Here is a 124,947-nt window from a genome sequence, read left to right as displayed (position 1 = left end):
TTATTGAATTAAAAAAATGCACAAAAAAAAGAAAAGATAAAAATAACCTGGAAAAATATAGTAACTACAAGACAGGCAAAGTGCTAATATCCTTAGTATCCAGAGTCTTACAAATCAATAAGCAAAAATGAATAATTTAAGAGGAATACGGACAAAACACATAGGAGAGGGTTCACAAAAGTGAAATTTATTCTAAAAATATGAAGTATGTTCACTTTCATTCAGAATAAAAAGTGCAAATAAAATAATGAGGTAAATTTTTTTGCCTATTAAATTGTGAAACACTTTCTCCTGTATGGGAACTCTGAAACATAAGGTAAAGCATGTGGATAGGAAAGGGATAAAGAGTTGAGACAGTAATGCACCTCCTTCAGTCAAATATGAGGATAGATATGAGGCCACAGGGCGCCTGGGTGGCTCAGTTGGTTAAGCAACTGCCTTCGGCTCAGGTCATGATCCTGGAGTCCCGGGATCGAGTCCCGCATCCGGCTCCCTGCTCAGCAGGGAGTCGGCTTCTCCCTCTGACCCTCCCCCGTCTCATGTGCTCTCTCTCTCTCATTCTCTCCCTCTCAAATAAATAAATAAAATCTTAAAACAAACAAACAAACAAACAAAAAGATATGAGGCCACATTTACAGGACAACACAGATGTTGTCCCTATCTGAGAAAGCTCTCCTGTCCCATCCATAAAGCAGCAGGCCACAGACACCTTCTTTCCATTCCTTAATGAAATGGCTTTGTCTATACCTTTACTGGGAATTTTGGGGGAAGAGAAATGGTTGAGCAGTGGAAGGATTTCAATATTCATAAATTCCTTAATCTAATAGCAACAAATGTAGACATTTCTCATATGAATTGTTAAGTGGGAGAAAACACACACACACACACACACACACACACACACACACACTCACACTCCTTTCCTAAGCATGAAATTTAATTTTTTCCCTTCAGTATGATTAACCCAGCTAAAGTCATGTGTGCATCCCTGGACCAATGACAGTTACTAGAGAATGCCATGCATTAACTGGCTTGGAAACAGCTCACTCTCTGGACCTGGGGATGAGATGGGTACCTAGACAAAATAGGGGTGAGAGGAATGAAATAAAGGATGTTAGAGAAGCAAACAAAAGGGTCTACTACAAAAGATCTTTTTTAAAGATTTTGTTATGTATGTATGTATTTTATTTATTTATTTATTTATTTATTTATTTATTTATTTATTTATTTTAGAGCAAGAAGGAGAGCGAGTTAGGGAGAGAGAGAAACAATGCACGAGCGGGGGAGGGGCAGAAGTAGAGAGAGAATCTCAAGCAGACTTCCCGCTGAGGATGGATCCCAACACAGGGCTCCTTCTCAGGACCCTGAGATCATGACCTGAGCTGAAATCAAGAGTCAGACACTTAACTGACTGAGCCATTCAGGCACCCCAAAAGATCTTTTTTAAAAGTATATTTAGAGAGAGCTAGAATAGTAGAGTTAGAATATGCTTAGAAAAAACTCTAGAAGGCAAAGTTCCAAAACATTTTCAGTCGTTATTATTAAGGAGAAGAATGGAATGATAAATGGAAATATAAAAGTAAGAGACTTTTCAATTACTGTTTTTGTGTTCTTTTCCTTTTGGGAGGGAGTGTATATGTTTTATTATTATAATAAAAGTAATTAAAAGAATAAAACATTTCTCAACATAATTCTTACTTGGAATTAAAACTTTTTTTCTGTAAAGTTTATTTTTCTAGAATAACATTGACATTCACTTATTCAGTTAAAAATGAGAGTCTGCTGTTCTAGAGTCATAATCTGATTTCTTCTTTTTCTGAATTCCAAATAATTTCTGAATTCCACCAGAGTTCATCGAGCACCTCTTGTGTGCAAATTGCAGGGATAGATGCTATGGAACAAGATGAAATTGTAATGGGGGCCCAAAGGTGCAAGAGCACCTGGCTCCAGGGGTCCCAAACAGAACAGGTCCAGCCACTCACTACTGACAAAATCCAGTAGTGCAACAAGAAAAGAATTTATTTCAGTGAGGCCAACACTAGGAAGACAGAGGACTAAAGGCCCAAAGGCTGTGTCCAAAGTGCTGAAAATACTTCTGGGTTTATATAAGGAAAATGTGGGACAAAAGTTGGTGGGTATGTTTAGGTGAGCAGTAAAGATCAGGTCAATCATTGTTCCGGGGTCAATCCTGCGGGGTCTTGCTAGTATAGGGCAGTTGCTATTGCTTGAGGGGGCGGTTTCGGCTCCCATCATGGGATGCTTTGCCTGCCAGGTTTTTTGCCTGAGTTAAGAGATAAGTTGGAAAAAAGAACTTAATTAGTTAGAAAGTACAGACTGAGGTCAAAATGGAGGTGAGTAAATTCATGTTTCAATATGGCATGTCTCTATGGTTCACATCTCTTCTTCTTTACCCTATCTGCTATACTGTCCTGGTGAAAATCTCATAATCCTGCCAAATGGTGTCCATATAAGTTTGTGCTGTCCTTTATTGGTGCTTGGCAGCGCTCTCTCCCCTCCAATGCCCTCCATGATTCCTGCCAAATCTTCACCTCTCCAAGTCCCTCCATTAAACCTCAGCCCTTCTCATTCATTCCCAGCAGGTATTTTTGCCTTTACTTTGAGAAAACTGGGCCATGACTCTTTTTCCTCTCTTCCTATTTCCATCTACAAGTTCCCAAATTCCCATAAATCCCTACCAACTCTTCTCCCAGTCAAAGGATGAGATGCCCCTCTGTCAGTAGAAGACCAAATCAACCATTACTGTCCTTTACTCCACCCTTCCCTCCCACTCCAGAACTTTGCCCCTTCAGTTATCTGTTATCTCCCATACCTTTGCTATTTTCATTACATTCATTGGCTTTTTGCCTTCAAGATTTTCTTATCCATCCAGACCTACACCCTGAGCTTTAGAATCATGTCTACTAAGCTGAACTTCCATGAGTAAATATATCATACGTCTTTTGTTCAAGGTTAAATTTCCAGCACCTAGGACAGTACTCACTGGTAGTACTGAATATTTGCTCAATAAATACTTGTTGATTTAATGAATGAATACCCAACTGCCTATTGGATTTCTCACCTAGATATCCATAGATCTCTCAAAAGTGAGCTCTTCATCTATCCCATTGGTAGCTTCTCAAAGTTGTCATTTCCCAAGTATAGTAGAGAAGCTACCATGATTGGATGGACTTAAGAAACCCTGAAAAGAAGGACAGTAGATGTCTCAAGGATAGCCTAAATGAACTGAAGTTATACCCTTCCCTTCCCCTGCATGCCACATCTAAGAACCTTAAAACAGGGGGCACCTGGGTGGCTCAGTCAGTTAAGCATTTGACTCTTGGTTTCAGCTCAGGTCATGACCTCGGAGTCGTGGGATCAAGCCCAGCATCAGGCTCTGTGCTCAGAACAGACATCTGGAAATATATAGGTCAGGACAAATTATGGAGGCCTTAAATGCCATGCCATATGTCTGAACTCTTAAATGGGCTTGGGGAGTTACTGACTGTCTTTAAGAAATGAAGTGATGTGATTGAACCTGAGTCTTAGGAGAAATCATGAAGGGTAGAGGAAAAGGTATAAGATTGTAGGCACAGACATACCTGGGGATCATTTCTATATTTGAAGTAGGAAGAACTCAACATGTGCAATGGGGAAGGAGAGAAAGGACACCAAAAAAAAAAAAAAAAAACAGCTGACTCTAGAAAGTGATGTAAAATAATAGCAAACCCTCCTATAGAGCTTATTTAGTACCAGCTAAAGTTCTAAGTGCTTTCCATATATTAACCCATTTAACACTCACCCTATTATATAGTTACTATTATCTCTACTTAGAAGACCAAGAACTGAGATGTGAGAGGTCAAGTAGTTCGCCTAAACTTATAAAGCTAGTAAGCCACACAGTCAGATTTTAAACCAGGCAGGCTGACTCTGGCATTTGTACTCTCAACCATTTCTTGGCAAGAGAGGGGGCAAAGATCCTTGGGTTTCTAGCTCCTGCAGCCAAAGACACAGACTGAGATAAAAGCATGCTCAGTGCAAGTAAAAGATGGGATGGGATTAATGGAGGGCAGGGAAAGGAATAATGAATTTTATTTTTGATCTGCTGATTTCAAGTGAACCTGAGCAACATGTGCAAATGTCTACTACCTGGGCTCTTGGAACCAAAGAAAGTAAAGTCTCCCTTCTTGCCGTTTTTGGTATCTGGCATTACGTGTTAGAGCTAATATCTTAATGATGCCCCAGTTTTTAACTCTACTTGATTCTAAAATATTTCCCTACAATTTCTATCTGTAATAATAGTCTGCTTTGTCAGTATACAACACTTGCAAACCCTGAAATCTTCCCATGATTTTTTAAACTAGGATGATTAGTTATTCTACTGAATTATTTCCAGATAAGATGGTTCTGATTTAATTTTCCCCTCCAATATGAAACAAGAAAATAACTGATGTCTGTGGTCACTTCACTGTGGCTTCAGTAAGGTACACTCCAAATAGCATGGAAATAAGATACCCTTCAAAGCAATATTATCTTTTTTGTTTGTAAAGATTTTATTTATTTATTTGACAGAGAGAGAAAGACAGCAAGAGAGGGAACACAAGCAGGGGGAAAGGGAGAGGGAGAAGCAGGCTTCCTCCTGAGCAGGGAGCCTGATGCGGGGCTCGATCCTAGGTCCCTGGGATCACCACCTGAGTCGAAGGCAGCCTCTTAACGACTGAGCCACCCAGGCGCCGCAAAGCAATATTATCTTTACTGTGATGTTTTATACACAATTATTTAGAACAAAGGTACATAAATTAACCTACAGACACTGACATCCCCCTCAAATGGCTGAGGCAGGCCAGATCCTGAGTGAGTTCATTGACATGTCTAGTTGACCTATCTAAAGTGAAAAGTGTGTCCCTTCAATGGGTAGTTGCTCAGCTATGAAGCATTGAGAAAGAGAGAGGTCAGGGAGGGAATCTTTTTTAGTTCCCTCCAGGGATTGTTGTAAAAGAATTTTATGGTCTCACTGGCAAGATGAATGCAATAAACTGTCAGCCTAATTTCATTAAATATTCTAATCTTCATGCCCTTTGTTCTTATTCCAGTGACCAAAAAACCTTATAATCATGTTTCCAACAAAAGATCTGCCTCTAGAGCAAAAATTTTCTCATTCACTAACATGGATAACTTGGTTCCAGTAGGCAAGATAGCAAATAGCTACAACTCCCCGCAGAAAACTCCTGCATGGACATAGATGGAAAATTCCTAGCCCTAAACCGTAGAGGCAGATAGAGGATGAATACTTGCCTCAGTGTTGGTGTAGCACGAATTTCAAGATCTGGAATAGGGCCATAAGGCCAGTGACAAGGCTAGCTAAGTGGGGAATCGTTACCTGATATGGTTGTAGAAGCTGTTTTCTTGGTTGCTACCATGGCTAAGGATAGAAAGACCCCAGTTCTATACTCCTCCAACCTGGCAAATATCTTACTCCACATGGGTTAGCAAGACCACCAAGCATGCCTCCCTAAGAAAATGGAAGGCAGGGGCACCTGGGTGGCTCAGTCGGTTAAGCATCTGCCTTTGGCTCGGGTCATGATCCCAGGGTCCTGGGATTGAGCCCCACATCAGGCTCCTAGCTCAGTGGGGAGTCTGCTTCTCCCTCTCTCTCTGCCCTGCTTATTCTCTCTCTCTTAAAAAAAAAAAAATGGAAGGCAATGGGAACTGCTATTTTAAGTGGCAGAAACAGCTAGTGGTCCACTAAAATTTGTACTCTCCTGCTGTTGGATAGATTTGCACTGGCAGGAAGATTTCCTGGCCGGGACTACACTTCCCAGCCTCCCTTGCACTTAGATATAATCAGGTGACTTAATCATCAACAAAATGCTAGCAGAAGGGATGTGTGTCTCTTCTAGACCATAGCTTTTCAGAAAGTTCTTCAGCCTTCTCTACACACTCTTCTCCTTCAGGCCCCTGGATATCAGTGACTAAAGAGCCCTGAAAAACAGCAGAACTACAAAATGGAGGAATCCTGCAACTCAGAATCACCACCCAGAGAAAAGCTATTCACTGACCACAAAGAGGGCATACATAACACTGCTTCATGAATGAAAAAGAAATATCTATTTAAAGCAAGACATGAAGAATTAAAAACATCTGAATTTAAATTAGGGAGGAAGAAGGGATAGTAATATGTAGTCCCCAAAATATATTCTGTGGTCCTCATGGTGACAGTATTAACAAGCAATTAGTCTCTATTTTAATCATTAGCACATAATCAGTTCGTTACATTACTTTGGGCATACACTGGTAGACTTGTGTTCATCAAAGAATAATAAGGACATTAATTTTCAAACAAGAAAAAAAAAGAAAAGGAAATATCTATTGTATGAGCTTTTATAAATTTTAGGGTTTGTTTACCACAGCAAACATTATCCTAACATGCCAAGTGTATGTCCTCTACATTGTTTAGTAGCCTCTGAGAATAAACTGCTAACAGTGACTGAACTGAGAGCTGAATTGCCACTCTCTCTCATCCTCAAGCCCAGAGGAGGTCCTCTGATCTGGCCTCAGCAGATGTGAGAATTGCATTCTTCATAGTAGATGAATGGCTTGGCATTCCAGTTTTAGCATCAGTTGCTATGAGCCTGCCCAGCGTAGGTCTGCCTTAAGAGATGGACCTACTCTCGGTGCGCTGACACATTCAGATCCTTGAGGCTGGAATGCCTCCACACACTCTTGGGAGTGTTATTTCTCTCCTACACATGCGTGGGAGGCACATACATTTTCTTGGTACTTCCTTCATATTATCAGGACTTTAAGGGCAAGAGGATCCAAGAAGGCCCAGCAATCAAAAATCACAAATTATGATGGTCAACTAGAGATGGACAAATAAACTAAAAGCACTGGAAATATACAAGCTGGTATCTCTATCCCCTGCTACTTGAAGTGTTGTTACCTGAAGACCAGAGGCATCAGCATCACAGGGAAGCTTGTTAGAAAGGCGAAAGTTCAAACCCCACTCCAGCCTTCTGAATCAGAATTAAAATTTTAACAAGATCTTCCAGCGATTTGGGGGCTCATTAAAGTTTGAAAAACCCTGCATTTCATCTCCTCTCCCACCTCACTTCTCCAAGATAAAGGCCTGTGGTTATATGTGTAAACTTCCAGCCACCTTTGTTTCCTGGGAAGTAAATATTAGAGGAAGACAAATGGGTCAGGAAACCTTGTATCATCTGCCCTGTGGAGGAGCCTAAAAGTAGGTTCCAAAGATGAATTCCCAAAACAGTTTCGAAGTCTTCCTCATTAGTGTACCCTAAAGCTCCAAGGCTTCTCATAGGCACGTCGATTTCCCTGCGTACTGCTTTATGTCCTGATAGGCTGGCCCAGGAAGTGATCCCACTCCATGAAAGCCTAGGCTTCTACCAAGAGGGCCAACTGAGCTCACCTTCTTTTTGTCACCAGAATCACTTATGTCCCCTGTTCATGCATGTGTGGGCATTTGTTGACTTTAAATCCCTAGATCAAAATATGATGATAGAAAAAAAAGGGCCATTAAATTTCAGAATAAAATAAATTTTATTTGTATTCACCAAGAGACACATTAAAATAAGTAAGCTCAGGAAATTTTACAAAGTCAGATGTTCAATCTTTTTATCATCACCCCCTGCTAAAGACTGCAAAGACAGGGAATAAGTAAAGATGTGGGGAAACATCTACATTTACCCCTATAAGAGAAACAGCTGTTACAAGAGGTACATTATTTCACCTAAGAACCACTTTCCAGTCTCACTTCATGGCTTCCTTCCTTCCTTCTGTTCTTCCTTTCTTTCTGATTTAAAAATATATCCCCAGGCATTTAAGCCAATGAATATGTTCCAGGTCATTAAGTAAAATGACTGAAGATCTATTGCTTTTAAAATCCTAGATCTTTCAGAAAATTTAGTTTACACCTTATCAAAAATCTATAGCATTGGACTTCTTTCAAAGTCATTCCACTCTCTGAGAGTCCCCAATTTCCAAAAGAATTAGTAGACAGAAAGTCATAATCTCCAGGATTTTCTCATCATTAAAATGAAATAGGCATCGGTGTCAATAGAAGCACTAACACCAGCGTAATAGTTCAAAAATTCTTCTTTTGAAACCTGAAAGGGATAAAAGGCAGGGGAAAAAGAAGGAAATGGTGTCAAAATATGTGAGTCATAGTAAAGCATTTTACATTCTCCCTGAAATGTTTTCTGTGGAGTCTGATTTGCCACTGGCAATCAAGCAGAGTCAGGTAATTGGGGATCTGGGAACCCGGCTTGCCTCTCTCCTCTGAGGTGGGGCATTTGCAAGGTCTGCTAAAGACCCACCTGCCCACTGGCCATCAGTTTTTGCATTAAGATAAAAATGTTTAGAGCTGTACTATCCAATACAAGTAGCCACTAATCACATATGGCTTTTTAAATTTAAATTTGTTAAAATTAAACATAATGAAAAATTCAATTCCTCAGATTGCACTAGCCACATTTCAGTTGCTCAGTAGCCATATGTGGCTAGTGGTTGACATCTTGGAGAGCACAGATCTAGAACATTTCCATCATCACAGAAGGTCTTATGGGGACAGCACTACTCTAGAGCATACTTTGTATGATTATACTTATGATTATTATTACTTTAGAATAGAAAAATTTATAGCATAAATACACAGATAAAAAAACACTTTAAAGAAAGAAAGCTCAGACCAGTCACATCAATAAGGGATAGAACTAGAGAATGGGGCACTTCCCAGGATCCTTGGACACCCAGGAATCCGCAATGCCTGGGATTCAATAGCAGGATGCAAGGCACTAGCCGTACAGGAGGTGCTAGAAGGCAAACTTCTCATTTTGGTCAGGTTGTGTGTTAGTGTTTCATAATTGGCCCTGTGCATCCTATAATGGGCAATTAAGTTAAAAGAGCAGAAATCAGCCCCTAGGTTCCATTCCTTTCTCTTCCCTCTTAACCTCCCCTGTTCCTTAATACCAGCACACAGAATATACTCTACTCCCCACAGTCCTAGGGGTACCACGCAGAGGCTGGGCATTGTGAGAACTTGCTTGGCTTGCTAGACGGGAGCACTTCAACCCTGCAGGAGAAGGAATATTGACATCAAATTTTCAAACTCTCATTCTTGGCTGTCAAAATAACTGGGGGCGGGGGGGGGGGGAGTTACATTCTGTCCTTTTAAAAACATGAGCAAGTACAATTTGAACAGGGCCTTATCATTTTCAAAGAAGAAACTTCATCACCTTCAACTGAAATATCACACAAGTAACATTTTTAAATGATCCAAAAGCACCCTCTGGGAAGTAACCTTTTAGAGAAGCATGATATGTAACATGTTAGCTATTAAGAAGAAAAATATTTTGGAAAGACTTTAAAACAGAAACAAAAGCTAGATGAATTCTTTTGGTACAAGAGTTGTTAATGTTTCAAGCCTTCGGTTGAAGAAATTCTATTACATTAGAAAATCATGTGAATGGCAAAGCACAGTACGATAATGTGATAAATTGACAAAGTTGGTATTAGATATTAAACCATATCTAACCTTGTAGCTCAAAATCTTCTCAATTTCTGGTTCCTCGAAGCAATATCCTAACTGTTGCCATTATGACAAATTCTTGCTTTCAATGCATACATAGCTTACCACTACAAGCATGTATAGCTCTTTAAACAGAATATTTGAAAATTTATATCATAAATGTCACGGAAATTCTGCTTTATAAAACATTGTTTTTCAGCTTCAATTTCTATTAAAGATACTATCTGGATAAGATTTACATATAGGAACTCCTCACTATCTAGCAAGTAGTTTATGTCACACTTAGGTAAATAAAGTATTACCAATGAACAATTGATCTAGGGCCGTTTTCAGATATGTGGGAACTTTTTATGACTAGCATATTAATTACATTTATGTGCAAATAGGTATCTCCAAGTACCTGTAAAACATATGTGCACATAGGCAGGCACAGCTCTTATAATCTTTATATACTGACTTGCTTAACAAGCCATTCTTTTTAATATAGATGAAACAGAAGTAAATTTTCACTCAAACCCTATCTAAGTGAGCTCAATTAGAGAAGCTTAAATTAATGGTGATTTCCTATATTTACCGTGCAGCTTCAAAGATAATCTTAAATAAATGGATGTGGAATGATATTGCTAAATGAGATTTTAGGCATGACTAAGGATGAAACCTGTGGAACAGAGTTTATTCCACAGTCCCCTTGGAAACTAAAAGAATGATCTGGGTTTCAGAAGGTAACGCCTGGCATTTGGTAATGCCCTGCGTTTGTGCTGCACTTTATCCCATCAAGGTGGAAGCACTCGGAGGCTCACTATAACCCCAGCAAGAGCAAACTACTCTGCCATCTGTCATTTTCTCTCAATTACAGGTTCCTTTTCTGTTCTAAGTCTCTCTCAGAGCACTGACAGTCATCAGTTCTGCATGTGGCCTGAGTGTTTCTAGGAGACCAGCAACTCAAACCTTTCAAGTTTAAGATCAAGATGTTCCCAGAATCAATACCAGTGTCTGAGTGCCAAGTGCTAAGGCTTATAAAGAAAAAGTTGCTCGTCTTTCATGACAGAATTACAAACTACATACTCAGATGTTGCTTCGAAATTTCAGGTGCTTGAGCTCTAAGTTACAGGGTCCCTCTTAAATTTATTATGAGGTCTCATGCAGAATGAAACATCTGAGCCACGTGCCATGTGTCTCCATGTTGGGAGCAAGAGTGGGAACAGGAAACTCATGGTGCTCACAAGAACTTCAGTGAAACAGAAATCGTGTCAACCGTGTTCAGTGGCTATTAGAATTTGTATCATACTCCAGAGAAATCATAAACAAATAAGTTCCATTTATGAAGAGTAAGAAGAAATCTAGAACAAAAGAAAATAGGGCAGTACATTTTGAGATTTTTCTTTCCCTGATACGATATACCTTTCTGGTTCTTGCAAGGTCCATTATCAAAACCTGTTACCGGTCCATGGCTCATATTTTCGGTGGGTTCACTCCTAAAGAGCACCTTTCACTCTATTTTGCTGAGGGAAGATACTGGCTTTGGCGAAGCAGGTGTGAAAATAAAACAAGAAGGTCATGCTATTCTCAGAGAGGAAGAACTGCTTCACCACAAGCTTCTCACCGCACCAACTGAGGTGGCAAAAGAACTCTTCTCACACAGCAGTGTTCTCAGAACCCCCATCAATCATTTGTTTATGTTTCTTTCAACAGATTTCACCCGTCATCTGTTTTACAAGACATAATTTTGGGGGATTCATTTAGTGAGTTTTTTTTTTTATGACAAGGAAAAAACTAGTTGTCTCTATCAAAGTTATGTAGCTTCCACATCAGCAGCTTGGAGTAGAACTACGCTTAGAAACATTGGCTTCCAAAGGATCAATTATATGAAGATAACATTATATGACAACCTATCAGGTCTTTTGGCACCTTTGTTTTTCCTTTAATCATAAGCATTTCTAAAATTTAAAACTTCGTTGCTTCTTTCAACAAGCTTTTAATTTACAAGAACAGCCTATAATTTCCAGGAAAGCAAGTTTGTTAACTGATCTGAGAAACTGGAATTTGTGGGGGTTTTCATTCTATGCCCCAGAGTGCTGTGCATAAATCCAAAAAGGTATACCATTCAGAGGGTGTTAGTAGAATTTCATAAAGGAGCAGAAGGGCACCCACACACCAGTCAAGAATACATATTTGGTTAATTTCATCTCTCCACTTGATTAAACATCAGCAGAACAAATTGCATCTGTAGGTTGCCTAAAGAGGGTTGAATCATTACCTACTTGTACTCTCATGGCTCAGTGAGGCAATCCACACTGGCCAAGAGAAGTGAAGGGCTGACACAATGATCTGCCTCCAAGAATAGAGGGGTATTTTCCTGGCAGCGTCTTGATAGATTGCCTACATTCATTAAATTTACTACATGGTCCTACAGCACACTGCTATATAAAGGGCCCCAACTATCCTGGCTTCAGTGCCTACGCTTCCCCTCCTCTCTGATCTCTTAACTGGAGGCTTTTAGTTTGGTTTCAAAGCCAGTGGTTTGGTTTGCATTTACCCTAGCCCCTTCCTCTGTCCCCACAGCCTAGGGTAGAACAGGGCACATAGGAGTGACTCAATAAATATTTACCAACGGGATGTATTCAACCTAAAACTGTAATGTGACAAAGCCAATCTACAGCCTACTTGGTGGGGACCCAGCTCTACTTTAAAAAGCTGCTCTCAGCTTTGAAGCTGCTCTTAGTATGAAGTGTTGCTCCATGCTGCCACCAAACCACAAAGAGCCAGGCATCATCCTCCAGAGTGCCATTTGGGTCTGGGACAAAATCTTATCAAGGTTTGAATGTCTAGGAAAATTAGCCGTGCCGATGGGCTGGAAGAATTCTGCCTCAGGCTGCAACACCAATGCTCTGGGATCACTCACTTGCACTCTGAATGGAATTCAGGCAGGATGGGAACCAGCCCTTAAAGAAGTTGGTTAAGGTCAGGCCTCCATTGTTGCCTAGGTTTGCCTTTGCGGGGGGAGTTAGAACTCAGATTCAGTACTGATATTGATGGCTTCTTCTGGCCAATCCTGACTCTCCGAATTTTTACATACACTGTCCTGTTTCATGAAAAGCTGCTAAGCTCACATCCTCTTCTCTTTGGCTTGTTACTTCTTACCTGGGGTCCAGACCCCACAAATAAGGTGCTCCTAAGCGTTGGGGGTATTTTATTGTGTTTTATCTTCTGACCTCGGTATTTGCTTTTTAAATTGCAAATGGAGTAATATTTAAATTGTGCAAGTTAAATAAACAGAAAATATATCCAGAAAAGTGTTGTTAGCAAATGCTTTTTCTTAAATGACTCTTTGTTTCTCTCACTGCTACCAGAAGGAGCGAGAGTTAAATAATGAGTGAGTCCTGACTAGGCCAGAAATCACTGGCTAGAAGACTCAGAATAGGAGTGGAGTGATCCTTAAACCGTCAGGTTGTTAGACTTGTTTATGGGGCGCAAGAGGACCTGGGTGGAAACCTCGCTTGTGGGCCCAGAACCTGACCTGCCAGAGGGGAGACAACTGAATGTGGCCAAATGCACTCTGAGGTACAGGTTATCTGAAATCTGATAGCTGTGCCCCAATTAGACAGGAAGCAAGAGTACGACTGGGTAAGACGAAGCTGATAGCTACAACATAGTCCTTGTTCAGAATCACATGCTAACTCTATGGTCCCAGTTAAGCAGAGGCATGAGTCATTCCCAAAATCAAAGACACAAATCTATCTAGAGCAGTAAGCTTGAAATCATGGCTAGGAAAGCAGAGACCTCTCCTTAGCCATAATCTGCAAGGTGCAGGTTGCAGAAAACATGGCTTTTTTTCCTGTACCTTCCATCATAATCTCCTCTAGATTTCTACCTCATTTCTACATATTTCTTCTTAACACTTGGCATCTTTTGGCCTGCCAATCTCTATATAAGGCTAAATAATAAAGCCAGGGGAAAGCCAGACTTGTGCAATTAATTTCTGAAAAAACAGCTTCCCACGATTTGGGAATGCTCCCATCCTCAAGAAAAAGGTCACTTGTCCAACCTGTCATCAGAGTAAGTGGGAGATCAGCTTCTTGACAACAACAAATTGCTGTGATTCTCATCTGGAAACACCTGCTTTCACAAATTTTAAATCAATGTGTATCTTGATCTCCACTTCCAACTCGGTGAGATAAAAAGTAAACAAGTGAATGGTACAAAATACAGCAACTGTGTTTGGTTGACCCTAAGCCCAGAGCCACTTCAATACATGGGATCTTAAAGGGGACTATTAACCAATCCATGTCCCCGAGGCAGGGGATGAATGCAGCCAGGGACAGAGGTGACAAAAAGGACTGTCCTTGAGTAATAAGGCAGGTGGTCATTATCTCCAACACCATATCCAAAGGGCTGGTCACTGTGCTTTTACCTCTGGCCCCAGACACAGAACACACAGAGGGACAGTGGTGTTTTCAATATCTATTTGCTAGCAGCTGGGGCTGCCTTTGCTTGGAAGCCTTTCATGGGGAGAGTCTCACACATTGACAATAAGAAGCCAGAGCTTAGAGCTGGAAAGAGAACACTTTGGGCCATGAAGTGTCAAGATGGAAAACCCTCTTTGGAGTACGCCTGCTATCCTTGTCTATGTCATGCCCCACCCCCTTGTACTGGTGGGAATATCAACATTATAGGCCCATGGCGGGGAGGGGGAAGATGAACATTCTGCTGGACACAGGTTTGCTTATGTGGTCTGCCCACTCACAGGGCAAGAGGTCCCACATAAAATCTGAGAGCACAGCACAGCCTCAAACTTTAACCACACGGATGGTCCTAGCCCTACTGCTCAAGGAAATGGCCTCCCCTCCCACAGACACTTTAGATGACCCAAAAATGTCATTCTAAATCTATTCACCAAACTGAGGCTTCCCTAAACCACTGGCAGAGAAACTCAAGATTCAGGTATAAAAATTGAGGCTAATGTGTGGTTCTCTTCCAGGCCCCCAATTTGGAACTGAAGCACTTATAAAGATTTAAAGTCAGTTATAAAAACAGGTGAATTCTCCCACCTAGAAATGGACCATCTATAAAGGAAGTGGAGAAAGACTGTGGGTGTGTGGGTGGGGATTGTAATTAAAGTAGTCAAACTTTTATTCATGGCCAAGGAAGGTACCTATGTTTATTAGACATGTGTATGCATCCCAGACCGGGCTCTCGTAGCTTTTTGAATCTTATTTTATTTAATTCCTCTAGTAGAGCTAAGGAAACAGCTTCAGAGAAGTGACGTACATACTGTCATTTCTGCCCTAGAAAATGCAGTGTGTCGACACGAGAGAAACGCTGGGGTGAACACGAAATCAACTGTGATTCTGGTCTGGGGCTGATGTTTAATCATTTGGAGCCACGTGGCTTTACCCAAGGCCCCGGTCCCGGGGTCCTACATTTAGAGCTTCCAGGCAGTTCTCATCATGACAATGAAATACACATCGGTGTCAATGGATGCGCTCACCCCTGCATAGTAGTTCATAAACTCCTCGGGGGTCACCTGCAGTGGAAAAGTCAGAAACAAAAACAAAACTTTGCTTCCCACCACTTCAATGGAGGCCCATCTCCAGTACCTGTAAATGGGAGGGAAACTTTGGTCAAGGCTTTTTCGTGACACAGATCAAGAAGAGAGCTCAGACAAGAGGAAACAGTCAAGTTGAGGATGACCGTGAGGGGTACAGAGGGGAAGATGTGTAGAAAGTCAAAAATTTCCAGACCAACCTAAATGGAAAGTGAGATACAGGTTCTCGCCTTTCTTTAAGAGCAGGAGCCCATCTGTTTGGATAAGTGCGACTGAAACTCAGATAAGAAACAAGTTTCTTAGCGGTAGTTAGTACGAGCTTTCTGTGACACGTCAGAAATAGCGCCTCAGGTTCTGGGTCAGGGCAAATAACGTTTCACCTTTCAGAAAGTGGGATTCTGTCCTGTGGATAAAGAAATAGATTTCTAGTGAAGTACTCCATGGCTTCATGCTTTTTTAAGATAGAACTTACTGGTTTCAAGGCACAAAGTGAGTAAAAAAAAAAAAAAAAAAAAAAAAGAGGCACCCGCTGCTCCATGCCTCCCTGCCTCACCCAGGGTGGGTGCTCTCTCCCTCCTGTGCCTATAACGGTCTCTTTGGAATATCAATTAATGTGTTTACCTAGGCTAGAATTTTGTATTACTTTCATTTTAGAAAGAAGAAACAATAGTTGTCAATCTTATTTTTGACCAGGTGTAGGCAATATGTACACTGTAGTCCAACCATACTGGCTGACGTGGCTGGGTGAGTCAGGGAAAGAACTGTCTTCCTGTTTGGCTGAGCTCTCTAACCAATCAGTTTAGCCCCAAGTACAGCCTGGCTTACAGGGGAGGACACGGAGACAATAATGATGGCCGTTTAAGAAACGGATTGTTCTCGAGTGAGTCCTCAATTTGAAGTGTCGCAAGGGATTAAAAAACATCACAAAAATTGAAACCCAGAAACAATTCAAAACCCCTCTTCCACAGAGTGCCCACCTATATCTTCTAAGAGTCATAGGAGCTGATTAAATCACTTACCTTTTTTTGCTGCAATCAGAAGTGAACAGAGAAAAAAAAGTCACAGGACCCATATTTCTCTCCCTGTACCTACCCCTCACACAGCCCCAAAAGAGTAAATGCAGAAGGAAGGAAGTCATTGGACTGAACTAATAGTTAAGCTGGGCTTTTCAGTGGCCTAGAAGTAGAAGTAGATATGTGCATAGCTTTTACTAAATTAGAATACCATCAATTTCTCCTTTCTTCAATCTCTTTACTTATTACATCCTCCTTTGCATCCCCCCTTTACCTAGCATCAGACCCCATCTGAGAGTCAGGTCACATAAAACTGGACATCAGAGCTAAGACATTTGATCACTCCGGAAAAGGCCATCAGTTATTCTAGTGAGGTGTCTGCTTGTTTCCTGAGACTCAACTTATACTGAGGATAGCCTGAATCACAAATCCCATGATTTCCCCAAGTTGCCTTCAGCCTAGTAAATCACTTTTTGGTAATAATGACTACTTAATTATTTTGTTGGACATTAGTAAAAAGTAAGAAAGTGGACACCCCTGCCCTTGGTCAGCCTCTTGACTATGCCACCCTTAGTGATAGAATATTTATCATATAATGGAGAAGGTCCCACATGGGAGCAATGGAAATATTTGAGTCATGATACAGAACACAGTACCTTTTTCTCTGCTTAAGACTGATTTAAAAAAATCATAAAATAAGTTTAGGTTATTTATATACACTCAGTAATATATTTAAAATAATTTTAATTACTAAAAAAAAATCTTCTATGAGATAGACTAGACAACAAGACCCATATTCTCTCAAGGCTAATCTGCTTCTGAGAGATTTTTTAAAAAACATTTGTAATTGTAAAATAACATATATAAATGAAAACTTTTTCATACCTAGATACTAAAAAAATAAGAAGTGAAAGTTTCACCCAACCAGGGTGGGGTTTAGAGATAGAATAGGAGAGAGCGTGGCGCCTGAGTGGTTCAGTTGGTTAAGCGTCTGACTCTTGAGTTTGGCTCAGGTCGTGATCTCAGGATCATGAGATCGAGCCCTACCTTGGGCTCCATGCTCAGCAGGGAGTCTGCTTGAGATTCTCTCTCTCCTCTGCCTGTGCCCCTCCCCCTGCTCACACGCTCTCTCTCCCTCTCTCTCTCTCTCTCTCTCAAATAAATAGATGAATCTTAAAAAAAAAAAAAAGAATCAGAGTGAAAAAGGTTCACTTCATACATTATTTGGTTGCTTTCATACCTCCATTCACATGGTTTCTGGTGCACAGGGTGCTCTGAGGGTAGGATGTGGAGATTATTAGTACAGGATCCGTTATGTCAAAATGCATGACTACTGTAAACCCCAGGAGCCTTCACGACTACTTGAGAGCTTAGCTCAGACTACTAAAAGTTCACAAATTTGAGTATAATACTTAGTTGAGGAGTCTACTAAATTTCTTGCCTTATTTTAAATTCTGTCTTACTTGGATATCAGTTATATTTTTTAACCATAAATGAGTGCACTGGCTTCAAACGTAGCTATGCTTCACCATAAGAAATCTTAATGTGTAAAACAACTCAATTTGGAAAAGATAAGTTAAGAACTAATTCTTCTGTTTATAAAAGAATTTACCATGGAGTTTCTTTACACCCAACAGTTCCTTGCGCGTTTGAAATATGATTCAATGTACAAAAGTCTGAATCACACATCACTTTTCAGAAACATTTTCATTATGTCTTTCGGTGAGATCTCCCTGTAAAACCCTTAGCACAATACCCAGTAGATAAGCAGTCAATAAATGATCCGGATCCATAATTATGCCAATGAGGTTCATGTCCATATTTTATGTAGTAATTAGAAAGAGGCACTTCTGAATCTTTTAGAGACAAGGATCTCAAATATAAATGTGAATAAGCGTCATCTGGAGCACTTACTAAAATTGCAAATCCTTGATCTCCACCTAAAAATAATCAGATTCTGTAGTTCCGGGGGGCACCCCGCAAGGTACATTATTAAAACATACCCCCAGATGATGATCATGCATGGTCAGCTGGGTATTAATACAGGGTCTGTGATACTCAGGTGATAGCAAATGCTGTAACTGCTAAAAACCCCAGTGACCTTTATGAGTATTTGAGAACTTAAGATGGCTTGTTAAAATAAATGTCAAAAGGGACAGGGGTGGGAACTTTAAATCAGCTGAATCATAACAACCGGCCACTTTGACTTGGGTTAGAGCAAAGGGCAGCTGAGGTTTCCCCTGGCAATGAGGAGAAGGAACCACCTGCAGAGAGAAGGCAAGTACACCCTGGGATCGCATGTAGAGGTGGGCTAACTTGGGGGAAATGGCAGTTGACTATTTTTCCACTGCCATTTCAGAGATCAAAGGCCAGCAATGTTGGAAGAAAACATATGGTTCAGTTCTGTTATTTCTGTCCCTAAGTATTAGGCTGCCCTACAGAATCTAGAGCCCCCCCTTTCTTTTAATCCACATCTGTAATCACCTCAACTAAAAAGAAGGGTATTTCTCCGTCCCCAGCAGGAAAATGTCAGCAGGAAGGAAATAAAAGTTTGCCTTCCTAGTCCCCTAACCCCTTGCTAATAAGACTTACCATGAAGTTTCATAGAAAAGTTGGGGGAAATTCCCTTCGGGAGGGGAAGCCTTGTTTCCTATCCATATCATTGCCATCTTTTCTTCCTGCCCAATGCCCCACTACTCCAACCTGTGTGACACAGGGGAGTAAGGAAGAACCGTCCCCAGGGTTCTGCTGCTCTGACTGTCAGCCAAGGAGAACACTCCCTTCCCCATCATCAGAGCCTCTGAGACACTTAACAGCTGAACTGGGGCCAAGTTCAAAAGTCCAATCACGGCTGTTGACAAAAGCCATCTCAGCCTGGACACAGTCGCAGAGATACAATGCCTTACCCTACCAAGCTATGCATTTGTAACTTGAAGATACCAGTTAATGGAGGTGGGGTTGTGACTTTTGTTCTTAAGTTCATTGTAGTTTCGAAATGCAAGTTAATCTCAAAGCCCACTATAGAGGAAGTCAAAGTAAATTCTGTTCCCTGACATTCCCTTCACTGAAAGCCTCCCTTAAATGGCATTCCTACACAGCAAAATGTGATGACAATGTTGTGAGTGTGAGTGTGAAAAGCACTGCCACCTCCTGAAACACCTGGTGAATCATATTCCAAAAAATTAAATTATGGTTTCATTTTGAAGTTCAATAGGCTTTGTTGTAGTCTAGTACATTGGAATGTGGCTGGCTAAGTATGGTAACCAGGAAACAGAGTGTTAAATCAAAATATCACATTCTCCAGACGATGGGTGTTTAGCTGTATGTGGATCCCTTACCAATATATTGCACACACATATATCTTATCACGTTCTCTCCCAACTTTCTAGATAGTCTCTGAGGAAATATTTTACCTCTATTTATAAAGAATATGTTATACGTATTTCTTAAGGCTTTGGACCTATTTCCTAATTACAATTACAAATTTGACAAAAGAAATTCCACTTAAGCTCCTGTACTTACCAATCCGTCTTTGTCATAGGGTGAATCAAAGTTATCCAGAAATTTCCTGAATACTTGTTCCTCGGTCCATTCTCCATTCTGATACTTAGGGTGGTGTTTTGCGTTATATACCTCACGAAGATCTTCAATTGTTATAACTCCGTCTCCAGTCTTGTCTAACTTCCTAAAAGCTTGCATAATTACCTCTTTTCTGGCTCTAGACATGGGAGGCTAGGTAAATAGAAAACAACACACACACAGACAACACAAGTAAATGAGCTTGTTTTGTACCATACATCATGAAATAGCTACTTCCTCTCAGGGTTGCATGAAATGGTCTGCACGTTTGTTTGTTAACAAACATTTTAACAAATGTTTGTTAAACAACATTCATGACAATTACTCCAAAAAGTCCCTAAACCTGTTATCAGTCTCCTTCCCACCTCCTCTACAGTACACTGACAACTTCTGAAAACAAAACCTCAAAATAGCCAACCCAAACCATGTGAAAGCCAAACTCAGCAGATACACTGATTCATGAGGCCACTTACTCTTAATGTAAGAAGAAATTCATTGAAGTCTATTGTTCCATTTCCATCTTTATCAAACCTCCGGAAGAGCTCCTCTGCCTCTTCCTTTTCCATGACCACGGCATAATCATTTAGCCCTTTCACAAATTCTTTGAAGTCAAGGGTTCGGTTATTATTGTCATCCATAATTCGAAACACTCTAAAGAAAATACACACATACACACAAAGAGAGAAAGAAAAAAAAAAAAAAACAGAGAACAAGGTGTAAGGATGAAGATTTAAAAATAAACCACTTTCAAGGTTTTTCAAAGTAAAATGCAGAAGCCCTAGATTCTGTTCTCTACCCTCCTTCCAAAATTGGAGAGCCTCTTCCCAGCATCTCATAAAATAAGACGTACTATGTGATTCTAATTCTATCACATTCTGAAAAAGGCAAAGTTATAGAGACAGTAAAAAGACAAGGGGAAGGGGAGAAGAGAATAGGCAGAGCACGGGGGATTTTTAGGGCACTTAAACTATTCTGTATGATTTTATAATGGTGGATACATGACCCTATGCACTTGCTAATGCCCACAGAACTTTATAGTACGAAGAGTAAACCCATTTTAATGTGTACAGATTTTCAAAAAATTATTTAGGAGGTCAGGAGAACTTAACTCAAGCAGACAGTGACAAGAGAACCTAACTGTATTACAAAAGTTTGAAACAATCTCACTGAAGGTGGGGGTGGGGTATGCTGACTTAAGTACCTGTGGAAATGGGTAGAGTCCGTAGGACCAAGGGGCAAGGAACCACACATAAGCACTGAACTCTGGTTGATAAAGATATTGCCCATGGAGAGTTGAGTTAACAATTCTGATATGCTATAAGGTGTACTGGAATTGAACAATTAAGTAAACAGATGGCAGATAGTGGAAGCTAGGTGTATCACTGTTGAAATGGGAATTTAGATAAGCTAGTTAAGTGTCTGACTCTTGATTTTGGCTCGGTCATGATCTCAGGGCGGTGGGATGATCGAGCCCTGCGTTGGGCTCTGCACTCAGTGCAGAGTCTGCTTGTCCCTTCCCCTCCCCCACCCTCCCCCCACCCCCTGCCCACCGCTTGGACTCTCTCTCGAGTAAATAAATGAATAAATAAATAAATAAAATCTTTAAAAACCAGGGGAGAGAGATAAGGCACAGGATCTGACCACTGGAGGCTAACAGTCTCTTTCCCCTTGGATTTCCTGGTCTTGAGGGCTTCTCACGCTATCAGAGGGTCCGAGGACAGGCCTTATCGAGCTGGGGGGATATTCACTGCAGTGGGATTCTCTCCCATGGCCGCCCCAGTGGCGAGCAAGACCAGACGGCCTGCGAACAACCTCCTCCCTCTTCCACACCCGCCGCTGTTGTCACGGCTGCCGGGAGTGTCTCTCTCCCTGTCCTGCTGGGTGTCTCCGGGACCTGGGCATGCCTCTCCCGTCACCTCCAGCTGTCCCAGGAGCTGTACTCTTCTTGTCGCAGACACAGCCTTGCTGAATCTGCGACGAAGACCTAAAAATTGTCACAAGGGACTTCAGAGATCACTTCTTCCAAACTGCATTTTACAACTAGGGAACGGAGACCCCAGGAGGCCAAGACTTGCTCAAGGTCATAGGGCGGGTAATAGCCTCACCTGCCTGTGTTCTGCCTCTTTACTTCGTCCCCCTGCTACCCCCTGGCCTGGATCTTACCTGCCAAGTCCTTTGATGCCTGCAGAGCCCCTGGCCAGGCACTGCAGTCGGAGTCTTTCAATGGGGTCAGTGGCCGTGGTGAGCTTTTTCTTGGCCTGGATTGCCATCTCTCGATCGTGGCGAGCTGTCCCTGCCATCTGAGAGGAGAATTCACAGCACCTTAGCAGAGCTCGAGCCTCATCACCTGCTTCTGGCTGGGCCAAGGGGTCAGCAGCCTCTTCCCAGAAGGAAAACACTCTCATCCACTTCCCCAGGAAAAGCCTCGAACCTCCCAGAATTTCCAACTTTTGGCTAGACCAACTATGTGCCTGGTGTATTTCTTGCTTACTTATCTAGTCCTGCGGACATCTGACTTCTCCAGCCTGGACAACAGTTATAAATAAACAGCCTTTCCCAGATATACTTTCATCTTGCCGAAACCCTCCTCCTGCCATAAAATGAAAAGTCCCACCTCCCTATACTATCCTTTTTGAGCCACCCTTCTAGGCTTTATTCTTGTATTTAGCATTCTACATATTCCCTTTGACACCACATTTAGTATTCTCTTCTTTGGTCTAAACATTAACTTTTATTGTTTCTGTCTTGACTGAGATTCTCCACGCTGGGCCTTCATAACTCCTGCCCATAACGAGCAGGTTTTAACAGGTCAGTGTTCGTTGATACCTGGATTCTTAAGACAGAAAATGGTAAATAGACACTCTCTCTCTCCTGACAAATAGATATAATATCTTTTTTTGTCTACAGTTTGGCTTTTGTGTTTTAAATATTCAGAAATAGGAGAGGGTGGGTAAAGGGCAGCTCCCTCCTGAGAGGTCCCTGAGCCAGATACAAACTCCTGCAGTGAGCTTGGGTTTCCAGAACCTGCAGGACAGTGGAAAACACTCTGGGCTTGGGGGCCTGGAGACCCAGGTTCTAGTCCAGACTCCAACCCACTCCCAGTGACATCTGAGTAAGTCTCTGGGCCTCTGGTTTCTCTTCCTCTGTCAAGTGAAAGGATTGGATTAAACGATCTTACACTTCCTTCCTGTTCCAAAAAGAACTAATCCTCCTATGAGCTCACTGACCCAGTAAATGAGGGATTCTAGAAATTACTTGTCTTAATGTGAGTTGTGAATGAAGGAGCAAGACAGTTGAGGGGTAGGCAGACACAGCATTTAAGTGCAGAAAGGATGGTGTTGGGATGGACCTGCCCTTGGCTCAAGGGCCTCCCCCTCCCTGGCCAAGTGCTGGCACTTCTCCTGAGGGCCACACCAGGAGCGGATTCTTTTCAGCGGGGATAACAACCCTCAGACTCATGCTCTCTGAGGCTATTCCTCTCCAATACAAGCTGTGAGTTCTCCCCACAAAGATGTCATTATTTAACTTTAGAGAGAGGGAATCTCAGACTGAAACCTGAGACCAGAATAGATAAGTCAGGGACAGGAATGCTCAACTGCCTCATTTCCTACCGCACCTCCTAAGAGCCGACTTAAAGGTTCCCTCCTTCTTGATCTGCATTCTGATTCCCACGACATGAATGCACCTGGGAGGAATTCTTCTCCGTTCTCTTGGACACCAGGGCAAGAAGGAGGCCTTTGTCTGTTAGGTCTTGGCTGCTTCATTCCACATCAAGAAGAAACAGCTCTGCTCTGCCCAAAGCTGGGTGGATCCTCCCTCGCTTCCTCCAGCACCGACGGCACAGGTTTACCAGAATTCCAGATGGCCACCCGCCACACTTTTGGAGACCTCCCTCTCCGCTCCTAGCGGGCCTGTACAGACAGTGTTCAAACTCATCCAACAATCTCACCCATGGCCCCAAATCCCCTGTCTTCCTGGCAGCATTAGCTTTCTTAAAACCTGCGTTTTCCCGTTACTATTTTGTCACCTGATGTCAAGCTGACAACTCCTGGAACTTGATCCCAGCTTCCAGCCCTAACGCCACCCCCATGGAAGGCTTCAGCCACAGTCAGAACCCTCTCCAATACAAGCACTTCCTACCCTTGACCTTGGGCTGCTAGTGGCACTGGCCCTGGCCTCACCCCACCTGTCCTCTCACCACAGGAGCTGGAATGGAAGCAATCAGCAATCATGTGCCCTCCTCGTTCTTTTTTTTCTTTTTTTTTCTTTTTTTAGATTTTTACTTATTTATTTGAGGGAGAGAGTGAGAGAGAGAGAGAACATGAGAGGAGGGAGGGTCAGAGGGAGAAGCAGACTCCCCGCTGAGCAGGGAGCCCGATGTGGGACTTGATCCCACGACTCCAGGATCATGACCTGAGCCGAAGGCAGTCACCCAACCGACTGAGCCACCCAGGCGCCCCTGCCCTCCTCATTCTTAAACCCGCCTCAGGGTCTGCTCCTTCCCCCTCGCTCAGCGCTACCTGCCCAGTGGTTGCCCCCCGCCACTCACCTCCACACCCTCATTTCCACTACTTGCCCCCTGCCTTTTGCACCCCGCCTTCCCCGTTCTGGTTTGCCACACCAGCAACAGTAGGCAGGCAGGGAACGGAGAGACACATAGGCTAAAAACCAGTAATGGGGAGAAGTGAGATCTGGCTCCCATGTGTGTCAGAGACAGCATGAGAAAGAACCCATGTGGGGCTCTTTTTACACACCTTCAAGATAAAATTAAGAACATCAATCGCCAATGTTTATTGCGCCCCCACTACGTGGTAAGCGCGTGCCCCGTCCTCACAAACACCTTAGGAGCGGAATTGACAACAGAAACTCAAACAAATACACATGCATCATGTTCGCAACAGCATTCCTCACAGTAGCCAAAAGGCAGAAACAGCCCAAATGTCCATCCACAGATGAACAGATGGACAGACTGTGGTTCCGCTTGTCCAAGGCCACCAAGTTTTCAGATGCACTACTTCCATGTGGACCCAGGTTTGGGATCATATTAACACTGCATTATCCTCTACTGTTCCCACGCTCCTGGCCTGGTCCTTCTGTGTAATAAGTGTAAACTTGACCCATGTGAGAAGAATCGACTCATTCACTAATTCCACAACTATCTGTTGGGTAGATACTGTTGGTCAGATTCTGCTAGGTGCTAGGAACCCAAAGATGGACTAAGGTCTGTCCCTGTTCCTCGGGAGCCCAGATTTCACTAGCAGGTGGAGAAGGGGATCTACCCATGGGTTTTTAGGGTAGAGTGAGAAAAGTACAAGATTAGTGCCTCAGCAGAGAGCCATGGGAATTGGGGAAGTGACCTCAGATCTGGGCCTTGAGGGGTGAGTAGCAATGCAACAGGCAGAGAGCAGGACAAAGCCACTAATGAGAGAAGAAACTGCATGCACAGAGGCAAGAAAGTAAAGCCAAATAACAGAATATCATTCCGTTATAGAAAGCACTGAGGTATGGACACCATGCTACAATGTGAATGAGCCTCAAAACCATCATGCTAGGTGAAAGAAGCCAGACACAAAATGTCGTATACTGTATGATTCCATTTATAGGAAACATCCAGAACAGTCGAACGCACAGAGAGGGAACACAGACTGGTTGTGGCCAAGGCCTGGGGGAAGGCGGCAATGGGGAGTGATTGTGTAACAGGTATGGAGTTTTTTTGGGGGGTGGGGGGTAATGAAAATGTTTTGGAACCTGATACAGGTGGTGGTTCCACAACATTACAAATGTACGGTATATTTTTAAATGACTGATTTCATGTTATGTAAATTTCATCTTAATTTAAGAAAAAAAAAGCCCTATGAGTATTTACAGCTATGATTTCTATTTCACAAATAAAGCAAGTGGGGCACCGTCGGTGTGGCTCCCAGGAATTCACACACCCCGTTAGGATGGTGAGATGGCCCCGAGCCCCTCCTCCCCAGCAGACTGGGGAACTAAGGCATAAGCTGGGAAAACAACTTGCTCCAACGTCCTAGCTGACACCCAAACGTAGACCTTCTGACGTTCAAGCAGAGCTCTTTGTACTTCACCACGTTTGTGAAATAAGACAAAAGAATCTCAAAGCACAGTTCGACCCACCCACCCACAGGAGAGCAGGGCAGAGTCCAGGAAAGCATCCTGTGGGTTCTAGCTCCCGCGGCCGACCCTACACAGTGACCACGCACATGGTGACCTCTGGAGGTGACTTTGGTATATTCAGGAAGAAGAAGTCCATTCTCTCCTGTCATGATTCTTGAAACGCCCATGTTGACCATTCGCTTTCATCACTTAAGTTACCCAGTTCATGGACAAACAGCTAGTATGTTCTGTGTGCTGTTTTCAAGTCACAAGTGTCAGAGAGGAAGGATGACTCTGAGAAGCAAGCCCTTGAATAGCGTAGAATCTTAAATTTGATTGAAGATTAACCACTGAAGTCCCATGGTTAAGCAGGACAGGAAACAAAGTTTGGTAAGAACTGGGGGTTTCAAAGAAAGCACAACAGGGAAGGGTTTGGGCGAAGAAGGGTGACACCCTGGGCTTCTGGGGTGTGCATTAAGGCTCCAGGCACCTGGGCAAGAGTCTGTCCCCAAACGTGCGTCACCGATATCACCGCACGGCATAAAGCGTCCCTTGACTGCAGAAGACCCTCCCTGAGCCTCTAGGAGCCCGCCGGATGACAGCAGAGGCGGTCCAGCCCGCCCAGGGCTCGGCCAGGAGAGGATGCCCTCCCCAGGCACGTGGCCGCAGCGCCACCTGGTGTTGGCACCGCATCTGCGCACTTCTCCAACAAATGTTTATAAAGGGCTTAGTTTAGAGCGGGTCACTGGGTTAGACTGGGGAAGGCATAAGAAACACAGTGTTTCCAGAGGAGGTGGGGAGAGAGCAACCCACTACTCAGCCACCGCAAATCAGAAGAGGGTGGCTAACCTGCCTTGGAGCGGAGCTCTCTGAAGACTTCTCAGAGGAGGTGATGTCTAAGCTTTAATCCTAAAGGAAAGAGTGGTTATCCAGGCTAGGGTCGTGGGGGACGGAAGAAGGAAGGGCACTGTGCATTTCCCAAGTGCCAAGGCCCAAGCGAAAGAGAAAGTGGTATAATTACGGACATGCAAGTGTTCTGGCAGGATTGCCGCATGGTGGGCGGGTGGTGAGATGAAGCCGTTGTTGGGATGGGGGGCGGATATGGGAAGGGGAGATTTGGAGAAAGAGAACACTGGGCAGGTAAGCAGGCAGCAGATCACAAGGAGCCTGGGACACATGCTGGGCAGTTTGGATCCTGTACTGAGAGCAACAGGAGACCACAAAGGGCTTCAAAGAGGGAGTGACAGTTGGGTTGTCAAAAAGCCCTCTGATTCAGTGTGGACAACGGGCGGGAAGGTGGCCCAGACTGGGGACAGCCAGGTGAGAGGTCCCGCTGACTGGGTGAGATATTGGCAGCGGGGACGGAGAAAGGAAAAGAGATCTGAATGTGTGGAGGAGAGGGAGGGCTCGGCGGTGGCCGCCAGAGCTCTGGCTTTCTGCTCCCCCCCCCACCCACCCCACCCACCCCACCCACCCCCCACGGATGAGGAGCAAGAGGCAGAGACCTGGAGATGTGGGGCACAGACCGGGAGGAGCCACCAGCAGCAAAGCCAAAAGAGACTTTGCTACAAGGCTTACCAGGTCTCCTCACACGGGAGCGAGTTAAGGCTTCCTCATCCCACCGTCCTGGGGCACAGCTGCCGGCCACTGCCAAAACGCTCTGCTTGGATTTCAAAAGAAGCATTGTGAGGCAGGATATGGAAAAGCAAAATGGCATGGAGGTCTGTCTCTTCATGAGTCTCACTGAAAAGTCTTCTTGGCTGAGTTCAGAGACAGATTGAAACTCACTGAACCTTGGAATGGCGTTAAGCCCCAGGTTGTGGTCTTTGGTGCCCTCTTGTGGTAATAAGCTGAATTACATCTTGCTCGTGGCCATAAGTTGAGTTAGGTCTCTGTCTCTCTCTCTCTCATGAGACTACACCCAACAACCTGCACACTGACGTGAATCTTAAAAGCCAAAGCGACAGCCCCAGGAATCATTTATCCAGACATCCATAAAGAGAGAGCACCAAGATCTTCCACATCCTCTTTGATGCAATACGTGGAAACGTTTCACTCCACCCTCTAAAGCACACTACCCTCTTTGTTTTCCGTGACATTACACTTCTGGGTTTTCCTCTTTCACAAAAAGGGTGGTTGCGTGAAGATGCAGAGGGAGCCGAAGCAGGTTTAGTCAGGTCAGACAAACTTTAGAGAAGGGGAGAGTTAGCCTGTAAGAGTTGGAGGGGAGGACAGAATTAGGGAAACATGGTAGAGGGAGCAGAGGGGAGGTGGGCGGTGTGCCCAAGAGGAGGAGGGAAAGCAGTTTGGCCTCGCCTGGCTGGGCAGGGATGGGCGTGCGCCACGATGATGGGACCTGGTTTTGCCTGGACAGTCCTCCTTGCACCCCCACTGCTTGGGGTGCTGAGGCAGGGGGACAGGGTATACAGTGAGGGAACCTCCCCGTGAGGAGGTCACACAAAGCCCGGCCCTGTGAAAACAGTAACCATCCAGTCTTTCCAAAGACTTCTCCTGCCTCTGAAGGCCATCAAGCCCGGGCCGTGTCGTGAGTTTTGCCTTAAAAACATTTTTAGGCATTTCTGTAACTGTTAAACACCTGCGCCATTACACTAACCATTTCAATAGCAAGGGACCCAGAGTTGCTATATAGTAGCTCCGTGTGATTTTAAACATTCTTCTATTTAGAGAAAAGAAAAGAGCAAGGCAATGTCACAAGTAGGTAGCGGCGGCTTAAACTGTAGAGCTTCAAACTCATTCTTAGGAGGTCAAAGACATACTGGCCTTCTCTCAAGCCAAACCTTTCCCCATCTTCCAGCTCAAGCTTGACCCGGCGCCTAAGGGCCATCCCCATGGGGAGGGAGGACATGCGGGGGTCTCTAGCCTTTCTCTACTTGGGAATGGGATGTAAGACTCAGATTTTGATTTAGACTCAGTGCATCTTCTAATAATTGAAATGTCATCCAGGGGTGGGGTGAGACATACAACAGATGGTGTTTGAAGGCAATGGTTGGGAAATATTAAGCCATCTCTACTGACTCCATCCAGTCCATTCGATAAACTAGTTACTGCTATGGGATAGATGGCAAAAGCCTGTAGTTCCTCAAGAGTTTCCCTTAGAAAATGCTCCTCTGGAGTAAATTAGATCCCAGGGCTCAGAATAGCCTAGCAGGTGGCTAGGAGGTGTCCCCTCTGGGACTGAAATGAAAGACTCAGAAGATTTGAGGAAAGACATGATTTCTGCAGTAGAGTCCTGGGAACCCACACCCCCACCCCCAGTATAATCACAGGTGTGGGTCAGTGTTGTTGACATCCGGGGGGGGGGGGGGAATCCTTCATTGAACCCATCTGAGCTCAATTCAGCTAACCAGACCCTTAGCATCTCTAGCTACTAGCAAGGGGCTGTGCTAATTATTCAGGCGGTATTATAGAGCTGTGCTACCAGCGAGGTATGATTTCACCCACCCTGCCCTCCCTCCCCATCCCCAGGGGATATTTGACAATGTTTGGAGACATGTTTGGTTGTCACAACAGGGGTCTGGGGGTGCTACCGGCACCTAGCGAGTAGAAAGAAGCTAGAGATGCTGCTAGAGATGCTGCTAAACATCCTACAATGCACAGGATGGCCCTTGACAACCAAGAACCCTCCAGTCCAGAATGCCCGAGGCTGAGCAGCCCTGCTGGAGAGAAAGAACTAGGAACATCAGGGACAATGAGAGCATTAGAGGTGGTGTTGGAAAATAAATGTCCATGCCCCACCCCAAGCACAGGAAGTTAGAATCTCTAGGTGTGAGTGCAGGGATTGGCTCGGGGCTCAACAGGGAGCTCAAATTCACGGCCCTGCAATCAAGACCCTGAGCTGAGATGGAGAGTCAGACGCTTAGCTAACTGAGCCACCCAGACGCCCTTCAGAGGGTTTTAATGTGCCCCAGAGTTTGAGAATATACGCAACAGGAGCTACAAGGTCCCTCTAGTGGCAGGAGTGAGACCTTGAAGGGAGGGGCTAGAGGAAAGGTTACAACATAACCCAGGATAAACAAACTGAGGGTTCTAGAGGGGAGGGGGGTGGGGGGAGGGGTTAGCCTGGTGACAGGTATTAAGGAGGGCACGTACTGAACGGAGCACTGGGTGTTATACGCAAACAATGAATCATGGAACACTACATCACAAGCTAATGATGTAATGTATGGTGATTAACATAACATAATAAAATTAAATTTTAAAAAAATTCAGGCATGAAAAGAAGTGGTAGTAACCACAATTCTAACCGCTCCTGGGGCCACACCCGAGGCTCAATGTTTTACGTGCGCGAGCACAAGGCCTCAAGTGGCAGGTTCTATCAAATATTGCCGCCCTATTCCAGGAAGTCGGCACTGACCCAGAGAATCCGGCTCACTGGCCCGAGAAAGTGCCAGAGGCAGTGGCAGAGTTATCTCTGACACCTGACTGTGCTCTGCCTGTCCCCACATTCAACAGCGACATCACGGGGCTCATACACTGCTTTGGGAATTCAGCGAAGGTCCGTGAAATGAGAAGGAAAGCAAAAGCTTCAAGGAAGCCACTGCCTCGGAGGGCTGGAAGGCTTTCACTGCAGGGGAGGGAAGGGGGGAGCAGAGCAGAGCAAAGCCAGGCCACAGGAGGGTCCTAAACACACCCCCCTCCTCCTGCCTCAGGGTCCTTGCTCAGTTCGTAGAGTGATGTACAAGGTGTTGGGTTTTCGTTTTTTTTTCTGAAATCTAAATTCAAAGCTACTGCGCTGATTATCTTCCATTATATTTACTCTTTTCCCACAAATTATTTTTAAAATTTTTCCACAGCATATGAATAGAAGAAACAGCTGGGTTTTGTTTGGATTGCTAACTTCCACGTAGATCTGAAGTATGACAGTGTGTAATCCATACTTTAACGACATTAGCACACTGGAAATGAGATGTCACTGAAGTCTGGCATCTTATTGGGTTCTCTCTGTGCCGAAATACATTTTCTCAAGATGTGTAAAATTCAGGCTTTAGCTGTTGTCCACAGGCACGTTTCTCTAGAGCCCATGTCTGCTCAATCATAGTCTTTTATTCTTTCTGCTGATCTTTGGGATGTGATTTAAGTCCTCACGTTACTGTTTATGATATGGCATGATTTGAGAATAATGTTTTATAAATATCAGTGTTGTAAAGTGTCTACTTCATACATCTGCTTGAAATTTCATTTTATTAATTCAACCAGGGCTGGGATTCAGGCTCAGTAAGGTACGTGGCTAGGGTGCAATGTTTAAGGAGGCCCTCAATCTCAGGACTGTGCAAATGTCAACCTTGCACTTGCCCAAGCCTAAGAGTCAGTGCCTCCTTAAATATTGTGCCCTAGGTGCCTACTTTGCCTCACCCTAGTCCTGGTCCTGAAGTCAACATATGTTTATTGAACACCTGTTATGTGCCACACAATAGTAACGAATGAGGCAACCAAGGTCCCTTCCAGGAGTTTCCATTCCTCAGAGTAGTTTTAACTTTGTTGAATTTGAACTACATCCAAACATTGCAACTGGTTTATTCTAAGGTCATTCCAATCTCCTGTGACTGCTGCATTCCTCTTTCAGTTGGGTGGCCACGTGAATGAGTTCTGGCCAGAGACTCAACTAAAAGTACTGAGGATTCTGGGAGAACTCTTCCATCTTGTTTGCCACTTCCTGCCTTGAACAAGAATGCAATGTCCGGAGACGTGGCAGCCTTTCTGCAGTCATGAGGAAAACCCCAAGGGAATCACAGAGGATACCAACTTGTAGTCCTAATATCACTGTGCTGCTGAACCAAGTCAGCAACTGCCTAACTCCACACCCCTGTCATGAGGAACCTATTTGCTTAACACACTATTGGTCAGGTTCGAGTCCATGTCCCAAGAAAGTGTGATCTTTCTACCTTGCTGTTGTGTTACCCTCAAGGTCGCCTCCAGTTACAAAAGAACATAGCTGTTCCCACCGTCGCACCCACACCCCAGGCAGCAGGGAAGAGTGAGGACAAGAAGAGTGTACTTGGTAGCTGAGTCATCCCTCCTTAATGGCTCCCACAGGACTCTGCCCAACTCCTTCCACTGACATCTCATTGGCCACTCCCACAAAGGAGGCTGGTGCTATGGTCTGAATGTTCATACCCTTCCAAAATTCACAAGTTGAAGTCCTAACTCCCAGTTTTAAGGAGGTGGGGAATTTGGGAGGGACTTAAATCATGAGGGTAGCATCTTCACGAACGGGATCGGTGCCTCATAAAGGAGGCTCTGGAGAAATCCCTTGCCCCTTCTACCACCTAAACAGCAGAGCGAAGGTGATGGCTCTACACCAGGTAGAGGGCCCAACCATGCTGATGTCTTGGTCTTGGATTCCTAGCCCGCAGAATTATGAGAAATACATTTTTGTTTTTATAAGCTGACCAGTCTGTGGTATTTGTCTAGAACAGCCCGAACAGATAAAGACAGCTGAGAAACCTAATTTTGGGCTGGGTACTTTGCCATCCTTCAGGTTGTGTTTATAAAGAAGAGGAGACTGGCAACTGGCAATTTCTGCCACAGTTGGCAGAAGAAATAGAGTCCTTCCAGAAAGTGTGTGAGCACATCCAGATCAGTTTATTCCACAACATCATGCGAAGCAACCAGATCACCCTGATGGAGGAGATGTGAATCATGGAATCAGAAGTTAGCACATTGATGATTTCTGGTCTCTCAACCTCTGTTCCCCCAAAGCAACTAAGATCCACCTTTCTCTGGGCAGTTAGCGAGAAGACCTTGCGTTTAAGCCAACATAACCTAAAATGATCTAGACCTGGGGACATCAAACCACAGCCCATGGGCCAAATTTGCCTCTCCACCTAGTTTTGTAAATAAAGTTTTATTGGAAAATAGCCACACACATTTGTTTATGTGTTATCTGTGGCTGCTTTCATGCTACAACAGCAAAGTTCAATAGTTACTGCAGAGACCTGGCCCACAAAGCCTGAAATATTAGTTTGACATTGATCAGATTGCTCTTTCCATCTTCTCAACCTATGCCACTCTCCTCCACACCTTGTCTTGAAAATCGCAGTAAAACTGGGGATGAACTCACTCACATCACCTGCCCCAAGTCTATAAAGGTATAGACTGACTTTGTCCTCCCTCCCCCGAAGGAAGGGAAAATTGCCTCCCGTCTAAGGATAAACCCCACCTACAACACAAATTCCAACCCCTCTTCAACCCTCAGCCATCAGTTATGCCCCTTTCCTCCCCTCCACCAGCTCCTCTTTTTAGTTCATGAATCTGCAGTGGTCCCTCCATCCTAGACTGCCTCTAGCTCTCTCCCTCCAGAGCCCAACTATCTGAAGGAGTCTCGCACTTCTCCACTTTCTCACATCCCCTTCATACTTCAGTCCACTGCAGTCTGGTCTCCACGGAGCATTCTCTCAGAAGCACTGCCAACCTGACTGCCAACTTCAACTGTCACTTCTAGTTTCTATTTCACTTTGCCCAGCAGTTGACTCTATTGATCATTCTTCCTTCTTGAAACTTCTCTCTCAGTGTCTATGCATCTACTTTCCTCTGTCTCCCTTCCTCTCAGGTCTGACCTATTTTGCCTCTCCCTTGTCCTCTGCCTGCTTTTTTTTTTTTTTTTTCTTCTTTTTTATTCATGAGAGACAGAGGGGGAGAAAGAGAGAGAGAAGCAGAGGGAGAAGCAGGCTCCCAAGGAGCAGGGAGCCCGATGCGGGACTCGATCCCAGGACCCTGGGATCATGACCTGAGCCGAAGGCAGACGCTTAACCATCTGAGCCACCCAGGCGCCCCCTCTGCCTGCTTTTTAAAATGCTGCTGTTTCCCAGGATTTGACCTTTTATCCTCATCATGCTCTCATGCCATCCCATGGCCATTTCAGCCACATCCACTGACAGAATGATGACTCCCAAATCTTTATTTTAACTCATGCACTGTGCTAGCTTCAGAGTCAGATTTCAAATTTCCCACAAAATGTGTGCACTTCAATGACCTACAGACACCTCAAGTTTAATGCTCCAGAACCAAGTTCATTATCTTTTCCTCTTATTCCTTGCCTCAGGAAATCATACCACCATTTCCCCAGGTCATTACCTTAGACTCCTCCTCACACTCTACAGGGAATCAGCAGCCAAGTCCTGTAGACTTTCACCACCTTGACACGCCTTGCCTCTCTGTTCCCTCCCTCACCTCCATTGCCATGGATACCACCTTAGTCCAAGACCTGGTCACCTCCCATTTCCACTATTGCAGTTACCTCTTAGCTGATTCCTTGTCTCTAGTCTTCCTCCCCTCCAACCATCCTCCAGATAACTGTCAAAGCAATCTTTAAAAATTGGAAATCTGAACTTCACACTCTAAAAAACCCTTTGGTGGCTCCCCACTGTGTGCAGGTAAACAGCAAACATCTTAGCATTTGAGGTCTACACTGGCCCTGCCTGTCTCTCCGGCCTTGTTTCTAGTATTTCTCCACCCCTTTAAAATCTATTCTGCATTTATACCCACTCACATTCCCCAAACACCCTATGGTTTTCTGTCCCTGTGCCTTTATACATGCCATCCCACGTTAAGGAATACCTTCCCTCACTTGTTGGCCTAGAGAAGTCCTGTTCTTCCTTGTAGAGTCACTATGGTGAAGCCTCACATAACTACTCTCGCCAGAGTGAAACAGCTTGCATCTTTCTTTGTATAATCTGTGCAAAACCCAAACAGTGTCCATGTTGAATCATGATGCAACTCTTCGCTTTCAGAACCGCCTCTCCCACTAGACTAGGAGATTCTTAAGGGCAAAGGCTGTAAACTTTTTGTCTCCTGTCATATCATCAGCACTTAGCAGGATGCTACTAGATTGCTACTGGAATTGATCATTGCTATTGTTAGTAGATCATTGTTATTTGAATATAAATAGAAATTAATGTCCACAATTTAAACCTCAATGTTTAAGATGCACAGTTACAAAATAAAGACATTTCTGTAGTGATAAGATTTTGGTTAAAAAAGAAAAATAAGAGCTCTAAAAACAGGAAACAATTTCATCTACTTAGTATGATTTAACTACACCCCAGACTAAAGGCAAGATAAATGGTACTGCTATTTAATAAGGTCCTTCTCAATTTTGTGATCAGTCAAATCAGCTCTACAATTTTTAGCAAGCTCTGTCCAGCCCACTTTAATATGAATTCTGTTTTTGTTTTTGTTTTTATAATCTAAGTGGTTAGTTCAGCAGGGTATGGCAGAAATACCACATCTTCCAATGTCGGAAAAACCAAGGTCTGAATCAAAGCTCAGTCTCTTAATTGTATTATGAGTTGGAGATATTTCATCTTCTTGAAGTTCGGTGTTTTCAATGGTCATACAAGCTAGTGGAAGCAATTCGCCCAAACACTTCACACTTCGGTACTCTGTACATAGTGACTGCTCAGTGATGTTTATTTCCTTCCCCTTTACAGAATAAAATTGATTTCTGTACCTTTTTATCTGAGCATTTCTTCACAGAGATGGCAAATCCTCTCCCAGAACCACGCGCTTTTCTCCTTAGACTGACAACCAAGAACTCATCAACTGCTGGTTTTCTCTTTAGAAAGTAACACCTTTCAGTCTTCTCTTTCTTTGTTTAGCTAAAACTAAACAAAGTGGTCAATATAATAGATCAAAAACATTGATTTACCTTAAATGCCAACCTGCTGCCACCAGTTGCTGGGAACTGAAACTACGGACGCTCTCCCCAGGTCTGTGTCTGGGAGGGCTCAGCCCCTACTATCCCCCTTGGCCCCTACCCAGTCACCTTCCTCCGCGGTCTTGCTGGCCGCCCTCTTGGCGCCGATTGCACAGTTTGGACTCACTGAAGCAGAGTCACAGCCTGATTGGCTTAGCTCACTGTCAATCCCTACCCTGGCCCCGCCTTTTCTCAAGTTTACACTTTTGTTGCCTAGGAAATGCGGTGGCTGTGAAAGCCCAAGCAGTTTCCCGGGGAAGGAAGCCAGCAGGAAGTGTAGCTGGCGATTGTTTGGTTTCAAGGACATCAAAAATTGCCTCTTGGTTGTATAAAATAATGTTCAGCAATAAATAAATAAATAAATAAATAAATAAATAAATAAAGTTCAGCAAATTGCCTTACTCCATTACGCAATCCCTTCCTGCCCTCTGTTGCCTCCAGATGGCATCTTGCTAGGGTGTCTCATTATCTCTCAGGTGAGACTTAAAACCTCAACACACAGGATGCCACGTGTAATTCTAAGTGATTCAAAGTCCTCTCTTTCTGCACAAGTTCACACTGACAGGATGCCATTCCGTACTGTTTCCGCCCTTGCTGTCTTTTCTCCTTTCTTCTCCTCCTTCTTCTCACTTCTCTTTTTACACTTGTTCCTTAGCAATGAATTTGCCACATTAGAAGCCGTCTCGTGTCCCGTTTAGAAAAGAGTGCCTAACTCACGCTCTCCTTCATTCTTGTACCCCTGACATCCACCCGACCTCATCATTTCCACCCTTTCTCTCCCTTCTGTCATGAAGTAGTCCAAAAAACTAGAACTCTAATGATGAAGACTGGAGTTCCACATTCTCTTCTGCATTGTACATTATGTGGATTCTCAGACAAGTGTGGCCATTGATTTCTATAATCTCTACAGAGGACATTATATTTGTCTTGTTCACTTCTCACCCTGGCCCTGGAGATCAAAGAGGTGTATTCTCTGTGGATTTTAATAAAGATTTGCCTTGGTTGAAGGAATTTCCATCGGAGTGTGGTTTGAGGAACAAAAAGGGGCCACTTGCAAAATAAGTCCTTTGTCTCTCTTTTAGGATAAATGCTGTTTTCAGAAGGCCCTTCTCTATGGTACATGACACCCACCAAGCAGCAAAAAGCTATTGACACTGGCAAGGTACTTGATGTGCGACCCACCTCCACTTCAGGATAGTTCTGAGTGTCTTCCCCACACACCGTTAGCTTTTCATCCAAAAACATGCCTCCTTACTGCAGCTGACCTCAAGGTACTAAGCTGTATCATTTCATTTTCACTAAGTGAAATTAAAACTAAACTAACCAGTGAGACAAGATGCACTGCGAATATCAGATAGATATTAACTTTCAATTAATTCATCAGTAAGACTGCGGGAAGCCACATGAGAGGACCAGCATACTCTGGATCATCTTTGCATCTTCCACAGCACCCAGCAGGATGCCCTGTACAAACAGGAAATCAGTCAATGTTGGCTGAGTCAAATTGTTCAACTGGGTAAAATGCACTCATATTAAGGACATTCAAAATATGAAATCTAGAAATAGTTCCTTGGACTAAGTAGAAGTTTGCTTAATACAAGTATTCCATTTACCTCCTTTTTCAAGGATAATTGGTTGACATTTAAACAAATAACCATCTCACAGTAGCCTGCAATTAGGATGTGATAAACCAAACAACAGAAGATTGACATGGGGGGAAAGCAGATCCATAAGAGCATTTACTGTAGGAACCAATACGTGATCGTAGTTGGTGCTAATGTAGAAGCAGATAAGCAGAAGAATCATTACATAATGAAGGAAAACATAAATGACAAATTGAACTTCATTTCAGAATCTTAAAATGTAGCTCCAAATACATGTCTTTTGTATGTAGATACTTACTCTGTGTCATATTTCATGCCAATTAAAGATCAACAGATTAAATATTTTGCCTGTGTTTATCACTTCTCAATTGTGTTATTTTAGGTTACAATTCTGGAACCACTCCAGGTCCCACTCACAAAATAAACTTGGATTAAGTCTGATATATGAACCTGATCCCTTAGTCTGTTTACCATCAGTCCTCTGATTCTTCAAGAAGTACCTCCAATTCTTATACACACTATCCCTTCTCTCTTCAAAACTGTGCTAGCTCTATCACTTTAGAAATTATTAAAACGTATTTGCGCTTCTAATTATATTCAAATGCAACAATAATTCATGAATACTACATTTTAAGGGACTCCACAGAGTGACACTGAAAAACACATCTCACACATAGAGATTTTCAAATCAATTTTAAAGTATTTAATTTGCAGACAACAAGCTGCATCCCTTATATGGATATCATACAAATGTTACTCCATTCACCTATTGATGAGCGTGTAGTTTTTTCTTAGTCTGGGAGTTACTATAAATAAAGCTGTTATGAACATTTTTGTACAGATTTCCAAGTAGACATAGACTTTCATTAACTTGAGTAAATACCTAGAAGTGGAATGGCTGGGTCATGTGGCAAGTGTGTGCTGAACTGAGAAACTGCAGAGCAATTTTCCTGTGTGCCTGCACCATTTTCACACCCGACTCAGCAATGGAATGAGTATGAGTCCCAGTAGCTCCGTCTTCCTGCTAACTATTCGTATGATCAGTCTTTTTAATTTTAGTCATTCTAGTAGGTGTGCTATGATACTCTGGTTTTATTTTTCATTTCTCTAATGACTAATGTGTCGAGGAATTTTTCTTTTTTTAATTTAATTGAATTTTATTGTTATGTTAGTCACCATACAGGACATCATTAGTTTTTGATGTAGTGTTCCATGATTCATTGTAATTTTTCATGTGATTATTGGCCCTTTGCACATCTTCTTTTTAGAAGTGTCTGCTCAAAACTTTTTGCTCATTTTTATGTTGGTTGTAAGATTTGTTTAGATATCCTTAAATACAAGTTCTTTGTCTGAGAAATATGCTACAATATTTTTTCCCAGTTGATGGCTGATATTTTTGTCTTCTTATGCATGTCTTTAGAAGAGTGAAAGTTTTTCATATTGATAAAATCCAATTTATCAATGTATTTTATGATTTGAGCTTGTGTGATCTGAACAATAAATCTGTACTACCACAAGACTATACTGACTTTCGTTTAGAATGTTCATAGTCAGTGTTCACATTTAGGGTGATGATACACTTTGAGTTCATTTTTCTGTATGGTATGCACTAACAGTCAATGTCTTTTTGTGTATGTTATTAAAGAAAAAAATCAAAGGCCATTCAGATATCAGTTGTTCCAGTACAATTTGCTGAAGAGATTTTTCTTTTCCCAATGACTTGTCTGTGTACCTTCTTCATGAATCAACTGAAGATGTCCGTGTGGGTCTATTTCAGAGTTTTCAAGATACACTTGGGAGTGGTAGCCAGAAACAAATCACAGAGGGCTTGTATTCCACACAATGAGAGCCAACAAAGGATCTGAACCAGGGAATGATGAGATCATATGTCCATACCATCAAGGCCATGCTGACAGTCTGCCCAATGGAGAAGGTTTCAATGGCATGAGACTGGAGGCATCATCTCCGCTCACTGGCTGCCTTGGATCAGATTCCCTGGATGGAGGTGGAGCCTAGGGAAGCAGCAGGCACAGAGCTGGCCTCCCTGAGTTATAACTCTTCAGGGAGGATGACATGGTGGGAGTGGGAATAAGAGTCATCAGCTGGAAGCCCCATCCCTTGGTCCCTTTGTTGGTTATGAGGGGAAAAAAATCTTGGCTATTTATTCTAATGACAACACAGAGAAAGCTTCAGGTCTGCCTTTCAAGGAACTATTACCAGAGACCAATTTCAAAGATTTCATAAGAATTGCAGAAATAAGACCTTGAATTACACACACACACACACACACACACACACACACACACACACACACATATCCTCATGGGACATGCTTGTGGCTCTAGGTGACACTGCAGCAAGAGAACTCACAGAACTCAGTAGACACCTGACCCCAGCTCTGCCTTCTACCCAGAAAAATCTTATCCTGACATTGGCAAGGGTGGACCTCTTTCCACTTCTGCAGGGAGTATTTTGTAGTAGCATTCTCCATTTGAATTATTTCAACATGTGGTCACAACTTCGAATTGAGCAATCAAAAACTCTGGTGTCTGGGGCCATTCCATATATCTGCTGTATTCTTCACTATGTTTCATATACAAGACACCGTACATTTAAAACATTTAAGGATACATTGAATTCCACATGAAAACACAAAATCAAATATGATGGCACAATCATAGGAAGGTAAAACATATTAGACAAGGAACCTACCAGAGAGGGAGCCTGCTGTCTAGTAAAGGAGACAGAAAAGTCCAAAAAAAGGGGGAGGCAGGGGCTACACAGCCTTTTTCAGAGAATCAAACACCAAACATATAAAAACCCTGGTGGTTAAGGCACATGTTTTTGAGTGTATTTTGTGAGGAACTGAATGCAATTCCTATACATAGAGGGATATTCTGTGCCATATTTGGGGAGCAGACGGATGTTTCCTAAATCGATAAAGTCCTGGGAACTGTTGTTATCACAGGACCTAAGTTTCCAGAGCTTCATAGGGAGGTCCGGGATCTTCAAGTGAGGTTTTCATAACTATATTTTAAGAGGGGCAATCTTGAGAAGGGAACTGTGAGAAGTGAAAACCACAGCATTAGCTGTGACCCAAAGGCAGGCTCCATGTCTGACCAGCAAAGGAGGTACTCTACACAGGAGGGGATTCAGCACAGAGAACACAGGTGGAGTCCTGGGAGGGTCATCCCTGTCTAGCTGCAGGGTGGAGACCAGACTTCCTGAGCTTGGAGGTGAGGTGAGAAAGAGATACAAGAGGAAAACCCAACATGGAAGTACTGGCCAATATCTTATGTCATATCATGAAATGTGAGAAGGGGCAGAGAGACTGAGAGGTGTCAGACACCGAGGATGAAGTAAGCATGGCCCTGTGTCTAGAGACAGAGTAGGGAGGATGGTGGGGCTGTCTCCTGAAGGTTGGGGTCTGAGTGAGGAGACCCCTGAGCAGAGGCAAGTCAAGAAGCCGAGATCAAATTCATAGACACAGAAGTAGAACTGGGGTGGCCAGGGTGTGGGGCTGGTGGTGGGAGCAGGGATATGAGGAATTACTGTTTGATCAGCATGGCGTTTGAGTTTGGAAAGATGAAAATTGTTCTGGAATGGGTGGTGGTGATATTTCCATGATAATGTCAATGTGCTCAATGCCACTGACTGTACAATTACTGGCTAAGTAGTAAGCTTTACAAAATATATATTTTACCACAATTTGAAAAAATAATCCAAGATTACTTCATAAGAATTTCCAAACAGAGGCAGAAACAGTGAGGATATATTTCTGCACCACCCTCAAGTACCACCAGGGGTGTCCTATGCTGGGGAAAGCCTTCTACAACCAGTGGCTCCCCAAACACCCATCATGGATGCACCTCCATCAGGCCTTCTTCAGCTTCCTGGCCCCACACAGCCACCTGGCCACCATGCCCAGCAGCTTCCCACAGAGCCACAGGGTGCCCAGGGTGACCAGCAGCAGGAACAAGAAGACGTCCAGCAGGTACCGCTCATACCACGGCTGCTGCAGGCCGTGGGGCTTGAGGTGTGCCGCACCCCCGGTCTGGAGGATGTGGTCGATCCAGCCCACCAGCCTCTGAGCAGGGGTCAGGGGGTGGGAGCGCCTGATGATGCTGGCGGCCACTGCTGCTGACTTGTACCTGTTGGCAGAGACAGAGGCAGGGTGTTACTCATGTGCTCTCAGAAGCCTTAGAGACCTCGTATCACACACACACATTTTCATCCGTATGACAAAAGACTCAGTTTCAAGAAAAGTGATTAGCTTGGCCTTGTCACAGACTAACTGGGTCCCATTGAAAAGTTCTAGCTGGTCTTTCCATGCAAAGATCCATGCCTAGGGCTAAAAGTGTTAAATTATAAAAAGGTGACTAAGCTGTAAGGACAAGTCTTTACCGAAGGACACTTACGGTATGATAAAGGAAAAAGTGTACAGGAATATATGGGGTGTAACATACACCCGATTCAAGGTAAATGTCCTTGGGACCCTAATAAGATATTCGGTCCATCATGGTTATCTCATCATTTTGCTGGATGGCAATTTACATAAGAGAACATGGGCCCTTTTATTGACTCACTTAACAGAAATTCATCCCAACTTACTTTTGTGGCAGGCCCTGTGCTAGGCCCTGGGAACACAGGGGAAAACAAGAGACACACTGGGCTGTCCAAGGGAGCTGACTCTCTACTTTCTAGGGGACAAACAATAAATTTAAAGAGAAAGAAATGGGTTAGTTAATGATCCTGAGAAGTGTTAAGAAGGAAAAATGAATTATGATCGAAGAGGGTGGGAGAGGGGAGCACATTTAAGACTGTCACACAAAGACCTCCTGCCTCTCTGAGGGGAGGACGTTGGAGCTGAGTCCAACTGTATGAAGGAGCTAGGTCTGTGAAGAGAAGGGAAGGATATCCTAGGAAGCAGCACTGATAAACCGTCTGAGGCAGGAAACACTGTGGCATATTGGGGGACAGGAAGGTGACCTCCTGCTCAGTGTAATTCTACTATCAGTAGTCCCAAAATATAAGACCTGTCACAGACCCTATGTAAGTAGGTCAGAGTCCTCACAACCCTTACGGAGAAATTGTTCTCAACATCTAATCTGAATTGCCTAGACTTGCTCTCAGAGTAAACAAGTCAGCCGTTAGCATTGCACACATACTATTCCACATCTTGGAAGCTTCAGCTTTTATTGCAAAAAAAGTGGCACACAGTGCCCTTTGTGTTGGATGTCTTCATTCAGCCTAAGTGAACACAAGCCCGGAGAGCTCCATACCTCTTGTCTTCTATGACTTCCTTCATCTTCAGAGCCAATGTCTTTGCCTTAACCTGCTTTAACTGGATAGACACACCAAACTTTTTGGCTTCTACTCGGACCAGGTTTTCAGCCTGTTCTCCAAGGACAGGAATCCCTACCATGGGTACACCATGTTGGATGGCCTCCATTATGCTATTCAATCCACCATGAGTGACAAAGAGACGGATCCGTGGGTGAGCTGTTGCAAATCAGGAACAAAGCAGAATATTTCAGGGTGAAAATTTTCAGAACATCTTTTGAAAGTATCAAGGGCAGAAAAAAATACAAAGGGATCTTAAAGTATGTTGGAGAAAATGAATTTGCTGAATTAGCTTAGGGCACACTCAAGGGCACATATTCCCCAAGATACAAAATTCTGGTCTTGTCTCCATACAGAGATTCCTCTAAATTGATCCATCTAAGACTCAGACCCCAGGGACAGCTGCTGAGAATAGTACTAAGCACAGCATTTTCTTCCATCCATCCATTCGTCCATCCATCCATCCGTCCATCCATCCATCCATCCATCCGTCCATCCATCCTTATCTACCCACTCTGTCTCTCCCTTTGCTCCTCTTATGTCTGTTATCTCACTGTTACTTTCTCCCAGTGTCACTCTTTCTGTTTATATGATTTACTATCTCTGTCTCTATCTCTCATTCTCCAGATCCCATGCTTTCCCTTTCACTGCCCATTCATTTCCCTCTTATCTGAAGGCTAACACTTTTACTGGCATCATGTGGCAGTCATCAAACTTACACTGTATGTCCTTTCTCCTCAATTTCACAAGAAATCCTCTAAAGTAGGCAATGATGGACCACCCATCTCAGTATTTCCAGTTCCTATGTGCTCATCTCACTCTTATTTAGAGAAAACTAAAACAAGTGCTAATAATGAAGAGTTCATCTCAAAACTGCTTCTCAATAGAGATGTGCATCAGAATCTATTTGTGTTTCTTTGAAAGTCAGAATCCTTTTCCCTATACCATGTCTTGTGAATAAATGTGCAGAACCCTCCATCTTAAGTTCTCAATATGTTTGTGAGCCATAATCTTGGGGATGAATGTCTGATATAGACAGTGGTTATGGCACTGAGGGGCTCCAAAATGTTGCACAAGGCCAAAGGGGTGTGAGGAGCTCTCTTTTACCAGAGAATGTGATGAACAAAATAACCAGCTAAGGCTGAGAGGTTACTCAGCTTGACACTCAGATGTTTTGGCACACCCTTCAGACACTGTCAGCAAAACTTTGTGAAAGTATGAGTACACCTTTTGGGGCAAAGGAGAATGAACCAATGTGTGTGAGAGTGTTTCTATAGTGCCATGGGGCCTAATAGATGCTCAAGACTTAAGGGAAAACAGTGGCAACATATCCCTTGGTATATGATCGCAGAATCCCTAAACTGTCTTTGACTAAGTTTGGATAACCTTGTTGAGTGCCAAATATGGTATGGTCAAAAGAGCCTGATGACAATCACTTCTGGAAGCAGGTATCCGGACTGCAATAGAAAGAAAGAAGAAAACATGGCAGTTTTAGCCATTTGGGAAGCATAGTCTGATTTCCCAAAAACACCAGCTGGCTGCTCCATTCCTGTCCTCTGAAGATTACCTTTAGCTACCAGCTGCCCTTTCTCATGCTCATGGGGTTGCCCAGTGTAAACCTAAAGATAATAAATGGAAAGAGAGAAGTAGAGCTGAACAGTCCTTACCCAAGAGGTCATTCTGAGGAAGCCAGTCCACAATTTTCACATTTGCTGCCAATTTGACGTCTTTGGGCCAATGAGAAGGATTACACTTCCATATCACCCCTTGAGACAGATGAGCAAAGGCACTGTTCATCTCCCTGAGAACTTCTTGGGACTGACAGATGCTCACCATGGAGCCCAGGGCCACAAGGACAAAACCAGAATCTCCAAACTTGGCAATGAAATTCTCAAATTCCTGCAGAGAGGTAAGAAATGAAAGGTGAACACAGTTGCTCATGAAAGCCTAGACAGCCTTGAAATGAAAGTCAGCTATTTACTGAATACGCCCTCCTGTCAGTGCCTAGAGTTCACTGTCTTGAAAAGTTTCTCATAGTCTCTGGAGAGCTCAGTGCCCTCTGCTCATATCTATTGTGTCTGGTGGCCTTGAAGTCATTTTTCTGAGATCTCAGGACACATCCTACCATATAAACACTTTCAATGATCACAAATGAATGTGAAGACAGCTGTAGGTGTCCAACCACTACCACAATAACTCACATTGCCCTTGAGGCACTCAAAGCACACTGTAGCACCAACATCTAAATCCAGGCCTTGTGTGTATAATAATGTTTTATAGAAGAGGAAAGTGGAGATGGTGGGAATCTCTTTCTTCATTGAAAACATGGTCTCAGTACCAGGGTCATCCTCATCCCTCCTTCTAGGTGTGGGGAGATAGGGTCATTTAGGAGTGTTCCAATGCCAGACCAGAGGTGCTAGTGCCTGGGAGAGTGCCAGTTGCTGTCCTGGCCCAGTAGGGGCAGCATGTCTTCTGGAGGCTGAAGTAGATGCTGGGGGAAATGTCTCTGTGGTGTGTCTTCTTCATATGCTTATTAGCCATCTGTAGGTCTTCTTTATTGAGGGATCTAGGAAGGTTTTTGCCCATTTTTAATTTATTGGTTTTCTTATTGTTAAATTTTAAGAGTTCTCTGTATACTATGTATATTTGTGTGTATAAAGTGTTTGCATATTTTGAATAACAGTCTTGAACAGATAGGATTGTTCCAAATATTTGCTCTTGTTCTGTGGCTCCTATTTTTATTGTCTTGACAGTGCCTGCCAAGAACAGAATTTTTTTTTAAGATTTTTATCTATTTATTTGAGAGAGACAGAACACGAGCAGGGGGGAGGGGCAGAGGGAGAAGCTCTCCCTAGCAGGGAACCCAATGCTGAGCTCTACCCCATGACCCTGGGATCATGACCTGAGCCAAAGGAAGAAGTTTAACTGACTGAGCCACCCAGATGCCCCCACAACAGAAATTTTCAACTTAGCACACTTATCAACTCCTTCTTTCATAGAACATGACTTAGGTTTTTCATTTAAAAAGTTTTCATCATCATGAAACAGTACATCAAAAACTAATGAAGTACTGTATGGGGACTAACATAACATAATAAAAAAAAGAAAAAATATCAAAGGGACTCCCTAAGTACACCTCCTCCTTCTGCCAATAGTGAAGGTGAAATAAATGCTTTTTTAGATAAATAGAATTGAATTCATCTCCAATGTAAAAAAATAAGTAAAAGTTTTCATCAAACCATAGTTCATTCAGATTTTCTCTGATATCATATTCTAAAATTTTTATACTTTTGTGTTTTATATTTAAGCCTGTGGTCCATTTGAGCTAATTTTCTTGAAGGGTGTAGGGTATGAGTCTAATTTATTCTGTGTGTGTGCACATATCCATTTTTCCAGCACCACTTTTTTTGAAAGTCTATGTTTTCTCTGTACTATTGTCTTTACTCCTATGTGAAACAGCAGTTCACAAAATCTGTGTGCATCTCTTTTGGGGTTCTCTATTGTGTTACATTTACCATTCATCTAATCTTTTGCCAATATCATAATGTCATGATTACTGTAGCTGTATAGTAAGTCATGAAGTTGAAAATGTCAGTCCTCCAACTTTGTTCTTCATTTTCAATATTGTGTTGGTTCTTCAGGATTTTTGCTTCTCTGTGCAAATTTTAGGATCAGTTCATTAATATCTGCAAAATAATTTCCTGAGATTTTGATTGTGCTTGCATTGAATATATAGATCAATTTGGAGAGAACAAATTCTTGACACTATTGACTCTTCCTATCCATGAACATGGACTTTCTCTCCACTTACTGAGTTCTTTGATTTCCTTCATTAGAGTTTTGTAGTTTTCCTCATATAAATCTTTACATATTTGTGGATTTACTCCCAAGATCACATTTTTGGTGGTGCTAATGTGAATGGTATTTACATGTGCTTTTAATTTCACATTCCCCCATGCATTGCTAATATATAAGAAAAGTATTGATTTTATACATTAAACTTGTATCCTGTGACATTGCAATGATTGCTTTCTATTCCAGGAATTTTTATTTTTTATTTTTTGGCCTTTTCAGATTTTCAGAATGGACCATCATGTCAACTGCAAACAAAATAGTTTTATTGCTTTCTTCCTAATCTATATGCCTTTTATTCTGTTTTTTTGTCTCATTACTTTTGTTAGGACATCCAGTATGAGGCTAAAAGATGGCAGTGAGGGGACATACTTGCCTTGCATCTGATAGGTTGTCCTCTCATTTTCTATATAATGTCTTCTGATATAGAGGTTTTTAATCCTGATGAAGTCCAATTTGTCTATTTTTTCCTTTGTTACTCATCTTCTCAATGTCATATCTACAAAATCATTGCCAAGTAAGTCCATGCAGATTTATCCCTTTCTTTCTTCTAAATATTTTATGGCTTTTAACTCTTTAATTATGTCATTGATGTATTTTGAGTTAATTTTGGTACATGGTATGAGGAAGGCTCAAAATACGTTCTCTTTCATGTGAAAATCCAGTGGGATCAGCACCATTTGCTGAAGAGACTATTCTTTCCTTCATTGAATGGTTTTGGCACCCTTGTCAAAACTGAATTGGTCACAGATGTATGAGTCATCCAACTGTGTTCTTTTTCATATTGTTTTGGTTATTCAGGGTCTCTTACATTTCCATATGAATTTGAAAATTGGCTTTTTTGTTTCTATAAAAGGAAGAGGTCATTGAACTGTTGATAAGGATTAGATCAACTCTGTAGATCACTTTGAGTAGTAGTGCTCTCTTAACAAGATTAAGTATCACAATTCATGGCCTGGAGATGTCTTTCTATTTATTTAGGTCTTCCTGAATTTCTTTCAGCAAATTTGTAGCGTCCAGTGTACATGTCTTTCAACTCCTCAGTTTAATTGGATCCTGTTGTAAATAGTTTTCTTAATTTCATTTACAAATTGTTCATGGTTGCTGTATGGAAACACAAATCATACTTGCATATTGATATTTTCCCCTGCAACTCTGCTGGCTTTGTTTATTAAAACTAATAGTTTCTTTTTGGTGTATGAATTTTTTGGTATTTTCTACATAGAGATTTATGTCATATAAAAATCAAACTATTTCTACATTGTCCATTCCAATTTGAGTGTCTTTTCTTTCTTTTTCTTGCCTACTTGCTCTAACAAGGGCATATTTGAATAGCAGTGATATAAGTGGACATCTTAGACTACTGATCTTAAGTAGCACAATTGCAGTCTATCATAATGTGTATGATCTTAGCTGGGAGTGTTCCATATACTTTTTATCATGTTCAAGAAACACCTTTGTACTCCTAGTTTTGTGAGCGTTTTTATCATGAATGTGTGTTAGTTTTGTCAAATAACTTTTCTGCATTTCTTGACATGATGTGTTTTTTTCTCCCATTCATTCTAATAATGTATTACATTGATTTTGTTATGTTAAACCATTTATAAAATATCCTTTATTCTCCTGCAAAAGTCATGACATAAGTCTATTTTGTGTGGTATTAATTAGTATATAGCCACCCATAGATGATTCTTAAGAACTTTCTGATTTAATATCCTAAAAGCGAGCATTAATATACTTTTATCAATTCTTCAAAAACATTAATTTCTTCTTCTTCTTCTTCTTCTTCTTCTTCTTCTTCTTCTTCTTCTTCTTCTTCTTCTTCTTCATTGTTTGGTTGTCCCTAGCTCAAAGCCTTTATTCTATTATTTAATCTGGCTCTATTTGACTCCATCCAACACCACACCATAAGACCTACCATCCCAGGAGATCACTTAATATCAGCTTTGCTGTCTTTTGATAATTAAAAGATCAATGTAAACCTATTTTTTTAAAATTTAAAATAGTAGAGTGTGGCATCAAAATAAGAGGCTCCATGCTTTCATTCCCTAAAAGAAACATTAAAGAAAGAAAGAAAGAAAAAAGAACTAAAGACGGACTGCACCCCAGGCAAATGTGTAACCAGTCTCACCAAGGCAAGCAAATAATTATGAAAACACCTTCTCACCAGAATCCCTACCCCCAGGTGTGGATATCCACATGAACAAATATAAAGTTTGATCCTCAACTTATACCATACAAAAACTCAACTCAAAATCGATTAAAGATTTATGCATAAGACCTAAAACTGCAAAACTCTTTGAAGAAAATATGGGGAGAAAATTTCATGATATTGGTCTTGACAATGATTTCAGTGATATTGCACAATGCACAAGAAAATGAAATATCTAACTCAAAACTAACAAACATTGAAACAAACAATAATAACAAAGAAACTAATTGGGACTACATTAAACTAAAAAGCTTCTGAAAAGCTTCTGCACAGCAAAAGAAACAATCAACAGAGTAACAGACAACCTACAGAATGGAAAATATCTGCAAACTGTATTCCTGATAAGAGATTAATCTCCAAAATGTATAGGAAAGACTACAGCTCAATAGCAGAGAGAAAGAAAGAAGAAAGAAAAAAGAAAGAAAGAAGAAAGAAAAAAGAAGAAAGAAAGAAAGAAAGAAAGAAAGAAAGAAAGAAAGAAAGAAGAAAGAAGAAAGAAAGAAAGAAAGAAAGAAGAAAGAAAGAAAGAAAGAAAGAAAGAAAGAAAGAAAGAAAAAGAAAGAAAGAAAGAAAGAAGAAAGAAAAGAAAGAAGAAAGAAAGAAAGAAGAAAGAAAGAAAGAAAAAGAAAGAAAAAGAAAGAAAAAGAGAAAGAAAGAAAGAAAAAAGAAAGAAAGAAGAAAAAGAAAGAAAAAGAAAGAAAAAGAAAGAAAGAAAGAAAGAAAGAAAAAGAAAGAAAGATCTTATAACCCCATTAAAAATAGGCTAAGGACTGGAATAGACAGTCATCCAAAGACAACATGCAAATGGCAAACAAATATATGAAAAAGTGCTCAGCAACACTAGTCATCAGGGAAATGCAAATCAATTCCACAATGAGATGTCAATTCATACCTATTAGTATGGTTATTATTAAAAAACAAAAGACAACTGTTGAGGATATGGAGAAAGAGCAACTCTTACCTACTATCATTGGGAATAAAAAACGGTGAAGGCACTATGAAAAACAGTATGGAAATTCCCCCCAAAATTAAAAATAGAACCACCATATGATGGAGAAATCTGATTTCTCTTTCTGTACCCAAGCGAATGGAATCCCATATTTATTAAAGCACTATTCACAATACCGAAGATGTGGTAATAACCAAAATATCCATTCAAAAGATGAATGGTTAAATTGTATATAAAATATATATGTATAATGGAATACTTTAAAAAGAAGGAGATTTTGCAATATGGGAAAACATGGATGAAACTCGAGGACATTATGCTAAGTGACATAAACCAGAAAGGCAAACACTGCATGAATTAATTTATCTGAAGCATCTAAAATAGTCAAATTCTTAGCATCAAAAGTGGAAGTTGGTTTCCAAGGTTGGAAGAGGGAAAGCAATGAGGGAAAAGGGTAGCTATTATTCCATGGAGGAAGAGTTACAGGTAAATGAAATAAATAAGATCTAGAGATCTGAGGCACAACATGGTACCTAAGTCAGTAATTATATATTGTACTATTAAAAATTTGATAAGGAGCTAAGTCTAATATTAAGTGTTTTTTACCACATAAAATAAAATTTAAAATATAATACAGTAAAGTAGATTAGAAAATTAAAAATAAATAAAATAATAAGAATGTATATTCTCATTTTTTTGCCTGTCTCACCATATTTCACTCCCTGTTCCCTCTGGCAGGGGAACCACCAATTCTGCACTGAAGAGCTCTGCATGGAGTCCATATTGAGAGCTAAGGTTTTACTTACCTGTGGTACTGCTTTAACAGGTCTGGATATCAAGCCTCCAACATACACAGTGTTGGGAAGCAGGGGCCGAGCAAATTCAAGGGCAAAGTCAGAGTTAACAAACCACAGCTCTGCTTTCTTTAGGAGATGAGACAAAACTGGCCTAGAGCCTTCTGGGAAATGTTCCTTGATGGTGCTGTCAAACGTAGACTGGATTCGCCATTGCTTTATGGAGAAATCAAAGAGCATCAGAAAATTCTTCACTCTGCCCCAGAAGTCCATGTGGTCGGTTAGCAAGGAATTGAATACTGGAACATAAGACACAGGGTTTGGTAGTCCAAGGTCCACACTGCCAAAGCGAGTGGGAAGAATCGACACAAATGGCTTCCCAAGCTTCTCAGCAACCAGGAAAGAACAGAAGTCAAATGCTTCAACAAATACCAGGTCAAAGTTCTCATTTTTTAAGAAATCCATGATATCACTTCTCCTTAGCAAATCACTGCATCGAATCCCCAGTTGTCCCATTAACTTTACAAAGTTGTCAAATGCTCCTCTGTTTAAAACAAGAGTAATGACAAATATTCATTGAAGGTGTTAATTTGACAATACTTAGGAGAATGTTTGGCTCAAAGAAAATATCCCATTATCTGGCAGCAGCCCACCTATTTTACCAGTGTTCAAGGAATACTCTGCTCTGGGTGTTTCTGCTTCTTAAAATGTTCTCACTTCCTCCCCTCCCCTTTCTCTGGCCAATCCATATGCCCACACTAGCAAAGCTAATTTAGGTCCTTCTGCATTGAAAACATTCTCTGTCACTAGTAGATCTAAAAGTCCCATGTCTAGTTGATCCATTCTGTGATGTTCTGTTTAAATTTCATTTGCATACTGACCTTTTCTGAGTGACTGTCCTATTTCCTAACCAAACTGTGAAAGTAACTTCAAGGCATCAATATTCACGATGTAGCCTTTATTTGAAACTGGGTATATCCTAAATTTGACAGATTACCTCACACAACAAACTTTCTAATGGTAATATTAGAATCCAACTTCTAAGCTGAACATGAGATTTACATCTTCCTACCTGAAAAGATTAACATTTAAAACAAAAATAAAAGCCTATTTGAAGCTAACTACTACCTTTCCACATCATTCCAGATGGAGTATTCATACTTATTCCAAAAGTTCATGCTAAAATTTTACCAATATCTATTAAGACTCCTGCCTATGGCACTATTCCAGGAACTATTCTCTCAATGTTTTCCCATCAATGCCTGCAAGAAAAATGATCTTTTTCATACAGCACATAGGCAACAGATGAGAATATTCCTGACCAGAGATTACAGGTCAGGTGCTTTGGAGACCCATGGGTCTCCTACTTGAATGAAGGACTGAGAGAATCAATGACCTGGCAAACTTATAACCTGTACAACATTCCACCTTATCAGCCCACTGAAAGAAGACCCACAGGTGAGAGCTCATTAACAATATGAAGATGCCTACACATGCTATAGAATCAACTACAAGTGAAAACAGATAATTAACTGAAATTATCCTCTATAATATTTTAAAAGATTTTCATAAAGAATGATTGCTAAATATTATTGACAAATTCAGGATATGAAGTACAAAGTCCTCTAAAGTAGAGCATGAATCATATTGAAATGAAGATAATACATTGAAAAACTACAGGAAAGTACTTCGTTCAGTATATTGCACCATATTTAACATGTGTGTGAAACCAGTCTTCAAGGGGCACCTGGGTGACTCATTTAGTTAAGCATCTGACTCCTGATCTCAGCTCAAATCTTGATCTCAGGGTTGGGAATTCAAACCCCTTGGTGGGGTCCATGCTGGGCATGGAACCTACTTAAAAGCAAAAACTGAACAAAAAAAAACAGTCTTTGACATAATAAATCTGAGGAGAAAGAGATGAGACTTATAATTCAAACATATATGAGTAACAACACAAGATAAAATAGACAACGTTTCAAATGAGTACTTTTAGATCAGATCTCTTACAGAGGGGAGAATTTGGTCTTCTAGTTTGACTAAGGAATTGGGCTTTATGAAAAAAGCCAGACTTTAGGACCACCTAGAAGCAAATAGAATTTCTTTACTTTTTTAAGATTTTATTTATTTGAGAGAGAGAGCGCACATGCAAGTGGGGGAAGAGGCAGAGACACAGCAGACTTCCCGCTGAGCGTGGAGCTCAAGAGGGGCTTGGCAGGCTCAGTCCCAGGACCCTGAGATCATGACCTGAGCCAAAGTCAGATGCTTAACCAACTGAGACAACCAGGCGCCCTACTAATAGAATTTCTAGGGAAAGAAGGGGGATGGACATTAGGTCTGTGTATTAACCAAACAAGGGATAAATTTGGGTCTTTACCTTCAAATGTCAAAGATGAAGAACTTTCTATACACCTCAGATAATGACAAAAATCCCTCAGGTTACTCACTGATTGTATATCACCAAGATATTTGAGTTTTTTAAATGAGTTTAAAAGACAGTGGTTCAAGGCATTAAATAACAATATTCATAAGCATCTTTCTATTCTTGAATTTATGTGAAAAAGATAGGAAAAATAAGTATAACCTGGTGGTTCTCATTGCGTACCAACAATAAGAAATTAAGTTGTCTATCCCAACTTCTGTGTTATGGAGAATATATATGCAAACACTGTAGATGGAATGTTGCAAGGAAGATCCGGAGGAACAGTCCCCCTCACTATACAGAAATACATTCATGCTTTCAGTGGAAGAGCCACAGGATACACAAACTGAATGATTGGTAGTGCAAAACTCTACTCCATCCATCCACTGCCACCATCATTGATCTCCCCATCCATCTACTCATCCATCCATCCATTCATCCATCCATCCATCCATTTCTCTTAAACTCACACTAAGAATCCATGCATGCAACTATTCATCCCTATCACTAAAATGGCAAGTCTTTCATTCAGAGAATAAAAGAAATTACCTGCCATGCAAAGCTTCTGTCACAAAGAAATCAAAAGTGTTATTAAAATCTTTTCTATGATCTTCAGGTGGAAGCCAACTGATAACTTTGTATGAAATTTCATTCTTTTCTAAAAATAAAAATAAAACACCAATAAAGAAATGTTTAATTGTACCATACAACCCAAATTAACATTGGCATGATGATATCATGGTTTCTTTATTCCAAGGATTGTATATATAGTCAAATGTTTGCTTTTTGAACTTTGGTTTGGTTTGGTTTTTCTGCTTTCTCATTTCTTCAATCATGCAACCTGCTAAACTTTACTGAGAACCACATAATGATATAGTCACTTTTATTCATTTTAAAGTACTGGAAGTTTCTACTTAAAATTTACACTTAAAGGTATAATTATTCACCATTTTATAGGTGAGAAAGGAGTGCCAGATAATTTGTCAAGAGTGCACATATAGCGAATGATATACTTTGTATTTAAATACAGATCTTATTTTATGCCAGCTCCCCAGTCATTTCTCATTTAGAAAAATAAATGATTTTCATTAAAATTAAAAGTGATACATGCACAGGTTTTTCAGTCAGCCAAAAAAATACCAACACCTAAATTTAAAAAAGGAGTCCTCTGCAGCCCTACTTCACATCCTGGCATTTCCCTCATAATTCATGTGTAATAAAGTCTGACACCATTTCTTAGGTTGGACTGATGACAGCTTTCAAGCTCCATCTCCCCTTAACCTTCTGTGACATACCTTGGCCAACAGAGAAGAAAGCCTCAACATGCCATCCTTTATGTGAGCAAGAGTGTCAAGCCAAGCAAGCCAGACCCAAGTAGGGGAATCCTCACCTCCACCCTACTCAGAAGCTTCCATAATTGGCATTTAGAGACAAAAGTATGGGTTTAGCCTTTCAGCGGTCCTGGTCATGTGTCTCACATAAACCTATTTTCTGTGTCAGCTTGGATTGTGCTTCTGGATCCCAGCATGAGCCGTGATTGACACTAGGCTAGGTAGAACCCTGTGACCAATGGTTGTGTGTCTCAAGGACTGCCCCCATTATAAACAGTGCTCTGGGTAAGACTGATACCGTTTACAAGCCCACAGAATGGTGGAAGAAGAGTAGTCACTATGTCATATGATGAGATTCACACCTGTGAAAGTAGAAGGCGCATCCAACCCTAGAAAATGCCTTTGCTACTGCTGCTGATTATATCTCTGTAGCTAAAAGAAAAGTTGATTAACACAGTAATGGGGAAAAACACTGACGACGCCCCCATGGAGTTAATTCAAAGAGTTCATTCAAACTCAGGTTAATTTCATGTCTCTCAAAATCACCACTAGGCAGGCCCCTAGTCTTGATGATACTAATTGGGACATTCTGATGAAGAAACTTAAAAATATGAGCAGGTTAAAATGGACACCATCCCCAAAATACCTCTAATAATAACCCAAAGAAAGAGGAAAGAGAAGGGCAAGGCAGGGTGGGAGAGTCAGGAAAGAAATTAAAACAGAGTTCTCAGTTTTGATACATGTGGAATGTAACATTACTTTAAAGAAAAACTTTGTAACAGAAGAAAGGCACAGATTGGTTTTTGCGCCTTTAAATCAGAGCTTCTAAATACTTTTAACATCAGCTGAGATGAGCCACTGACAAACTTTAATGGTCTTAATCAATACTGGGGCAAAAATAACAGGATGAGAAGAGCCCACTAAATAGATCCAGAAAATTTCGGTACTCTTAGGAGTCAAAAATGTTCGATAGAGGACAACTTTACATGCCCTATCTTAACTACTGAGATTAAATATCCCATAGTCATAACAGCCATTTTTTACATTATTTCCTAGGGGCTATGATTGCTCTTGATATGTAACAAGTCAAAAATTAAAATAAAATTAAAGTTTTGGCATTTACAATCAGCTTGACAAAAAGGGACACTTTGGATCTGCCCAACATATTAAAACTGTTAATACAACCCATAAACAGTGCCTTTAAGGATTAAATCCCATTCTAAGCAATCTGTTAAGCAAATGAGTGATTATCTCCCCTGGCTTTCCATTTAATGGCCTAGGTTAGACTATTCTTAAACCAGAAAAGAAGTAATGATGCCTTGCAGTGGATTACTATAACGTTATTGTGCCATGACACATATTAAGCCCCCCTCATTTCCAATGTTATTGAAATTGCTGACTATATCTAAGTAATAATAGATACTTTACATGCATAGATTTGGTGATATGTTCTGTCAATTCTTATTTCAACAAGCTCTCAGCAGCAGTTTCTCTTCACCTTTGTCTTGGCAGGATACAAATCACTTGTAACTGGCTTCTCATGGACTACCTCAACAGCCTTGCTCACAAGCTTTGCTGGCAAGACCTTAACCACCTTCAACTTTCTCCAGAAACACATGTATGACACTGCATTGAGGACAACCTTCTTTTGCAGAGATTCATTGAGCACACTCATTCAGGACACAAACATTCACATAGGAGCTCACAAGAGGGATGTGTTGCTGCCCTACACAAAGCACAAGCCATGGCACCTCAGCTGAATTCCTGGAAAGAATTACTTGTCAGGTGAAGGTCTTTCCATCCCTGACACCATCAAGAAACAACTATTGGGGTTCCACTTCCAGCATGAGAGTATAAGGAGATTTCCTGGACACACATTCAAACAGAAACTGGTGAAAGTTTTCTTTTATATATACACACACATATTTAGCTACATATATATATTCTGAAAGCAAAAGATAAGTCAAAAGGTAGTAGTGAAGATTCTGAGAAGATAGTAGAGCACCAGGAATCTGTCTCCCCACCTAGATAACAATTGACTGGCAGAATCTGTCTAAAACATCTATTTTTGAACCTTGCAGTCAACTTCCAGGGAAGGCCTTAAGTGTAAAGTGCAGATAAGTTTAGTTAATTTCAGGTATTTCAGCTCTGATCACAGTACCAGCTACCCATCTTCCACATACCTCTCATGGCAGGCAGCTGAACATGTGTTTGTAAAGCAGCTTGCACATAGGTTTCAGGAGCCAGAATGGGTTAAAAAGGACCTTCTCCAAATCTCAGGTATCTGTGCTCTGACTGTGGATTGCTGCTTCTGATCACAAAGATGCAGACGAAGAGTAGGGAGCAATGTTTTCGCATCATGCTCTTTTTTTTTTAAGCATATTCCATTCTGGCTGAATGGACTTCTAAGGGTCTTAAAAGACTGATGTCCTTTTTTTCTCCCCGATTTTTCTGTTTTTCCTCTTATGGGAGACAAACATTAAGGGCTAAGACATTGGACAAAAACTCCATATATGATGAATTTAGAAAGTGTCCACTTATGTCCAGGAAAAGGTTCAGAAAAGACCTAAGAGACCAAAATTTACACCTCACATTGATCCTCACCCAAAGGCAGCCTAAAACAATCACAAAATAAAAACAAGAAAAAAATTAATTTTAAAAGATCTGCAAACCCTGGAGAAAGGAGGAGAGTCTCATCTCCAGATTTAACACATTGTTAAATTCAAATGGTCGGTGTTCAACAAAAAACTCAAGACACACCAAACAACAGGAAACTGAGGCCTATTCAGAGGAAAATAATAAATCAACAAACTGTCCCTGAGAAAGACCTGATGGCAGATATACTAGATGATGACTTTAAAATAACTGCCATAAAGATTCTCAGAGAACTAAAGGAAGATGTAGAGAAGGTCAAGGGAAAAAATGTATGCAAAATAGAAATGTCAATAAAGGCACAGAAAATCCAAAAAAAGCCAAAAATAAAATTTAAAACTGAAAAATGCAATAAATGAAATGAAAATTTCACTAGAGGGATTCCAAGGCAGATTTGAGCAAGCAGAAGAAATAATCTGTGAACCTGAAGATAAGACAATGGAAATTATCAGGTGTGAGGAACAGAAAGTTAAAACATTGAACAAAAGAGAATACAGCCTAAGGGAAAACATGTGCAGTGTGGATGCTCAGAAGAAGACAGAGATAAAGAGATAGAATATTTTACATAATAATGGCTGAAAGCCTCCCAAACTGAATGAAAGATATGAATATAAACATCCAGGAAGCTCAACAACTCCAAGGAAAATTAACTCAAACACACACATTTTAGTCAAACTTTAAGAAAGACAAAGAGAGAATATTAAGAGCATTAAGAGAAAAGTGACTTATCACATACAAGTGATTGTCAATGAGATGATCAATAGATTTCTAATCAGAAATTTTGGAGGCCAGAAGGCAGTGGGCTTATATATTCAAAATGCTAAAAGAAAAAAAATGAGCAACAAAAAATTCTATGTCTGGCAACACTGTATTTCAAAAGTGAGGGCAAAATTAAGACATTCCCAGATAAACAAAAGCTAAGGTAGGTCGTTACCACTAGACCTATACTGACAGAAATGTTCAAAGGAGCCCTCCAGAAAAAAACGAAAGGATACCAGATAGTAACTCAAAGGTGTATGGAAAAATAAAGATTTTTTTTTTAAAGATTTTATTTATTTGAGAGCAAGAATGAGAGAGAGAGAGAGAGAGAGAGAGCGCATGAGAGAGGGGAGGGTCAGAGGGAGAAGCAGACTCCCTGCCGAGCAGGGAGCCCGATGCAGGACTCGATCCCGGGACTCCAGGATCATGACCTGAGCCGAAGGCAGTCGCTTAACCAACTGAGCCACCCAGGCGCCCCAAAAATAAAGATTTTAATAGAGGTAAATGCATACGAAATTATAAAGCTAGTATAATAGTAATGCTTTCTTTTTTTAATGTAAATTTTTTTATTTTATAGTGCTTAACCTATTTTTTAAATTTTATTGTTATGTTAATCACCATACATTACATCATTAGTTTTTGATATAGTGTTCCATGATTCATTGTTTGCTCCATTCAATATGTGCCCTCTTTAATAGCCATCACCAGGCTAACCCATCCCCCCACCCCCTCCCCTCTAGAACCCTCAGTTTGTTTCTCAGAGTCCATAGTCTCTCATGGTTCATCTCCCCCTCCAATTTCCCCCCCTTCATTTTACCCTTCCTACTATCTTCTTCTTTTTTTTAAATATATAATGTATCATTTGTTTCAGAGGTACAGGTCTGTGATTCAACAGTCTTACACAATTCACCACACTCACCATAGCACATATCCTCCCCAATGTCTATCACCCAGCCACCCCATCCCTCCCACCCCCCACCACTCCAGCAACCCTCAGTTTGTTTCCTGAGATTAAGAATTCCTCATATCAGTGAAATCATATGATACATGTCTTTCTCTGACTGACTTATTTCGCTCAGCATAATACACTCTAGTTCTATCCACGTCATTGCAAATGGCAAGATTTCATTCCTTTTGATGGCTGCATAATATTCCCTTGTGTATATATACCACATCTTCTTTATCCATTCATCTGTCGATGGACACCTTGGCTCTTTCCATAGTTTGGCTATTGTGGACATTGTTGCTATAAACATTGGGGTGCACATACCCCTTTGGATCACTACATTTGTATCCTTTGGGGTAAATACCCAGTAGTGTAATTGCTGAGTCATAGGGTAGCTCTATTTTTAACTTCTTGAGGAACCTCCATACTGTTTTCCAGAGTGGCTGCACCAGCTTGCTTTCCCACCACCAGTGTAGGAGGGTTCCCCTTTCTCCACATCCCCGCCAACATCTGTTGTTTCCTGACTTGTTAATTTTATCCATTCTCACTGGTGTGAGGTGGTATCTCATTGAGGTTTTGATTTGGATTTCCCTGAAGCCAAGCGATGTTGAGCACTTTTTCATGTGTCCATTGGCCATTTGGATGTCTTCCTTCAAAAAGTGTCTGTTCGTGTCTTCTGCCCATTTCTTGATTGGATTATTTGTTCTTTGGGTGTTGAGTTTGATAAGTTCTTTATAGATTTTGGATACTAGCCCTTTATCTGATATGTCATTTGCAAATATCTTCTCCCATTCTGTCGGCTGTCTTTTGGTTTTGTTGACTATTTCTTTATGCTACCTAGAGCAATCTACACATTTAATGCAATCCCTATCAAAATACCATCAACTTTTTTCAAAGAAATGGCACAAATAATCCTAAAATTTGTATGGAGCCCGAATAGCCAGAGGAATGTTGAAAAAGAAAAGCAAAGCTGGTGGCATCACAATTCCAGACTTCAAGCTCTATTACAAAGCTGTCATCATCAAGACAGTATGGTACTGGCACAAAAACAGACACACAGATCAATGGAACAGAATAGAGAGCCCAGAAATGGACCCTCAACTCTATGGTCAACTAATCTTCGACAAAGCAGGAAAGAATTTCCAATGGAAAACAGACAGTCTCTTCAACAAATGGTGTTGGGAAAATTGGACAGCCACATGCAGAAGAATGAAACTGGACCATTTCCTTACACTACCCACAAAAATAGACTCAAAATGGTTGAAAGACCTAAGTGTGAGACAGGAATCCATCAAAATCCTAAAGGAGAACACAGGCAGCAACCTCTTCGACCTCAGCCGCAGCAACTTCTTCCTAGAAACATCACCAGAGGCAAGGGAAGCAATTGCAAAAATGAACTATTGGGACTTCATCAAAATAGTAATGCTTTCTAACTGCACTTGTGGTTTCTACGTGATTTATGAAACTAGTACATATTTAAAGCCAAGTATTAGTTTAAAAACAAGTGTTAGATAAACTTTGTATCTCCAATCAAGTTTTCTCTGTAATTTAATATACTAATGCATTTAAATTAATGATAGTTTATGATTGGGGGCATACAATGTAAAAAAATGTAATTTTGTGATATCAACAATTCAAGGGGGTTAAGATGAGCCAAGCTTTATAGGAAGAGAATTTTTGAATGTTATTAAACTCGTAAAAATTAAAATGTGAGTGACATATTTTATGTTAAATTAAATCCCCATGGTAACACACATAAAAATTAGCTATAGAGTATACACAAAAGAAAATGACAAAGGAACTTAAACATTTCATAACAAAGAATCAACTAAGCATAAAAGAAACAGTAATAAAGAAAGAAAGGGACAAAAAAGCCATAAGACATTAAAAAATAGCAAAAGGACACACATAAGTTTCTCCTTATCAGTAATTACATTCAATGTACATGGATTAAATTCTCCAATGCAAAGACAGATATTGGCACAATGGATAAAAATACAGGAACCAATTGTAATAGCCTTGTGTGGTGACAGATGGAAGCTACACTTGTGGTGAGCACATCATAACATGTACAGTTGAAAAATCACTATGTCTCACAGCTGAAACTAATGTAACATTGTGTATCAGCTGTACATCAATAAAAAGTAATACTTTAAAAAATTAAAAATAGAATGGGTTAACAATGGGGGAAAGAGGGTGTGGGGTGTATGGGAGCTTCCTGTACTATCTTTGTAACTTTTCTGTAAATTTACAATTATTCCAAAATAACAAAATGTATTAACAAAAAATAAATAAATACAAAAACAAGAAGCTCACAAACATTCACACAAAGAAAATTATGATCCAACTATATATACTGTCTACAAGAGACTCGCTTTAGGTCCAATGACACAGACAGAAAGGGAAAAGATGGGAAAAGATATTCCAAGCAAGGAATAAGCAAAAGAAAGCAGAAGTAGATGAGCAAATGCCAAACATAATCGATTTTAAATCAACTAAGATTGCAAGAGACAAAGGACATTATATATTAATAAAGACTTAATATGGCAAGAAGATATAACTATTATAAATTCATAGGCACCTAATGAGAGACCATCAAAATAGCTAAAGCAAAAGTGGGAGAATAGAGAAACAGACACTTTTATATAATCATTGGAAATTTCAACACCCACTCTCAATAATGGATAGAAAAACCAGAAAGAAGATCAGTGAGGAAATAAAAGACTTACACACATTGATCCACTAGATGTAGCAGACATACACAAAACACTCGACCAAACAACAGCACACACATTCTTCTCAAGGGTACACGGGACATTTTCCAGCAGAGTCCATTGTTCGGCCACAAATAAGTCTCAATAGATGTTAACACACTTATCACAGGCTATTTGACCACACCAGGATGAAGTTAGAAATCAACAACAGACAGAAAACCGGAAAATTCACAAATTATGGAAATTAAACAATACCCTTTTAAATAACTTATGTATCAAAACGAAATCACAAGGGAAATAATAAAATACATAGAGACAAATAAAAATGAGTATACAACATAACAAAATTTATGTGATGCACAAAAGAAGGAGTTAAAAGGAAATACAACTTTCAGTGCCTATAATAAAAAGGAAGTTACCAAATCAATAAACTATTCTGCCACCTTAAGACCCTGGGGAAGAAAGTGTACTAAACCCAAAACAGTAGGTAGAATTAACAAAGATTAGAGGGAAACTAATAAAATTGGAAATAGAAAACCAACAGGAATCAATGAAAGCAGAGCCAGTTCTTTGAAAAGATCAAGAAAATTTACAAACAAGAAAGATACAAATTATTAGGACCAGAAATGAAAGAAGGAACACCACTAATGACCACACAGAAATATGAAAAGGACCATAGGAGAATTCTATGAACTTAAGATGGCAGTAAATTAGATAATGGATGATATGGACAAATTCTTAGAAAGACAGAAACTACCAAAGTTCACTTAAAGAAGAAAAAGACATTCCAAAGAGACCTATAAAGAGGAAAGGTTGTTCCATTTGGGTAAAGAGCACAGAATCTCTTGCCATATAGATATCCAAAATTTAAATGAAGGTTACACATGTGTCTCCACACACCAAAGGCACAATACATAGCCTCAAGCACAACTCCTTATCCTCTACAGATTTTCAGACATTACTGATCATGACCAAGGCACTGATTGCCTTCTCTCCATGCACAACACTGATCTTTTGAACAAGACATTCAGTGAAACATTCAACTCCCTCACCAGCCTCAGGCAGCAGGTCTCATAAAATGCCATAATGACTTACTTATACCAGTTCAAACTGAAATAAATGAAACACAGAACGCTCTGGGCATCAGTCAAACATGGGGTGAAGGGAAACGGCCATTCCAGCCCTAAGACTGACCACCATAAAAGCCCAAATGCATCTTCCTTTTCCTGCTCTCTCAGTGTATGGTTGGACCAGATTGAGACTTGCTTTACTCTCTCCATGAAGCCTGATTATATTATTAATAAACCATTGTGGTTTTTCTTAAAGATTTTATTTTGAAGTAATTTCTACACCCAAAGTGGGGTTGGAACCCACAAAGTTCAGATGGTGAGTCGAGCTGTTGAATAAGCCAGCCAGGTGCCCCTAATAAACCATTTTATAACCTCTTCGTGTGTATACAAGGCCATAAGTCTCAACATCCAAACCTAACTTTGGGGTGGGTGGAGAGAGCCTGTCTCTCAGAGTGGCTAGAACAATTTAGGAAGAAACAATACGAATTCTAACCAAACTCTACCAGAAAATTGAAAGAGGAACACTACCTATTATTCTATCAGGAAAGTATTGCACTGATTAACATTGCCAGAAAAAAAGAAAAGAAAAGAGAATCACATAATGATGGCCCACATGGACACAGAAATAAAACTTTAAACCAAAATTTAAGCAAACTAGGGGAACCTGGGTGGCTCAGTTAGTTAAGCGTCTGCCTTCAGCTCAGGTCATGATCTCAGGGTCCTGGGATCCAGCCCTGCATCGGGCTTCCTTCTCAGTGGGGAGTCTTCTCCTCTCTCCCTCTCCCCATGCCCCGCTTATGTTCTCTCACTCTTGCTCTCTCTCAAATAAATAAAATCTTTAAAAAAAATTTTTTTTTAATTTTTAAAAAAAATTTTAGCAAAGTACATCTAAAATTACATAAAAGTGAAAATACACCTTGACCAATTAGTATTATTCCCACAATATAAGTTTAGTTTAACATTTGAAAATCAATTAGTGCCATTCATTATTTTGACAAAGTAAGTTAAAAAAATCATATATTCTTACTAATACATGTAGCAAAAGCATGAAATGACACATCAACAAATTAAAAAATGTGCTCTTCAAAAGACACTGGTAAGAGTGAAAAGATAAGTCATGGACTGAGAAAAATATTTGCAGATTTATAGCTCATAAAATACTTACATCCAAAATATATATCAAGAACTCTGAAGACTCTAGAATAAGAAAAAAATGGCCCAATTTAAAAATGGGCAAAATTTGGGAAACACTCCATCTGTGAAGATATATGGCTGACAAATAAGCACATGAAAAAAACGCATAGCACCATCAGTAATAAAGGAAATGCATATAAAAAGCACCATGAAATACACCCACACATCAATGGCTAAAAGTAAAAAGACTAACCATATCAAGTATTGACAAGGATGTGGTGTGCATGGAACCTGCAGTCACTTCTGATGAGAATGCAGAATATTACAGCTTCCCGGGAAAGAGCGTGACCATTTCTTAAAAACTTAAACATATACTGAAACTATGGTTCAGCCACTGTACTCCTAACAATTAATTTGGAGAAAAGGTAGTACATAGTCATAAAAGCTTGTACACAACTCTTCAGAGCACGTTTATTTGTAATAGCTCAAAACAGGAGACAATCCTAATGCCCATCAACAAGCAACTAAATAAACACATTGTGGTAATTCACGCACAGAGCACTATTCAGCAATAAAAGGGAATGAACTCTGCATACACATGCTATAAAGGAAACTCAAAGTATTTTTTGCTGATGGACCCCTGGAATGCTCAGTCAGTTAAGCGTCTGTCTTTGGCTCAGGTCCATCATCCCAGGGTCCTGGAATGGAGCCCCACATCCGGCTCCTGGCTGAGCAAGGAGCCTACTTTTCCCTCTCTTCCTCTTCCTCAGTCCCTTCCCCCACCTTGTGCTCTCTCTCTCTCTTATATATGAGCTCTCTCAAATGAATAAAAGCTTTAAAAGAAAAATAAATTTAAAAAATTTAAAGATATATTTTTTTTTGCTGAGCATAATAAACCAAAATAACAGTACATGATTGTGATCTCATTTATATAAAATCTACGTGATACACTCTAACACATGGTGATATATTAAGGATTGACTGGCAGTGGGGAGTACAAAGGTGGGAGGTTCCTGAGGGGAGATTGCAAAAGGACCTTAGAAATCTTCTGGTGGAGGAACAAATATATTTGTTATCTTGATTATGTTGATGGTTTCACAGGTAGATACGCACGTGTGTCTATATATATCTCTCTCTCTCAGCATATGTATACGTCCAAATATATCAACTTGTATATTTTAAATATATGCAGTTTATTATATGCCAATATTACTTAAATACAAAGATTTAAATAATGAAGATAAGGAACTTCAGTCTGTGGCACAAGAAGGCCACAGGACCATATTGAAATTCCTACTTTAAACAGCTAAATAAAACCAGACCAAATGCATGTTAAAATGGTTTTTAGATATTGTACCCCAGGTAGCACACAACATTCATGGATGGCTGGAGAAAACTTCCAAGATACAGCTCATGGAGGAGGCACCCAGATGTGGCCTGGCCATCTCCTGAGGGAGCACTTCAGATTTGGGAGAGAACATGACAGCTAGAACTCACAAGGCAGAATACCAGAATACCACAAGAGAGCTATAGGGAGAGAAAGCTCTGGGGTTGGGGTCTTCCTGAGAACAGTCAATGCAAACATGGGAGGAAACTACCCAAGGCACCATAGAGAATAAACAGAACAAAACCCAAAGGTTATACAGAGCCTCTTTTCAAGCCGCTACTCAGCCTTGACAGTTAACGAAGATCTAAAGGAAAGCTCCCTGATCAGCTAGATAAAGATGCATTTTGATCTAAGTCCTGTAACATTCTCTCAATAGGTTCTAAAATTCAGAGGGAACGGTGGTTGTAATTTATTAAACTCTATAAACCCCAGTAATAAGATTTGACCTGGGCTCGCCTGGGTGGCTCAGTTGGTTAAGCATCAAACTGTTGGTTGCTCAGGTCATGATCTCAGGTTCCTGAGATGAAGCCAGGCATCAGCTCCATGCTCAGCAGGGTCAGCTTGGGATTCTCTCCCGCCCCCTCTGCATCTCCCCTTCACTAGCTCTCTCTCACTCTCTCTCTCTCAAATAAATAAATAAATTTCTTTTCTAAAAAAGGAAAGAAAGAGAGAAATTGACCTCACCCTGATAACAGCAGACTAAGATACGGGGTTTTTTAACTCCCAGGGCTAAGGTGCGCACTACTTGATAGATTATCTGAGTAGCCCATGAGTCCAATCAAAGCCTGAGCTCCAACACAAGGGCTTCCTTACGTTAGCTGCTGATTTGCTCTCCTACCTCCACACCCAACAAAAGCAGAACTAACTGGCTGAAAGGGGTAGAACTATCTAGTCCCCATAATGTGCCTCTAGGCAAAACTTTGCTTCAGTGTTTGTAAGCAAGCCTCTGAATCAATGATGTAACTGCACAGATCCCCAAAACAAAGAAGACCTGTCACTTGGGGAATGTCTACCTGGTAGACGGAGAGGTAGAGCAAGCTCTCTTAGGAAAAGGGAGAGTCAGAACTGCAGACATTTAAGTCTGCTGTAAGGTGGCATCTTATACCTGTGATTTCAATTACTGATTGAAATAATCTTACAAATCAGTATTAGAAACTGAGGTTACTTCAGCATTTCTGAAGTCATTTATTCATTAAAGTTGTGAATAAAAACCCTTTAAGGAAATTATCCAAGGGGTGGTTAATACAGGTTTAAAAAGTTTTGATACTAAGTGTTGAATCAGGTCAACAAAAATAATCCAATCACATGTTCCCTTATTTGCAGACCTTTACCAAAGTCTACTGCTGAAGAGAAAAATAAATAATCCATTTCAAAACCTCAGAAATTCCCAGTGAACGGTAAATATTGCAAGAAATTCTGGACTATTAAAACTTGGAACCAAGAATAAAACTAAGGGAATCCATGGGTACCCTGGATGTGTGTAGTTTGAGTGTGGGCATGTGTGTTAAAGTGGTAGAGGGTCTAAAGCTCTCAGCAGTTCCTCAGTCCCTGGGAACCAGCAAAATGAAATGATGATGGACTACAATTACCATGGTTGGCAGTCAAAGCAAATACATAATCAGACTGACAAGGCAGATACAAAGGAATGTGTACAGAAAGGATATCTAGTGTGAACCTGATCTAGAGGCTGATTAAACAGCAACAGAACCTGAAGTTCATCTTCAGAATTTCATAATTGCTCAGACTTGTTTTTCATCAGAAGTGATTAATTTTGGAATTTTTTTAAATTAAAGTTTCAGCAATTCTGAATGAGAAACCCAGAGCTTAAAGTTCCAGATCCACCCACTCTATTATTAACCTGCTGTGTGGACTTGAACAAAACTTTTGAGTTCTCTATGTCCTTATCTGTCAACAGAGAAGACTTGACAAGACTGATGAGCTTCATCTTAGCTACAAACTTTTTGGATTTTTTAAAATTTAAATTCAATTAGCCAACATATAATACATCATTAGTTTTTGACATAATATTCAATGATTCAGTAGTTGTGTAGAACACCTTACACCAGTTAGAATGGCTAAAATTAACAAGACAAGGAACAACAAATGTTGGCAAGGATGTGGAGAAAGGGAAACCCTGTTACATTGTTGGTGGGAATGCAAGCTGGTGCAGCCACTCTGGAAAACAGTATGGAGGTTCCTCAAGAAGTTAAAAATAGAGCCACCCTATGACTCAGCAATTGCACTGCTGGGTATTTACCCTCTCGAGAACTTCTGACATCACTATGCACAAGTCATGGGCTGCCACTGACGCCTCAAGAATCTAGGGTCATCTCACTGATAGATTCTGATCCTAGGACATGACTAAAAGAGATCCTTTAAAAAAGCTTTCTTAAAGTTCAGGTCTCATAACAGGAGTAAAAATAACCTATGAAACAGGATGAGAAGATCTCCTTACATAACAGAAACTATAAATATGGCTGAACACTTCTGTTCAACACAATTAAAGGCACACCACAGAGTCGTAGTTATCAAAATGATCAATAATGATATGTAGAGTTTTGCCTAAATGAAGTGACACCTAGCTGAGGGGGTAAAACATGGAGTTATGGCATGTGAAGGCCAGGTCTACAGACCCTAATATGATATCCAGCAGGTAACATAAACATACACACACACTTTTTCCCCTTAATTCAATATAGCTAGATTCAAACAGATTTTATGCTAAGCAGAGCTATACAAAAGACATTGTTTCTCTGGGATAGAGGAATTCAATGATTACCAAAAAAACAACCAAAAAAAAAACAAAACAAAACCCAAAAACACACCTGGGATTAAAAATTCTTCTCCATAAAGAAGCATACTGACATTATGACCATGATCTTGAAGAATCTGAGATACCCGGTCCAGCAGTAGATAATGGCTTCCACCTAGGAAAAATACGAAATTTCATTTTGTAAAGATGAGAGCAGAGGGTCTGAAATTGATGTGGTGGATAGAGAAATACAAGATAAGAGGACAGAGAGTGGACGGTGAACAGAGGAAGATGAGTTTCTTCAGTTCCTCTGTCTCACTTTAGGTCAGCAGCAGCCAAGACACCTACACAGTGTCTGCCCAAATCTTAACCTGTGGAAGTCCCTCATCAAGATTTCCTTTTGTGACTCATGGTTTCCATGTCAGTGTGACAAGTTTTTCTTCTTAGGCCTTAGGAGTTCCTGATCCTAGGTACATACTGATTTTAGCCAGCCCTTATGGGGACAGAGTAGAAATTAGGTAGAGTACTGTGTATGGGAGTGGGAAGGGTTCCTATTGGTCAGAGCTCTTTATGGAATCCTTCCCTTTGGAAATTTATGTTAGAGTCAGACTGGAACTGGGACCTTGAATATCAGTCCAAGAAATAGCCACTGGAGCAGAAGGAGGTAGACCCACCACTTAGAATCAAAATCTTTGAGATTCAAAAATAATTTGGCAGGATGTTTCCAGTTGGAGCTTGAAAATTGCTGAACATCAAATTAAAGCATTCAGGAGAACTGTGGGCTCTTGGGCGGAACTACAGGATCTTGCACAGGACAGACGGGGATAACACCCATCCTAAGTGTCCTGAGATTCTAATGAAAGAGAAGCTTGATCTTCTGGGGAGGTACGGGCTCTAACACTGCAATGGCTGTGTTAAGACCATAAGCCATAATGGGGATTTTTGTTGAATCTCTGGGGTCAGCCGCGGAGTAAGTCAAAGTAGGAGGAAAGCAATAGAATTTGCCCACATAGGAAGTGGGGATTGTTTGGAAGATGAAGCTCTCATGATGATTGGGTCGGCATAGAGGGATGTCGGACTACAGTAATAGTGTGTATCTGTGGAAATTAGTTTTTTATATCTATACTTGTCTTGCCTGAGGTAACACCAGTTACATAAAACACAAACCCCTACTCCCTCATACTGCCTTCTCTGGCTCACATTAAATCCATGGAAGAAATGGATACAAGGGAGAAGCCATCCCACAGAGGTAGCCACTCCTGAGGGTCTTGGTGAGCCCAGTGCATTCTGGGCCAGAGACGGGGCTTCCAGTGCTTCTAAACCACACCTGCTCCCTCCCAGAATCCAGAGGACACGTATTTTCAAGTAGTGAGGAAGCTCTTTTTTCCTGCTACTTCTATCATTAAAAACTAGACTTAAAATAGAAAACAGTTTTTTAAATACTGATTTTTAGGAATTCCCTACTGTAAAGAGTAGAGTTTGGAGAAGAGGACGGGTTTGAGGTAAGAGACAGTGAGTAAAGTCTGAGTGTGTCCGTCAGGGAGGTCTGATGTGCTCTTGCAAAAGGCTGCTAATTTCCCTGACCCTCAGTTTCCCTGTCAGGAAATAAAAGGGGGATGCCTACACTTACTGCCCAATTAGATGAAATTTGTGGTTTCTTCCAGCTCTAGGATCCTCAGATTCAGAGGGATCGAAAAGTGATCCCGAGAGCCCCCTATCCTTTCACAATGGATCCAAAAAATTCATGGGGAAAATCCATCCTATGATGACTCATTATCCTAATAAATGTTCCTGTTTCCCTTCTGTTCCCTTTGGGGAAAAGTAGGGGTACAAAACTCAGTTGACAAAACCAACTGTTTCAGGGTCCTTCAAAACCTTCCAGCAGCAAGGGCAAAAGAGAGAGGGGGCTCTCAAGAACTTGATTGTTGTCCTGGGGCCCCCTCCTCTGCCCCATCAGTCTTCCAGGTATCCTATTAATGACACACTTTCAGTCTGTGCTGCCTCCTCCAGCTCTGAGCCCCCATCCTTGGCCTCCAGGAGCCCAAAACTGACCTCAACTTCCACTTTCTACTGGCATCTATTCCGCATCCCAGATTTTTAGGGTGTTCCTCTGAAAGTATCCTCCTTCATTGGAGTAGATGGCTTAAGGTCTCCAGGTCAGCACTGGATCTAAATTCTGGCCCTAGCTATGTACAATGGGAAGCACTTCCAGAGCAGATGAAATGAGAGGAAAGGACACCACTGATTTCTCCACAACTAACTTCTCCACCACCAGCAGGAGGGACCCCACTCCGCCACTCCAGGCCCACTCTGTCTTCTCCCTCCTCTAACCTGGGACCCAAGCGCTGTATGGAAAACCGCATAGAATGACCATCTGACCCATGGGTATGTGCCTGAGTCCTGGAGCAGGTGCCTGGGATGCAGCTGTCTCTGATTTTCCTGCCAAACACTCACCCAGTGAGGATACAGTCAGAATTTTGGTGGTCTCTGAGAGCAGGAACCCCAGCAGAAGGAAGCCTGCTAGCAACAACATTCTCTTCCCCACCATGCTAGCTCCTGTACCAGCTGTGTCACCCAGGCCTGTGCCCAGAGCCCTGTGTCCTGAGCCCTGCACAGTGACCTGTGGGCTCTGGGGACACGTGCTTCACTGGCAGCCAAGGAAATGTGCTGGCAGGCAGCTGTGAAGAGGAGAGGGGTGGATCCCGCCTGTCTTCTCTTCTGTTTGTGACTTCTGGCCCTTCTGCTCCTCCTCCCAGGGGCTTGCTCTACTGGTTAATCTGTCCTCTGTCTCCCTAACCTGGAGCAATGGGAAGGAGGGGTTAGTGAGCTCTCCTTAACCCCTCTCTATCCCTGATACCACTGCACTCTCCATAGAGAAGATTCTCTGAACCAGGAATGGTAGGGACCTTAGGAAGTCACTTCCAAGAGAGTTCCACCCCCAGGTGACTCAGTTCAATCTCCATTTTAGGGAAATTGTTATGAATTTTCCACCTCCTAACTGCTCTACTGACCTCATTGTGACATCCCCATGCCCCATTTCCCCAGGTACCTGCTTAAAATCTTTGCTAGTATTCCAATCTCAAAATCCCAAAAGCTGATTCTCAAAAGAAAATTACCTGCATTTATTGCTCAGCGAGTTTCTTTGGAAAGTAACTATTGGTAACAAGTGCTAGTGTCTCCCAAGTGTTAAGCCCCCTAGAGAGCCAGGTCTTGACCTGAAGCACTGAACCCTCGAAAGGCCACTCTGTAATTCTGAATGGGCATCACAAAATAGGACTGGGAAGTAGGAACCAAGAAGTTCTAGTCTTATAAATGTTTGAACTTATTCATTAGAAAGGTTGTAAAACTCTCCCAACATTATTCCAGTTTTCCCTTATACTATATGATTGCATTCATGTGCATTCACAATTATCATCTGTACAGGTATTCTATCTTCCCAGTGAAAAAATTTATCTTAATCTTCATTAGGAAGGCACCATTTAATATTGATGCAATCACATTACTTTGTCTACAAACCTTATTCCAATCCCTCCAATTGTCTGATTAATATCCTCTGTTGTGATATGAATTTGCTGGTGCAGGAGCCGATCCAGGATTACACATTGCGTGGAGTTATCAGGTCTATTCATCTCCTTTAGTGAGAATTGGTTCTCAGCCCTTGTCTTTCATGTCATTGATATGCCTGTTTATTTTGAATGATGGATCCCAAGTTGTGTTTGCCTGATGTTTCTCATTATACTTCAGGTTACTAGGGAGTATGGTGGGAATACCACAAAGGTGGTGTTGATTTCATCTAGTGAATCACAATGGGAAGCACATGATGTCAGATGGTCCTGTCATTAGAAATAATAACTCTATCCCCTGTTTAAGGTGGTGTTCACCAAGATTCTCCATTGTAAAGTTGCTATTTTTTACCCTATAATTAGGAAGTAAGACATGGGGAGACATTTTGAAGCTGTGTAAATATTCTGTTCCTATCAAATTTCACTCGCTCATTTTATCATCTTTTATACTTCTTACCTGAAGCAGTTATTACAGTCATGGTGGCCAATTGGTGATTTTAACTGCATTTTTCTTTCTTTTTTTCATGTTTCATTGTATTGTTACAAAAACCTTTCATTTGCCCCACCTATCTAGTTATCAATCCATCCATCCATCAATCAATCTATATACCTATCATCTGTCTGTATCAATTTGTTATCATTATTTATTCATTGATTTATATTTATTCAGTGGTCTATCATCTCTTACTCTCATCATGTATCAGGTTACTCCTGCTTAACCTCAACCATTTTGGAACTTTTTCTTTATTTCTTGCACGCTATTTCCGGACTCCTCTTGTACTTTTCTTGTCTTAAAATCTGTCTTAAAATCTTCCATTTCTCAGAGACCTTTTAGTAAGAAATGGTATTTAGAAACCTGGCTGTGGTTGACAGAAGTGCTCATTGCTAATTTAGCTCCACTGTTTATAAATGCTTCTCAGTGGACAGAGTTATTAAATAGATATGTATATGGGTATAAATATTACAGATGTATATTGCCATATTTGCATTTGTGAAAAACTGTGAATTCATAGTGATACCTTCCATTCCAATACACTACCACAGAGGTGATTTTAAGCCTCCCCATTTCCACATTAGTAAATTCCCCTTCTAAGATTAAGAAATCTCCTTTCAACATCTTTGGTATATTTACTCATTTGCTCAATCGTGCTATGCACTGATAAAAGGTTACCATATACTCATCCACCAACTGCGAATATCAGCCCTACCCAACAAAATACTCAAAAAATAGTCTTCTCAAAAAATAGACTTTTTGCAATTCTTTTTTTCTTTTAGACTGACAAGACAGATATTCAAAGCAATATGTTCAAAATGCAATTGTGTTCACTGATGTTTTTTAGTACACTGCAATTATGTTACAACATTTGAAAACATTTTGGGGGTGCCTGGGTGACTCAGTTGGTTAAGCATCTGCCTTCAGCTCAGTTCATTATCTCAGCATCCTGTGATCAAGGAAGGCATCAGGCTTCCTGCTCAGCAGGGAGTCTGCTTCTCTCTCTCTCTCTCTCTCTCTCTCTCTCTCTCTCTCTCTCCCCCTCTGCCCCTCCCCACCGCTCATTCTCTCTCTCAAATAAATAAATATTTATAAAGAAAGAAACATTTTGAGTTCCCTTCTTTCTGTTTGTATTCCATTTTAGAGTTTTCTTCTCCATTATTTTTGTTTTAAATATAATTTTTTATGTAAAATACTAACATGCTTTGGAAAACCAAACTATGTAAATACAGAAATCCATAGACCTTCATTTGTTTCCCTGACCTTCATGCTATTCAAAAACAGCCTTATAGATAATCTATCACATTATTCTGTTTTTCCTTCCTCTCCTTTTCTTTTGCAAAGGAATGCAGATAGATTTATATTTCTACTCCCTCCCCCCTTTCTCTTGTCTTAAACATAAAAGTTAGTTTATTATATTTATCTTTAAACTATATTCTTTCTCTTTTTAAAAGATTTTATTTATTTTTTTGACAGAGAGAGGGACAGCGAGAGAGGGAACACAAGCAGGGGGAGTGGGAGAGGGAGAAGCAGGCTTCCCGCTGAGCAGGGAGACTGATGCGGGGCTCGATCCCAGGACCCTGGGATCATGACCTGAGCCGAAGGCAGACACTTAACGACTGAGCCACCCAGGCGCCCCTAGACTATATTCTTTCTTACTGAGTGGATTACAATCCAGTCAACATTAGTTTAAAGTTATTTTGTTCAGTGTAGCTGCCTACCGTTCCAATGTGTGCATTTACCATAGCTTCATCCCTCAATTTTAATAGTTTTTTTAAATGCTGGGAATAGTAGTCCTGTATATGTAATGAAAGTTACATATATTTCTCTATTTCATTTGTATTTTGACCCTACTTGTAGTGATTTAGCCGTGCAAAAGTATTTTAATATTGTCAAATAAATTAGGTAACTTTTCTTTGTGGCATCAGGATTTTTAAGTCGTACTTAGAAAGTCTTCCCATACACTGAGGTTATGGAGAAATTCACCTTTTTCTTTAAGCCTCAGTATGTGGTCATTTTTGTATTAAATAATGTGTTTAGAGCTCACTCTTAAATATGGTATTCGATATGGATCAAATATTGTCTTTTTCTAAAAGATCACCCAGTATTCTCAGCACTATTTGTCCGAGCCACCATGCCATGTGCTATAACAAGTCCCTGACTGTTGGGGTTTTAGAGTTTCTAAATACAGACACATAAATGTTAACAAACAATTTAAAATAGTAAGGAAAATGCTTCAAAAGAGGATAGACAGTGAGCTCTGTTGCGGGTGTCGAAGTCAAGTCCAGTCACACTAATGTGAACATAAATGCAAAATAGATGTTTGGTAGGAAGAACATGTAGTTTTTTGTTCCAACGAAAGCCGAATGACATTTCTGAGAGGACACAGCTGGTCAAAGACACGAGGGTACAAACAACACAATGTGCTGGGGTGGGTTGGACAAAGCTTCCCTCCTTTGCCAGATTTTATCAGGATCCTCTGAATCCTCTTCTAGACTAAGATTCAACTTTGGCCAGCTGCCCTGCCCTTGGCCCACTGAGCCTGCATTTAGCAAAGAATCTGCATCTTCCAAAGGCCCAGCCTGGTGCCTTCTACAAACAGGAAATCAGTCAATGTTGGCTGAATCATATTGTTGAACTGGGCAAAATGCACTCATATTAAGGGCATTCAAAATATGAAATCTGCCTTTCAGAAAGAGCTAGTTCCTTCAACTAAGTAGAAGTTTGCTTGAGAAAACAAGTGTTCTATTTACCTCCTTTTACATGGATAATTGGTTGACACTTAAATAACCATCTCACAGTAGCCTGTGATTAGGATGTGATAAGCCAAACAATAGAAGATTGACATGGGGGGAAATCACATCCATAGAGCATTTAGCGTAACTAGGCACACAAAGAACCAATACGCGATCATGGTTGGTGCTAATGTAGAAACAGATAAGCAGAAGAATCGCTGCATTATGAAAGGAAAGATAAATGACAGATTAAACTTCATTCAGCATCTTAAAACATACCTTCAAATACATGTATTTTATGTGTAGTTCCTTACTGCATGTCATCTTTCATGCCCATGAAAGATCAACAAATTAAACATTTTGCCTGTGTTTATAATTTCTCAAATGTGTTATTTTAGGTTATAATTATGGAAAGACTTCAGGTCCCACTGACAAAATAAACTTGAATTAAGTCTGAACTCAAACCCTTACTCTGTTTACCATCAGTCCTCTGATTCTCCAGGCAGTAACTCCTACTGTTATACACACGTATCTCCTCCCTCATCAAAACTCTACTAGCTCTACTATTTTTGAAATTACTGGGGCACCTGGGTGGCTCAGTTGGTTGAGCTTCAGACTCTTGGTTTTGGCTGAGGTCATAATCTCAGGGACCTGGGCTGGAGCCAGCACCAGGCTCCCCCACTCAGAGGGAAGTCCTCTTGTGGATTCTCTGTCTCCCTCTGCCTCTGCTGCTCTCCCATTCATGAGGGCATGCTCTCTCATTGTCTCTCTGGAGTAAATAAACAAATCTTAAAAAGAAAGAAATTATTAAAATGTATTTGTGTTTCCAATTATATTCAAATGCAGCAATGAATCATGAATACTACATTTTTAAGGACTCAGAGAAAGACACTGAGAAACACATCTCACACACAGAAATTTTAAATCAAATCAATTTTAAAGTATAATTTGTATACAAAAAAACTGCATCCATTATATAGATATAATACAAATGTTACTACATTCACCTAATAGGCATGTAGTTTTTCTCTTAGTCTGGGGTTATTATAAATAAAGCTGTTAAGAACATTTGTGTACAGATTTCCATGTGGACATAGGCTTTTATTAACTTAAGTAAATATCTAGAAGTGGAATGGCTGGATCATGTGACAAGTGTGTGCTGAACTGGGAAACTGCAGAGCGATTTTCCTGTGTGCCTGCACCATTTTCACGCCTGACTCAGCAATAGAATGGGTGTGAGTCCCAGTAGCTCCGTCTTCCTGCTAATTATTCATATGATCAGTCTTTTTAATTTTAGTCATTCTAGTAGATGTGCTATGGTACTAGGTCTTATTTTGCATTTCTCTAATGACTAACATGTCAAGCAATTTTTCATATGATTACTGGCCATTTGCATATCTTCTTTTGTGAAGTGTCTGTTCAACATTTTTTGTCCATTTTTGTAATGGTTGTAAGATTGTTTAGATAGTCTAGATACAAGTTTTTTGAGAAATGTGCTACAAAATTTTCTCCTAGTTGATGTTAATTTTTGTCTTCTCATGTATGCCTTTAGAAGATTGAGTTTTTCATTTTGATAAAATCCAATATATCCAATGTTTTTCTCTATGATTTGAGCTTGTGTGATCTGAATAGTAAATCTCTGCAACCATAAGACTTCAGTGACTTTCCTTTAGAAAGTTCATAGCTTCAGTGTTCACATTTAGGTCGATGATACACTTGGAGTTAAACTTTGTGTATGGTATGCAGTAACAGTCAATGTCCTTTGGTGTATGTCATTAAGTAAAAATCAAAGACCATTCCAGTACAATTTGCTGAAGAGATTTTTCTTTTCCCATTGACTGGTCTTTGCATCTTCTTCATAAATCAACTGAACATGTCTGTGTGGATCTATTTCAGAGTTTTCAAGATACACTTGGAGTGGTAGCCAGAAATAAACCACAGAGAGCCTGTATTCCATGCAATGAGAACCAACAAAGGATCTGAACCAGAGAATAATGGATCAGATGTCCATACCATCAAGGCCATGCTGACAGTCTACCTCATGGAGAAGGTTTTGATGGAACAAGGCAGTAGGCATCAGTCTGGCTCGCTAGATGCCTCTGATCAAATTCCCTGGATGGGAGTGTATCCCACAAGAATCAGCAGGCACAGAGTTAACCTCACTGAGTTACAAGTGTTCAGAGAGGATGGCATGGTGGGAGCAGGAACAGGAGTCATCAGCTGGAAGCTATCCCTTGGTCCCTTTGTTGGTTATGAGGGAAAAAAATATTGACTATTCATTCTAATGACAACACAGAGAAAGCTTCAGGTCTGCCTCTCAAGGAACTATTGCCACAGACCAATTTCAGAGATTTCATAAGAATTGCAGAAATAAAACCTGAATTACACACACACCACACACACACACACACACACACACACACACACCACACACGTGTCCTCATGGGGCATGCTTGTGGCTGTAGGTGACATCATGCAGCATGAGAACTCACAGAACTCAGTAGACAGCTGGCACCAGCTCTGTATTCTACCCAGAAAATGCTATCCTGACATGGGCAAGGGTGGGCCTCTTCCCTCTTCTTCAAGGAGTATTTGTAGTAGCTGCTTCGTCCTCCATTTGAATTATTTCAAGATGTGGTCATAATCCCAGAATTAAGCGATCAAAAACCAGGGTGTCTGGGGCCATCCACTGTATCTACCATTTCATCATTATGTATTAATACAGACGATAACATATATTTGAAACTTTTAAGGAGACGCTGAATTCCATGTGAAAATGCAAAAGTAAATGTGAAGACACAATCATAAGAAGGTAAAATATATTATACAAGGAAATTGCGAAAGGAGCCTGGTGTCTAGTAGAGGAGATAGAAAAATAAAAATAAAAGCTTAATTAATTAATTTTAAAAAGAGGAGGGAGCTACAGACAATAGGATGGAGCCACCACACCAGCCCTTATAAAGAAACAAAGCAAACAAACAAAAACCCTGGTGGTTAAGGCATACTTCTGGGGTAAGTGGCTAGGAACTGAATATAATTCCTAAGGGTCCACCACATACAGGGATGCTCTCTGCCACAGTTGGGAGGCAGATGGGTGTTTTATCAACAAAGTCCTAGGAACTGCTATAGACACTGGTCCATGAGGCCTCAAAACTCACGCAGAGGTTCTGCACTTGAGGTTTCCATGACTAGATTTTTAAGACTGGAGATCTTGAGATGGGAACTGTGAAAAGTGAAAACCAGAGGAACAGCTGTGGCCCAGAGGCAGGCTCTGGGCCTGCCCTGCAAAGGAAGTGCTCTTCACAGGAGGGGACCCAGCAAAAGTCACCACAGAAGGAGGCCTGGGGGGCCATACCTGCCTAACTCTAGGACAGAGACCAGGCTTCCTGTGTTTGGAGGTGAAGTGAAAAAGAGATACAAGAGAAGGCCCAAAATAGAAAAACTGGCCAATATCTTCTGTCATATCATAAAAAGTGAGGATGGAGAAAGGGAAGAGAGAATGAGAAGTGTTTAGGCACCCAGGATGCAATAAGCAAGGTCCTGTGTCTAAGAACAGGAAGTGGGGAGGAAGGTGGAGCTGTCTGCTGAAGGTTTGGGTCTCAGTAAGGTATCCATTGATGAGGGGCAAATCATGAAACCATGATATAATTCATAGACACAGTAAGTACAACCGGGGTCGCCTGGAGCTTGCTGAATTGGTAGTGGGGGCATGGATATGAGGAATTACTGTTTTATCAGCAGGGTATTTGAGTTTGGGAGGCTGAAAACAGTTCTGGAATGGGTGGTAGTGATGTTTGCACGATAATGTTAATGTGCTCAATGCCATTGACTACACTAAATGGTTAAAATGGTAAATTTTATGTAATATATATATTGCCACAATTTAAAAGAAGAATCCCAAGAGTGCTTCATAAGAATTCTTAAACACAAGCAGAAAATAGGGAAAAGCAATTTTGTGCCACCCTCAAGTGTCAACACAGGGAAGACGCCAGGGGTGTCCTGTGCTGGAGAAAACCTTCTATATAACCTATGGTTTCCCAAACACCCATCATGCATGCACCTCCATCAGGCCTTCTTCAGCTTCCTGGCCCCACACAGCCACCTGGCCACCATGCCCAGCAGCTTCCCACAGAGCCACAGGGTGCCCAGGGTGACCAGCAGCAGGAACAAGAAGACGTCCAGCAGGTACCGCTCATACCACGGCTGCTGCAGGCCGTGGGGCTTGAGGTGTGCCGCACCCCCGGTCTGGAGGATGTGGTCGATCCAGCCCACCAGCCTCTGAGCAGGGGTCAGGGGGTGGGAGCGCCTGATGATGCTGGCGGCCACTGCTGCTGACTTGTACCTGTTGGCAGAGACAGAGGCAGGGTGTTACTCATGTGCTCTCAGAAGTCTTAGAGACCTCATATCACACACACACACACACACACACACACACACACACACACACACACACACTTTCATCTATATGCACAAAAGACTCAGTTTCAAGGAAAAGTTGTTGGCCTGACCTTGTCACAGTCTAGCTGGATCCCTCTGAAAAGTTCTAACTGGTCTTTCAATGCAAAGATCCATGCTTTGTGCTAAAAGTGCTAAACTATAAAAAAAGTGACTAAGCTGTAAGGACAAGTCTCTAACAGAACAATTACGGTACAATAAAGGAAAAAGTATATAGGAATATATGTGATGAACCATACATCTGATTCAGGGTAAATGTCCTTGAGACCCTAATAAGATATTCGGTCCATCATGGTTACCACATCCTTGTGCTGGATGGGAATTTACCTAAGAGAACCTTTTATTGACTCACTTAACAGAAATTCATCCTAACTTACTTTCTGGCAGGCCCTGTGCTAGGCCCTGGGAATGCAGGGGAAACAAGAGACACACTTGGCCATCCAGAGGAGCTTACTCTCTATTTTCTAGCGTGAGGGACACGCAACAAATTTAAAAAGAAAGAAATGGGGTAGTTAATGATCCTGAGAAGTGTTAAGAAGGAAAAATGAATTAATGATTGAAGAGGGTGGGAGAGAGGAGCACATTTAGGACTGTCAGACAAAGACTACCTCTCTGAGGAGAGGACACTGGAGATGAGTCCAACTGTCATGAAGGAGCCAGCCCTATGAAGAGAAGGGAAGGATGTTCTAAGGAACAGCACTGACAAAAGGCCTGAGGCAGGAAACAGTGTGGTATATTGGGGGACAGAAAGGAAACCTCCTGCCTCAGTGTAAGTCTACTAAGCACCCCAAAATATAAGACCTCTCACAGACCCTATGTAAGTAGGTCAGAGTCTTCACAACCCTTAAGGTAGAAAATTGTCAGCATCAACCTAAATTGTCCACTCTTGTTCTCAGAGGAAACAGGTCAGCTGCTAGCATCACACACATATTATTTTATGTCCTGGAAATTTCAACTTTTATTGCAAAAAAGTGCCACACAGTGCATCTTTGTATTTGATATCTTCATTTAGCCTAAATGACTACAAGCCCAGAGAGCTCCATACCTCTTGTCTTCTATGACTTCCTTCATCTTCAGAGCCAATGTCTCTGCCTTGATCTGCTTTAACTGGATAGAGACACCAAACTTTTTGGCTTCTACTCGGACCAGGTTGTCAGGTTGGTCTCCCAGGACAGGAATCCCCACCATGGGCACGCCATGTTGGATGGCCTCCATTATGCTATTCAATCCACCATGGGTGACAAAGAGACGGATGCGTGGGTGAGCTGTTGCAGATCGGGAACACAGCAGAATATTTCAGGGTAAAACTTTCAGAATACCAAGGAAAGCATCAGGGTGGAAGAAAATATCAAGGCATTTCAAGGTATATTGGAGAAAATGGATTTACTGATTTAGCTTTGGACACACTCAAGGGTGAATACTTCAAGATATGAAATTCTGGCATTGTCTCTGTACAGAAACTCCTCTAAATCAATCCATCTAAGACTCAGAACCTAGAGAAAGCTGCAGAGCACAGTGCTAAGGCATATTCCTCCTCCCATCTATCCATCCATCTCTCCATCCATCTCTCCTTTTCTTTCCACCCTGTCTCTCTCTTTATTTCTCTTCTCTGTTCCCTATTACCCTCTCCTAGTTTCACAATATCTGTTTCTCCTCTGATTTTCTATCTTTGTCTCTCTGTAGCTCTCCAGGTCTCACACTCTCTCCTTCACTGCCCATTCAACTTCCCTCTTATCTGAAGTCTTAACACTCTCACTGACATCACATCTCATGTATCATTCATCAAACTTACACTGTATGTGCTCTCTCCTCAACTTCATAAGAAATCCTCTAAAGTAGGCAATGATGGACCACCCAACTCCGTATTTCCAGTTCCTGTGTGTTCATCCCACTCTTATTTAGAGAAAACTAAAACAAGTGTTGATAATGAAGAGTTCATCTCAAACACTGCCTCTCAACAGAGATGTGCATCAGAATCTATTTGTGTTTCTTTGAAAATCAGAATCCTTTTCCCTATACCATGCCTTGTGAATAAATGTGCAGAACCCTCCATCTTAAGTTCCCAATATGTTTGTGAGCCATAATCTGGGGATGAACCTCTGATGTAATTAGTGGTTATGGCAGTGAGGGGGCTCCAAAAAGTGACACAGGACCAAAAAATATATATTGGGGTGTAAAGAGCCCTATGTGACCAGAGAATCTGATGGACTAAAAAAACACCCAAGAGGTTACTCAGCTAGACATTCAGATATTTTGGCTCACCCTTCAAACACCATCAGCATCAATTTTAAGAAAGTATGAGTACATCTTTTGCAGGGTAGGAGAATGTACTAAAATGTGTGGGAGTGTGTGTCTGTAATGGCACATGGCCTAACAGATACTCAAGAGGCCAGGAACAGCAGTGGCAAAAAGACCCCTGGTATGTGTTCTCAGAGTCTACAAACCGTCTTTGATTGTGTCTGGGCTACCTTGGTCTGTGCCAAGTATGGAAAGGTCAAAACAACCTGATAACAATATCATTTCTGGCTGCAGGTATCAGGACTGCAATAGAAAGGAAGAAAACATGGCAATTTCAGCCATTTGGGAAGCATAGCCTGATTTCCCAAAAACTCCAATTGGCTGCTCCATTCTTGTCCTCTAAAGATTAGCTTTAGCTACCAGCTGCCCTTTCTCATGCTCATGGGGTTGCCCAGTAGAAACCTAAAGATACATAAATGGAAAGAGAGAAGTAGATCTGAACAGTCCTTACCCAAGAGGTCATTCTGAGGAAGCCAGTCCACAATTTTCACATTTGCTGCCAATTTGACGTCTTTGGGCCAATGAGAAGGATTACACTTCCATATCACCCCTTGAGACAGATGAGCAAAGGCACTGTTCATCTCCCTGAGAACTTCTTGGGACTGACAGATGCCCACCATGGAGCCCAGGGCCACAAGGACAAAACCAGAATCTCCAAACTTGGCAATGAAATTCTCAAATTCCTGCAGAGAGGTAAGAAATGAAAGGAGGTGAACACAGTTGCTCATGAAAACCTAGACAGCCTTGAAATGAAAGTCAGCTATTTACTGAATACACCCTCCAGTCAGTGCCTAGAGTTCACTGTCTTGAAAAGTTTCTCATAGTCTCTGGAGAGCTCAGTGCCCTCTGCTCATATCTATTGTGTCTGGTGGCCTTGAAGTCATTTTTCTGAGACCTCAGCACACATCCTACCATATAAACACTTTCAATGATCACAAATGAATGTGAAGACAGCTGTAGGTGTCCAGCCACTACCACAATAACCCACATTGCCCTTGAGGCACTCAAAGCACACTGTAGCACCAACATCTAAATCCAGGACTTGTGTATATAATAATGTTTTATAGAAGAGGAAAGTGGAGATGGTGGGAATCTCTTTCTTCATTGAAAACATGGTCTCAGTACCACGGTCATCCTCATCCCTCATTCTAGGTGTGGGGAGATAGGGTCATTTAGGAGTGTTCCAATGCCAGACCAGAGGTGCTAGTGCCTGGGAGAGTGCCAGTTGCTGTCCTGGCCCAGTAGGGGGCAGCATGTCTTCTGGAGGCTGAAATAGATGCTGGAGTAATGTCTCTGTGATGTGTTTCCTTCACATGCTTATTAGCCATCTGTCTATCTTCTTTGTTGAGGGGTGTGGTAAGGTTTTTGGCCCATTTTAAAATTTTTAACTGATTGGGTTTTTTATTGTTATTATTGAGGTTTAAGAGTTCTTTGTATATTTTGTATATATGGTTTTGTACTTGTGTGCATAAGTGTATATTTTGAATAATAGTCTATCAGATATGTCTATGCAAATATTTACTCTTGGTCTGTGGCCCCTCCTTTCATTTCTTTCGAAATGAAGTTCTGTCCCAGAACAGAAATTTTTAAGTTCAGTTTGCCCACTCTTCAACTCTATCATAGAACATGTCTTAGGTTTTACCTCTAAAAAGTATTCACCAAACACTAGTTCATCTATTTTCTCCTATGTCCCCTCATAGGAGTTTCATATTTTTGCATTTTACATTTAGTTCTGTGATCCACTTTGAGTTAATTTTTGTGAAGAGGTAAGATCTATGTCCATTTGTTGGAACGGCTACCTTCTTTTCATGACATTTCCTAATGCCTTGTCAAAGATCATTTGACTAAATTTATGTGGGTCTTTGTGTACTCTCTACATTGATCTATTTGTCTATTCTTTTACTTATACCATACTGTCTTGATTGCTTTAGCCATATGGTACGTCATGGTGTTGACTAATGTAAGACTTCCAACTTCACCTTCAGTTCTTCATCTTCAGTACTGTGGTGGTTCTTCAGGGTTTTTGCCCCTCCGTGCAAATTTGAGCATCATTTTTTGAATATCCACAAAATAACTTGCTGCGATTTTCAATGGGATTGCATTGAATCTACAGATCGAATTGGAGATAATGATTATCTAGCAATATTGAGTCTTCCTATCCACGAACATGGACTTTCTCTCTGCTTATTTAGTTCTTTGATTTCTTTCATCAGTGTTTTGTAGTTTTCCTCAAACAAATTTTATACATATTTTCTTAGATTTATTCCCAAGATTTCATATTTGGTGGTGCTAATTTAAATCATATAGTGTTTTAAATTTCACATTCCTCCTATTCATTGCTGATATAAGAAAAAGGATGGATTTTTTTATATTGAACTTGTAACCTTTTGATATTGCTATAATTGACTATGAGTTCCAGGAATCTATTTCTTGACTTTTTCAGAGTCTTGAAGTGGACCATCATGTCATCTGTGAACAAAAATAGTTTTATCTCTTCCCTCCTAATCTACATTCCTTTTATACTTTCTTTGTCTTATTAATTTACTAGGACCTCCAATATGATGCTGAAAAGCAGAGGGAGGGGACATATTTGCCTTGTACCTGATAAACTGTTCTTTCATTTTCTATATATGTGTCCTTCGATATAGAGAAGTTTTCAATCCTAATGAAGTCCTATTTCTCTATGTTTTTCCTCTGTTACTCATGCTTTTGGTGTCACATCTACAAATTCATTGCCAAATCCAAGTCCATGCAATTTATCCCTTTTCTTCTAAGAATTTTTTGGCTTTTAGCTCTTTATTTAGGCCATTGATCCATTTTAAGTTAATTTTGGTATGTGGTGTGAGGAAGGTTCAAATTGCATTCTCTTTCATGTGAATGAATATCCAGTGGCCCCAGTACCATTTGCTGAAGAGACCATTCTCTCCATTGATTGCTCTTGGCACCCTTGTCAAAAATGAATTGGTCACAGTTGTATGAGTCATCCAACTCTGTTCTTTTTCATAATGTTTTGGTTATTCAGGGTCTCTTACATTTCCGTGTGAATTTGAAGATTTTTCCATTTCTGCAAATAATAATAATAATAAGGCCATTCAAATGTTGGTAAGGATCAGATAAACTCTGTAGATTGCTTTGAGTAGTATTGCTCTCTTAATAATATTAAGTATCACAATCCATGGTCTAGAGAGGTCTTTCCATTTATTTAGGTCTTAATTTCTTTCAGCAAATTTGCAGTGTCCATGTCTTTCACCTCCTCAGTTTAATTGGATGCTCTTGTAAATAGAATAATTTATTTAATTTCATTTTCGATTATTTATAGTCAGTGTATGGAAATACAACTCATATTTGCATATTGATATTTTTCCCTGCAACTTTGCTGGATTCATTCACTAGATCTAGTGTAAGGTGTATGAATTCTTTGAGATTTTCTATATATAGGATTATGTCATACGAAAATCAAAATATTTCTACATTGACCATTCCAATTTGGATGGCTTTTATTTCTTTTTCTTGCCTACTTGCTTTGAATAGCAGTGATGTGGACATCTTAGACTACTGATCTTAGGCAGCACGATTTCAGTCTATCATAAAAAGTATGATGTTAGCTGTGAGTGTTCCATAGATATTCTTTATCATGTTCAAAAAGTACCTTTCTACTCCTAGTTTTGTGAGTGTTTTTATCATGAAAGGATGTTAGTTTTGTCAAATGTCTTTTCTGCGTCTCTTGGTATGATGTGCTTTTTTATCACCTTGATTCTATTAATGTGTTATATTATGCTGATTGATTTTGTATCCTTTATCTCCTATAAAAGTTTTGACATCAGTCTATTTTGTCTGATATTATTAGTATGTAGCCACCCCCAGGTGATTCTTAAAGAATTTCATGATCTAATACCCTAAAAATTAGTTTTTGTCAATTCTGCAAAACATTTGTTTCTTCCTTTCTCTGCATTTGTTGGCTGTCCCCAGCTGCCAGCCCCTTACCTCACTGTGCCATTCTGGCCCTACTTAACTCCATCCAGCATAACACTATAAGAATTACCATCCCAAAGGACCACTAGAATTAGCTTTCTTCTCATTTGACATTTATAAGATCAGTACAAATCTATAATTTAAAATTGGCACAGGCAGAGCATGATGTCATAAGAAGCTACATACTTCCAGTCCCTCACAGAAAAAAATAACAGGAAATAAAAAACTAAGGACTGACTCAAAAATTTTACAGGACTTGGGAAAATAGTCACTGACATACAGAAACCAAACAAACAAACACACTCAGAATGGTGAGAATTTCCATGGCATTTTTACTCTTTCTTGCCCCACAATCTTCCTGGGGTGGCATGCCATGATCCAGAGTTAGCAGTGCTGGCCCTGACTTCAGCAGCAGGAGCAGAACTGAAATAATTTGCAACATTGTAGCCACTCTGTAGCCTCCCAAGTGACAAGTTTAGGCCTCACTAGACTTGAAGCTCTGACTGGAAATGGCAATATAGTTCAGATATCAGGCTGGTGGGAGTCTTGCAAAAGGGCACCATGCCATGTAAAACCTTCAGGGACATTACAGATCTCAGAGTCTTGGGAGCAAGAAATTATGGGAATAAAATACAACAGAACACCTAAGGCCTGGAGCAGAATCTGGATAAGACTCTTTGGGAATTTAAGACATTAAAATCAGCCAAGAGTACAGGAAGAATTAGGTGAATAAAAGCTTACACAAAGGTCCAGACAGGAAAAATGTTCAGAAAATACCTAAGAAGACTTAAGTATTAAGTTGTCTTCTCTGGCTGATCCAAAGTATTAAAACATTCTCCACTAATTAGTGAAGGTGTTCTATGGCAGCCTGCAAATACAAATACTGTTTTTTACAAATGCCCAAAACTTTCTACAAAAGATCACAAGGCATACCAAAAAAAAAAAAAAAAAAAAAAACATAAGACATTGCTGAAAGCAATTTAAAAAGGCACAAATAAATGGAAAAAGAAATCCAGGCTTCATGGATTAGAAGACTTAATACTTTAAAGAAGTCAGTACTTCCCAAGGTGATCCACAGATACCATGCCATCTTTATCAATAGTGAACAACATTTTCTTTTGGCAGAAATAAAAACCTATCCTAAATTTGATATGGAATTTCAAAAAACCTAAGTACCCCAAGCAGTATGGAAAAAAAGAACAGGGTTGGAGGTCTCACATTTCATGATGTTAAAAGTTACTACAAAGCTATAATAATCAAAATAGTGTGCTATGACAAAAAGACAGATGTACAGATCAATAAAATAAAATAGGAAGTCCAGAAATATCCCCAGGTACATTTGGTCAAATAACTTTTGACAAAGGTGTCAGACCATTCATTAGGTAAAAGACAGTCTTTTCAGCAAATGGCATTGGAAAACTGGATAGCCACATGGAAAAGACTGAGGTTGAACCATTATATTATGCCATATACTAAATCAACTTAAAATAGACTGAATATCTAAAGAAATGAGCTAATAGTATAAAACTCTCAGAAGAAAATAGAGGGAGAAATCTTCATGTCATTATATTTGCCAGTGATTTCTTAGATAAGACACCAACAGCATAGGCAACAAAATAAAAAGCAGTCAAACTGGATTTCATCCAAAAGAAAAACTGCGTCTCAGAGGACACTATCAACATAGTGAAAAGGGCAAACCAGGGAATGGGAGAAATATTTGCAAGTCATATATCTGATAACGGACTGATAACCCGATTGTATAAAGAACTATTCTACCCAAAAAACAAATATGTTTCAAAAATGGGCAAAGATTTAAACAGATATTTCTCTAAAGAAGATATATAAATGTCCAATAAGCTTATGAAATGGTAAACATCGCTAATCAGGGAAATTCTAATCTAGCCACAATAAGACACCACTTCCCACCCATTAGGATGGCTAGTAACAAAATTTTTTAAAACCCACAAAAACAAAAACAGAAAATGACAAGTGTTTATGAAGATATGGGGAAGTTGGAACTCTTATGCTTTGTTGGTGGAGATGTAAATTGGGACAACCACTGTGAGAGACTGTACGGCAGTTCCTCAAAAAATTAAATATACAATTATCATATGACCCAGAAATTCCATTTCTCAGTACATCCCCAAAAGAATTAAAAGCAGGGACTCGAACAAATATTTGTACACTACTGTTCATAAATATAGGAGCATGATTCACAATAGCCAAAATTGAAGTAATCCAAGTATCTATGGACATAGATAAATAAATGTGGTATATACATACAATGAAATATTACTCAACCTAGAAAGGAAAGAAATTCAGACACATGCTACCACATGGTTGAATCTTGAAGACATTATGCAAAGTGAAATAAGCCATCACAGAAGAATAAATATGGTATGATTCCATGTATATAAGGTACCTAGAGTGTTCAAATTCATACAGACAAAAGGAAAATAATGGTTGCCAGGATCTGGAGGCAGAGAGGAAATGAGGAGTCACTGTTGAGTGGGTATGAAGTTTCAGTTTGGGAAGAGGAAAACATTCTGGAGATGGATGCAGTAATGGTTGCACAACAGTGTGTAAGTTCTTAGTGCTCCTGAACTGTACCCTTCAGTATGGTTAAAGTAGTAAATTTTATACTATGTATATTTGGTCACCACAAAAAAATTGGGAAAGGAGAGAAGAAAAACTGTACAAGTATTTGTTGTGTCACAGATTACACACCTTTGCTTCCATTATTCTCCTCCTTAATAACTCTTAAGGGTAGAGACTTTGGTGCCTAGAAAGCCCAGTCCAGATCTTGGCTTTTGCTGCTCTGAGCTGAGTGGTACTGGGAATATTATATACGTCACCTGAACGTCTGTCCTATCATTTATAAGTGGAGTGAAGTAGAGCTGAGATCAGTGGCTGCCTGTTGCCGGTAGGTACTGGGTTGCTATTGTATGGAAGTTATCTTAGATATTGTATATCATGCCACCTTGAGGGAACTGTGATGGTCTCCAGTTTTATAAATATCACCAATGGCTCCTTCCTATAGAGCTCCCATTCCTAACACAGCCTAGATTTTCTGATTTGATTGGTCTGGGATTAGGTCTAGGTATTGTAAGTTTTAAATGCTACTCAGGTGGTCTGAACGCAGAGCCTGAACTCAGAACCACTGCTCTAAAAGTTATCAAAATGAAGTAGAGCTGAGATCGGTGGCTGCCTGTTGCCAGTAGGTACTGGGTTGCTACTGTATGGAAGTTATCTTAGATATTGTATATCATGCCACCTTGAGGGAACTGTGATGGTCTCCAGTTTTATAAATGAGAGGACAGAAGCACTATTCAAAATAGCTACGATGTTGAAAAAACCTCAATGTCCATCAAAAGATGAAAGGTTAAAGAAAATATGGTGTGTGTATCTATCTATATATATAGATAGATATATACACACACCATATACAATATATATATACCCACCATATACAGTTTATATATACACATCGTATATATACAATACATATACACCCACCATATTTTGTGTGTGTGTGTGTGTATATATGGTATGTGTGTATATATATATATAGTATGTATATGTATATGTGTATTATATATTGTATATTGATATATATCAATATTTATTGAGATATATACACACACGTATTTACTAAGATATATATACACACACCATATGCATAATATATATATACACATCATATATATACAATATATATAAACCCACCATATTGTGTGTGTGTATATATATACGGTGTGTGTATATATGTATATATGTATTATATATTGTATATACTGTATATTGATATATATCAATATTTATTGAGATATATATACACACACCATATACTATATATATACACACACACATATATATACACACCCACACACATACACACATATATATATACACACACACCATATATATAATGTCCTCAGGGTTCATTCATTTTTTTCACATATTGCAAAATTTCCTTCTTTTTAAAAGTTAAATAGTATTGCATTGTGTGTGTGTATATATATATATATAGTATTATATATAGTACACATATTGTATTTATTATATATCAAATATATATATTGTATTGTGTATATATATATGGTGTGTATATATATGTTGTATATATATTGTATATATTGAATATATTGTATATATATGTTGTATTGTGTATATACTCTATGCTGTGTATATATACTATATGTATGGTACATATATATATAATATATATATGGTGTGTATATATATGTTGTATATATATTGTATATATTGAATATATTGTATATATATTGTATTGTGTATATACTATATGCTGTGTGTGTATATATATATATATATAGACTGTATGTATGGTACATATATATACTATATATATGGTGTGTATATATATATTGTACATATATATACTACACGATGCAATACTATTTAGCCTTTAAAAAGGAAATTTTGCAGTATGTGAAAACATGAATGAACCCTGAGGACATTATTCTAAGAGACATAAGCCAGTCACAGAAAAGCAAGTATTGCAGGATTTCACTTATGAAGCATCTAAAATAATCAAGGTCATAGAATCAAAAGTGGGAGTTGGTTTCCAGGGGCTAGGGGAAAGGGCTAACAGATAGTTACTATTATATGGAGAGGAAGAGTTCTAAAGTTAAGTGAGATGAGTAAGATCTAGAGATCTGAGGCACAACGTGGTACCTACAGTCAATAATTCATATTGTACTTTCAAAAACTTGTTAAGAGGGCAGATCTCATATTAAGTGTTTTTACAAAACCAAAATAAAATTTTAAATAGAATAAAAAATAGAATAGCAAATTAAAAATAAAATAAAATAAAAATGTATATTCTAGGTGTTTTGTTTGTCTCACCCTACTTCAATCGCAGTTCCCTCTGCCAGGGGAGCCACCAGTTCTGTCTGCACTGAAGAGCTCTGCATGGAGTCCATATTGAGAGCTAAGGTTTTACTTACCTGTGGTACTGCTTTAACAGGTCTGGATATTAAGCCTCCAACATACACAGTGTTGGGAAGCAGGGGCCGAGCAAATTCAAGGGCAAAGTCAGAGTTAACAAACCACAGCTCTGCTTTCTTTAGGAGATGAGACAAAACTGGCCTAGAGCCTTCTGGGAAATGTTCCTTGATGGTGCTGTCAAACGTAGACTGGATTCGCCATTGCTTTATGGAGAAATCAAAGAGCATCAGAAAATTCTTCACTCTGCCCCAGAAGTCCATGTGGTCGGTTAGCAAGGAATTGAATACTGGAACATAAGACACAGGGTTTGGTAGTCCAAGGTCCACACTGCCAAAGGGAGTGGGAAGAATCGACACAAATGGCTTCCCAAGCTTCTCAGCAACCAGGAAAGAACAGAAGTCAAATGCTTCAACAAATACCAAGTCAAAATTCTCATTTTTTAAAGAATCCATGATATCACTTCTTAGCAAATCACTGCACTGAATCCCCAATTGTTCCATTAACTTTACAAAGTTGTCAAATGCTTCTCTGAAAAAAAAATGTAAGGGCAAACATTCACTGGAGGTGTTAATTTCACAGTACATAAAGGAATTGTGGGCTACAAAAAAATATCGCAGGTAAGTAAGACCATATCTGGCATCAGCCCACCTATTTTACCAGTGTCCAAAGAATAACTCTGCTCTGGTCATTCTGCCCTGGATATTTCTGCTTCCTAAAACGTTCTCACTTCCTCCTCTCCCCTTTCACCAACCAATTGTATCCACCCATGATCCATGCCAACTCAAGAGCCTTCCACTTTGAGGGCCATCTCTCACTGTAGCAGACCTCATTGTTCCTTGTCTACTTGACGCATTCTATGATGCTCTCTTTAACTTTTTTCTGTATACTCACTTTTTATGAGTGACTTTTCTTTCTCAGCTTACCTGTGGAAGTAACTTGGTAGCAGAGTCCACCAATATTGATGATATAGCCCTGTTTTATTCTTAAAATTTTGTACAGTCTACATTTAACAAATTGCCTCATACAAGGAACTTTCTGGTGGTAAAAATTAGAACCCAAATTCTAAGCTGAACACGAGATTTACATCTTTCTAGCCTATGAGGTAAACAATTTAAAATAAAAATAAAAGTCTGCTTGAAGCTTATTATTAACCTTTCCATTTTATGCTTCCTAGAGTATTTAAAGAAGTAATGCTAACGTTTTACTGATATCTAATTAAGACGCTGTCTATGGCACTATTCTCCTTTAATATTTTCCCATCAGTGCCTGCAAAGAAAATGACCCTTTTTGCACAACATATGGGCAATAGATGAGAATGCTCCTGACCAGAGGTTACAGGTGCAGGTGCTTTGGGCCATGGGCCTCCTGCTTGAATAAAGGACTCTGAGAATCAATGGCCCAGCCAGCCTGTAACCTATACAACACTACACCATGTCAGCCCACTTAAAAAAGGCCCACAGGTGAGAGCTCCTTAGGAATATGCAGATGCCCATGAGTGCTTTAGAATGGATGTTAAGTGACAACAGATGACTAGCTGAAGGAATCCTCTATTATATTTTTAAATGATTTTAAATAATGAATGACTGCTACATATTGTGGATAAATTCAAGATAAGAAGTACAAATTCCTCAAAAGTAGAGCATTAATAGTATTTGAAATTAAGTTAATAAATCGAACACAATACAGGAAGGTACTGTTCTCAGTATATTGCACCGTATTTAACATGTGTGTACAGCCAATCTTCAAAGAAATAAAGTGGAGGAGAAGAGACAAGACATATACTTAAAAAAATTAAGAGTAACAATCACAAGATGATATAAACAAAGTTTAAAATGAGTATTTTAGATAAGATCTCATAGACAAGAGAATTTCATCTTCTAGTTTAGGTAAGGAGAAAAGCTTTATGAAAAAAGCCAGATTTTAAGGTCATCTTGATGACTGAATAAAAATTTTAAGGAAAAAAGGGAGGTGGGGTTAGGCCCATATAATTAACCAAGCAAGGCATGGATATGTCTTTCCCCTCTTACGTCAAAGATGAAGATCTTTGAGGGCAACTGGGTGGCTCAGTTGGTAAAACGACTGCCTTCGGCTCACGTCATGATCCCAGGGTCCTGGGATCGAGTCCCACATCGGGCTCCCCCTGCTCTGTGGGGAGCCTGCTTCTCCCTCTCCCTCTGCCTGCCACTCCCCCTGCTTGTGCTCTCTCTCTCTGTCAAATAAATAAATAAAATGTTTAAAAAAATGAAGATCTTTCAATACATCCCAGGTAAAGACAAAAATTCATCCACTCCATCCATATACTGCCGCCCATCATTGATCTCCCCATCCATCTACTCATCCACTTTTCTTAAATTCACTCCAAGTATCCATGCATCCAACCATTTATTTATGTCACTAAAATGGTAAGTCTTTCATTCAGAGAATAAAAGAAATTACCTGCCATGCAAAACTTCTGTCATAAATAAATCAAAATATTTCTTTAATTCTTTTTCATGTTCCTCAGATAGAAGCCAACTGATAACTTGGTATGCATTTTCCTTCTTTTCTAAATAAAAGAAAATTTAAAACACCAATAAAAATATGTAATTATGTCATAGTTTTTTTTTAATTCCAATAATTTTATATATATTTGAATGCTTTTAGAGGGTTGTTTTTTTTTTGCTTGCTTTTTCATTTCTTCAATCATAGGATCTGATAATTTTACTGAGAACCTTATAATAATTCAGTTATTTTTATTCAATTTAAAGCCTTCAGGTAAAGACATAGATATTGTTCATTTTACGGATGAGAAAACAAAGATAAATGGAGTGTCAGATAATTTGTCAAGGTTGCACATATAGTAAACAGTACACTTTGCATTTAAATACAGATCTCATTTTATCCCAGTTCCCCAGCCCTTTGTCTCTTAGGAAAAAAAACATCATTTTTGTTACTTAAAAGAGATACATGCAAAGGTTTTTCATTCTGCCAAAAATATGCCAAAGGCTAAGTTAAAAAAGTAGTCCTCTGCAGCCCTACTTCACATCCTGGCATTTCCCTCATAACTCATGTGTAATAAAGAGTCTGACACCATTTTTGAGGTTGGACTGATGACAGCTTTCAAGCTCCATCTCCCCCTTAACCTTCTGTGACATACCTTGGCCAACAGAGAAGAAAGCCTCAACATGCCATCCTTTATGTGAGCAAGAGTGTCAAGCCAAGCAAGCCAGACCCAAGTAGGGGAATCCTCACCTCCACCCTACTCAGAAGCTTCCATAATTGGCATTTAGAGACAAAACTATGGGTTTAGCCTTTCAGCGGTCCTGGTCATGTGTCTCACATAAACCTATTTTCTGTGTCAGCTTGGATTGTGCTTCTGGATCCCAGCATGAGCCGTGATTGACACTAGGCTAGGTAGAACCCTGTGACCAATGTTTGTGTGTCTCAAGGACTGCCCCCGTTATAAACAGTGCTCTGGGTAAGACTGATACCAGTTTACAAGCCCACAGAATGGTGGAAGAAGAGTAGTCACTATGTTATATGATGAGATTCACACCTGTGAAAGTAGAAGGCGCATCCAACCCTAGAAAATGCCTTTGCTACTGCTGCTGATTATATCTCTGTAGCTAAAAGAAAAGTTGATTAACACAGTAATGGGGAAAAACACTGACGACGCCCCCATGGAGTTAATTCAAAGAGTTCATTCAAACTCAGGTTAATTTCATGTCTCTCAAAATCACCACTAGGCAGGCCCTTAGCCTTGATGATACTAATTGGGACATTCTGAGGAAGAAACATGTAAATATGAGCAGGTTAGAAGGGACACCCACCCCCAAAATATATGTATGGCAAAAAAAGGGAAATTGCAGGATAGAAGAGTCAGGAAAGAAATTAAAACAGAGTTCATCAGTTTTAACATATGTAGAATCTAACATTACTTAAAAAAGAAATTATTACAGAGAAATGACAAAGATTGGCTTTTGTGACTTTACATCAGAGGTTCTAAATTACTTTAAACATCAGATGGGATGCACCAAAAACAAACCTTAATCATCTTGGTCAATACTGGGGGAAAATAACAGATATATCGTAAATGTTCACCAAATTTATCGAAGTACATCTGTACTCTTAGGAGTTACAAAATATTAGATAGAGGACAATTGTGCATGCCCTGTCTTAACTACTGGGATTAAACATCTCATAGTCATAAGAGCCATTGGTTAAGTTATTTCATAGTAGCAACGGTTGCTCTTATGTAACAAGTTATAAAATAAAATTAAGGTTTTAGTACTAACAGCATGACAAAAAAGGATTCATTGGATCGGCCAAACATATTTAAACTGTTAATACAATCAAATATATTTTAATAGAGTGCCTTCAGGATTAAATCCCATTAAAAATCATCTATTAACAAAGGAGTGATTACCCCACTGGTTCTCCATTTAATAGCCTAATTTAGACTATTCTTAAACCTGAATGAATGGTGCTTCTCAATGGACTGCTATAACTTGACTGCCGATGTCATCACATTAGGGCTACCATTTCCAATGTTACTGAAATTGCTGACTATATCTAAGTACTAATAGATACTCTGCAAACATAGATTTGGTAATATGTTCTGTTCATTTCCTATTTCAATAAGCTCTCAGCTGCAGTGTCTCTTCAAATTCATCTTGGCAGGATACAAATCATTTGTAACTGGTTTCTCATGAACTACCTCAACAGCCTTGCTCACAAGCTTTGCCGGTAAGATCTTAACCACATTCAACTTTCTCCAGAAGCATATGTATGACATTGCATTGAAGACAATCTCCTTTTGCAGAGATTTGTCCAGCACACGAACTCAGGACACAAACATTCACCCAGGAGCTCACAAGAGGAATGTGCTGCTGCCCTGCACAAAGCACAAGCCATGGCACCTCAGTTGAATTCTTGGGAAGAATTACTTGTCAGCTGAAGGTCTTTCTGCCCCTGACACTGTCAAACACCTATTACAGTTCCACTTCCAGCATGAGAGTATAAGGAGCTTTCTTGGACCTACTTTCAAAAGAGGAACTGGTGAAAATTTTTTATATGTATGAAATACATTTATATGAAAATTGTATTATATATACATATATGTGTGTATGTATATATTCACATATATATTCAACTATATAAATATATATAAAATTCTGAAGAAATAAGATGTCAAAAGGCAGTGGGGAAATTTCTGCTAAGATGGTGGAGTACCAGGAATCTGTCCCCTGACCTAGACAACAATTCCAATGACAGAATTTGTCTGAAATAACTATTTGGGAACTCTGCAGTCAATTAATGGTTTCCAACTACCAGGGGAAGTCTTTAACTGTAAATTGCAGTTATCTCGGTCAATCTCAGCTCTTTTCACAGTAGCAACTACCCATCCCCCACCCCTCAGTGTCTAAGAAGAAAGCTGTGTAAATGTGTTCATATAGCAGCTTGTACACAGGTTTCAAGAGTCTGAGTGGGCAAAAATGACCTTCTTCAAATATCAAATATCTGAGCTCTGATTGCTGATTTCCGCTTCTGAGCACAGACGTACAGACAAAGAAGTCAGCAGCAACATTTTTGCATCACACTCATTGTTGCAAGCATATCCCTCTGGCTGAATGGACTTAAAGGGGTCTCAAAAGACTGATGTCCTCCTTTCCCCCCATTTTTCTCATTTTCTCCTTTTGGGGGGGAAACAGTAAAGACTGGGACATTGTAAAACAACTACATATACCAGGAAAATTAGAAAGTGTCTTTCATGCCCAGGAAAAGGCTCAGAAAAGACCTAAGAATACCAAAGTTTATACCTCACATTGATCCTTACCACAAAGGCAGCCTAGAACAATTATAAAAAAATGAACAAAATTAATAACAAAAATCTGCAAACCCTAGAGAAAGAAGAGTCTCACCTCCAGATATAGCACATTGTCAGATTCAAATGGTCAGTTTTCAACAAAAATTACAAGACACACCAAAAAACAGAAAACTAAGGCTTATTCAGAGGGAAAAAAAATAAATCAACAGAAACTGTCCCTGAGAAAGACCTGATGGCAGAGATACTAGATGATGACTTTAAAGTAACTGCCTTAAAGTTCCTCAGAGAACTAAAGGAAGATGTGGAGAAGGTCAAGGAAAAAGTGTATGCAAAATAGAAATGTCAATAAAGGCATAGAAAATCTAAAAAGAAACCAGAAACAAAATCTAGAACTGAAAAATGCAATAAATGAAATGAAAATTTCACTGGAGGGATTCAAAGGCAGGTTTGAGCAAATGGAATAAATAATCCATGAACTTAAAGATAAGACAATGGAAATGATCAAGTGTGAAGAACAGAAAGTTAAAAGATTGAAGAAAAGAACACAGCCTAAGGGACCAACATACACATTGTGGAGGCTCACAAGAGAGAGAAAGAAAGGGATAGAGAGAACATTTTAAGTAGTAATGGCTGAAGACCTCCCAAATGGATGAAAGATAAGAGTATAAGCATCCAGGAAGCTCAACTCCAAGGAAAATGAATTCAGATATTCACATCAGGACACATTATAATCAAAATTTAGAAAGATAAAGAGAGAATATTAAAAGCAGCAAGAGAAAAGTGACTCATCACATACAAGTGTTTGTCAATGAGATTATCAATAGATTTCTAATCAGAAATTTTGGAGACCAAAAAAAAAAAAAAAAAAAAAAATCAGAGTCCAGAAGGCAAGTGGCCCAATATATTCAAAATGCTAAAAGAAGGGGCTCCTGGGTGACTGTGGGTTAATCGTCCAACTCTCAGTTTCAGCTAAGGTCATGATCTCAGGGTTGTGAGATGGAGACCTGTGTCAGGCTCCGTGCACAGTGGGGAGTCTGAGATTCTCTACCACTTCTTCTCCCTCTGCCCCTCCCCCCACTCACACTCTCCCTCTCTCTCTCTCAAATAAATAAATAACATCTTCTTTAAAAAATGCTAAAAGAAAAAAACAATCAACAAAAAAATCTTATATCCAGCAAAACTGCCCATCAAAAGTCAAGGAGACAATCCAAGATAAACAAAACTAAGGGAGTGTGTAACCACTAGACCTGCCCTGGGAGAAATACTCAAGGAAGTCGTCCAGGGAAAAAATGAAAGAACACCAGACAGTAACTCAAAGGTGTATGAAGAAATAAAAGGTAAATGAATGGGCAATTATAAAAGCTACTGTTTTTGTAACAATGGCTTATAACTACCTTTTTGTTTTCTACACGATTTAAGAGACTAGTACATTAAAAAAATTATTAGTTTAAAAACTGCCACCATTATTTGTACTTTGTTTGTAAGTAACTTCATTCAAATTTTCTATGTAATTTAAGATACTAATATATTTAAATTAATGATAGATTATGTTTGGGGGCACACAATATATAAAAATGTAATTCTGTGACATCAACTAACCAAAAAGGTGGGGGTTGAAGGCATATAGGAGCAGCATGTTTGAATGTTATTAAGCTGGTATAAATTAAAATCTGAGTGTCATAGATTTAAAAGGTTGAATGAAATCCCCATTGTAACCACACACATGTAATAGCTCCAGAATATACACAAAAGGGAATGAGAAAATAATTTAGTGTTTTGTAAGGAATCAACTAAACACAAAAGAAACAGTGATACAGAAAGTGAGGGACAAAGAAGCTATAAAGCATATAGCAAACAAATAGCAAAAGAACAGAAGTAAGTCTCTCCTTATCAGTAATTACATTAAATGTACATGGATTAAACCCGCCAATCAAAAGACAAAGAAGGTCAGAATGGATAAAAACACATGATCCAATTGCAATATCTTTGAATGGTGACAGATCGTGGCTACACTTGTGGTGAGCATAACATAACATATACAGTTGTCAAATCACTATGTTGTACACCTGAAACTAATGTAATGTGTGTCACTATACTTTAATAAAGAATAATAATTAAAAAAATGAAAAATAAAATAGAATTAACAATGGGGCAAGAAGGTGTGGGGTGTATGGGAACTTCCCATACTATCTTTACAACTTTTCTATAAACCTAAAATTATTCCAAAATGAAATGTATTTTTTTAAAAAAAGGCCACAAACACACAAAGAAAAGCATAATCCAACTATATTCTGTCTACAAAAGACTCACTTTAGATCCAATGACACAGACTGAAAGGGAAATGATGGAAAAAGATATTCCATGCAAGTAATAACCAAAAGAAAGCAGAAGCAGATAAGCAAATATCAAACACAACAGATTTTAAATCAAAAAAGATTAGAAGAGACAAAGAAAACAGTATATATTAATAAAAGTTTCAATACAGCAAGATGATATAACAATTATAAACATATACGCACCTAATAAGATATCATCAAAATGTCTAAAGCAAAAACTGACAGAATTGAAGGAGAAATAGTTCTATAATAATCATTGGAGATTTCATAGTCCATTCTAAATAGAAATGGATCAGCAGAAAGAAGATCAGCAAGGAAATAGAAGACTTAAACACATTAATCCACTAGTTGTAACAGACATACAAAACACTCTACCCAATAACAACAGCAAACAGATTCTTCTCAAGGGTACATGGGACATTTTCCAGCAGAGACCATGTGTTAAGCCACAAGTAAGTCTCAACAGATTTTAAAAAATAGATACCATACAACATAGTTTTTCTGATCACAACAGGTTGAAGTTAGAAATCAACAGAAGGAAAACCAGAAAATTCATAAATAATGGAAACTAAACAACAACTTTTATATAAGTAATGATCAAAAGAAATCACAAGGGAAATCATAAAATACTTAAAGACAAATGAAAATGAAAATGCATACCAAAACTTAACATAAAACACATACACACATTTTTTCCCATCTTTTCAATATGACTAGATTAAAAAAAGATTTTGCGCTAAGCAGTGCTATACAGAAGACATTGTCTATCTTTTCCTGGGATAGAGAAATATAATAATTACAAAAAAACGTACTCGGGATTAAATAATCTCCTCCATAAAGAAGTATGGTGACATTATGGCCATGATCTTGAAGAATCTGAGAAACCTGGTCCACCAGTAGATAATGGCTTCCACCTAGAAACAATACAAAATTTCATTTTTGTAAGGGTGAGAACAGAGAGTCTGAAATTGATATTGGGGGTTGGGAAATCTAGGGTAAGGCAGAGAGTTGATGGCAGTAGAAGAAAATGAGTTTCTTTTGGATAAGCCCCAGACCTGATACCCTCATTCCTTCTGACCAAATATTGACATGTAACAATCTTACATGAAAGATTCCCTTTTGCAATTCAAGGTCTCTGTGCTAGTGCAATGAGCTTCTCTATGCTTAGGCCTGAAGGAGTTCCTGATCCTCAGTACATGCTGCAATTTAGGCAGGCTTTATGAAGATACTGTGTCCTAAAGAAGTAACTATTCAGTGGAAAATTTGGCACAGTGCTATGTATGTGAGAATAAAGGGTTTCTGTGGGAAAATCAATCAGAGCTATTTCTGGAATCCTTCTCTCTGGAATTTATGTTAACGTGGAAGCCAGAAACATGGGAACATGAATATCAGTCTAAGAAAGAGCCACGGAAACAGAAGGGGATTAGAGCCACTTTTCAGAGCCAAAATCCTTCAGATTCCAATATATTTGGCAGGAGGTTCTTCAGTTGGGGCCTGCATCTTGCTGAATATCAAATTAAGGTATTCTGGATAACTGTGGGCCCTAGGAGTGGAGCTGCAGGATCCTTTATGCAAGAGACTGGGACATCACCCATCCAAAGAAAATCCTGGGATCCTAAAGAAACAGAAGCTTGATCATCTGGGGAGGTACAGGTTCTATCACACCAATGTCTAAAACCATGTGATATCACAGAGCATTTTTCTTGAATTGATGGGTTAAGGAATAGAATTTGCCCACATTGGGAAGTGGGGGTTATTTGGAAGATGAAGCTCTCATGATGATTGGGTCAGCAGAGAGGGATGTCGGACTACAGTAATGGTGTGTATCTGTGGAAATTAGCTTTTTATATCTATACTTGTGCTGACTGAGATATCACGGATTATGGAAAGCACAAACCCCTACTTGCTCAGACTGTCTGCTCTGGCTCACATTCAACTCATGGAAGAAATGGAACAGGGGAGAAGCCATCCCGCAGCGGCAGCCATTCCTGAGGGTCTTGGTGAGCCCAGTGCATTCTGGGCCAGAGACGGGGCTTCCAGCCACACCTGCTCCCTCTCAGAGTCTGGAGGACACGTGCTTTCAAGAGGTGAGAAAGCTCTTTTTTTTTCTGTTACTTCCAACTATCATTAAAAAGTAGATTTAAAATAGAAATCAAGGTTTTGTAAATTCTGATTTTTACGAATCCCCACGGTAAAGAGTAGAGTTTGGGGGACAGGGCAGGTTTGAGGTAAGAGACAGTGAGTAAAGTCCAGAGGGTGTCCGTCAGGGAGGTCTGATGTGCTCTTGCAAAAGGCCCCTCATTTCCCTGACTCTCAGGTTCCCTGTCAGGAAATAAGGCGGATGCCTACACTTATTGCCCAATTAGATGAACTCCGTGGTTTCTTCCAGCTCGAGGATCCCCAGATTCAGAGGGATCTAAAAGTAATCCTGGGAGCCCCCTATCCAAGAAGGTCAGTCCCCAGACTGAATGGAGGGGCAGGAGAGTACAAAGAATGATGGGAAGTCAGCTTCAGGGGCCATTCCAGAAAGAAGTGTCCTTTCACAATAGATCCAAAAACTTCTTGGGGAAACTCCATCCTATGATGCCTCCTTATCCTGAAAATGTTCCTGTTCTTTCTGTTCCCTTTGGGGAAGAGTAAAGGAAATAAACCCAACTTCATGCAGAATTAACCGCTTCACTGTCCTTCAAAACCTTCCAGCAGCAAGGGCAAAAGAGAGAGGGGATTCCCAAGAACTTGATAGTCCTGGGGCCCCCTCCTCGCCCCATCAGTTCTCCAGGTGTCTTATTAATGACATTCCCAGTTTGTGCTGCTGCCTACAGGAGCCCCGGTCCTTGGCCTCCAAGAGCCTGAAACTGACCTCACCTTCCACTTTCTACTGGCAACTACTGCACACCCCATAACTTTTAGGCTGTACCTCTGAAAGTCCCTACCTTCCCTGGAGTAGGAGGCTCAAGACCTCCAGGTCAGCACTGGATCTAAATTCTGGCCCCAGCTATGCACAATGGGAATCACTTCCAGAGCAGATAAAAAGCGAGGAAAAGAAACTGTTTTCTCCAGAACTGACTTCCCCAGCCCAGCAGTGGGGACGCCTCTCTGCCACAGGAGCCTGCCCACTTCTCCCTCCTCTAGCCTGGGACCGAAGCCCTGTTTTGAAAACCACATGGATGGACCCCCTGACCCAAGGCTGTCTGCCTGAGCCCTGGCTGAGGTGCCTGGGATGCAGCTGTCTCTGATTCTCCTGCCGAGCACTCACCCAGTGAGGATACAGTGAGAATTTTGGCGGCTTCTGAGAGCAGGAACCCCGGCAGAAGGAAGCCGGCTAGCAGCAGTGCCCGCTGTCCGGCCATGTTCGCTCCCGTACCAGTGTGGAGCCCAGCCGTGCGCCGCGAGCCCCGTGTGCGCCCCGGGGACACGTGCAGTGTTGGCAGTTGAGGAAATGCTCTGGCGGGCGGATTGGAAGAGGTAAGAGGTGGATCCTGCCTGTCAGCTCTTCAGTCGCTACTCGCCCTTTGCTCCTCCTCCCAGAGTGCTTGCACCACGGGCTATTCTGTACTCACCCTCCCTAACCTGGGGCAGTGGGAAGGAGGGGTTAGCGAGCTGTCCTTAACCCCTCTCTGTGCCGTAATCACCACACTCTCCACAGAGAAGATACTCTGAACCAGGAATTTAGGGACCTTAGGAAGACGCTTCCAAGATAGTTCCACCTCCAAGTGACTCAGACCCATCCCTATTTTAGGGATCTTTTTCCAAATTTTCCCACTCCTAACTGCTCTTTTGACTGCATACTGCCATCCCCATGCCCCATTTCCCCAGGTACCTGCTTAAAATCTCTGCTAGTGTTCCAATCTCAAGATCTCAGAAACTGATTCCCAACGGAAAATTACCTACATTTATTGCTCAGAGAGTTTCTTTGGAAAGTAATTTACTGGTGACAAGTGCTAATGTCCCCTAAGTGTTAAGCCCCGCTGGAGGGCCAGGTCTTGACCTGAAGCATTGAACCTCTAAAGGTCAGTCTATTATTCTGAATGGGCATCACAAACTAGGACAGGGTGGTGGGCACCAAAAAGTTCTATTCTTATAAATGTTTCAAATTATTCACTAGAAAGATTGTTAAACTCTCTCAATATTATTACATTATTTCCCTTCAAGTTCTCTCTCAGTTTGTGCTATGTAGTCTTTGAGGCCATGTGATTACATGCATACATATTCACCATTATCATCTGTTCAAGCATTCTATCTTCACAATGAAAAAAAATAATCTGTATTGGGAAGACACTATTTAATATTAATCTAATCACATTACTTCATCTACAAACCTTATTTCAACCCCTCCAATTGTCCGATTAATATCCTCTGTTGTGATATGAATTTGCTGGTGCAGGAGCCGATCCAGGATCACACATTGCAGGGAGTTATCAGGTCTATTCATCTCCTATAGTGAGGATTGGTTCTCAGCCCTTCTTTGTCTTTCATGTCATTGATATTTTAAAGAGTACAAGCTGCTTATTTTGAATGATGGATCTCAAGTTGGGTTTGCCTGATGTTTCTCATTATACTTCAGGTTACTAGGGAGTTTGGTGCGAATACTACAAAGCTGGTATTGATTCCATCTCAGTGAATCACAATGGGACGCCCATGATGTCAGATGGTCCTATCATTAGAGATAACTCTATTCCTTGTTTAAGGTGGTGTTCACCAAGATTCTCCACTGTAAAGTTGCTATTTTTTGCCCTATAATTAGGAAATAAGATGTGGGGAGACATTTTTGAAACCTGAAATTCCATTCCTCATCAAATTTCCCTCATTTCATCATCATTTATATTTCTTATGTGATTCAAGTATTACTGTCATAGTGGCAAATTAATGATTTTTTTTAAATCAACAGAATCCTGGGAACTGCCATAGTACTGGACCTGAGGCCCCAGAGCCTCACACAGAGGTCCAGGTACTTGAGGTCTCCATGACTACATTTTTAAGAGTGTTAATCTTGAGAAGGGAATTGTGGGAAGTGAAAACCACAGCATGAGCTATGGCCCAAAGGCAGGCTCCATGTCTAACCAGCAAAAGGGGTGCTCTACACAGGAGGGACTCGGGACAAAGACCACAGGTGGAGTCCTGAGGGGGCCACACATGGCTAACTGAAGGACAGAGACCAGGCTTCCTGAGCTTGGAGGTGAGGTGAAAATGAGGTGCAAGAGAAAAGGCCAAAATGAAGAACAGGCCAATATCTTATGTCATACCATGAAAAATGAAAAAAAGCAGAAAGAGGGAGAGAGACTGAAAAGTTTGAGATGGCAAGTATATGAACCAGACTAAGGCCCATCTTGAGAAATTCCACCATGATAACTGCTCTGTGGCCTAAAGCCTTCTTGAGTACAGCCTCTTCCTCCATTCTTTTCTTTTGTTTAACACACCCTTAAGTATACCCTCCAGGCAAAGCTTCCTTGATCTGCTCAGGCTATGACTCCTCCTGGTAGCCCCCAGTATGTACTGCCCAGGCTTCAGGGCCATAAAAGCAGGTCTAACTGGAGATGGTGTTGTGGAGATCTACTCATCTTGTGGCAGCCCAAGACAGGCTTCTGTTCATTTGATAATTGTTCATAATAAACCATTTCTCAAGCTGGACCTGTTTGCCTTTTTCTTCAATCTCATGGCTTCTTTGGCCTTTGCAGTTAGTTTTTGCATATACCTCCCTTTCAGAGAACAACAGGATGACTAGGCAGGGTGTTGTGTCTAGGAACAGGGAGTGGGGAGGAAGGTGGGGGCTGTCTGCTGAAGGTTTGAGTCTCAGTGAGGGATCCATTGATGAGGGTTAAGTTAAAAAGCCTGAGATCAAATTCACAGACACAGAAGTAGAACAGGGATTTGCCAAGAGTCAGGGGTGGGGGCATGGGGTAGTATGGGGAGTTATTATTTAATCAGTGCAGTTTTAATTTGGGAAGATGAAAAGTTCTGGAGGTGGACAGTAGTATTGTTTAAACCACAATATGAATGTACTTAATGCCACTAAACTCTCTACTTAATGGCTAAAATGGTCAATTTCATGTGATGTATATTACCACAATTTTTTTGAAAGACCCCCAAGAGTGCTTCACAAGAATTTCTAAACAGAGGCAGAAAATAGTGAAACACAATTCACAATTTGTGTGCCACATCAAGTGCCAATATGGGGAAGACACCAGGGGTGTTCTGTGCTAGGGGAAAGCCTTCTACAACCAGTGGCTCCCCCAAACACCTGTCCAGGCTGCACCTCCATCAGGTCTTCTTCAGCTTCCTGGCCCCCACACAGCCACCTGGCCACCATGCCCAGCAGCTTCCCACAGAGCCACAGGGTGCCCAGGGTGACCAGCAGCAGGAACAAGAAGATGTCCAGCAGGTACCGCTCATGCCACGGCTGCTGCAGGCCGTGGGGCTTGAGGTGTGCCGCACCCCCGGTCTGGAGGATGTGGTCGATCCAGCCCACCAGCCTCTGAGCAGGGGTCAGGGGGTGGGAGCGCCTGATGATGCTGGCGGCCACTGCTGCTGACTTGTACCTGTTGGCAGAGACAGAGGCAGGGTGTTACTCATGTGCTCTCAGAAGTCTTAGAGACCTCGTATCACACACACACACACACACACACACACACACACACACACTTTCATCCGTACGCACAAAAGACTCAGTTTCAAGAAAAGTTGTTGGCCTGGCCTTGCCACAGTCTAGCTGGGTCCCATGGAAAAGTTCAACCTGGTCCCTCCATGCAAAGATCCATGCCTCGTGATAAAAGTGCTAATCTATAAAAACTGACTAAGTCTATAAGGGCTAGTCTCTACCCAAGGAGGCTTATCACATGCTATAAATAATTATATGTATAATAAGCAGCTCCTTTGTGCTGGTGTCTGGGCTAGATGTCAAACATGACTCTGGAGACTGGGGCCCAGGACAAGGCCTGTACTTACTGCCTCTTCCGAGCATCATATTGGCCAGCACTGGCTTCATGGGCTGCAGCCCACACATTTGCACAAGACCCTATACTTAGACAGGTCCTATGCTTGCTTTAATTCTCTGCTGTCATTTTCTTGAAATTCTTAAACTTTATAACAATGGGCTCCACATTTCCATTTTACTTTGGGCCCCCACAAATTATATACCAAGCCCTGATGTGCAATGCGTAGGGACCATCCCCAGCCCAAATGACACCATCATAGGGCTAACAAATTATGGACATTTCAGATCTATGTCTTTGAATAGCCAATGAAATTCACAAACTCATTCTTCAGAAAGTGACCATTTGCTCTTCATGAGATACCAAACATAATGAAATGTCTGAGGTTATCTGACCCCTGGAGCTTACAACTTTTCTAGGGTTAAGAATCATAAGCTATGTGGGGACTTTCAGTCATCTAACAAGAACTTATTTGGGTCTCCTTTGTGCAAGGTAATATGATAAGTCTTGAGGTCTCAGTACCTGCTTTCCCTTGAATCTTTAAGTTATACAGTCCTTCTTATTTATAAGGTAGAGAGAATAAGCTTTTCTCTTCATATGAGATCATTGTACTAGATGGGAATTTACCTAAGAAAACAAAGGCCCTTTTATTGACTCACTTAATGGAAATTCATCCAAACTTACTTTGGCAGGCCCTGTGCTAGGCCCTGGGAATACCAGGGAAAACAAGAGACACACTTGGCTGTGCAGAGGAGCTAACTCTCTACTTTCTAGTGTAAGGGACACACAATAAATTAAGACAAAAAGAACTGGGTTAGTTACTGATCCTGAGAAGTGTTAAGAAGGAAAAATGAATTATGATTGGAGAGGGTGGGGGAGAGGAGCACATTTAGGTCTGTCAGACAAAGACCCACCTGGCCCCTCTGAGGAGAGGACATTGGAGATGACTCTGACAGTCATGAAGGAGCCAGCACTGTGAAGAGAAGGGAAGGATGTTCTAGGGAGCAGCACTGACAAAAGGCCTGAGGCAGGAAACACTTGACATATTGGGGGACAGAAAGGCAACCTCCTGACTCAGTTGGAATTCTACTATAAGCACCCCCAAAATATAAGACCTCTCAGAGGTCTGTGTAAGTAGGTCAGGGTCCTCACAACACTTAAGGCAGAAATTGTTTTCAACATCTAACCCAAATTGCCTAGTCTTGTTCTCAGAGGAAACACATCATCTGTAAGCACCACCCACATATTATTCTGTGTCTCGGATGTTTCAGCTTTTATTGCAAAAAAGTGGCACACAGTGCCCTTTGTGTTTGATGTCTTCATTCAGTCTAAGTGACCACAAGCCCAGAGAGCTTCATACCTCTTGTCTTCTATGACTTGCTTCATCTTCAGAGCCAATGTCTCTGCCTTGATCTGCTTTAGCTGGATAGAGACACCAAACTTTTTGCCTTCTACGTGGTTCAGGTTTTCAGGCTGGTCTCCAAAAAGGGGAATCCCCACCATGGGTACACCATGTTGGATGGCCTCCATTATGCTATTCATCCCACCATGGGTGACAAAAAGACGGATGTGTGGATGAGCTGTTTCAATTAAGAAATAGAGCAGAATATTTCAGATTGACAAATTTCAGAATGAAAAGTTTCAGAAAACCATGGAAAACAGGAAGGGCAGAAGAAAATACCAAGGAAATTTCAAAGTCTGTTGGAGCCATTATAAAGATATTTTGCTTGGGACACATCCAAGGTGCATGTTACTAACATACAGGATTCCAAACCCTGACTTTTTATGAAAATTCCTTGCCCTAGCCAGAACCCAGCTAAGACTCAGACCCCGGGGACTCTCTAAACAATACTCCTAAGCAAGGCACATATCTCTCTCCATCCACCCATCCATCTTTCTCTCTAACATCCTAATCACTCCCTTTGTTTCGCTCATCTCTATTTTCTCATTGTGTCTCTCTGTCTCTATCTCTTTCTTTTTGTCTTGAGCACTCTTTTTTCACCTGCCAACTTATTTCCCTCTTCTCTGAATTCCTTACACATTCACTGGCATCATAACTCATGTGGCAATCACAAAATTTATACTATATGCATTATCTCCTCAAATACATGATTAGCCCCTTGAAAGCAGAGACTAGCCCTACGCTTGAGTATTTCCATTTCCAGCATTTCCATCCCATCCTATTTAAAGCTTCCTAAGATTATTGTTGAAAATTCATGAAGAGTTTGTCTCAGCCTGTGTCACTCAACTGGGATGCACATCAAAATCTCCTTGTCTCTTCTTTGAAAGGAGCACCATGTGCCCCACTCCAGACTTAAAGAATTAAATTTGCAGAAGAGGAGCCAGGAATCTGTTCCTTCAATTCCCCAGGTTATTTTGAGTCATTATCTTGATCATGAGCCTTTGATTCTGTCAGTGGCTATGGGAGTAAGTGGTCTGTAAAAAGCAGCACTGGGCACAAAGAGAACCTATTGGGGGGGTGGTGGTGGTGAGGGAACTCTCTGGTTCCAGAGACAAACTAGACCAAATAACTGATTATGAGGTTGTTCATCTTGGCGCTCAGGGATTTTGGCACATCCTGAAGACACTATTGGCATCAATGCTGTGAAGGTATGAATTGCTCCCACCTTAATAACTAAGAAAGATGTGTTTGTGGGAGGAGTGGGTGTTATATATACATGTAAGTGCATGTGGATGAACAGTTACTCTTGAAGCCACTAAATACAGTGGCAACATCCTTCCGGTATGTTTTCTTTGGAATCCATAGGTTGTTTCAGATTGTGTTTGGGTGGCCCTGTTCAAGACCAAATGCAGTAGGTCAAGGTGACTTTGATGTCTGCCGACATCTGGCCTGGGTAGAAAACAATGAAGGGGAGATGGCTGTTTGGGCACTGATCTCATTAGAAGTAGGGTCTGATGTCCCAAGAACTCCAGCTGGCTGCTCTGTTCCTGCCTTCTGCAGACTTACCTTTAGCTATTAGCAGCTCCTCCTAGTGCAAATGGGATTGCCCTACTAGAGGTCAGAGCCTGATGAGTTCTAAAAATATGTAAGTGACAAGGGTGAAGCAGACCTGGGCAGTCCTTACCCAGGAGATCATTCTGAGGAAGCCAGTTCACAATTTTCACATTTGCTGACAATCTGATGTCTTTGGGCCAATGAGAAGGCTTATATTTCCATATAACCCCTTGAGAGAGATGAGCAAAGGCACTGTTCATCTCCCTGAGAAGTTCCTGGGCTTGAAAGTTGCTCACCATGGAGCCCAGGGCCACAAGGACAAAACCAGAGTCTCCAAACTTGGTGATGAAATTCTCAAATTCCTGGAGAAAGGTAAGAAAGGAAAGGAGGTGAGCAAAGTTGTTCATGAAAGCCTAGACAGCCACGAAATGAAAGCCAGATATTTACTGCACACTCTCTTACCCTTCTCTGAGCAAATAGCCCCCGGCACAGCTCAGTACCCTGTGCATGGTGCTTATGCCCATGGTGTTGGTGGGAATATCTTTCTTCTTTAAAATCCTGATGTCAGGGCCATCCTAGACCCTCTGCTCATCATAGGTCAATGGAGACATGGTCACTTGGGAATTTTCCAAGGCCACCAGAAAATGGTAGTATAGGAAGAATACTGGTGGGGTGTTAGGGTCCGGCAGAGGGATGTGCTACATCTGAGGCTACATTGGAGAAGTTGGGAGAAGGCCTCTAGCATAAGAGGTGGAAGAAATGGAGAAAGGCTCCTGACCACTCACACTCTGTACCACGTACAGTGCTTTGCTCTGATACATTGTGATATTCTTATTAACTGATCTTTGTAATTCATCTTCTACCTCAGTGGCTCACCCACAGGACTGCAAATTATAACCACATAAGAAGACAAAAAATAGGGGTGCCGGGGTGGCTCAGATGGTTGGGCGTCTGCCTTCAGCTCGGGTCATGGTCCCAGGGTCCTGGGATCGAGTCCTGCATCGGGCTCCCTGCTGCTTGGGAGCCTGCTTCTCTCTCTGCCTCTCTCTCTCTCTCTCTCTCTCTCTCTCTCTGTCTCTCATGAATAAATAAAATCTTTGAAAAAAAAAAAAAGAAGACAAAAAATGGTAGTGCCCAGTCCTAACTCCAAACTTGGGCAGTTTATTTTTTGAAGTCCTCGGGCAATACTTAAGGAAGGTTGGGATTTAATGTTGTAATCTTGGCTTTAACACAGTTTTGGTCAATTCTTGTTTCAAGTATTTCTTCAGACCCTGACTCTGGACTACTAGAACCCCCCTTCCCCAGCTTCTAGACCCTCATCCTTGGAATGATTCCACCCAGCATAACACTGCTTGATTTACCATCTCAGAGGACCACTTTGACTACAGCTTTGTTGTTCTTTTTAATTAAAAAAGCCACATGAGACACTATGTAAAAACTGGAAAATATAGAGAAAATTTTTTGAAAAAAGCCTCTTTTTCTCACAGCCATTACAACCCTTACTTCCATTATGCTCCTGCTTAACCATCCCTTCCCCCTACCCTATCACCAAGGCCTAACCCATCTTCCTATCAAGTAAAGTCTCCTGCAATCTGGCCTGACTATATTTGAATTGAATCTTCTGGTCCAGTCTAGCTAGAGTCACCAAAGGAACCCAGAGTCATGCCTGTCTTATTTTTACTTTGACACTTTGAGCTATTTGTTCTCTCCAACTGGAACTCCTTTCCTCCCTAGCTCCATCCATTAAAAAATCCTGCCATCAACTCAAAGCCCATCTAGCCCATGGATCATTCTCCAACTCTCCCTGCTTACTCACTTCAAGGTCAGTCAATGAAGGGTAGATGCTTGGGGGCCTGGAAGACCCAGGCCAAATCAAGTCTCCCTCACTCTGAAATGAATGGCAGTGGGAAAGTCACTTATGCCGAGTCTCTGTCTCCTCGTTTATAAAAATGGAGATCATCATACTTTCCTCCAGGTGGCAAGATATTAAATAAGATAAATTCCATAAAATGGCAACCCGGTGCTGATAAGCAACAGGAAATCAACTCATCTTAGCTCCCCTCCTTTTAAAAACTTCTACTGCAGTAGTTCTGAGTTTATGCCTTCAAACCAGCTCGGCAGCTTTCACAATTTATAATGCCCAGGTCTGACTCCAGATCAATCAAATCAGAAGGCCTATGTGGAATCAGGAACTAGGGCTCTACAGGCTGGGGATGCTGGTGATGATGCCCACAGTTCTTACTGTCAGTCCACACAGTCCACCTTGGTTACACAGTGTTGTGTGTTTCACACAACATGAGTGACTAACTCATCTCTTCAACAATTCTCACAGGTAATGGATGCTTGCCCCACAGTTACTATACATATGATCATACAAAATGCACATGAAAATATTCACTTATTAAAAGGCTTATCCCAGGGCACCTGGATAGCTCAGTGGAGAGAGCATGCAACTCTCAACCTTCGTGTTGTGAGTTTGAGCCCCTTGTGGCGTTTAGAGATTACCGGAAAAAAAAAAAAAAAATGAAAAGCTTATCCCACCAGCGCCAGAACTAGGGAGGACCCTGGGTACACTATGTAAGGAGGTCCTCAACCTCAGGGTTATTCAGTCCTAACACTACAATTGCATGACCCTGAAAGTGAGTCTTCCTTAAAAACCATGTCTTAGGTGCACTTGCCTCGCCCTACTCTGTCTCAGTTCTCACTGGCATGGGAGCCACCAACTCTGCACTGCAGAGCTCTGCATGAAGTCCATATTGAGTACTAATCACTTACTTGTGGCACTGGTTTCACAGCTCTGGCCATTAAGCCTCCAACATACACAGTGTTGGGAAACAGGGGCCGAGCAAATTCAAGGGCAAAGTCAGAGTTAACAAACCACAGCTCTGCTTTCTTTAGAAGATGAGACAAAACTGGCCTAGAGCCTTCTGGGAAATGTTCCCTGATGGTGTTGTCATATGTAGACTGGATTTGCCATTGTCTTATGGAGAAATCAAAGAACATCAGAAAATTCTTCACTCGACCCCAGAAGTCCATGTGGTCATTTAGGAAGGAACGGGATACTGGCACATAAGACAGGGGGTTTGGCAGTCCAATATCTATAGCGCCAAACGAGGAAGAGAGAATGGACACAAATGGTTTTCCAAGCTTCTCAGCAACCAGGAAAGGACAGTAGTCAAAATTTTCAACTATCACTAGGTCAAAGTTCTCATTCTTTAAGGTGTCCATGATATCCTTTCTCCTTAGAAAATGACTGCACTGAAGCCCCAGCTGTTCCATAAAGCTTAAAAACTTTCCAAATGTGTATCTGTAAGAAAGAAAAGAAGAATGGTGAATATTCACCGAAGCTGTTAATTTCACAATACATAAAGGAACCTTGGTCTACAAAGAAAATACCGCAGGTGAGCAAGACCACATCTAGCAGCAGTGTACCTATTCTACCACTGTCCATAAATACCCTCATCTCAGTTACTCTGAGAACATGTTCTGCTCTGGAGAGTGTTCCCTTCCTCCCGTTCTCCTCCCTCTCTCATCCAAATCCCAAGCACTCTCTGTGCCACTTTATTCAAAAACCTATGACTTTGAGTTCTTAATTCTTGAAATCCATGAGGACAACTGAATTATGTTAACTGAAAACAAATTGTCACTGTTGGACCTTCTGCTCTGGGAACCTTCTCTGACCATAGCAAATCTCATAGACCTCTTTCTACATGATAAATTCTGTAATGTTCTCCTTACCTTTCTTTTACATACTGACTTTTTATGAGTGATTTTCTTGTTTACTCAGCCAAACTGTGGAAGTCACTTGATGACACAGTTCCATAAATATTGATCATATAAGCTATTTTTAAAAATCACTGTGTATTCTAAGCCATGTGATGTGATGAGCACTGGGTGTTATACACAACTGATAAATTATAGAATACTACATCTGAAAAAAAAAATCACTGTGTATTCTAAATGTGATAGATCACCTCACCCAAGGGACTATTTTATCACATTAGAACTCAAAACTCAGCTAAGATGGGAATTTCACCTTTCTATGCCCACAAGTTTGGCAATGAAAGAAAGAAGAGAAGAGAAGGAAAAAAAGAAGAGAAAATAAGAGAAAATAGAGAAAGGAAAAGCAAAGCAAAGCAAGGCCTTGTTAATAATAAACATATTATTAGCTTTTTTACTTCAATGCAGATTGACATGTCCAGAGAAGATAGTGATAAAGAGTACTAACATGTAATTAAGACTTTGCCCATGGGCATATTCCAGGGACCTATCTCCTCATAAGGCTCTCCCATCACGGCCTGTATAGATTATGACTCTGTTTCCTTCCCGTTTGTACACCTATGGGGAAATAGATAAGAATGTCCACCTGCACTTTAAGGTATCAGAGGTCACAAGTGGCCTGCTGGCTACATGGAGGACCAAGAGAATCAATTCCCTGGCACCCCGTAATTGTACACTACTGTACCATCGCACCCCAGGTAGAGAAGGACCAGAAGCGAAGAACTTATTAACAATATGCAGATCTCTGCCTGATATTTAGGAACAACTTCAAGTCATACAATGGAAGTAATTGGCAAAAATCATCCTTGGCTGTGTGTTTTTGAAGACTTCATGTAACAAAGGAGTGTGATTGTCAGATATTTTAGATAATTTCAGTAGTGCTGTAAAAATTCCTAGGATATATTATATTAATCATATTTAAAATTAAGCTAACAAATAGAAGAAAATGTTTAAGAATGCATGGTTACCTATGCCTGTCTCCAAAAATATTACATTAAGGGAGAAGAGACAAAGCATGTATTTAAAATATATAACTAACAGTGCAAGATAATATAGACTGAGTATCAAATGGAATAGGTTACTTCAGACCTAGACAGGAGGGACTGTAGCTTCCCAGTTTAAGGAAAAAGACTTTCTGAAAAAAGGTAAATGTAAGCAAGATCTTGACTAGTGAGTAAAATTTTCAAGATAAAAAGAAGGCAAGGCCACTGTAATTATTTAAAATAGGCATGGATTTTTGTCTTTCCCCATTTATGTCTAAGACGAAGGAGTTATGTGTTCCTTTCCATTCAGATAAGGCAAAAGGAGTCATGTCTTATTTTGCATAAGACTGATGGCTTTTTACAAGGACTTTATATGGCCAGGTGCCTGGGTGGCTCAGTCAGTAAAGCATCCAACTCTTGATTTCAGTTCAAGTCATGGTCTCAGGGTTGTGAGATTGAGCCCTCCATCAGGCTCCATGCTCAGGAGGGAGTCTGCTTGAGATTATCTCCCTCTCTTTCTCTCTGGCTCTTACTCTGCCCCTCCCCCCACTCCTGCTCGCTCGCTCTCTCTCTCTCTTCCTCTCTCTCTCTCTCTCTCTGGGTTGCCCCAGCATATAAATCTTTTTTTTTTTTTTAAAGGACTTTACATGACCAGATGTTCAACTACTACAGAATCAACGTTCATAAGTCTCCCCCACCATGAAGAGAATATATGTGAAGAAAAGAAGGAAAAATAAGTGGAAGAAGTTCACTTTCATTTCCCTACCAACAGTGATAGGTTGAGGTACCCATACTTCTGTGTTGGGGAGGTTATAAGCAAAGATGTAAGAGAAGTGTTGAAAGGACGTCCCAGAAGGAACAGCCTCTACTTTCTACAGAAATCCATTCATGGAACAGGGACACTGCAGAGCAAAGAAGAATCTCCAGTGACTGAACTGGATAATTTGGTGTGAATACTTGTTTCCCCAACCATCCACTCATCATGTATCCCTTCATCTACCCACCCATCATCCGTCCGTCCCTTTCTATGTCTTCGGTCCATCCATCCATCCATCCATTCATTTCTATCGCTAAAATCGTGACTCTTTGGTTCAAATAATAAAAAATAACAATTACCTGTCACCCAAAGCTTCTTCTATAAAAAAATCAAAATTCTCCTTCAATCCTTTGTTATAATCTTCAGGTGGAAGCCAAGAAATAACTTGGTATGATTTTTCCTTCTCTTTAAAATCTAAAAAACACCCATGGGTTAAAAATGTTAAGTATGTCACAAAACATGGATTAACATTAGCGTGATAAGATCAATATTTGTTTGCTCAAGTAATTTCATATTTATTTGACTGTTTGCCTTTTGAACTATTTTTATGTGGTTTGGTTGCATCCTCATTCATTCAATCTTATAAAATGATAACATGTATTGAGAACCTTACACTGATTAAGGAGTGCTTCTCAATTTAAAGTTATGGAAGCTTCCATTTATTTTTTTTAAGATTTATTTATTTGAGAGAGAGAGAGAGAGAGCACATGTGAGTGAGGGAAGGGGCAGAGGGAGAGAGTGAGAGGGGAAGAGAATTTCAAGCAGACTCTGTTGGGTGCAGAGACCAATGAGGGGCTCAATCTCAGGACCCTGAGATCACGACCTGAGGTGAAATCAAGAGTCATATGCTTAACTGACTGAGCCACCCAGGTGCCCTGGAAGCTTCCTGGGATCAAGCCCCACATCTGGATCCCTGCTCAACAGGGAGCCTGCTTCGCCCTCTCCCTCTACCCCTCCCCCATGCTTGTGCTTTCTCTCTCACGCTCTCTCAAAAATAAATAAATAAATAAAATCTTCAAAAATTTTCTTTAAAAAAGCTTCCAAAGGTATAGCTATTTCTCTCATTTTACAGGTGAGAAAACAAAGGTAACTGAAGATACAAAGGTAATTATCTTAAGCAAATTAAGATAATTTGTCAAAATTGCCCACATAGGAAGTGATAAAGTCCGTTTGATTTCAGAGCCTCTGCTCTTTCTGTTTTAGAAAAGCTCATTTTCATTATTTAGAGTGATAAATCCAAATAGTTTTTTGATTCAGTAAAAAGTACAAAAAAGTACTAAGAAGCTTATATAAAATAGCAGACCTCTGTGCCTCTACTTACCAGCGTGACTTCTCCCACGTATCCACGTGTAATGAAAAGTCTGAGTCCATTTCTGATGTTTGACTCCTGACAGTTTTCAAGCCCTATCTCCCACTCTCTCTTCAGTGCTTCACTGGGGCAAACTATTAAGAAAGTCAACATGCTCCTACCCTTGGCCACAGTGGAAGCTGCAAACCATGCAAGTGAAGACCAATGAGGGGGAACCCTCAACACATCTCAACTCTCTACCCACAATAAAAAAACTCAAACTAGTCACCCCTCCCTCCTCTGGAAAGTCATTTTTCAGATTGACTGAGGAGTCTATACTACTCCTCTTAAAAAAAAAAAATAAGCCTTATTATTTGAGTAATAAATATTCCATACTCTCTTAAACATGTATGCTTTCATCAGTCATAACATCCAATCAAATGTGTGTAAACTGGGGATAGATTAATGCACAGTCCTACACATTGAAACTACCAAGCCCAATCTTAGTGAAAGCACTGCTATCCAAGTATGTACTGGCAAACACTTTGCAATCATAGATTTGGCTAGTACATTCTTTAGGTACCTATGTCAACAGACTCTGAATGTCAGTTTACCTTCACTTTGGAAAGGACACAGTGCACCTTTAACTAGTTATCCATGGGGTATTTCAACAGTGCTACCATTGGCCACAATCTTATTGTCAAGATCTTAACCACATCCAACTTTCACCAGGAGCCCAGGTAGGACATTATATTGAAAATATCCCACTCTAAGGAGATTGATTTGATATACTTATTCAGGACAGAGAAACATTCCCACAGGAGTGCACAGAAAAGGATGTGCCATGGCCCCACACAAAGCTCAAGGCCTAGGACCTCAGTTAAATTCCTAGGAATCATTTGATCAGTTAAGGCCTCTCTTTCCACGACACTATCAAGAAACAACTATTGGCCACCTGGGTGGCTCAGTCGGTTAAGCGTCTGACTCTGGCTCAGGTCATGATCTCGGGGCCCTGGGAATCGAGCCCCAAGCTGGGCTCCCCTTTGAGTGAGGAGTCTACTTCTTCATCTCCCTCTCCTTCTGTCCCTCCCACCGTTTGTGTGTTCTCTCTCTCTCTCTCTCTCTCAAATAAATGAACAAAATCTTTATTTAAAAAAAAAGAAATAACCATTGACTCATAACACCACAATATCTCAACAAGTCCAACAACTTTTAAGCTTTTTTGCAATCTGGAGGCAATATATTTCCGATTTATACATTTTCCTTACATCCATTTATACTCATTTTTGAAAATCAGCCCACTTTGAATAAGGCCAAATAACAAAGATCTAGAATCTGTCCAAACTGCAATACAATGCGCACTGGCATTAGTGCCCCCCCCCACATTTGCATTCATTATAAAGGCTTCAGCAACCTCTTCCCAGGCTTCCTGGAGTTCTCTAGACCACCTGTTGATAGAGGTATTAGTCTCCAATTGCTGCTGTAGTAAATGACTACAAACTTAGTTGCTTAAAACAGAACAAATTTATTATCTTATAATTCTGGAGATCAGAAGTCCAAAGTGGGTCTCGCTGGGAAAAGAGCAAGTTGTGGGCAGGCCAGCATTCCTTTTGGAGGCTCTGAAAGACATTTTCTTGCCTTTTCCATCTTTTAGTGATTGTCTTCATTCCTTGGTTCATGGCCTCCTTTTAACTGAAAATGGCATCATCCATTATCTGACTTTCCTTCCATTATCACATTTCCTTCTCTTACTCTCCTGTCATCTCTCTTTTTTTTTAAATCAGCTAATTAACATATAGTGTATTATTAGTTTCCGAGGCAGAGTTTAGTGATTCATCAGTTGCATATAACACCCAGTGCTCATTACATCCAGTGCCCTCCTTAATGCCCATCACCCAGTGACCCCATACCCCTCCCACCTCCCCATCATCTCTTTCTTTTCAGAAGGACTCTTGGAACTATATAGAGCCCAAATGGATAATCCAAGACAATCTTCCCATCTCAAAATCCTTATGTGAATCACATCTGCAAAGTTCCTTTGCCATGTAAGGCAGTATAGTCATTGGTTCTAAAGGTTAGAGCATATCTTTGGGTGGGGACATTATCTTCTACCAGCATGTTCTGCTTTCTGGACCTCAAACACTCATGTCCATATCACATACAAAATATAATCACTCCATCCCAACATTCCCACAAGTCTCAAACCATCACATCACCAACTCATAGTTCAAAATTTCATCTAAATGTCATTAGCTTGAATGTCCCAAATTATATTATCCAAATAATTCAATAAAGTATAGGTGGAACAGTCTGGATACGATCCATCTGTGGACCTCTGAAAATTAGGAAACAAGTTTATCTGCTTCCAAGAAACATTAAGATACCAGTTACAGATATTATCATTCAGAGTGGAACAAAATGGAAGGAAAATATGAATTTCTGGTCCTAAGAAATGTTGACATCCAACTGGGCAGACCATGTTAGGTTTTAAAAACTGGAAATAACCTGCTGTGACTTGAAGCTCAGCACTGTAAGCTTGAAGTTCTACCCTTTGTACTCACTGCTTCACACTCAGACTTCTCATTTGTTCTTCATGAAAGGTAGCATGAGTTCTCAGCTAAATAGTTTATGAGTGTGTTTCTGAGTTCAATTACCTTCTTTCATGTCACTCTTTCTCTGTCCTTTTGGTCCAAATTGGCAGTATTTACCCAGTATGAAATTCTCAAGTACCTTATGGATCTTCTGGGTGTATCATAGAAATTCACTCTGCTAGACAAGAGCTGCTACACAGATCTTTAAAAAGAATTTCACCTCTACTTTTGGCTTCAGCCAACAGGGCTGAGGGGACTCATGATTCACACCCCCAATATTTAAAGGGCTCTGTGAGACTGAATATTCTGACCTATTCAGAGGCAACAGCAAGAGGTTATCCAGCCACACCACCGGTTTTCTCTTTCCTGGCAGCAAATCCCCTAATTTTAGAATCTTTTATAATCTAGATAGGCTGAGAATTTCCCAAATCATGAAGTCTTCATTTCTTTATGCTTAATGGTTCTCCCTTCAATTTATCTCTTTCCTCTCACATTTTACTATAAGAAGCAAGATGTCCTTACCCTCTGTATTTTTACCAGAAGTGTGTTTATGATGATTTACATATTGTCTCAGACAATACAGATTTTCTCTACCACGCTCCTTACTTCCTTCTTAGTCCTCATTAGCAGAGTTCTTATATTTTTTATTAAGACACAAATGACATGTAACATTACATTAGCTTCAGGTGTAAAACATAATGATTTGATATTTTTATATATTGCAACAGAGTTCTTAACATCCACATTTCTACCAATAGTCTCTTCAAGACTATCTAGACTTACTCTATCACGCTTCTTAATATTTTTCCAACCTCTATCAATAACCCAATTATAATGCCAGATATTGGTTGAAGCAGTAGTATATGTGAATATTGAAAATCTTTGCTTCTTCGATCTGATATCATTTCTTTATGAAAGTAGTAAATAAATGAACAAGATGGGGAAGTGTGTCCAAACAAGGAGTTAATAAATGGTTCAAATGTTACAATGCACTGAAATGGGCATCAGGTCAGAAATAATAACTCAAACATGTGTTTTCCCTATTTGCAGACATCTAGTCAAGCTCTATTCCTAAGGTAAAGAATTAACACGCTGTTTCAAAGCCTCAGAAATACCTGTGATTGGGGAATATTGGAAGAAACTCTAGATTTAAACCTGGAAACTTAGGATAAAACTTAAGGGATCCAAAAGAAGACATAAGAATGGCCAACAGACACATGAAAAAAAATGCTCAACATCACTCGACATCAGGGAAATACAAATCAGAACCACAATGAGATACCACCTCACACCAGTCAGAATGGCTAAAATTAACAACTCAGGAAACAGGCAGATGTTGGTGAGGTTGCGGAGAAAGGGGAACTCTCCTACACTGTTGGTGGGAATGCAAGCTGGTGCAGCCACTCTGGAAAACAAGATGGAGGTTCTTCAAAAAGTTGAAAATAGAGCTACCTTATGACCCAGCAATTGCACTACTGGGTATTTATCCAAAGTATACAAACATAATGATTCGAAGGGGCATCTGCACCCCAATGTTTATAGCAGCAATGTCCACAATGGCCAAAATATGGAAAAAGCCCAGATGTCCATCGACAGACGAATGGATAAAGAAGATGTGGTATATATACACAATGGAATACTACTCAGCCATCAAAAAAAGGAAATCTTGCCATTTGCAATGACATGGATGGAACTAGAGGGTATTATGCAAAGTGAAATAAGTCAGTCAGAGAAAGACAAATACCATATGAATTCACTCATATGTGGAATTTAAGAGACAAAATACAGGATCATAGGGGAAGAGAGGAGAAAATAAAACAAGACAAAATCAGAGAGGGAGACAAACCATAAGAGACTCTTAACACTGGGAAACAAACTGAGGGTTGCTGGAGGGGAGGTGGGGGGGTATGGGGTAACTGGGTGATAGGCATTAAGGAGGGCACTTGATGTAATGAGCACTGGGTGTTATATGCAACTGATGAATCACTAAATTCTACCTCTGAAACTAATAAAAAAAAAAAAAACAAAACCTGAAGGGATCCATGAACTCCCCAAATTGTTTATAGATTTTTGTGTACATGTGTTTATTAAAGGGGTAGAAGGTCTGAAGCTTTTATTAGTTTCTCAAAATTCATGGGAACTACCAAAATTATTTTTAATCAATTTAAATTTTAATTTAACTTAATTTCATTAAAAATTTTAATTAAATTTAATTGCAATTTTCAAAATTAAGAATAACTACCTTGAAAACTAATACACTACAGCTATTTAATCATGTCTGTGGTCAACACAGATTCAAAAAGATATGTATATAAATAATGTTCAGTGAAGAATACAGAACCTAATCTAGAAGGTGATTAAAATGATTTTAAGTAGGGACTCAAATAGATATTGGTACACCAGTCTTCATAGCAGCATTATTCAAAATACCCAAAAGGTCCATCAACAGATGACTGGATTAACAAAATGTGGTATATACTTACAATGGAACATTATACAGTCTTAAAAAAGGAAGGAAATTGTGATCCATACTACAGCATGGATGAGCCTTGAAGACGTTATGCAACGTGAAATAAGCCAGACACAAAAAGACAACTATTGTATGTTTCTACTTAAATGAGGTATCTAGAATAGCCAAATTATTAGAGAAATAAAGTAAAATAATGGTCACCAAGGGCTACAGGCAAGGGGTAATTGGCAGTTACCATATAATTAGTACAGAGTTCTCACTTGTGGTGAGGGAAATGTTCTAGAGAGCAATGGCAGTGATGGTTGCACAACAACATGAATGCACTTAAAGTCAGTAAACTTACAAAACAAATGTTTAAGAGGTCAATTTTATGCTGTGGATATTTTACCACAATAAAAATCTTCAAAGAAATTTTCACAGAAAAAATTGTTTTAACAAAATCTGAACAATAACAAAGACTGAACACCTTCAAAGTTTTATAATTTTTCAGATTTTATTCCCCAAAGATGCTGCTTAAAATTGCATCTTTTTTTAAATCAAAGCCTGAGAAAACTTCAGATTGAGCAATCCAGAGCTTAAAGTCCTAAAGCCACCCAACACTATTATTAATCTGCCATATCACCTTAAGCAAACCACTTCAGTTCTCTGGGCTGCTGTTTTCTTGTCTGTCAACAGAAAAGAGTTGATAAAATTTATTTGCTCATTTTGGCTAAAATTCATTGGACTCAATGATGCAGTTAAGAACGTCCAACATCATTATACACAAACTGTTGACAAGGCATTGATTTTTCTAGAAAACAAAATCATCTCAGTGATAGATTCTGATCTTAGCTGGATAAATAAGGGATTTCTTAAGAAAGCTTTCTTAGATTTTAGATATCACAAAAGGAGAAAGTGATCTACGATTTAAAAAAGGAATCTGTGATATAAGAAAAGAAAATGGCATATTTAGCTGAACACTTCTGTTCACATGTTTTCAAGCTGTTATGAAGTACCATTTACCAAAATAATCTGCAATATATGGAAGGTTGCTTGGGATGAAGTGGAAGGCAAGGTAAGGGGGGAAAATATGGGACTACAGAGTGTGGAGTGCTGGGAGATAGAGCCAAGAAGTTTTCCAACACCTTACATTAACACACACACACACACACACATACACACACACTTTTCATTCTTTCAGTCCAGTTAGATTTCAAAAACAGTTTTCTAAGCAAAAGGTATCGTTGTTTTACTCTACACTTTGCATAGAGTAGAAGAAATAGAAAAAATTGGTGAGAAAAGATACCTGATATAAATGAATTTCCTCTCTGGTGAAGCATAGTGACATTATGACCATGATCTTGAAGAATTTGACACACCCGGTCCAGCAGTAGATGATGGCTTCCACCTAGGAACAATGTACAACTTCACTTTTGTAATGATGATAATAAAATGCCTAAAGCTGATAGGTTAAGAGATCCAGGAGATGAGAATTAGCTGACAGAAAGCTGATGGTGAATAGAGGAAGATGAGCTTCATCTCCATTTGGGTAAGCCCCAGGCACTCACTCAGGGCCCAGGGGCCCCAATCTTGACTTTGGCAAACCTCCATCAGATCCTCATTGTGACTCCAGTCACAAAAATGACCAAACATCAGTGTGACGAGCTTCTCTGCTTATGCCTTAAGGAATTCCTGATCCTAAGTATATGCTAATTTTAGCGAGGCCTTATGCAGACACTATGCTCTAAAGAAATAACTGTACTTGTGTAAAGTGTGGCACAGTGCTCTATATGAGCGTGAAGGATTCCCAATGGACAATTAGTCAGAGTTTGTTCTGGAATCTTACTCTTTGGAAATCTATGCTAGTGTAGGAGGCAGAAACATGGGAACTTGAATATCAGTCCAAGAAAGAGCCATTGGACCAGAAGGAAGGTGAGCCACCACTTAGAGCCAAAATCCTCGAGATTCAAATGTACTTGGCCGGATGTTTCTCAGTTGGAGCCTGAATTTTGCTGAACATCAAATTAAGGCATTCAGAATAACTGTGGGCCCTTGAGGTGGAATTACAGGATCCTGTATGCATGAGAGACTGGGGCATCAGCCAGCCTAGGAAAATCCTGGGATCGAAAGGAAACAGAAGCTTGATCATCTGGGGAGGTACAGGTTCTCTCACACTAAATCTTATCCAAAACCGTATGAATCATGGGACATTTGGTTGAATCTATGAGTCTCAGTAGCAGAGAAAGTCAGACCAGGAGGGAAGGAATAGAATTTGCCAAAGTTGGGAAGTGGGAGCTGTTTGGAAGATGCAAGTCCCGTGGCGGCTGGGTCAGCAGAGAGGGATGTTGGACTACTGTAATGGTGTGTATCTGTGGAAATTACCGGAAATTACCCTAGTTTTTAAAATCTGTGCTTGTGTTGCCTGAGGTAACACAGATTATATAAAACACAAACTCCTACCCTCTCAGACTGCCTGTTCTGGCTTCACATTTAACCCTTAGAAGAAAAGGCTACAAGGGAGATGCCAGCCCGCAGACGCAGCCATTCCTGAGGGTCTTGGGGAGCCCAGTGCTTTCTGGGCCAGAGGTGGGGCTTCCAACGCCTCCAAACCACACCCTTTCCCTCTCAGAGTCTAAAGGACACACGCTTTGAAGGTGAGGGAGCTCTTTCGGATCAACACTACTAACAATCAAAACGGGCCAAAAAAGAGTTCAAAAGGAGTTCCGGGGTTTCTTAAAGAGTTTTTTTTTTTAATCCCCACTGAAAAGTGCGTGAGACTGGAAGTTGTGGACAGGCTGGTCTTGGGATAAGAAACCCCAGCTAAATTCCTTATGTGTACCATTAGGGAGGCCTGGTGTGCTCTGACAAAAGGTGCCTGATGTCCCGACCCTTAGTTTCCTGCTCAGGAAAACGTTGTGGGGGCTAAATGCGATTATTTATGGTTCTTTCCAGCTCTAAGATTTCCCCGATTCCCAGCGATCTTTACACAGTAAGTGACCTAAAAGAGCCCATTGTGGGTGGAAATACAATCTTGGGAAAGCTCCATCTTATGATGACCCCTTATCCTGATCCTTTTCCCTTTTCTTTTCCTTTTCATCTCCTATTCCCTTTGGTGCAAAAGTAAAGGAAGTAAAACTGGGGCCACAAAATGCAGAATTCACAGTCCCCGAATCCTTCAAACACTTCCAGCAGCACCAGTGAAAAGAGCGGGCATTGGCGAGACCCGAATGTCCAAGGTCCGGTCCCCAGCCCTGGCCAGTTCTCCAAGTTTCCTCGGGATGGAAAGCACTCCACCCTCTTAGGTGTCACTGAAATACCTTCCCTGCTCCACCTTGGCTCACTTGTCAGAAAATTAGTGCTTCTGCCCCCCATAAGCTCCTTTCCCTGGCCTCCAAGAGCCTGCACACGCTCCCACAGTCCCTATTGGCAATGGCTGCGCGCCACCCAGAAGTTTAGGGTGAGCCTCTGAATTTGCAGCCCGCTCCCTGGAGGAGGCAGCCCCGGGTCTCCAGCACTGGGAGGGATCTCAAACTTCTGGATCCATTTCCCGCGCCTAGGAGAGCAAATCTGAGTAGGAAGAGAGAGGAACAAGTATTCTATTTTCTCAGGAAGTTTCTTCACCTCTCGGTGGTAGGGGCCCCTCATTTCCCCACAAGCCCCTCCTGCCTCTCCCCCCTCTAGCCTAGGACCCAAGCCCAGTCTGGAAAACCACCTGGAGTGACCCTCTGACCCAGAGCTATTTGAGCTTTCCCGCGGGTGTCTGGGACGCGCCTGATTCTCCCGCCAAGCACTCACCCACCAAAGACAGAGTTAGAATTTTGGCGGCCTCTGAGAGCAGGAACCCGGGCAGAAGGAAGCCAGCGAGCAGTAGCGCCCGCTGCCCCGCCATGCTCGCTCTGCTGTGAGCCGGGAAGCCCAGCCCAGTGCGCTGAGCCCTGCGCCCCGCGCCTCGCACAGCACGGCGACCTGTGCGCCCTGGGGACACGCTGCGCTCGGAGCCAAGGAAATGCGCCGGCGGGCGGATTGGGAAGACGTGAGAGATGGACCCCGCCTGTGTTCTCTTCCGTTTGCGGTTTCTTGCCCTTCTGCTCCACCTCCCAGGGTGCTTGCTCCACTGGCTAATTTGTCCTCACCCTCCCTAACCCCAGACTTCGGGAAGGAGGGGTTAGTGAGCTCTCCTTAACCCCTCTCTGTCCGTGTGATCACCACACTCTCCGCAGAGAAGGTACTCTGAGCCAGGAATGCAGGGACCTTAGGAAGATGCTTCTAAGATAGTTCCACCTCCAGGTGACCCACACCCATCCCCATTTTAGGGGCCTTCCCACGAATTTTCCCACCTCCTAACTGCTCTGTTGACCTCATACTGTCATCCGCATGCTCCATTTCCCTAGATATTTGCTTAAAATCTCTGAGACGCTACTACCTGGAAGTAGTGTCTACTCCCTGGGAGGAGCTTGTGTCTACTCTCTAGAAGCAAACCCGCAAGAGAAGTCGACCTGCCATTCCTGGATTGTGTCTTTCTGAAGAGGTCTTTCTGAAGACCTCTTAAGGAGGTCATTTATTCATGAAGAGGTGCTAGAGTGCTAACTCCAGAAGTCCAAGTCTTTACCTGGAGGTTTGAACCTCTAAAGCTGAGACTATAATTCTGAATGAGAATTATAAAATAGGACTGGGGATCTTACCACAGTCTCCTCAGGCACCAAACTGAAGACATCTTGTAATTCTGCCTCTTTGTAATGTCAGCCCTGGCAAGGACGGGGCATGGAGACCCCAGGAGGCATCTTTACATTCTCTATCCTCAAAGCAAACCTCTTGTAAAGGTTTTCAGGGCAGCTTCCCTCACAGCCTGTTACAGGTGACAGAATTCTGGGCAATGAGGACAGGGTCTCTTTTCCAAGGGGCAGGGGAGGATAATTCTGTGAAAATTTTTACTTTCCTGATCAAAGAGCTATATTTCCTTGAAAGCTATATTATATAGCTTTCTGAGCTTTGACAAGAGTTTACAGGAAAGGCAAACAGAACATGAAAGGATTTGTAAAGTGCCCATGTTAGGTGTGATTCCAAGGGGTAGAGGCAGGAGAGAGGGAAACA

General features: G+C 40.8%; 4 protein-coding genes across 17 annotated transcripts; all 4 read right to left on the bottom strand.

The window, feature by feature from the left end:
- Nucleotides 1–7,547: 7,547 nt before the first annotated feature.
- On the bottom strand, nucleotides 7,548–35,669 carry CAPSL (calcyphosine like). 11 transcript variants are annotated; one of them, XM_027605182.2, is made up of 7 exons: nucleotides 35,583–35,669; nucleotides 35,268–35,421; nucleotides 21,848–21,984; nucleotides 20,158–20,335; nucleotides 19,628–19,837; nucleotides 15,036–15,071; nucleotides 7,548–8,126 (listed from the first exon to the last, which is right to left on the bottom strand). In XM_027605182.2, the coding sequence occupies exons 3-7, from the start codon at nucleotides 21,982–21,984 to the stop codon at nucleotides 8,025–8,027; spliced, it is 663 nt and encodes a 220-aa protein (XP_027460983.1). In that variant the 5' UTR covers nucleotides 35,268–35,421; nucleotides 35,583–35,669; the 3' UTR covers nucleotides 7,548–8,024. The 11 variants fall into 11 exon arrangements, with proteins under 11 accessions (XP_027460983.1, XP_027460986.1, XP_027460985.1 ...); XM_027605185.2 differs by lacking the exon at nucleotides 35,583–35,669 and adding an exon at nucleotides 35,466–35,506 and having other exon boundaries at nucleotides 35,268–35,337; XM_027605184.2 differs by lacking the exons at nucleotides 35,268–35,421; nucleotides 35,583–35,669 and adding exons at nucleotides 27,377–27,458; nucleotides 35,466–35,484.
- Nucleotides 35,670–40,388: 4,719 nt separating this feature from the next.
- LOC113928900 (UDP-glucuronosyltransferase 3A1-like) lies at nucleotides 40,389–71,158 on the bottom strand. Of its 2 annotated transcripts, none has more exons than XM_035727720.1 (7): nucleotides 69,889–69,995; nucleotides 67,508–67,609; nucleotides 53,239–53,347; nucleotides 50,280–50,811; nucleotides 44,128–44,359; nucleotides 42,400–42,619; nucleotides 40,389–41,268 (listed from the first exon to the last, which is right to left on the bottom strand). In XM_035727720.1, exons 1-7 carry the CDS (start codon nucleotides 69,980–69,982, stop codon nucleotides 40,992–40,994), a joined length of 1,566 nt encoding a protein of 521 aa, XP_035583613.1. In that variant the 5' UTR covers nucleotides 69,983–69,995; the 3' UTR covers nucleotides 40,389–40,991. The 2 variants fall into 2 exon arrangements, with proteins under 2 accessions (XP_035583613.1, XP_035583614.1); XM_035727721.1 differs by lacking the exon at nucleotides 69,889–69,995 and adding an exon at nucleotides 70,951–71,158 and having other exon boundaries at nucleotides 40,391–41,268.
- A 5,897-nt stretch (nucleotides 71,159–77,055) lies between these two features.
- Nucleotides 77,056–102,528, bottom strand: LOC113928468 (UDP-glucuronosyltransferase 3A1-like). The gene is made up of 8 exons (XM_035727821.1): nucleotides 102,383–102,528; nucleotides 101,320–101,507; nucleotides 98,876–98,977; nucleotides 92,358–92,466; nucleotides 89,921–90,449; nucleotides 81,430–81,661; nucleotides 79,726–79,945; nucleotides 77,056–78,567 (listed from the first exon to the last, which is right to left on the bottom strand). The coding sequence occupies exons 1-8, from the start codon at nucleotides 102,493–102,495 to the stop codon at nucleotides 78,291–78,293; spliced, it is 1,770 nt and encodes a 589-aa protein (XP_035583714.1). The 5' UTR covers nucleotides 102,496–102,528; the 3' UTR covers nucleotides 77,056–78,290.
- Nucleotides 102,529–104,151: 1,623 nt separating this feature from the next.
- Nucleotides 104,152–123,944, bottom strand: LOC113928899 (UDP-glucuronosyltransferase 3A2-like). 3 transcript variants are annotated; one of them, XM_027605177.2, is made up of 8 exons: nucleotides 123,656–123,894; nucleotides 121,163–121,264; nucleotides 116,458–116,501; nucleotides 113,828–113,944; nucleotides 110,724–111,255; nucleotides 108,079–108,310; nucleotides 106,353–106,572; nucleotides 104,152–104,599 (listed from the first exon to the last, which is right to left on the bottom strand). In XM_027605177.2, exons 1-8 carry the CDS (start codon nucleotides 123,743–123,745, stop codon nucleotides 104,221–104,223), a joined length of 1,716 nt encoding a protein of 571 aa, XP_027460978.2. In that variant the 5' UTR covers nucleotides 123,746–123,894; the 3' UTR covers nucleotides 104,152–104,220. The 3 variants fall into 3 exon arrangements, with proteins under 3 accessions (XP_027460978.2, XP_027460976.2, XP_027460975.2); XM_027605175.2 differs by lacking the exon at nucleotides 116,458–116,501 and having other exon boundaries at nucleotides 113,828–113,942; nucleotides 123,656–123,944; XM_027605174.2 differs by lacking the exon at nucleotides 116,458–116,501 and having other exon boundaries at nucleotides 113,828–113,942; nucleotides 123,652–123,894.
- Nucleotides 123,945–124,947: the final 1,003 nt, after the last annotated feature.

Source organism: Zalophus californianus, chromosome 5 (genome assembly GCF_009762305.2).
Source record: "Zalophus californianus isolate mZalCal1 chromosome 5, mZalCal1.pri.v2, whole genome shotgun sequence".
Classification (NCBI taxonomy): domain Eukaryota; kingdom Metazoa; phylum Chordata; class Mammalia; order Carnivora; family Otariidae; genus Zalophus; species Zalophus californianus.
The sequence above is the reverse complement of the archived record's forward strand: the minus strand, read 5'-3'. Positions and strand labels throughout refer to the sequence as shown.

Bases quoted from the DNA above. Each gene is read 5' to 3' on its own strand.
- CAPSL (XM_027605182.2), bottom strand. From the start codon at position 21,984: ATGGCAGGGACAGCTCGCCACGATCGAGAGATGGCAATCCAGGCCAAG. The intron at 20,336-21,847 runs GTAAGATCCAGG...TATTTTCTTTAG, and splicing joins GGCATCAAAGGACTTGGCAG to AGTGTTTCGAATTATGGATG. The intron at 8,127-15,035 runs GTGAGCGCATCC...TATCCCTTTCAG, and splicing joins TTATGAACTACTATGCAGGG to GTTTCAAAAGAAGAATTTTT.
- LOC113928900 (XM_035727720.1), bottom strand. From the start codon at position 69,982: ATGGTGGGGAAGAGAATGTTGTTGCTAGCAGGCTTCCTTCTGCTGGGG. The intron at 50,812-53,238 runs GTAATTTCTTTT...TGTTTTAAACAG, and splicing joins ACAGAAGCTTTGCATGGCAG to AGGAGCATTTGACAACTTTG. The intron at 42,620-44,127 runs GTAAGGACTGTT...GATTTGCAACAG, and splicing joins TCCTCAGAATGACCTCTTGG to CTCACCCACGGATCCGTCTC.
- LOC113928468 (XM_035727821.1), bottom strand. From the start codon at position 102,495: ATGAATAGACCTGATAACTCCCTGCAATGTGTGATCCTGGATCGGCTC. The intron at 90,450-92,357 runs GTAATTTCTTTT...TTTTTTTTTCAG, and splicing joins ACAGAAGTTTTGCATGGCAG to AGAAGCATTTGACAACTTTG. The intron at 78,568-79,725 runs GTATGGAGCTCT...CTCTGCCAACAG, and splicing joins GAAGTCATAGAAGACAAGAG to GTACAAGTCAGCAGCAGTGG.
- LOC113928899 (XM_027605177.2), bottom strand. From the start codon at position 123,745: ATGGCGGGGCAGCGGGCGCTACTGCTCGCTGGCTTCCTTCTGCCCGGG. The intron at 116,502-121,162 runs GTATCTTTTCTC...TTCAGTTAAAAG, and splicing joins AGGAAATTCATTTATATCAG to GAGGCCATGAACCAAGGAAT. The intron at 104,600-106,352 runs GTATGAAGCTCT...CTCTGCCAACAG, and splicing joins CAAGTCATAGAAGACAAGAG to GTACAAGTCAGCAGCAGTGG.